We start from the raw sequence: 124,839 nt of genomic DNA, 5'->3' as shown, positions 1-124,839 counted from the left end.
ATAAAAACCTGATGACATTCAATATGGAAAAATGCAAGATACCCCACCTTGGGGAAAAAAAATGCTATATCACGCGTATAGGGTTGGCACTTGCTAGCACCACGGCTGAAAGGCACTTGGGGATCATGACTGACTACAAGATGAACATGAGCCACCAATGTGATGTTGCAGCTGGTAAAGCAAACAAAACCCTGGCTTGCATCCATAGATGCTTCTAAAGCAAATCTCAGGATGTTATCCTCTCACTGTACTCAGCTTTGGTGAGGCCACAGCTGGAGTACTGCATCCAATTCTGGGCTCCACAATTCAAGAAGGATGTGGAGAAGCTTGAGAGAGTCCAGAGGAAAGCCATGTGCATAATCAGAGTGCAAGAAAACAGGCCTTATGAAGAGAGGCTGAGAACCGTGGAACTCTTCAGCCTGGAAAAGTGCAGGCTCAGAGGTGACTTGGTGGCAGCCTATAAGTACATAAGGGGTGTGCATCAGGATCTGGGGGAATGCTTCTTCACCAGAGTGCCCCAAGGGATGACAAGGTCCAACAGTCACTAACTCTTCCAGGACCATTTTAGGCTGGACATAAGGAAAAACATCTTTACTGTCTGACCCCCAAAGCCTGGAATAGACTCCCTCCAGAGGTGGTACAAGCACCTACTCTGGACTCTTTTAAGAAACATTTGGATGCTTATCTTGTTAGGATTCTTTGACCCTAGTTGACTTCCTGCCCCTGGGGCAGGGGGCTGGCCTTGATCTTTTGAGGTCCCTGCCAGCCCTAATGTCTATGAATCTATGAATCAGGCATTTCTTGGGTGCTTGCCATGCAGTCTTTGGCAACCCCATGCTGTCTTGGGTGTTAGTTGTGTTCTCCATGTCAATATCCACTGGAACATTTTTAGGTTAAGTAGTGCTGTCACTTGTAAAAACATGATCAAGTTCCTCATTGTAAGAGCAGGTAGTGGGAGTGTTACTTTATGGTCCCTTTTTTTTAGGCACTGCTGCTTGTGCTTGGCATTGGGATTAGCTTTGGGCATGTCCCTTCACTTCCATTTACTCTGGCTCTACAGATGTCTTCATTCTAGCAATTCTTATCTGAAAAGGATGGAACAGGCCTATCTCCATACTGGACAATCAAGTCCAAAACTTCTGCAGGAGTTCACCAAGAAGCAGGGGAGAACATATCTTCTATTTGGTATGTTAACTCATTAATACCTGGTATGGAAAGGGGGAATCCTAGCTGCCTACTTCGAGAGGTGATGTCCAGTCAAGATGATCTTGCAACAGACACATACACACCAAGATAGATGGATCCAGGCATGAACTAGTGCAGTGTGGGATACTAAGAGGACAACTTCCAGCAATGCAGGAGTTAAGAATTGGTCCACATGAGCCAAGAAAGTTTGGTGTGGATGCAAGGCACTGAAAAATGACCTTAAAAGTGTGATATCATCTCTCTGGCTGCATCTACATGAGATGCTACTGTTCAGTGGTTACTGCACGTTTATTTAGTATTCTAATATTATAAAAGCCTAAGTCTGTCTGTTTGTCTGTCCGTAATGCTTTATTCACACTCTGATTGGCTGAAAGAAAGCATGGGGAGGTATCGCCATGATGCCGAGGACTGGACAGAGGGTGGGGGAGCTGAAGCCATCAGGGCTGGCCTCAACTTCCCTACCTTGCTCCCTGCAAGAGGCAGAACAGCGGTAGCCTTTGACACTGTCTCTCACCCCGTTCTCATTAAGAAATTAGGTGACTGTGGTCCAGAGGAGGGCCACTCGCATGATCTGGGGGCAGCAAGGCAGGCCCTACGAGAGGAGGCTACAGGACCTGAACCTGTTCAGCTTCCACAAGAGAAGGTTGAGAGGGGATCTGGTGGCTGTCTATAAACTGGCCAAGGGGGACCAGCAGGCAATGGAAGAGTCCCTGTTCCCCCGAGCACTACCGGGAGTAACAAGGAATAATGGCCATAAGTTGACGGAGTGTAGATTCAGGCTAGATATCAGGGGGCAGTACTTCACAGTCAGGGCAGCTAGGATCTGGAACCAATTTCCAAGGGAAGTGGTGCTGGCTCCTACCCTGGGGGACTTCAAAAGGAGGCTGGACAATCACCTAGCCGGGGTCGTTTGACCCCAGTATCCTTTCTTGCCCATGGCAGGGGATCAGACATGATGATCTGCTCAGGTCCCTTCCGTCCCTACCTACTATAAAACTATGAAACTATGAAGCATGGGGCTTTAAGTGGAGGCACTCCATCCCAGCCCCCCACCCCCAACCATTCTTGACGGGCAGTTGGCTAGTTTGTATAATAAATGTGTAGTAACCGAAGTGACTGTGCAGTAGCACTGGTGAAGTCTTTAGTGATTCAAGTGAACGGTAGCCTAATAATACTGCATAGTATCATATTAGCATTGTCAGTGCGGAGACACGTGCAGTATTATTCGGCTACTGCACAGTCAGCATCTAATGTAGATGCACCCTCTGTGTAGTGAAGGTGTAAGTGGTTAAAGCACCAGTCCTGCATAAATTCATTCTATTGAATTTTTAAATAATAAAAAAAAAAGCTTGCAAACTTCTTTGGTTTAATTGCCTTGGAATTTGCTGGTGTCCTGAAGAGTCTTTGCATGGCTCCTTTTGCTCCCTCCAGTTACTACCTAACACTTTCTCAGTGAATACTGATCATTAACAAACATTTTTGAACATAAAAGACTAATGTTTCAGGTTCAGTTCTGTAGTCTTCAGTTCTATTTGTTGTGTTCACATTCTTGTACTCATCTTCAGAGTGTCTGCTTACTTTCTAGACATGCTTTAAACAATTTCACTAGCACCTGTCATATTTTTCATTCTCTCTACCAAGAGAAAAACTAGGTTTTTATTTTTATAAAACTGTGTACATATAAGATATGCCATTTATATGTTTATATCAGCAAAACAAGGTGAAAAAGATGGGGCTTTTACTTGGAGAAGATGAAAGTCGGGTATGTGGTTATCATCAACAAAATGTTCCTGCATAGAATATTTTGACTCTGAAGGTAAACACGTAAGAAATTGACCATAATAGTTTTTCAGATGTTAAACAGAAATAGAAATGTTTAGGGCTGTTAAACTAGCTTAGTGAGGATTTAGAAGTTCTAGGAATACAGTTACTTTGTTTTTCATGTTCCCCAAACCTTACTGTTTTGGGTTTTGTTTTTTAAAAAAAAAAGATTAGTCACAAAAAAATAAAATCTGTTGGATGAACTACAGGCAACCATTAACTTCAGCCCCTATCGAGATAGCCAGCAGAAACTAAGCCAGACTTTTTACAAGTTATTTTCATGCTGTTGGTGGGCTTTTTGTAAATGATGTAAATGCCCTGTGGACTTTGTTCATAAGCAAACTGTGACTGAATAGTGTCAGATACATCCCTGGGGTAATCTTGCTGATTTCTGTCATTTTGTACTAAGGACAAATTTTGTCCATAAAGTCTAAAGAGTCTTGTTGTTAAAAAAGATCTTAAAACAGATAAGGTAAGGTGAAGGAAACTACAAATTAGTAGCATGTTTTCCAAAAGAAAGTAATTTACAACCAATTTTGTATAATATTTAGCAAAAACAGATCGACTTTACAGAAAAACCCACATATCTCAATTGTTTTTCAAAATATTCTGAGCAAGCAGGGTACAACTCTTCCCAGCTCGTATGCTCTGCTTCCCATTTTCCTTCCACTCCCACTGCCTGTGCAAATTGCTTTTGTTCATGATTATGTTTGGGAAGCTAAAGGATTTAAGGATTGCACAAATGCCTTGTTTGATGATTAGGACACAGCTGGTTGGATCATCATTTTCAACAAGTAGTTGTCAATAACTCAGTGCCTACTTGGGAGGAGGTATGGCTTTGCTACTAAGTCCTGCCAACTTCCCCTGGGTCCTACTGCCTTTTGTTCCTCTCATCTTAGACAGGCATCCAGGAGCAGATAAATATTAATTTTCTAAATTTTTTAGGGGGCCTGGCAGGCCAGATTCAGCCTGCAGGCTGTATTTTGCCTGCCTCTGCCCCAAACCCTCATCCTGGATCCACCCATTCCTACTATGCTTTATCAATAGAAACATCATTTGCAAATCAAGAGAACTGATTCTCCCATTGTATTTGGCACTGAGGCTTCAGCTGGAATACACTGTCCACTTTTTGGCCTTTCACTTTAAGAAAGATAGGGACAAATTAGAAAGAGTCCAGCAGAGAGTAACTATAATTATCAGGGACCTGGGTGCCTGCATGCCATGCCCCACCATTCAGGGACACTGGCTGGAGCCACACACTGTTGCCAACAGCCAGGACGGAGCAGAACCACCAACCATGCCAGCCCTGGCCACACAGTAAGTGGGGAGGACCCTCCCCACCCGTGCCCCTGCCTCTGCTCCCCTTCCCTGCCCAGTCCAGCCCAACCTTACTCCCCTGCACGCAAGGAGGCAGGAGACCGTGCCCAACTTTATTGAACAGCCCATGCTCCCACAGCTAAGTGGGCATGGGCCTCTTACATGTCAAGGAGTGCTTGTGGCAATGTCCTCCTCAGCTTCAGGGAGCAAGGACATGTAGTACAGCCACAGGTAGCCCTCGAGGCAGTAGTTAAAGTTGCAGGGCAGCCCAGGTTTGCCTCCTGTGCCATTGTAGCTCAGGGTCCTGTATCAAGTGCACAGGTGCAGACAGGGCACCATGGCTATAAGCAGCAGCAGGGCATAATAGATCAGACACCCCTTGGTCTATGCAAACAACTCCTTTTGCACTGCCCGTGATGCTCAACAAGAGCACACTTGGGGTACAGCACTGGTGTGCCAGGGGGGCTGTCCCTGGGACATCTCCCTGGAGAGGCCCTCTGTGGGGAGGATGGGAGTGTGGGCAGCTCCTCGTCCTAGTCACCTGGGAGCCCTGTGCCCCCTGAGCCCACGTGCCATGGGCTAGGTGGCAGCACGGGATAGTGGCTGGCCTGCAGGACAGTTGGGGGAAGCGGGGGGGACCACAGCAGCAGGCACTGCCAGGAGCCTTGCCTGTCCTGCCCTGGGAATGGGGCAGGGGAGGCAGGCAGCCTGTAGCCAGCACCCAGCAGCCTGCTGGCCCCAGGGGAGTAAGCAGGTTGTGGGGCTCAGCCGGTAGCTGCCTGGGCTCAGGCTTGCCTGCCTGACTTACCATGGTCCCTGAGCACCTGTGCATGCCCAACCCTCGATTTGATGCTGGGCAGTGCACAGCCTTGGTACAGAGCATCTAATTTGAGAAACGTTGCAAACTGTCACAGCTTCTGTCTCATGGTTCTGCAGGTCCTGCAGCTGCATACCAGAGAGAGGCCACACTTGGAAGCTGGGATGTGGCCTTTGGGTCATCGCCACTCACAGCCAGGGCCCTGCAGGTGCGCTGGTTCCACCAGAGGCAAACACAAGACCACACCGTCCTCCTGCAGTGGCTGGTGGCTGCTTCAGAGGACTGGCTGGAGGACTCATGGGCCTGGTGAGTGGAGGACGTTGCCGGTGAGTACATGTGGGACCAGGTGGACCGGGAGTTCTGAGCACAGTTCCTGGCCCTGGAACGCGAATGGCTCTACCTGTTGTGGGAGCGAAATGCCATCCTGGCCCAGGCAATGCAGGCCATGGATGATGACTGCCAGGTGCTGGACACTGTTCTGGCCCTAGTGGTCACCTTCATGCCACGCGCTGCCTGACCCCTGACTCTAGCACCACCTGTTCCCTGGCAGCCACCTGGCAGCCACCCAGAAGCAACCCCTGCCCCAGATCCCACCCTAGATCTGATGCCACCCAGCCCTCATGTCTGGGCCCAGTCCTGCCGCTCACCCCAGTCCCATGTGGGCAAGGATTCGGAGCTGCCTGCAGTGGGTCCAGGGCCACATGCCAGCCCTGCTGGCCCTGGTCACTGGCTGCCAGAGGGGAAGCCACCTGCACTGGGGGACCAGTGGCCACTGTCACCCTGGTGGGCCCCCTGCCTGTTGCACTCACTGTGATGTCTGCATCCGCCACAGCATCTGCACTCATGCGGGAACAGCCAGAGGCTGGGTTGCTGGCCCCCTGCCCCCAGGCTCTGCCCCTTAGGATGACCCACAAAGGACATTGTAAATAGTTTTCACATGGAAGAAGGTTTTTTTATTGTTGGTGGGTGGGTTGGGTGGAGGGGCTCTGTTTGCTGAGGGGGGAAGCAGGAAGGGGTGTTCTGGTTGATGTGAGGGGAATAAAAACTTGTTCTTGTGAGACGTGTGTGCAGTGAAAGTGGTGCTGGGGGTGAATGGGGGAGGGGTCAGTCCATGGGTGGTGGTGCAAGAGAGATAGAGTAAGGAGTGCTGGAGGAGGTGGTTGTCCAAGGCCTCCCACACCCGGTGCTCTGGACCCTGCTGGTGGATGCGTGGCTCTCCTGGGGTCTTGGTGGGAGGGGCCTGCTGCTGCCACCATCACAGGTGGTGCTCCCATTGCCAAGTGTACTCCACGCACTGCACCTCCTCCACCCGGGCAGGCCTCGCAGAAGAGCTCCCCCCACGCCTTGCAGATGTTATGCAGCATACAGGCTGCAATGATGACCCAGAGGAGATTGCCTTCAGCAACCTTCAGACAGGTGGTGAGGGAGCACCAGACCCTTGGCAAGCCTGAAGGCACACTCCACCAGGGTGCAGGTCCAGTGAAGCAACAGTTGAAGTGGGCCTGGTGGGGGTCCAGGTGGCCAGTGTAGGGTTGCATGAGCCAGGACAAGAGTGGGTAAGTGGGGTCCCCAATGAGGAGGCAGGATGGCTACAGCATCCAGCTGCAGGTCTGGCATCCCCTGCATGAAACAGCTGCTCTCCATCAGGCTGGAGTTCCAGAAGATGTGGGTGCTGTTGGCACTGCCTGACCAGCTGGCACTCATGTGCATGAAGGCCCCATGGTGGTCCACAGTGTTCTGGAGCACCACAGAGTATAAGCCCTTGTAATAGGGGCAGTCCCTGTGGGGCAGGCAGGTGATGGGGATGTGGGTCCTGTCCAGAGCCTTGATGCACTGGGGGAATCCCAGGACATGAAACCCTGCCACCAGCACCAGAGGGTCATGCACACGGAGCACGGTGTCGGCTAGCACATCCTGGAGGGTGCTGCACACCTCCAGGATGGCCTCCCCTGGTTGTAGCCTTGTATATGCCAAACAGGTAGCCAATGTACAATAAACTGGCAGACATGGCCAGCTTGAGCAGGCACATGCTAGGAGGGTGTCCACATGCCAGTGTCCTTCCATTCCAGGTGTGGCCAGAGCTGCTCCACAAGGTCCCAGAAGGTGGCTTAGGTCTTGCAGAAAGCCTCCAGCTGTCATCCCAGGTGTGCTGGACAGTGTGCCGCCACCAGTCCTGGCTGGCCCAGCAGGCCCAGAGGCAGCAGGCCTAGATGCCGAGAAGGGCAACAATGGCATTCAGGCAGCTGCTGCACAGTGGCAGTGGTGGCCCTGGGATGGGGTTCTGTGGCTAGGCAGTCTGTTGCTTCATGTCGGGGAGCCAGGCAGCCCCAGGTGGCAATTGGCATGGTGGGCCATCATGGTAGCCAGCAGGGGACCAGGGCATTGGTCATTGCTGCCAGGGGTAGGGGCTGGAGCTGCCATAGCACAGGGAGGCAGAGTGGGCAAGGAGAGAGCTGTTGCATGCTGTTCCTGCACTGGGCATGTGGCTCCTAGACAAGGGAAGAGGCTGGCCAGAGGGCAGCGAAGTGAGCTGGCTTTTGAAGATGGCTGCAGCTGGAGCCTGGAGCTCCCCCCGGTGGTGGCAGGGGCCCAATGCAGGGCTGCAGGAAGTTTGGTGATAAGAACAGCAAATCTGCTGCCTAGTCCCTGCATGTGTAGATGCCTGCCCAGGAACACTTAATCCACAGAAGTTAACTCTCAAATAACCAGGGTGACATGTAGGGGGTGCATGGGGGTGCACATGCACCCCCTGAGAGCGCCGGCGTGCCCCCTGTCCAGCCATGGTCCTTGTTTAGCCAGCAGGCAGGGGGGCAGATGGGAGCACCAGTGCCGCCCCTGCAAGCGCCAGCTGGGGAGCAGACTTGTCAACAAAAGCAGCCATGCCACTTCCAGAAGTGGCTGCAGGAGTTCCAGAAGCAGCGTAGCCACTTTTACGGTGAGTGAGATGGGCTGTGGGATCAGCACCCAGGGGACCCCCTGCCAGTCGCTGACTCAAGAGGCACCAAACACCCATGTGAGTAACTGAGCCCAGATCAAGTGTATGTTTTAGATGTGCCCACTGTGCAGTAAAATACTATGCATCAGGCCTTCTCTGGGAGCATGTCTACACATATTCCATATTGGTAGCAAATCTGCTCCCAGTGGGAGAAGGCTGGTATAGGACTGCTCCTAACCTATTGTGGCCCCTTGCAGCAGCCATGAGGAGCTCCAAGCTCCCCCAGCATGCCAGCCTGGAGGCTGGCAGAGAGCACAGGCCAGTCCCCATGCGCATGGAGCCAGGACAGCTCTGCCAGCTGCAGCTGTCTTGTGGCCCTATACACATGGGGAGGGGTCCTGATTTACATGGAGCCAGAAGACAGCTGCTGCTGCAGAGCTCTCCTGGCCCTCTGCACATGGGAATAAGCCCCATGCCCAGCATGGCTTCCCTCCGCAGCTAGGGGCTAGCCGGGAACTGTCATGCTTCTGGGGCAAATCTCAGCCATCTCTGAACTGGGTGAGGATTTCCCTGAGTTGCCAGGAGTTGGTCCGTTTCTGCCCCAGGAGCGGACCAGCTCTGTCCCGGTTCCAGGCTGCTCAGAGAAATCTATGCCCAGCTGGGGCCTGGCTGGGAGCTTCCCCAGAAGCAGGCCAACTCCAGGCTGCTCAGGGAAATCCCTGCCTAGCCAGGGGCTGGCTAGGAGCTGCCCCATAAATGGGACAGCTCTCAGCCAGACCCTGACTGCACATGGAAGCAGAGAGCTACCAAGTCCTGACATTGGTCAGCTCCCAGCTCCCGTGGGGAGCTGGGCAGCTCTGGGATTGGGGGTGCAGAGACCTACCCCACCCTGGTGTTGCTTGGTTCCCAGCTCCAGGGGGGAGCCAGGAGGTGAGCAGCACTAGGATTAGGGGAATTCCCATCCCTGTGGCCCCCTAGTGTTGGGGCTGACAGGGAGCAAATTTGCTCCCGGTCATTGTCTACACATGCATGCACAGTTAGTTTACTACCTGTATTTACAGGTAGCAGCTAACCAACAAGTAGACTAATTTACTGCACAGTAAATGGTATGCACGTGTAGATGGTGACACTTTACTGCGCAATAGGTTAATCTACTGCACAGTAAAGTGTCTCATGTAGGTACACCCACCATAGGCTAAGATTTCTTTAAAAAAGAACCCTAAGGTGGACTCCCAAGTAAGTGACCTTATTTTTAAGGACTGACTTCAATAGGAAGTCATACAGCACTGTGGGAAAATAGATAATTTATTTAGGAGCATAAATACAAACATTCTTGAAAACCTTGGCCAGAGATTCATTTGAACAATTATTTTGGCCCGTGTGTGGAGAACCTGGGGGAACAGTAGTTTGCAATGTAATAAAGGCTTTTGTTAACACAGAAGTTTGGCATTAAATATAGTTTGCTGCCCTCATGTGGCCAAAGCTAACAAAGAGCCCACTAGAAGAGCATAAAACCTCATGTTTCAGAGTTCAAACCAGCAATTCTCAACCAGGGTGCCATGAGAACCTTTTAAGGGTGATATGGCAGCACACTATTAGCACTGTTAGGTATGCAAACACCTAAACAAAGTTCACAAAATTAAACCCAAACATTTCAAAAAGGAAGCAGTGGCCATAAACTGTTAAAGGATGATTTCAGGTTGGATGCAAGTAAGAACTTCTTTATAGTAAAGGTGACTAGAATCTGGAATAGACTTCCCAAGGAGGTGGTGTAGTCCCCAACTTTGGAAGTCTTTAAGAGGAGACTGGACAGACATCTTATGGGGATCATTTGATCTCAGCAGTATTCCTACCCAACCCCGGGGGGCTGGACTTGATGATCTTTCGAGGTCCCTTCCAGCCCTGATATGATATGATATGATATGATATGATATGATATGATATGATATGAATCCAGCATCAAAAACATTCTGACATGTTGTAGTCTTTCCACATTCTCCGCAGCAGAAAAATTGGTCCGTTATTTTTTCCATAGTCAAAAAATGAGTGCAAACTGGCACTTTCCAGAGGGTGTCTTGAGTCTAATGTGGTTTAAATTAACCACATTCTTAGAAATGAGATAGAGCCTTCTTTTGGGGAAAAAATTACAAATCTCTGCTTCTTGTGGGGTTTCTTACACTTTCCTTTGAAATATCTATTGCTATCTATTCTCTGAAGCAGAATACTGTATTAATTGAATCATGGTCTGATCCGGGTAAGCAAATCTCGTCTTCTTGCAACATGCAAAATTGCTTCCACAAAGGAAAAACTAGCCCTACAGCTTATTCAGCTGACTGTGTACCTCTTCATATGTTGTGTAATTATTTATACCTCAGCATAATGAATGTACAGTGCAACCAAAGCAGGATTCTTTATTGATTTATCCCCAGCCCTTTCTTCCCCTTTCATCTAAACATCAAGACTTGAAGGACATTAAAAAATAAAAATCACTAAATGTATATATAGTTCTAAAATAAATAAATAAATAAATAAAGAGACCGTTCCTCAGTTAATTTTCATATAATTATGTAATTAAGTCTGATTTAAGTAAAAATAATCTACTTTGTAACTGGCATTTAAAAATGATTCTACTGGAATCAGTCACAGATTGTACTATATGTCACAACCCAAGGGTGTGATTTTTGTTTGTGTGTGCTTCGGCACTGCTAAATTATTTCCCGCCACTCGTAGCTTTCTTTGCAGGGTGCATTTCTAGGTTGCAAAAAGAGAAATGCACACTGCAAGGAGTTCCCACCATTCGTATTCAAATTTGCGTCCCACTATTGGCCAGTTCTAAATTATTCCCACGTGGCGGCTAGCGATTGGCCTGCTAGCCGTATAAGAGGCTTGAGCGGTTTCCACCCAAGTTGGAGAACTCCACGACTATCAGGAGGAGGAGAACTTCACGTCTCGTGAAGCTCTCTAAGCTCTGCGGAGCCTATCGGACCCAGCATGTATCTCAAGAAGGCTACAGGGGTCTGATCAGCCTCTCGCCTCTCCCCGTCGCCGCCTGATCCCTCGATGTACCCTTCCCTGCGTGCAAGTTCCATGGAGCCTAGCAAACTTCGTGTGAGTCTATTCAGAGCTCTTTGCTTCGAGTACTTTCTTTGGTTGACACGACGGGCTCGCGGTTTAGAGCTCTCAACTGGATGGGCTAGAAGGTTCACGGGAAGGAACTCTAGTCCGCCTCTCTTCTTTTCTGTCTGTAACTGCAACTCAAGCAAGTTTTCCTGCCTGCACCGCGACCATCTTCAGTGTAAGTAAAATAATCTTAAATCAACCGCTAAGCGTCCGTGCCTAATTCTAGCATGCCGCCTGCCTTCCCCGACCCGGCGTGTCCGGGCTGCTGGCCACAGCCCGCCGCGCGAAAAAAGGGCCTCGGACCGCTCCCAGCCCACACACCATAAACCTCTGTGATACAGCATGCCAACTCAGTAGTTTATTTGGAGTCTCATGATATGTGGTATTTATCTTAAAGCCCAGTTCCTGGAGTCATGCTATTGAACAAGAATCTTAATTTTCATTTTAAAATAAAAATAAGTTCCCTGTCCTCATGAGTGTAGAGAAAAGAAATCATCAGCATTACAGACTGAAAACCTAGAAGGCAAATAAGACAGCTAAATTAATGTTTTTAATTTTCAAATCAAGTTCATGATTTTTGGTGGTCTGACTCTTTTTTTTTTTTATTGCTTGGGGTTGATAGTACTGACAACAATATTTCCTATCACATATTCATCATTTCTACCAACTTTTTCTCTATATTGCCTCCTTACTTATCTGTAGGAGCTGTTCTTCTATCACATTTAATACCAGATTATGAATATTCTGATTGAAATTTAATTCTGTGAAGATTCTCTAAAGAACATTTGAATTTCCTCCAAAATGCTAAGCATGTTTCTCTTATCTTCAGTGCTTCTCAGATTTCTCATTTCATAGTCTAGTTCAATGTTTGTTACAATAAATTTTTAAGAGGACTGTGAAATGGGATAGGAGGGTGGTCTTACCTGCCCAGGGTATCTCAGCTCCTCTGGCTGGGTGGTGCAGGGCTGCCATGGCAAAGATTTGGTAGAAGGGTGCTATTCTGGCATACCCCTTTAAGTAAGTGCCTAGGGCTGGTGACCTGCTTGCCATCCCCCTCCTAGTTACCTCATTGGTCCTACAGCTTCTTCAAGGATCTGGGCTTGTAGATACATCTACTATGATATATAGGTCCTCTCCCAGGGTTGCTTTCACTCAGCAAGAGCTACTCCTCCCTGTCTGTACCTAACCTTGCTCCTGTTGCACATAGTCTGTTCCTTAAGCAGCCAGGAAGGTGGCTCTGGCCAGGGGGGAACTTGGGTAACTACCAATCTGGCTTCACAACCTGGCATAACCTATATTTAATGATCAGTTTTTCTAAAAAAAGCAAGCACAGAAATTGAAAATATCTTAACTCAGTCCTTCTTTTTGTAAAAGGTCTGTAAACAAGGTATTACCAGAACTGTAGCAAGGAAGTTTGGTGCCCACATGGCAGCCCGCCTTCACCCCATGCACAGAGCCCCGCCCTCCATGCTTGCCCAGGGGTGCACGCAGAGGTGGGAGCTGCCCCCCACTTGAATCCCCCTGGATGAGCCGCTTGTCGTTCTGTCCTGCGCCCTGCCGCAGCCGGGCAGCACCTGCCTCCATCCCAGCCCCCATCCTCCCTCGCTGGGGGGGGCCTCGATCTGCTCTCCATACCCCATCCCCGCCCCCCGCAACAGACTCACCAGCCGGAAACTGCTCTCCAAGCTGCTGGGCTGGCTGTGTGCATGCTGCGGCTGCGCATATGCATGTGGCATTTATCAGCAACATTATTGGCCACATCAGCCAACATTTTAAAAAATATTTATAACAAAATATTGACTCGTAACTTGCCTGTTGGCACCCCTTTGCTTTGGCAGCCAGGGCGGTTGCCCCACTCACCCCTCCCTTGCTATGGTACCGGGTATTACCATCATCTCTCCATCACAAGGGCAAGTGTCATTGACATTTCATTTGTTAACATATTCATTTAAGAACATTGTCATTGTTGATGGTATCAGCCTTCTATCCTCTTTTAATGGGCAGGAATTTCTGCTGTCCCACTTTAAAGTGGGACAGGACAAGTTTCTGATCATAGAAGAGTAGGACTGGAAGGGAGCTCAGGAGATTGTGTGGTTAAACCTGCTCAAGACAGGATCATTCCCACCTAAAATCTATCTGATTATGCAAATTTACTGCATACAAATTATGCAATTTTACCATGTACTGGATTTTTATCAGGGGATTTTAGAAGATTTGTGAAGGTCATTCTCTCCATCCTGCTATCAGCCAACCAAATGGAACTTCTATTTTTTCTAGCCACTTATATTACAGAAAATGCTGGCTGCCTCATTTTCCATCAGTGTGTGCAAACATCAGTTACATGTATGAGACATTTTAACCACTTTCTATTTAAATGATGCATGCCTTCATAATCTGGATATTTGTCATTATTTCACTAACCTCTGCACTGTTCAGTTCTGGGGGGTCACGACTGGATTCCAGGTGCCTTACTGATTGTCAGTACCCCTCACCATAGTTCCACTAGAACTGTCTATTCCAATATTCAACCCTATTGCACTAGCAGGCCATGGACAGTCAGACCCAGTGATGAAGACAGGTTTACCACCACTATCAAAAAAGCCAACTAGCCCGTAAAACAAGCTTACTGCACAGCCTGCAGAGCATTGTTCCAGGTGGGCTTAAAGGCCCTACTAACCCTCTCAGACAAGCAGGAGCTGTGCAGGCCTGGCCAGCCTGGTGGACCCCAAGGCTAAGGACAGACATGCAAAAAGCCTGAGCCTGAATTGATTCAATCTTTGTAGGTTAGTCTAACCTGCCTAGGTTGAACCAGTTTGCAACCATACAGACATTCCCTCTGGACTGAAGAAATTCAGGCATATTCCTGCAATGGCTCAGGCTGGGGGGGTGGGGGGAGTTGGTGCTAGAGCAGCCTTCCCTTCCCTTCCAAGGGCCTGAGCTGGGCCGGGGGGGCGCTGCCAGGCCCTGGCAGGATGCTCTGATTAGGGAAGGGTGTAAACCCTGACCCTGCCTGCACCGTCCCAGGCTTTTCCCCACTTGCTGCTCAAGGGGCTGGCGTGTTGCCAGACCCCAGCACCAGACTAGCACTCTGAGGCAAAGGGGAAGGAGGGGGGAAGGGTGCAATGCATGCATCTGTTGATACTGATCTTTTCAATCTCCCTCTCCCTGCTTCTTCATTCTGTCTCAAACCTGACAGGGCTGCAAACCAGCAGGGGGCTGACAACACAGAGTTTATCAGCCAAAGTTTATCAACAAAACAAAAGCCTCTCTCATTAGTTCAAGTTCTTTTTAAACAGCTTTTTCCAAGGAAGGAAAGGAGGGGCAATTACCGGCTGACCTGTTGATTATCTCAAAAAAGCCTTAAGCAGAAACTGTTCTGTCAGCCTGTCCCAGTGAAATTTGTAGACACACACAGACACCTCTCAGCATTAGCTAGTATACTACATGCCTAGGATCTGTGGGGCTGAGGCTGTGCTGTGGGAGATGGGAGGGAGGGAGGGAGGGAGAGGGGAATCCCTGCTTGAGCAGTGAGGGGGGTTGGGGGTGGGGCAGGGGGAAGCCAGGCAGAGGCTGCTGTACCTACAGTCTCTGCTGGAGCTCTAGCCAGGGAGCAGAGGGGCAGGACCAGCCCTATTCTCTGGAGCAGACAGTTCAGCCCAGCCCAGGGCTGCAAAGCACACTAGAGGAGAGGGTCAGGCTGCAATTAGATCTGGACAGGTTACAGGGGTGAGCGGATGAGAACAGGATGGGTTTCAACATGACAAGTGCAAAGTATTGCACCTGGAGAGGAAGAACCAGCAGCATACCTACAGGCTGGGGAACTCCCTTCTAGTCAGCACAGAGGCAGAAAAGGATCTTGGAGTCATTATTGACTCCAAGATGAAAATGGGCCGCCAATGTGAGGACGCGGTCAGGAAGGCTAACCGCACCTTGTCATGCATCCACAGATGCATCACGAGCAGGTCCAAGGAGGTGATCCTTCCCCTCTGTGTGATATTGGTCAGGCCGCAGCTGGAATACTGTGTCCAGTTCTGGGCGGCGCACTTCAGGAGGGATGTGGACAGCATTGAGAGGGTCCAGAGGAGGGCCACTCGCATGATCGGGGGCAGCAAGGCAGGCCCTACAAGTGGAGGCTACAGGACCTGAACCTGTTCAGCCTCTACAAGAGAAGGTTGAGAGGGGATCTGGTGGCTGTCTATAAACTGGCCAAGGGGGACCAGCAGGCAATGGGAGAGTCCTGGTTCCCCCAAGCACTACCGGGAGTAACAAGGAATAACGGCCATACGTTGATGGAGAGTAGATTCAAGCTAGATATCAGGAGGCGCTACTTCACAGTCAGGGGGGCTAGGATCTGGAACCAACTTCCAAGGGAAGTAGTGCTGGCTCCCACCCTGGGGGTCCTCAAAAGGAGGCTAGATAGACACCTAGCCGGAGTCATTTGACCCCAGCATCCTTTCCTGCCCATGGCAGGGGGTCGAACTTGATGATCTGCTCAGGTCCCTGCCAACCCTACCAACTATGAAACTATGAACTAAGGGGTCTGTGGAACAGACATTGCATAAACCGGTTTGACCCAAGTTAGTTAAGTCTGGTGCTACATTCAACCAGATTTATCTTAAACCAGTTTCAGACATTTTGAGACTGGTTTATGTGCACTGAACTTCTGTTCTGTTATAGGTTCAAACCAGTTTCTGATCACTTAAACCAGTTTATGTAACTTCTGTCCCTAGCCCAGCTGATCAGTCAGCCTGGTGGGGTTGCCTACTACAGCTCCAGACAATAGCAGTTATAATTACCTCCAGAAGAGTCAATGCTGTGGCGTTGACTGATTGCACAGATTAATTGTCACTCACAGGAGGAGGTGACAAATTGCATTTGTTCTTTTCCCTACTTTCCAGGAGGGAGGAAAAAGTGACTTTCTTAACCAAAGGAGTCTGGAAAGTAACTTGTGCTTCCAACTTTGCTCTAAGGAAGCTGTAAGAATAAATCACGTGAAGGGCCAGCACAGGTACCGATCATATTGGTGCGCCTTAGTTGGTAATAACTGCACAAATCTGTTACCAGCAGTTCATCTGCAAATATCACAGTGGTGTTAGAGTTGTCAGATATCTAGGGTAATGTGCTTCCATGGATGAGGGATGTTTAATAGCTAAACCTCTTTAGTGCCATAAAGCATGATAGACTCTCAATCTACAAGGTGAGAGAGTTATTTTAAGGGGCTATCATGCCCTCTCTTTCCCTAAATCTTATTTGCTATAGTCTAAAAGCAATATAGCACTTAACACTAAAAATGCAATAGAAATTCCTAAATCGTTCTTAAATAGTTAATGCCTTTGAAAGAAGGGCAAAGTTCAAATAGGCTAGAAACCCTGGACTATTGAACTGTCCTGATTTGGCAGATGTCATGGTTTGAGATTCAACAAAATATTTTTCTGTTCCTACATAAATATTTGTAGTAGCATGTGATCACCCAGCCTCATGTTTATGTACTGGTGTCTTGCTGGCAAATAGAGCTGGGCAAACATGGCACAAACATTAAATCTCAGATAGCAGCAGGATTCTAACAAATACAAATAGCTGATAACTGGAGGTGATTTGATTTCTGTTCAACGTATTTCCCTAGGCCAATAAAAATAGCTATGTTCTGAGAAATGGGAGCAAATGTTGCTTACCTATCACGTCATTGAACTTTTGGGATCACCTGTGTTCTGTACTTGGATAACTCAAGTTGTTGGATCTGCCATCTGACTTAATAGCAATGTGCTTGCAGGTAGGAAAAAGGGAAATGAACACCTGGAAATCTGACATTTTTGGAAATGAAAACCCTACAAAAGAGAAAGTACTACATTGAAAATTGCACTTTGCACAGACTGTGCTACCAATTCAGGTTCTTCTTCATAGAGAATAAAGTATGGTTCATATAGAGCTCTATGTTGGAGGAGCACTATTTTCTTATTAATCTTACAAGTCATTTACAATTGGTGTGCTGATGGATAATCCAAATAACTTAGTTTAACAGAAAGTCCAATGTGTTCAGCCTGAAAGCAGTTGTCCTGGCTAAATCAAATTTAAAAAGCTGGGCCCAAATTGCATGTGTGCGTAATGCAGATTAAGATGTCCAGGGACCCCTTATCTACTGATTTTGCATCACAGTGACTTATATCTAATGTTCACTTAGGGCGAAGGGCTAACACCCTTTGAGCAACATTTCACTACAGGGTGGACTAATTTCCTTCAAAGCAAACAATGTATCATTAAATGCAATTTAGGATTATGAATCTGGCCCTCAGACTGTCATCTTTTCTGAGCAGGGAATATGTGTTTTTATATGTAAAGGTGGTTGGTACTCTCACATAGTTCATAAATATTTGCTACAGGAAATGACATCTGACTGAAAATTGGAAAGGTCATCTTAGAGAAAAATCTGTCATTTTGACATTTGTTTCTGTTTTGAACTAGCATAGGCCTGTCCAACTGAGTTGCATGAAGCTCCCAAGGGGTTAACTTCAGCCCCTGGGCTTCTGGGTGCTGCTGTTCCTCCTCTGCCCTGTTGCTGTTGCTGAAGGCACTAGGCTCCCCCTCCCTCCTCCAGGTTCTGCTGCCTGCTTCTGTCCTAGCACAGTTCAAGGGGCTAAGGGATCTTGTGGCTAGGGGAAATTGAGGGGGACTCAGAAGCTAGACAGCCCTGAACCAGTTCAAAAAACTGAAGTGTCAAAATTTCCTACAGAAGAAAAAATTTGGGATCTAGGACCACCAAAACATTTTACTTCAGTTACAGGAATACAGTGTAACAAACTGCTAAATATGTTATATACATATAACACAATACAGCAAAAGTATTTAGTATAATATAAAAGCCACAATTAAATTAATTACCCAGGAGCTGCAGTTCTGTATGTGCCTGCAGAGTTTCAGTTCATTCATCATTTGACAGCCAGTAATCCAGGGGCAGTCAAGGACAAGTCAAGGGTTTTCACAGGAGTACACATTGATTAGCTCAATGGGTGCACACACCGGCTAACCCATGTATGTACTTAGGTGTCAGTGATGGTTCATCTACAATGACAGCTGGCCACAACTGCAGAATCATGGTTATTCCCAAATACAGATATGGTCTAATTCCTTATGTGTTATAACACAGGGTATTTTCTTCATATGTTGTATTATTTTTCTTTTATAATCATGCTCTCCACTAGGGATCAATACCTGTAGGAATCAGCTAATGTGGTTATCCTATGCCAGCTTTGTCTTGGCATTTAGTTATTCATAAAAAGCTTCTTATTCTTTGGTAGCCTCCAAGACAGTGGGCTTTATCCCATAAACAATGAAGTAGAGGTGACATTGTAAAAAGGGATGACAGATTCTTTCTTCCAAAGGAAAGAAAACTGGGTATTTTTCTTAACGCTTATGCACTACGGTCTCACCAACTAGTTTGAACACCAGTTCTTTACCCTTCCATTCTTATGATACCACAGTGAGCTTTTTAAAGGGGTCAGTCTTTGAGGGGGCCAGTTTAATTCCAGAGGAAATTAAAAACAGAGGGGAAGGAGGAGAATCTCGTTCCTGAAACCAACAGAGAGCAGTGCCACCACTTGAAACCTGATCTTGAAACTATTACTGGAAGAAATAGGGCCTTCTTTTGGGGAACAGATTACAAATCTCTGCTTCTCGTGGGGTTTCTTGCATCTTCCTTTAAAATATCTATTGCTGTCTACTCTCTGAAGCTGAATACTATGTTACTTGTGTCGGGACCCAGGGCAGCCGGCCAGCAGCTCTCCCTGACTCTCACCCAGGCAGATAAGGGTCCGGGGCCTTAGAAGGCCATTAGGCGGGTATTTGTGATGCTTGGAGTGGAATTAATTAGGCGGACGCTTATCGGTTGTAAAGCAAGATTATTTACTCACGCCGTCAAGGTGGTGAATAGCGGAGGTCAGAGATACTTGGTTAGTTATAGCTTAAGGTTCGTAGGTCATAGGTCGGTCTGTATAAGAGTTCATTGGTCGAGCAGATAAACGGAGAAAAAAAAAATCTGGCCGGCAGGTCGTTGATTTACGTCTGATAAGGTCGAGACGGGGGAGACTGACAAGTGATTAATTTGTCAGTTATTCTCACGCATACGTTCAGAGGTTTTTTAGGTGTGTGTGCAGAGGACTCCCATTCTTCACGGAAGTGAAGACGGGTTTTATTTGTGTAATAGCCAATTGCTTTTCACCACGTCATAAATTTAATTAGAATCACCAATTATCTAGCGGTCTTTGTTAGGGTTTTATCTCACAGGGTTATTCCCTGTTTTTTTTGACCAATTATAATGATTTATGTATAGCACAGAAGGCTAAGTTTTATTTTATGTTAGTGTCGCAGTTATACATTTTTTTTTGACATGCGCAGCAAAAAAGCGGTTATTATCATTATTGTTAACCCTTAGTTAACCTAGTGTAGAAAAAAACTGTTTTGAATGGTTTTATTTGTTTGTGACATGGGTACTACTTAATTTGGTTGTGACATGCCCCCTTGCCCATGGCACAGCAAGTCATATCATGTTTATATATAGACCATTTTGTTTATTATTGTTAGTGTTTGGCAAACGGGTGTATATAAAAGTAAAAAGCGTGGTTAACTTTGTTTTGAGATATTGTAAAATTTAACAACCAAAACACATAAATATAATAATGGCTATTATGATCTATGGTAAACACAAGATAATCAAAGATGCCGACACTTAAATTAACTTAAACGCAGTAAACTGTAACCCTTGATTTTATGTAATCTTTTTTAATTCGATTTTTTAACGTAATTGAGAGTGAGGTATTAGATTAATGCCCCCTATAGGGAGGGTTTTTTAAAATTGTGGCTTATTATATTTGAGTTAAATCGTAGCTCTGAAACCACCAATTTTTCGTATCGTTATTAGCGGCCTTTTTTTATTTTTTTTATTGTCATCTCTCTTTTTAAATCTTTTTTTTTTTTTTTGAATGTACAGGTTCCTTTAGAAGCTTGACTATTTGCCCCCTTCCATCATCATCTCCCTCATCTCTTTTCTCACATTTTTTTAATGAATGTTTTTGTCCACACCCGACCTTTCTGCGACATCCCCTAAACCTTTAGACTATCAATGTTGGGTTTTTTTAATAATTTAGAGCTTTTTATTTAAAACATTATGACTTGGCTTTACTGTGTAAAGTCTCGAACAGGTTTTAAAACAAAACAAAACAAATATGTATAAGATCATTAACAGGAAAAAGAAAAACCATAAAATGAGTCGTTAGTTATGTCTTTGGCTTAAAATGACAAAAGGTTTAGGACCGAGTTGGAGGTTTTGAAGTCAGCTCCGTTTGTCGAGGAACCTGTTGGTAACAGCAGGAATAGAGCGACGACCCTGCTTGTGACATATGAGCAGGCGGCCATTGTGGCGTTGACCCAGGTGTGTTGTAGGTTGGTGCTCAGTGATTTTTGTGATCGGGCAGTCACAGATTGTCTTTTCGTCACCGCTGGGCCTGTAAGGGAACAAAATAAATGAACAGACAAACAAACAAAGAAAACTAAAAAACAATAAAATTGTCTTTTGTATATTTATGAGCATAATGTTGTAGTGGTTGGAATAGTTTATAGATGCCCCCTTCGAGTAGTTGTTTGTTGGGGCAGGCTGCGGTGTTATCCGGAGTGTGCTGTTAGGCATGGGTGTTTTTAGGGCCCGGACCGGTTGGCGGTATCGGTCGAGGCTGGTAGCCTAGTATATGTGTCAGTTGTCATTGTCTCGCATCTTTTAGGACGTGTAGCCGTTGTTTGGTAAGCGCGGAGTGGTTTAGGAGGAACCCAAACATGGCTCTTTCCTCCGGTGTCCTCTGGGGTGGTAGTCTTGATTTTTTTTGTGAGTTGAATTGGGAATGTCTTGGCCCTTGGTATTCAACTGGATATGTAGTAAGATAGCTTATGGCCACGGCTGAGTTTGTGGTTGTTGACTTCACAAGGGCTTGTAGTCATGGAAGTTGACTTAAAAGATTTTTTGTTGGCTGAGTAACGAGCAGGTTGAGGAGAAGGCAAAGGTTGATGGTATCCTCTTCTCCATAAATCTCCATGTATGTTTTGATGACGTCAAGGGTAGTGGTGGTAGTTGTACCCTCTGGGTTGGTTATTTGTTTGGTTATTGTTATAGGATGAGCGGTAGCTGTAGTTGTTATTGTGTCTGATGGGAGGATTGGATTTTCGCTCGTTGCCCCCTCCCTGTGGGACGGAGGTGGGGACGTTGGGAGCGACGTCATCTCAGGGGGCGGGCTTGTTGGGTGGAGTCCTGCCTGTTCTTCTGTGGCTTCGCCCTTCTTTTCTGGGTCTTTCGGGCAGCTCATATTTTTCTCGGTGCCATTTTTGGTGGCAACGGAGGGCTTTGGCACGCTGTTATTTTTGCAGCAGCTTTGCTGACTGTAGCTAACTGGGTTTTTAAGTTGGTATTTTTACGCAGTAGGAGTGACACTACGTTAATCATCTTTCCTTTGTCCCACTCGGAGCTTTTTCACTCCTTTCCGACTCCCTCCTCTACTCTCAGCAAGAAGTAGCCGCTGACGCACCCTGTCTTTGCTCCGCTCACTTGGTGATAAGCGATGTGGGCCCATAATTTATCCGCGTTATCTATGCGGCGCCCCCCACTATATCAGGGGCAGTTCTTAATTAATTCCCACTCCATCACATTTCCCTTTAATCCTGTTTGTGACGCCATGTCGGGACCCAGGACAGCCAGCCAGCAGCTCTCCCTGGCTCCCACCCGGGCAGATAAGGGTCCGGGGCCTTAGAAGGCCATCAGGCATGTATTTGTGACGCTTGGAGTGGAATTAATTAGGCGGACGCTTATTGGTTGTAAAGCAAGATTATTTACTCATGCCGTCAAGGTGGTGAATAGTGGAGGTCAGAGATACTTGGTTAGTTATAGCTTAAGGTTCGTAGGTCATAGGTCGGTTTGTATAAGAGTTCGTTGGTCGGGCAGATAAACGGAGAAAAAAAAAATCGGGCCGGCAGGTCGTTGATTTACGTTTGATAAGGTCGAGACGGGGGAGACTGACAAGTGATTAATTTGTCAGTTATTCTCACGCATACGTTCAGAGGTTTTTTAGGTGTGTGTGCGGAGGTCTCCCATTCTTCACGGAAGTGAAGACGGGTTTTATTTGTGTAATAGCCAATTGCTTTTCGCCACGTCATAAATTTAATTAGAATCACCAATTATCTAGCGGTCTTTGTTAGGGTTTTATCTCACAGGGTTACTCCCTGTTTTCTTTGACCAATTATAATGATTTATGTACAGCACAGAAGGCTAAGTTTTATTTTATGTTAGTGTCGCAGTTATACATTTTTTTTTGACATGCGCAGCAAAAAAGCGGTTATTATCATTATTGTTAACCCTTAGTTAACCTAGTGTAGAAAAAAACTGTTTTGAATGGTTTTATTTGTTTGTGACATGGGCACTACTTAATTTGGTTGTGACAACTTGGAGACAGCCAATCAGTGCAGACACCCCATATCTCAGTAATAGCATCACTTTCCACTTTATCCCAGTGCTGTTTCAGGTACCCTTGTACCCCTTTCTGTGCCCAGACTGCAGAAATCAAACTGCACTGATATTCCTCACACACAATTTACTAACTAAAGCAAATTTTCCTTGCAGCTGAGATCCTTGCCTCCAACCCTACTGTCATATGTGCAATGCTGAAAAGCTGAAATGTGTTCTCTGCCTATTGGGGATGCTGAAAGGAGAAAAGGTAAATTATTATTTAAAAGACAAAGAAAAGATGTGTTACACAAAAGCAAGACCAGCTGGGAATTATAGTAGGAATATGATAGTCTTCTGCTGGAAAGTGGAAAGCTTTGTTTGCACTAGCCAGTGTGCCAAACATTAAAACACTAACTTTCCAGGGCTGCTAGAAGCCCAACCCTCCTCTTCTAGGTGCATCTTTCTCACTAACATCCTCACCAGGAGCAGGGCAAGCAGAGGCAGCCACTTTCAGTCACGTAATACAGGCTTCAAACTGAGAACAGTGTGGGCTCACCTGGTATTAGCAATATACTTCTTTGAGCTCTACACTTGCAGTAGTCTCTTTTGCATTAAAAGGATATAAGCAAGCTAGTTATTGTGTAATGCAGAAGATTTCCATTTGTAGGAGATTCTGCAGGGAGCTAGTTTTTTTTGGTGCAGCGTCTCCTTTTAAAGAAGCCCATAAACTATTAGAAAGCATTTTGTACACACTGCGCTCCAAAGCATAGATATCCGAGTTACCCGTTAGCTCATTTACAGCTAACAGAAAAGATCCATGTGCTAATGAATTGGGGCAAAAACTGAACACTAGTTTATCTTGTGCAGGATGCACACTGCAGCTATGACAAGCCCTTAGGAAGCTACTTCAATGACATTACTGGTCATATTTATTCCACCTAGGTTTTAGTTTTCTTCGAATTGCTATTTCATTTCACTTACAATGAATAGATCTGATTAAGAGAAAAGGACCGTCAGTTGCATTTAATTTCCTCTCAGAATATTCCTAGGGTTCAGTCACGCCAAATAGAAAAAGTCTCTCCAATCCACCAAAGTACTTAACACCATGTGCAACTTTAATGAGACTTTGACTTCAATGAGATTGCTTAAAATTAAGCATGCATTTTGATGTTTATTGCCCAAATCTTCAACACTGGTCATTGAGTGCATTCCACAATGCGTTGGGAAATAAAAGTAAAATGCTATGTCTAAGAATCCTTCTCTAGGAAAGACTGACTGGTCTACTGTCCAAATGAACTGGCCCAGATCTACCAGCTCAAGACCATATTATGGCACAACTACATTCAGAGAGTGCAACCTCCCCCTCCAGTTAGAGCGATAAATCAGAAATACATAGTTAAAAAGCCAAACAGAAATTTTGGAGCGCAGTGAGATTTACAATCTATGTCTCCACTAGATGTCACTGCCTGATAACAGACAAGGAACTGGAGTCTCAGTGGAGTAGAGCAATAGAATTAGAGTAAACAGCACAGAAGTAAGATGTCCAGTTAAAGCAGAGGTGTCTAACCCATCTGGGCAAGATCTGGACTGTGGGGGTTCCCCTCAGGCCAAATCTGAGGACCCAGCAGCAACTGTGGTGGGACTACATTTGGGGAGGGGTATGAGTCTGGGGGGAACTGCTGCCGATACCAGTGCCTATCAGGGTCTAGGAATCCCAGATTCTGCATCAGGCTGCACCCCATTAAACGACGAGGTGTTTAAAGATGCCTCTGGGAACATTCACTCTCCTGCAGTATCTGTGTGCTCCCAGGCATAAATAGAAGGCAGCTCTATCACAGAGAAACCCAACCCATTTCTTCAGCATAAAGGCATAGAGTAGGCAAGAACAAGGGGGCCATAGAGTTAGCATAATAATTACAGGATTTTTAAAGGTTTGTTGTACATGTTGATTACTTTCACCCATTTCTTAGCCAGTCTATTGAATTTTTTTAAACAGTTTTTCTCTGAAGTAGCTGGTTAACATGCCATACCTACACATTTGAAATTAGTTCTCTTTCTCTAATGTCTGGGGAAGTGTTAAGGAACATTAGGTGGTCGCCTATGACCCCCCACAAAAAATATTAGTTGTATCTTTCACTCTTTGGCCCCATACAGTATTAGTTAACTGGGTGGGCCTTAAGACTATTTCCAATGGAAGATACAAATTGACAGGTGATCTCTTACTGATGTAAGGATTTCAGCTGTGCCTTCTGAAATGGAAAGAATAGGTTTGCTGTTCTGGATCACAGTATTCATTCACTTATGATTTGATACATATTTTTATTTATTTTAGTTTTAAATGTCTACCTCATCCAGTCTAAAAGGACTCAGTCTCATGCCTCTTCCTTCCCTACCGCTGTCCCCTGCCGACCTGAAGGCAGGGGGAGCTCCAGAGCCACTCCATGCTCCAGCCAGGTTACCCAGGGAGTTTGATATAGCAACAGCAGCAGGTGGGTTCCTACTTCCCACCTAGTTTCCCCAACTGTTTCTCAACAGCTTGGGAGTGGGTTAAGGGAAGGGGCACCCATCTGCTCCCACTGTTCCCAGCTCCCCAGGCAGGCTGCTGGAGGGGGGCAGGAGAGGCTCTGGGGCTCTCTCCACTCTCCATTCAGCTAGGGGCCACAGCAGCAAGGGGGTTGGGGATCAGGTGGGGAGACACTGCTGAGCAGAGGGGAGTGGGTGCTGAGAACTGAGGAAGGACTCTAACCCCCCAGTGAGGGGAGAAGTTGGGAGCAAGGGGGGGGGGGAGTGCAAACACTACAACACCAGTTGCTGAAGCAGCCCCTTCACAAAATCCTGGGTCCATTTATGGTTTTATAATACAGGAAATCTTGGTCCATGTTCCCAACTCCCTGCACGGGCAGTCCTGCCTACTGTTTAGTCACCAGAAGCAGGGGTATAGTCCAGGTCAGGGTCCCAAGGAGCTGGCGGGGAGGGTGGTGGGACTGTGAGGTCTGGTATCAGAACTGGAATCAGGAGCTATAGTCCAAGTGAAGGCAGTCAAGGAACCAAACCAGAGTCAAGAGTAGGGTGGCCATCATAGAGGACATTCTGGTTTTCTGCTACTCTGTCCTCTATTGATATGAAACCCGATGCCTTTTATGTCATTTATTTTTCTCTTCAAGAGAAAAATAGAGGATATAAGGGTGTCCAGGTTTCATATCAATAGAGGATAGAAGACAACCAACCGTACTGTCCTCTATGATGGCCACCCTAGCCAAGAGTCAGAAGTGGAGACAGGGTACACTGAGGGTTAAACCAGGGTCAAGAACCATCGCCAGAGCTGGAGGTAAAACCAGGATTAAGATATGCCAAAGGACCTACCAGAATCAGAAGCTAGAGCTACGGGTCAAACCAGAGAGCCAGCAAGAAAGTGCATGGAAGGACAGGAGCAAAAACTTCTACATGTCCACAGATGAGGAGAATGTAGCCTGGCTTTTAGGGACTGAAGCAGGTGGGGCCTGTTGCCTGTGGCTGCCCTGACTGCGTCATTCAGCCCAGCTGGGGCCAGGGCACTGATCTGGGCTCTCTGCAGGTGACACCTGTCCATTGCTCTGACTCCCCGATTGAGACTGACTGAGTCCAGAGCTCTACTCTTGTCTCATTACACAGAGGGAGTGCAGCTGTCACCCCCTCCCCAAAAAACATACGTAACTCCTTTCTCCTCCCCTTCAGCAGACACAACACACATTCTAAAAGAACCCTAACACATAAGAAAAACAAAGACCCTCTGTCCCCACCAAATGGCCATGCCAAAGGGTGCCCTCAAGCAGCACCCTTGGGCAGCACCCACCCAGGGAGGGGCCTGCAGATTGGCTGGGTCTTTCTCCTGCTTTCCAGTGGCTGAGATGGTGGCCAGGCTGGGCCCCTGGCCCGCCTCAAAAGGCAGGGGAAATGGGGCAGTGAGTGATGGCATCAGTTCCTACAGCCCATGGAGGCTGCCAATATGGAAAATCATGTGTCCTGCTTTTTAGAATAAAAGATGGTACCTGGCTTTGTGCATAGGGGGTGGAGTAGAAGGAGACTAAAAGTTCTTGCTTCATCTTAGATGAGAGGTGTAATGTGAAAAGAACGTGCCCAGCGTAGACCTCTCTTGCCCTTCCCCACTAAGGCAGCATGCAGGAGCAGCAGCAACTCCTGCTACAATAAATGGGTCATGGAGTGCCAGGCGTTCTGGGAATTGTGGTTTTCTAGTGTGGCCGTGGAGTTCACTGATGCTAGGGAGAGAACTGACCCCTGCAATGTGCAGCTGGGAAGTGCAAGTCAAATGGGGAATGGGCCCTGCTTATCTACTTCCTATTACACTACTGTCCTAGACAATCAGTTTATCTCCAAAAGTATGAGGGTAAATAACAGTGTCTAGAAGTAGAGGGGGCAGAAAAAATTCCAGCCAAGAAGTCCTTGGTAACCTAGATTATTACATTTTAACATGCCCAGAAATCTCCAGCCCCATGGCTAGCAAATGCTTATGATATGTAGCAGGCCGTTAGGGTAATTTGTGGCCCAGGACAATAGATTGTCAGGTGAACAGAGAGCCAACCTCTGCTGATTTCCTGTAATTATGGGTTTTGGAAATCCCTCTGAGAGACTCAGAGAGTAAATAAGTCCTGTTCCCAAATATGCTAAAAGAAATAGCTTGATAAGCAGACAACCTATTTTCCGTTCCTTTCTCTTAATCCTCTATTTTGCCCTCTATCCCTGGGACCCCACTGCAGGAAGCATGAGCTGCATAAATCACTCATAAATCACTGTGGGATTGTCTCAGACTCCAGGCAGGCTGCATGTGCCTATTATATAATTATGACTGAAGGAGGCACTTTTTTCCTCTAAGCTCTTATGTTTGGTTGCTTATAAATGTCTCAGCAAATTACCTGTGGGGTTGCAGTTGTTCATACTTTGTTCAGCACAGATGTATTATTGTTGCTTATAAGTGTAATGAAAATATGTCCAGCCATTTCAGTTACTCAAACCTGAAACAGGGGAATGTTTTTCGCTCTTGCCATGTTCTTTGCTGCCTCTCTGTGCTCAGGTTGCTTACTCAAATTTCTTCAGCAGCAGGAGACAGCTCTGAGGGCGCCTGTACACGTGACTGGGGTTTAGTCCTTAGGGTTGCATTCTTTGCCCCCTAAATTGAAACAGTGAGTTTTTAATTGAAATGGTGGGGTTTTATTTTTCCATCACTGTTATGGCAAGGGGCCCAATCCTTAATTTTTTTGGCAGAGCCTGCCTGAAACAGGAGAGCGAGCTGCTGGCAGGCTGAGAGGCTCCTGAGCTGCAGGGGCCCCCGGTCCTTCCCTCCATGGTGACGGTACCTCCCCCGCCCCCCCCCGGGTCACCAGGGCTGGCGGCTAGTGGGCCAGGAACTGCTCCAGCTCGGAGACAGCACCTGGCCCAATCCAACTCTTCCCTGACCTTGAGCTGGAACAGCACCCAGCCCGCTAACAGCGAACCTGGGTGGCCCCAGGGGGCACTGCCACTGTGGAGGAAAGGACCAGGACCCTCCACAGCTCAGGGGATGCTCAGCCCAGCAGCAGCTCAGCCCAGCAGCAGCTCACCCCCCAGCCACAGGGAGGTGGGCAGGCTCTGCTTGGAAAAAAAAAGGGATCAGGCCCCTCCCTGTTTCTGCCTTCATCAGGTGCCTGTTGAAGGCAGAAGCAGCTAGGGGCCCGATCCTTTTTTCTGTGGAGCCTTCCTGCCTCCCCTGTGGGTGAAGCGTGAGTTGACTAATAGCTGCAATGCATCATTGCAAACTAAACTACATTAAGATGTAGTTTAGTTTGCAACAAGTCATTTGTTGTTAAACACATTTAAAACCCCCAAAACTCTTGCACATGTACAGTGTGACACCATTAAGCCACACAAGGTGCCATTTTCATCATGTGTACAAGTAAAGCGCCTGAGGCACCAGTATTGTTGCTTCTCTGTAACAAGCACTGTTTGCAAGGCCAAATCTTGATGCTACTGCCCAGACCAAATATCTAGCTGGGTACTGGGAATACACTCTTCTTGAAAGACAAGGGGGGATTCCTTCCCTTGACCACATAAAGTCTGCTGAAGCCATTCCACAGAGAATGCTCCTGCCTTGTGGCTGAAGGAGACTTTGTATTCCTTGCTCTTGCACCAGCTCCAAAAGGCTTTGCCTAGAGGAATCTCTTCTCCATGGATTTGAAAATGAGATTCTCCTTTAACCCAGCAAGCAGCCCTTTCTAATACGAGGTCCCTGGTTTCTTGAATGGAGAGCAATGGATCCTACACAAATGAGGATTCCTTCTTTAGTTGTGCTCCCAGGGTGAACACAGCACTCTACAAGTGTGTAGGTGGGTAAGAAAGCTGGTGATGAGTTCTGTTGCTGGGCAAGGACTGTGAAAATTGATTTCCCTGGGTTTGGCCCTACAAAGTCCTGAACAGCCTAATCCCAAGATAGCAATGTACTTCAAACAGTCACTTAACTTTAAGCATTTGAATAGTTTCACTGAAATCTCTGGTTAAACTTACACAAAATCTTTGTGGTCTCACAGAGCTAAGCCCCATGCTAAGCAAAAATGTTACTTTCTCTGGATAATATGATTCTGTTGACCTAGAATCACCTCTTTCCAAAAACCTTTTCCCTGCCTTTTAGTAACAACACAGATTTCACTGAGAATGTTTCTCTTTTCCAACTATTAGCTTTCAAAAGATAAGGAAACTCTATAATACAGACAGAGGAAGATTTACCATAATTAAAATCACCGTGTTAGAGAACAGTTAGTTGGCAAGTATATGTTATCCAAGGAAAGAGGTCCAAGGCACCTCCTTCCTCATTCAGAGTTCCCATCTGTAGCTATATAAACTTTAAACAGGCAACTTTTAGCCTTCATTTTGTCCTGTCTCTGAGTTGCTTCTTTTAAAAATATATTTACTTGTAAAAAACTAGGGTAAAATTTCCAGAAGTGTCTCAGGTACTTAGGAGCTTGCATCTTATTTTCAGAAATGACTTAGGCACACAGGAGCCTAAATTCCAACCATTTTCAGTATGGCATATGCTCTGAAGTGCTGATGTCACTACTGAAAATCAGATTCATACACTTAAATCATGCATGCGTTTTGAGACTTTTACCCCAACTCCATTCTCAGTTGCATCAATCAACATCAGAGGTTACCATGTCACTGAGGGTAGAATATGAGTGTCTGGAATTAGTTATACATGGTCTCAAATCTTGCTATCCCATATTCTGCTGTAAATTTGGAATTGGTTAATTGGACCTTAGTAAAGTTATTCTGTATTTGCCCTGTTGTAAAGCAAGATTTGTTCCTAATGAATCCTAGTTGATTAACACTTTATTCTTATCTAGAAAAAAATGTTTTACATGAAAAAAACCTTTACCATAAATGCAGCTCTGGGAATCCTGTTTGTTCCTCTCTCTTTCATTACCATTGTCATAACTATGACACTCGTATCAGGTTTTTAAGGCTTATACACTACAATGCTTAAATGTGACAATCAAAAGTCAGGGAGCTTTCGTGTGCCATAGAGCATGTTCCATGAAAATGGCCAGAAGATGGGAGAATATTGTACAAAGAAGCAGACAATAGACTTTTCATCTGGCTTCCCTAGGGACATGACACGTTCCTTCAGTATTAGCTAAGTATATGGGAAAAACAAGAGGGAAGAAGACCCCAGTGACATTGGGCTGGCAGGTCCTAAGGCTTTTTCAGAGTTTGAAAACATTGTTTAAAACAGGAGACTACAAAGCTTTGATCTGTTGACTCAAAATCCTTTGAAATCTCTACACTTGAGCAAGATGAACTCATGACCTTTTTTCCAAGGGCTTTGGAGCTTACCCCAGTGTGAGAAAACAGTGAAGGATTTTCTGATCTCAGAGTATACGGACGGTGCCTGTTTCTACTCACCTCCCTCAGGCAATTGTAAAATGTTCAGTATGCTGCTTTTAGTTTTTTCCTTCTTTTGGCTGTGTGGGATACACAGAAGACAATTGGGATCTATAGGAATACAGGATTGGAAGCAACTTCCTTGGTTATCAAGTCCAGTCCCCTGCTGTCCCAAGCAACCGTATTGTTCCTCTTTCATAAACCCATGGATATCCCTCATATTTGCTTTTCCCTTCTCTTTCAAACACTAGCTTCAAGGCTGTAGAAGACATGAGCCCTCTTTCCTCTTCCAGATTAAATAGGAATGCCCAGATGGAGCTGTTCAATGCCATAGCTATGAACCATTGCTCCACTGAGCTACTTTTGCAGTACAGGAGTTGCCAGTGTTCGGCAACTAACATCCATTTCCTCTAGTAATCTACCTCTGACAGTGACCAGCAGTTCCAGCTGCTTTAGGTGAAGGAAAATTAAACACTGTAGTATAACGCCATATAAGTTATCACAAGAGCCTGACTTACTAATCCTAGTGCCTCTAGCTAGAAGATGGCTCGTGCCCTGAAGCATGAAGGTTTATGTTCCTTCCAAAGTCTTGGGATTTTTAAATCCTTCAGAGGCACAGTAAGTTCCTGTAGCATCCTAAGCAGCATGTGCACCACTGGGGAGCTCAGGGTGTGAAGGGGCAGGGAAGTGAACAAGGCACTAGGGGCAGCCCCTGGGAAGCCCACACAGCTGGGCCACTGCAGTATGAGCTCCCCAGCGGCTGCCCCAGTGCCTAATTCACTTCTCCCCATGTCCCCCAGATACGCTGCTGAGCAAGAAGCTGCACCTCCTGTGGCAAAAATCCAGCCCCTCCACTTGACCCCTTCTCCCTATACACTACTGGGTGCAGAGCTGTCTAGTAGGGCTGTGCAAAATTTTGCCGGCTGTTTTGTTTCGATGCTGTTTTGACTCATTTCGAGCTCAAAACAGCAAAATCGAAACAAAACAAAGGGCTTTGAAGCAGCCTTGAAACAAAATGAGGGCAGGCAAAACATTTCGAAAGTTTTGAAATGTTTCCAGTTTCGAAGCTCAAGCTGGGCTTGCCTGCAGGGAAACAGAAAATAAGGAGAGGGAGGGGGAAGAGGGGGGAAAGACAGCTCTCATATTGACTGTGTAGCTGGTGAGGGGGAGGTGGTTTCCAGGTCCCGCTTTTTTTCTGTACCCAGCAGCAGCTTCTGCCCAACCATCATCGAGGCTGGGGCAGGTGGGTCTGGAGTGGGCACTGCAGGGACCCCAACCCTGCCATGCAGGGCAGCCCAGGGCTGGGGCTGTGTGCTCAGCCCAGGGCTCAGGCCCTGCCTGTGTGGGTCCTAGTTGGAAGGAGTCACCACTGCAGGGGCTGACAGAAAATGGAGTCCGGCTGTGGAGTCACTCCAGCTCTGCTGCACTCTCAGGGATGGCAAGAAATCTTGGGCTGGGTGGCACCGGGGCCAGGTGGGACTAAGGGACCCACCATGGGCCGTACAAAGTCCCTCTGCAGGCCAGGTGTGGCCCACAGGCTGTATTTTGCCGACTCCTGCTCCAGAGAAAGTAGTCAAACCCAGCCCCTTGGTTATCTCTGGCACTACCTAAATCAGGGACAGGCAAAATATGGCCCGCAGGCTGGATCCAGCTCACCAGGCAATTCTATCCAGTCTGTGGGCCCCCTAAATTTTTTTTTTAAATTAGTATTTATCTGCCCTGGGCTGCCTGTCAAAGATGACAGGAGCCAGAGGCAGTAGGACCCAAGAGGAAGTGGTAGCAGGACCCAGTGGCTGCAGCAGCAAGGCTTGCAAGCCCTGCCCTCTCCTAGCCTGCCCCTGCGCCCCTCCAGCCAAAAGCTTCTGCCTAGCAGAGGCCTCTGGCTTGGGCCCTGGGGCTGTTCAAGCCTCCCTGCGCCCCAGAGGGGAACTCAGGTAACAACAGGCGGGGGGGGGAGGATTACCAGTGTAGCAGGAGCCAGCCCAGCCCAGCCGGCAACTGTGTGGTGCTTCCTTTGTGCCATGCGGTCCCGGCCCTGCAGCCAGAACCATGTGGTGTCAGAGCTAAGGGTGGCGAGCAGCGGGCAGGGGCAGCAGTGGCGGCAGGCAGGGAAGGAAGGGAAGCGGCAGGAGAAGGGCAGCAGCGGTAACCACAGGTGGGGGGGAAGTGGCAGCAGGTGGGAGTGAGGCTCTGGGGGTCTGGGCCAGCAGCAGGCAGCTGGGAACCATGGGGCCAGAAGGTGCCCAGCTGGCTCCCTGCCATGCCGTGCGACATGGTTCCTGGCTGCAAGGCCTGACACAAAACGCAGAATGTCCCAATATGGCAACCGGGGGCAGGGCAACTGTCAAGGGGTGGGGCTACCCATGCAGCCCTTGACAGGTCACTGAAACTTGTTAAGCGGCCCTCCACCTGAAATAATTGCCTGCCCCTGACCTAAGTCCACCATTTCTTTGGAGACACGCTAGCAGCTTCTCCTTGACGGGGCCAGGCTTTAAGAATTACCAAACCTTTCTGTTTCCAGCAAGTTGCTATAGGAGCTCCCAGTGCTGATAATGTAACAGTACTGGACTTTAATTTTGTTTTAACAACTTGGGCAGAGAATTCAAACAGAAGAAATAACCTTTAAACACATGGTTGCTTACAGATGTGGAAAAAACGCCGAACAAATCGCACTTTACTTTAAACTTGGCATGCTCCCATGCCAAACCTAACACGTGCCTAGAAGAGGCATTGCATTAGTCTGACCTGGCTCTGCAGCATCTGTATAGATCAGACACTTCTGTGGGGCTTTTTTGGTGCTTTTATCTAATAGCTGATAGAATCAGCTATCAGATAAAAGCTCCAAAAAGCCATGCTAAAGTGCCTGATCTATACAAACACTGCAGAGCCGAGTTGAACTAACACTCTGCTTCTTCTGGTAAAGCACGTTGTTTGGTTGTTTTTTTTAATGTCTGTAAGCAGCTGTTATGGGTTCTTTTCTTCTTTAGCAAAAAAGTGGTCTCAAAAGGGACATCAACCAAAGTCATCGTACCTCTTAAACAAGTCTTTGTACGCACCAAAACAGGCCATTCGGGACCCTTTATAGAGCCATCAGTCCAGCTGGCTACTTCCTAAAAAGCTCTCCCAGTAGTTCTAATACTGAGTGGAGTATCAGTTAGTCTTACTGGGCACACCTACACAAGACACTGACTGCACAGTAGCTGAACACTACTAAGGATTAATGTTGTGTGGCAAAAACCATGACGTGACCTACTGTGCAGTAGTATTGGGCTGCTTCACAGTAGCATAACAAAAAAGGCATTCGCTGGTGCTACTGCATAGTAACTCAGGGTACTGTGCATTTACTTAGTACTTGTTTATCCAAGTACTGAATAAATATGCAGTAACGACTGTGTAGTAGCATTTCATGTAGACGCAGCCATTGGGACTCGGAACAATGCATCCTGTTGCTGAAAGAGACCTAAGTTTTCTTAAAGTTTCCTTGTAATGAGGACACCATAACCTAAACCAACAAAGTGCCAGTATTCAAAATCAGACACCGATAAAATCATATTTACAAAAACAATGAGCCAATTAAAATCATGAAGAATATATACATTTAAAATCCCTCCATTAAGAGGTTTGTTCTTCCTAAATATCAAGATTTCTCATGAAAAAAAAAGATGTCCATGTGTCACTCATCTGCAAGATGGATTATTCATTAACACTAAAAAAATCTCGTATTAATGAAGCCACATGCCAGAAATGCTAACTTTCTCACTAACAGCTTGGACAACTAAGTGATGCACTGTGAATGCATAAACCAGTGTTGTATCAAAAAGTTAGGGACAGGAGGCAAACAAGTTTTTAAAAAAACAAAATAAATATCATAGGGAATGGTACTGTATGTATTAATCCACTTCATGTTTAATTAAAAACTCAATGACTTGATATTACAATTACTATTCATAAACAATGTTTAGCAGTTTTAGGCCTCATTTCAAGAAAGCATTTAAATCCTGTGCTTAAATCTTGTTGACTTCATTGGGTCTTAAAACCATGTGTAGATGGTATTTCTAACCCTAGGGTGCCCTCTACACATGCAAGTAAAGGCATGATTGGATGTAATGTCCAATCCACACAGTTGTGCCTCCTACCATTCCTCAAGTGCATAGCAGGTGGTGTGACTGTGAGATCACACACTGGATCCAATTGCACCTTATTGTTAGTGTAGGGGAGCCTGATCCTGGGTTTCCTCTGCATTGGCATGAAGCAGGTTCCCTCATGTAGCACAGCAGGGGTTCTCAGTTCTGGCTGCGCATGTGGGATAGCCAGGACTGAGAGCCTCAGCAGCTGCAGGACTCAGCTACCACAGATGTGGGGCACGGCTGCTGTTTCCCAGCCATGGGGGTGCGTGGAGCACCCCATGGCTGAGAGATCACAATTACTAAGAGATTGCAGCAGCTGTGATCTCTCATCCACTTCCTGGAGTGCCCTCACAGCCTATTGGCTGTGATATCTCAGCCTTAGGGGTGCCTCATCTCCCCAGTGGCTGGGAGACCATTGCCAGTGTGGCCTCTCAGCTATAGAACTGCCTACACGTGCAAATTAAAGCTGGATAGAAACCAGCTATAAAGTTATTATGCATTTTTGAGCAATACTTTTTAGCTGGTTGTACCTTTTTAAAGCACAATAGTTAGTTTGCACATGTAGCCAGGCTATATTTATTGCACATTTAGCAAGGTAATTGTGTAATAGATATAATGTGTAGAGGGGGCCTAGGTACTCAAAAATCATGAAGATCGGCTTAAAAATTTTAAAACCATAATAAAAAATGTAAAGTTCCTTTTATGTGCCTTCTGACTCTTAAGCCTTTAAAGTGACCTAGGGTTACTTTCAGTTTTTTATTTACAACAGTAACATCTAGAAACTTATTTTTATTTTTCATGAAAACTGAGGTTCTCGCGCATACACAGGACTCCAGGAGCTGAAGCCTTAAAAAACACAGTTATTATGAGACTTGTGACAGAAATGCAAAAGTAGAAAGTCTGCTTAAATGTTTTCATGAATTATATTAGCACTTAGAAACCTCAACCAGGTTGGGGCTTCTTTGTGCTGGGCCTTGTACACATGCACAGTAAATTTGAGTTTGCTCAAGAATATCCAGTTTGCTACACTGAAGCTTCATTGAAGCTCGGGGCTTTGTGGGAGAAGGGGCCTTACTGCAGGGGTCTCATGTGGAGGGAAATCTTGGCCCCACTAAAGTCAGTGGCTAAACGTCAGTGGGGTCAGCATTTCACAAAGACAGCCTGGCCCATTAGGGTTTAATCTTGAATCTCTGTGGAGGTGACATACAGACAGCATGTCTAACCATCTGCTGGGCACAGGCATGGGAGAACTGGGCAGCCGCCCAGGACCTGGACAGAAAGGGGGCCCAGAAATGGTTATTATTATTATTATTATTATTATTATTATTATTATTATTATTATTATTATTATTATCATCTCTGGTGAAGGTGGGGCCCCATACTAAAAGTTAGCTCAGGGCTGCCAGGAGTCTAGGTACGGTGCTGTAACCATGAGAGAGGGAATTTGGCAAAACAGGCAACCAGTGGGAAGAGACCACCTCAGTGGACCTTTTAAAAAGAAATGGAATCTCATTATTTTAAGAGCCCAGTGACATAGTTTCCCTTTTCCAAGTGGTATTAGTAAGCTAGGTCAAGCAATTAGCTCTAGGAGCACTATTTCCTGAAAATGCATCTACAACAGTAAATGTTGGAACCTCTTCTGTGCTGTTGCTGATTATGGAAAATGACAAGCATACCACATTAAAGAGCACAAGAGAGACATTCAAACCAAATGGGGCTAACTGTCTGAATTAAGTTTACATTAGTAAATACTTCATTAACATTCTGATTACTGCAAGTAGCTCTTTCATATCCTATGGTGCCACAAGCTACTAAATGTATTAGCAGTATGTTTTTAGCAAATGATAGTAGTATAACATCTAGTATAAACCAAATGTAGCTTGATGGTGTGGGATCATGCACAGGATTTGCTTTATTGGGGTAAGTTGTTAGTTCATCAGGTGTAGTATCCTGCCTTCAATGATATTTGATGTAGACGATGGCATAACAACATCCTGTGACTGAAAATCAAAATTTAACAAATTTACGAGGGAAATAAGTTGAGTGTTTTTTGTTTTTCTTAACTAGTGATAGTGGGGGGGGGAGGGAGCAGATAGTGATGCAGGGGAAGGGAGCAGGCTTGGCCCCAAAATGGTGACAGGGAGGGTGGTGGGGCGCACCGGGCCCGGCCCAGCCCCAAAATGGAGCTGGGGAGGAGCTGCCCAGCACGGCCCAGCCTGGCTCTGAAACAGTGGCAGTGAATGTGGGGGGGTGAGCCCGGCGCCAGCCCCACAGTGGTGGTGGGGTGGGTGGACGGGGCATGCCGGGTCTGGCCTGGCCCCAAAATGCAGTGTATCGGGGGCTGGGTGCACCGGGCCCAGCCTGGCCCAGAAATGTCAGTGGGGAGGTTGGGGGGAGGGGCGGGCCTGGCCCTGCAATGGTGGCAGGGAGGGTTGGGGGGCCAGGCCCAGCCCTGTGGCGGAGTGGGGGTAAAGGGGAGCAGGCCTAGCCATGAAACTGGGTGGGGGAAGCCAGACGCAGGCCTGTGTCTCCGCCCGCACCCCTTACCCATCATTCTTGACAGGCAATTGGCTAGTAATCTATACTAGCAGATAGAGCAAATACTTATCGTATAGCAAAAAGCCATTTTATCAACTTTAACACTCAGGCAACTTATAACACAACCTGTTCAGCCTTCACAAGAGAAGGCTGAGAGGGGATCTGGTGGCCATCTATAAACTTACCAGGGGGGATCAGCAGGGAATGGGAGAGACCCTGTTCCCCCAAGCACCTCCTGGAGTAATAAGGCACTGCAAGCTCTTCACTTTTCAGAGCCTCAGCATTGAATGTACACACTGATCTGGGTAAATTTCTCTACCAAGAGAACAGACCTGGGAGAATTCTCCCAGATTACTTGAATCTGTGTACACAACCACTGTCCAGCTTCCTTGCCCTTGGAAGAATCATTTCCAGCCCTTTGCTCTTGAATACTGAGATCAGCAGATTCAGCAAAGCAAAAGGCAAGTTACTCAGATGGTCCCTTGGGGATATCAAGTGAAACAGCTAAAACGATGTTGAAAGCTCCAGATTTGCAAGGTGGAATTATACATTAAAGCAGGAGCCACTGCTTCTTGGAGAGGCTAAAAATCCAGCTGAAATAGTCTACAGTACTGGGCACATGAGGGGAAGAGGTGGTGCACTGCCAGGTCCTGGCCTTCTTTGATGAGAAAATGCATTCACAAGCTGCCAGTCTTGGAGGATAATCACTCTACCATTTGCTGTGGCCCCATTCTCAAAACTCAGACTGCTGCTAAACCTGCAAGGAGGAGGGGTAGAAAAGACATGAAACTAGCAATTTTTCTCAAGACCAAGACTGTCCAACGCACCATTTCTACTGTCAACCTTTTTTGCTTCCAAGATACTTTAATGAGTTTGGCTTTTAGGAAAATCTGGAGGGTTGCATTTTCTTGGCCTGGGATTTGATGGTGCTTAATCACATATTGTATTTCCAAAGCAATACACACACTTACATCTCCTCTGTGGCTGACTGAACCTAGAAATATCTGAGTCTCATTCAAATCCAGATCCAGTTTGTCAAAACCGATTTCAGTTCCAATGGTTTAATGTAACCTGATCCTCAGCTGACTGTTTCCTGGACAATCATTTTTTAGCCAATAAGAAAAGTTTAAATGATACTAACAAGAGACAAAGACAGGTATCGGAGCCTCTGGTCAGGTAAGCCCGGCCGGTCAGGCCAAGCTCTTGAGCTTCCACACCTGACCTTGATCCCAGGCTAATGCAACTGCCCCCCCGCCATAACTGGATTGTCTGCTGAGAGCACCATTCAGCTCTTTTAAGTATACCTGTAGCCTCAGGCTGCAGGCAGGCCTTAACAACAACTCCAGACTTGGCTTTCCCTGACTCTGCTCATGGGTCTTCCCTAGAATTTGGCACCCAGCTCTCTGATTCTCCTGGCTTCTGATCTTGGCTTGCCTCCCAAACTACATTTCTAGGATCTCCCTCTTGGCTCTTTAGGGACTTGGTCCCACATTCTTCACCCTACTGATCCAGACCCTGACCTGACGCCACTGTAACCTGTACTCCCTACCCAGCTGAACCCTTATAACAGGCAGATCTGATGATCAATGTTCTTACCTAAATAGAAATTTCACTGAATCTGGGCCTGCCTTACCAAGCTCTGAAACTTCGCACTATTCATAAAGACCCTACCAAGCTCTTTTAGTGAAATGACAGCTGCTCATACTGCAACAGAAAGTGGCCACATTATAATACACATAATCTTGTAGTATTATCATGATTGCTCTTTAAGAGAACAGCTCATACATTCTGCACTGATTTATGTCCAGAAAATGTTGTTATCCCAATCTGCAAATGGGTGGTTAATTGCCAGGCTGGTCCACTATTGAAGATAGTGCACTATCATGTCTGCCTGACTTTCAGATTCTTTCCAACCCTAACATTTCCTACATGATGCAACACAGAACAAAGTCAGTCTTTTCTTACATTAAGCCATAACACTATTCAGGGACCATTAATGATCTCCTGTGAAATGTTCCTTTGCAAGAAGCAAAGGAACATTGAATAGCAAATGAATTTGTTCAATGTTTGCAGAATTCTGCATCGCTTGGGACAAAGCTCTGAGGAAGAATAGGACTCCACCCTAATGTGACCAAGCTGCAGTCTCCAAAGCACTTACAGGTGACCTCTGAAAATGGAAAAGTCACTGAGTTGACTTTGTTCCCTGCTTAGAGTTGCTAACTCGGATTAAAAACATCTAAAATGCTCAATGCTCTTCTTGTGATACTGTACACTGCTACACAAGCTACTTCCTGTAGCTTTTACATTGCACTTGGGTTATCATCACTGGGAGGTGAAGTTTGAGAAACTGAGAGCGGAAGAAGGAATTTCTGTATTGAAATGGGGTTGATACTGTGGTAACAGCTGAGATCTTTCCTTCCATTTCTGCTCTAAGAAAGCTACACAAGTGGCCAAGGTCATAGGAAATAGGTTCATACAGAAGATAGAGAAGTTATTGCAGCACTAGCCAAGGAGGAGAGGGAGCTATGAGTGAACACAGTTTATCTGAACCAGAGCAGTTAAAGGGAGCTGTCTTTCTCCTATAAGCAGAAGCAAACTACCACTCCCCCTTGCTTACCCACTGCATGCAGCTTTCCTGAGAATAGCAAAATACTGGCCTTTCCACCCCTCCACAGGATTTGAAAGCCCAACTGATTTAAGGATTTTCTCCATGATGGGCTTTGGACAACAGTGGGGAGGGTGCTACGAGTGTAGAGTTTACTGGTGCCAGATGCATGTGATGCAAAATGGCTTTCCTGGCTTTTGAAATGTTTTCCTCCTGGTGATGGAAATCTGGAGTTCTGTGGTTCCATTTAATTTCTGAAGGTCCTACAGCATTTTAGAAAGAAATGGGGAGGCAGTGAGATCAGATAATATCACAACAAACCCAGCTATCTGTAGCCAACATTTTGCCTTGAATGACCACTGATGCATTCCCCCCACCACTTTAAGTCATCCTTCTCTGCTAATAAATAACCATACAGCTCTCTGCCAGAGTATTACATGTGGTATCAGAAAGTAAAATTTATGGGCCTGATCTACAGCTGGTGAAATCAGCACAGTTCCTTTGACTGCACTAATTGGCACCAGCTGGGAGTCTGGTTTGGTTTCTGCAGGTGAAAGAGAAGCAACAAAAACCAGATGAATTCTAGCCACAGTTTCCATTTTCATACAAATGCCACTCACATAAATTGAAAAAAAAAAACAACAAAGAAAACCACACCAAGGAAAATCTCTGTCTCAGCAGTGGATCTGCTCCTAAGTAGGTGGTTTTTTTAAAGAAAGTTTTCCATGCAGTGTCAGCCACACTTCCCCAGCATTCACTCTACTAGACCCCTATGCAGCCATAATACAAACTGATAAGTTCACAATTAAATACTTTTTAAAATCTCATTCTGCATGCAGAAAGCCTGTTTTGCCTAGTGAGTCACTTCTTCCCATCCTGAGGAAAGGTTGAAACCTGAAAAGTTTAATTTGTGACGAAGAAAGGAAATAAACAAACGGCAAAGAGCACTGGGTTAAGAGCTGTGGGATCTTTCGCTGTGTCTGGACAGCACGCTTACTGGGCGAGGCAGTGATACCTCCCCAAACACACCATGGCACAGTCACTCAGCACTGGCATTAGTCCACCCGCAAAGTGCTTCATGAATGCAGCTCTGCTGTTTCTTGATTAGGAACAGTTCATGTGAAACATGTGGCAACTTTGAGGAACCGTTGCCTGGCCCAGTACGTGTGCTGTGTAGCTGCACTTTCCTTCTCCAATGCATGCAGAGCAGCAATGCAAGCTTCCCTTATGCTGACACTCCAGGGTGTCCCAGACTGCTGCTCAGGCTGAGTGGGCAGTTCTGTGGTTACTGAAGGCCTGGCCTGCTGATGTAATGCCGTGCTACTGGGTGGGTTGTTTACAGTGGACACTGACTCTGGGACTTTTAGATTGTCTCATAGTGGCTTGAAGTTGCAGTAATGTACGTTTAGATTGGATATCAGACAAAAAACTTCTTCATCAGTAGAACAGTGAGGCAGTGGAATAGACTGCCTAGGGAAGTTGAGGACTCTCCATCACTGGAGGTGTTCAAGAGGTTGGATAACCACCGGTCAGGGAAGATCTAGGCATAGCTATGCCTCTGTTCTACTATGCCTTTTTCTCAAGCTTCTTGGTTTTGCTGGTTGCTGCATGGGTCTGAGAGGGAATTTTCCCCCCTTCTGCTGCTACATGTGTCAGGATTTTTTTTTAAACCCTTCATCAGAGGTGTTGGATGTTGGCTGCAGCCAAGGCTGGGGATTTTGATTGGTGTGTGCCAGTGCTCCTGCTGAGACTTAAACCCAGAGGTTCCTGGCTAGAAGGTCTTGCCCCTCCACTCAAGGTCAGACCAACTGCCGGATATGGAGTTGGGAAGGAATTTTACCCTGTGGTCAGATTGGTATCGACTATGTGGGTTTTGCCTTCCTCTGTAGTGGGAGAGCAGGGGAAGGGGGAGTCGTGGCTCTCTTCCTGGGTCTCTTGAGCATATTTTAACAACTGTTGCAGCAGGATGGTAGAGGCTGTGGTCCCCCTGCTTTACTTGTAGCAGATTAGGGTGTTATGTCTTGTGTTGGGTCAGGGTTGTCTAGTGTTGCTCAGAGGTTAGACAATGTATTTGTACAGGGTGGTCTGGACAGGGATGATCTTTCCTCAGGCAGGGGGGTTGGACTAGATCAGGGGTTGTCAACCGAGGGTATGCATACCCCTGGGGGTACTTGGGAAGGCCCTAGGCCTAGGTGGTATGCGCAGGCGGGTGAGGACAGAGTGCTGCCGCCCACCAGCCCACACTGATGCCTCCCAGGAGCAAGGAGGGCAGGCAAGGGCAGGAGCTCCCCTCTGTGAGCTGCACAGGTGCCGCCTGGCCTGCCAGACGCAGGGGTGGGGTAGGGAAGCTTGCACTGTCACCACCACCCACCACCCTGTGCTGCTGCTGCTCTGCTTCCATACGCTTGTTAACCACTTTGAAAACCCCTTGACTGGATGACTATGGAAGCTCCTTTCAGCCCTACCTCTCTATGATTCTCTATGATGCAAACACAGACTACCTGTGTTAAAAGATGCAGCTCTTACAGCTAAAGCTGCAGTGGGCTCATACACCAGTAGGGGAAACAAAGAGTCCCAGTGAGCACGTTACATGGGTAAGGGTGCCCAATAAAGCTAGTAACATTCGGTGTCTGTAGTAGCAATGCTTATTTCCTATAAACTGTACCTTGAAGCGCTTTTCTACGGTAGTGTAAATAATGCAACTGTACCACTAAAAAGAAAGAATAGCTGTGTGAGGGAGGAAATATGTAACAGGGGAAGAGAAGAAAGGTAGCTTTGCAGCTGGAGACTGAGATGACAGGGAGAGCTGATCAGGCAGACAGATCCATGGAGGCTTTTCAAGATGGCACAGAACATAAAGGAGAGTATCGCGCAGAACCTACAGAGGGGCCAGAAACAGTGATAGTTTTCAGGAAAGCCTGGAACACAGGACTCTTCTCAGGCCCCCAAAACTAGAAGCAGTCTACTCGACACCACTTCTTTTGGGTTAGCATTGGTTCCTTGGGGCAGCACTTGGGCCGGGAAAGCAGGAGCTAATTAGCTCACCTAAAAGGAACAGTTAATTACACCTTGGGTTCAGTACTGGGGGTCCCAGTGATACACATTCCTGCTGAATAGGCATGGTCATGGGCTGCCTCATAAACCAGAAGCAGCTTAGCCATGGAGCAATTAGTCCTTCCTATCAGTAGAGCTAATTATCTGAGCTGTGTTCATGCAGCTCAATGACTGAGTGTTCCTGACAGCTCCCTCCATAACTGGACGAGGACTAGCTGTGATCCCATAGCACTTGGAAGCATCTTATCTCCTCTCAGAAGATGCAGCTGGACGCAGTGCACACCACTACAAGCATATTTAAGTGGAAGTCGGATCCCCCAGAACCAGCTTTTCCTTGTGGGGCACCAGTTCAGACCCTCTGAATTTGGGACTAGTTGGTTGCTTTAGTCAAGGAGACCTGTGTTTGTTAAACTCAGAAATTAGGGTGCAGGGAGAGAAACACTGAGAAGGCCAAGGGGGCTAGTGGGAGCTGCAGCAAGATCATGTTCAGTATAGGAAGCATGAAATGAACACCTGAGCTGAACCTGTAGTATCAGTTCTGTTCATTTCATGTCAGGCACCAAGGCCAGTGAATAGCTGGAGGAGACTTTTATTAGATACTAGGTCAAGGCAGTAGCCATTCAACACTGCGAGAGCTGCATTGACTGGTATCACTCCTAGTCATTTTCTCAGCCACATCTCTCCTACAACTGGTGTTCATGCTATGCTGTACCAGGGAAACCCTTTGTGCCCTGTGTGTGGCATACCTGGCTATTTGTCCCTTTCTCAGCATGTCTGCTGCATGTGTGATCCTTTCATGTTCCAAGACAGCCTCAGTACTCTTGATAAAAGTCAGGAAAACACCAAGTGTTGTCTGCCATAAGGGTTGCACAAGCAGAGGAAGGCAATGGGCTGTGGTATGAATCAACCCATCTTCTCTGACTCCAGTAGGGCAGTGCCAATTTATGCTGAGTGGGGATCCAGCCCATTTATCACAGGTGAAAAGACATTTGCCCTAAGTGAAGCTGGGGATTAAGAATGGAAGACATAAAAAACCAAGATGTTGTGCTCCTTACACTCCTAGCATTAAAGATCTGACCGTTTCTCTTTCCTATATAGTTGTGCCCCCTGGTAAGGCTATCTTAAGTCCCTGACAAGCTATTTCTGCCTTCTGACTATGCTAACACTACTTGTAAATGCATGTTCTATCTCTGCAGTATTTATCAGCTACTGAGAACTTATCCTTAGCACAGCTACAAACAGCTCTGAAAATTATCTTGGCTTAGAGCCATCTGAATGTCCCTTTGGGCTGCCACCCTGAAAAATCCTTGGCTCTGCAGGTTCCAAATGCTGCAGGGTGTTCACTACTTCTAAAAGTCAGATAACTCATTTTTGGAAATGAGCAAGGTCCTTTTTCAGTTTTGGGCTGTTCCCAAAAGCACAGGTAGGTTCTCTGAGGTGGGAATGTGGCAGTAAAAGGCAGCAGACAAGTTAGTTTCTAAAATAATTATCCATCTGAAATGAAGAAGGCTCCTTACATTTGCAACCTACACTCATGCTACAGATCAACTTTCTCCTGCTCTCATCTTGTTGAATGCTTTGTCTAACGAAACTCTGACATTTCCCTTGTCAAAAACTGAGACGCCAACATAAGGTCCGAAGATGGATGCTGCCATTTTCCCCAACTGAAACACTGTGATATACAGAGGTAGGTGAAGATACAATCCTATTTTTTCTTCAGGAAGCTAGAAGCAGGCAGCCCAGACTATTTCTTTCCAAAGAAGCCAGTCATGCTCTCTGTCATACCTAGCTCTGTGCTTCGCTGATTTTTTTCCCCCCCAAGTAAGAGGATTTTCCAATAGACATCAAAGTGGTCTGCTGTTCCCATTACCTTATGGCTCTGAGGCTCTCTCTTTCACTGCTATTTAATCAAAGACTTTCCTCATAGTTAGCACACAGGATCAGGTCAGCTGAAGCTGAAGGATCTCACTGGATGTGCTGTATATGCACAAGCATCTATATTTTGCACCAAAGATCTTGTCATATTTTGCTATCTCAGAATGGTAGCAAATGACAACAAAAGATTTAAACACAACTGAAAAAACCCAAAAGCAAATCAAAACCAAACAAGAGTTCTTGGAAAAGTACAAATGGATGAAACAGTCTGTTGAGAAAGAAAGAGCAAGTCTTGTCAGCATCATTCTCCTGTGGAGGATGGAAACCTTGGACAGTCTGGCATTGAAGAAACCTTTACAAAAACAGGCACTTCCGCAATCTTAACAGAATAGTTCCTGATGACAGTTCCTCCATCAAACACCTGTGCAGTGTTGGTGTCCATCCACAGGTGGTCTTCCCCAGGCAGGTAGATGTCCCTCTGGACTTGCCCTTGTTCAGTTATGGGGGCAATCAGTACCTGCATTGGGAAAAAAAGAGGTGGTTCAGCACACAAGAGACAGGCAAAATTTGGCCCAGCACATCTAAGCACACAGAGGGACAAATTCAGATAGGCAGCACCTCTGGAAATGGGCACAATCTTACGCCACCTCTGACTGAGTTTCACCTGCTTGCACAAGACCAGAAGTTGGCCCACTGGGTGTCTCATGTAGAGCTAGAAGAGTAAGAGATTGGTTAGAACTGGGAACCACTGCAAAGATGTATCCCTGTTAATTTAGGTGTATCGTGAATCTAAGCACATTACATGATGGCTTTTGTTTCATCTCAATTATGGATATATATACTACAGCTGTTTCTCCAGGCCCACCCTATAGTAGAGTCCAGTCATGCTGAGAGACTGTCCTTGTGATGAGAACAATCTACAAAAGAGGTGGCTGGCTGTATAAGTAGATAATAGACCTAGTCTACAATGTCCTGTAAGAATGTATCCTTTCTACTGCCTTCCACTGTGGAAACAATGAAGGCAGGCAGCCATCAGGTTGTTAGGATTCATGGGCCTCCTACTTCTCTCTGCAGACACTGAGGCTGCCATCACCATGGGCTCACCAGCTACCTGCCTGCCCAAGATGCCTGCCCTAACCAGTGTGTGGTCTGCCAGGCTCCCCAGTGACCCCATTGGATAAGGAGATCTGGTTAGCCTGTTTCCTGGGCAGTGCAGTGCCCTGAAATTCTTCATTTTGCTGGAAATTTAGAATTAAAAAAAAAAAAAGAGAGAGAGAGAAAATGTGAATTTTCTCCAAATTAGAAACTTCTTTTTCCACATGAAAGTTAGATCGTTAACCAACTAAGAATCAGGAGAGGGCGCTTGCAAATATTCAGCACTGTTCATTGGTTTTCCAGGACAAGGTAATGGACAGTAGTATGCAGTTCCTTTCACAGAGATCTTAATAGACAATTGTCAGAAGAGCTAACCATCTGAATAAGCAATGCAGTCAAAGGTGGGGGGGGGGTAGTATTTTATCATCCTGATAAATATCATCCTGATAATTACAGGGAACTAAGACACAGATAGCTCAAGTGACTTGCTTAGGTGACTTGCTTAGGGTCACACTGGAAGTCAGTGGCAGACATGGGAATTCCTTCTCCTCCACTTAAGGTCCTGGGTTAAGTGCAGCTTACTGAGGCTCCAGGATCTGTCTTGAAGTTTCTTCAGTGAATTAACTTTCATTTATCAACCTCACCTGGTATATTTCTTGCACAGAATTAAAAAAAAAAAAAAAGAACCATACAAGTATATTTGAGTGGGAGAACCCCTCCCTCAACTTCTACAGGCTTTGGATCAAGGTCTGGAAGCCCTATAATGCTGCAGGACAGCCTGCTCTCTTCCTAGAAAATAAACATTTTTCATTGCATAATGTGACCAAGATTACATCCTCTTCCAAAGCGTTCCCTTTCCACAATTGTCAAAGGATTTCAATCCATAGCAGGCAGGACTTATGCCTCTACTTGCTACAGCACTGAGGTGCCAATAAAAAAAAATGAGGTGTCCTATTTTTCCATTATGGAATTTACTCCACTGCATCCTCTACCCAGGATTACTTAACATGCCTTTCCCCCAGCTCTTTTCAATAACTGGGAAAAGAGCTGGACTTAAGTGTTCCCATTAGTCCAGGACCTCAGGCTGCACAGACTACCTAGATCATTTGGTTGGCAGTTACTATTTAGCAGTACATTATTCCTTGGACTCCAGGCAAGTCTTCCTCCCCTGTACATTTTCTCTGTAATGACTCTGGAAATACTAAAGCTGAGATTATCAAAATCAGGGCATAAAGGCACCTGAATCCCATTTTAATTCAGTGGAATTTAAAAACCTTAATTTCCTCATCTCCTTTGATGATCATAGCCTTCTCATGTGCTTCGGATAAAAGAAGCTAAAAGGTTACCTCATGATTGAACGATCTGGCATAAAAGTTGTGTCCTCTAAAAATAGCCCAGCCAGCTCCTCAATTATGGCCCCCTCCTAGTAATCCTCAGTTTCCAAAGAGCTGTAACAGCTCATTGTTTTGATTTATGGGAAAAGAACAGTTTTCAAAAAGGATAAAAAGCTCTAGTCGATGGAGGCGACCCAATGTCTTTTTTTCCCCTGCTGAAAGATAAATAGCAAATTCCGGGACTCTGAAACGACATATACTGATAGATTCAACTGCAGAAGCTGAAATAAGTTTCCAGGAACCTCAATGAAACATTTTGCAAGGAAAACATTGCCTTTACCAGACAAGAACCAGGTGGTCTTGCCCAAATTGAAATCCATTCAGAGATGGTGGTTTTGATTCAAAGGTGGCTGTTATTGGATTTAGATGCCTCTTTGTGAAGACTAAAAATCAGAAGAATAAAAGGAAAGAAAAATGCTAATGAGAAAAATTAATGTGCCAACAAAAATTAATATTCTCTCAAGGGCCACCCAAAGGTGAAGATGGGTCACTTTGCTGGTGACATTTTTAGGTTCGTGAAATCTCTCTGCAAAAGTAATTCAAATCAAAAAAGTGAGCTGGGGCTGAACTTCAACAGCCACAGGCTCATAAGAGGATTATTCTTTCTCCAGTCACTTGGTATTGGAAGGAACATGCCATAAAGAATGGAACAAGTGATGTTAATATTCATTTTGAGCTAAAGAACAGCTTTGACAGTGTCTGTGTTCATTAGACTTTTCTCTTCACTCCAAATGCTGTTTATCACACTGAATGCTCATTTCATTGGACTACTTGTACCTGTAAAACCCAGAGGAAAATTTAACTCAGTGTATTAATATGCCTTGAAAAACACATTTTGCAGCTTGTGAGCATGTTCTTCTAAGGCACACAACAAGATGTTATAGCTTCGTTTTCCCTTGTTTCAGTGTCAATCTCGTCTGCCACGACTTTGATGGGAGTGATTAAAAGGGGACACCACATGAGAGGAATGCTCATTTACTTTTAATAACGAGCATCAACAATGCCTGCTCACAAGAAGTGCAACTCAGCTAGCTGCTAGCTATAGGTCCCTCAGGTGGCTCTCCCTACACGTTCCCAATTCACGTATCAGTCTTGCAATAAACACTCACCGGGTGGGGGTTTGCAAGCCCACCCCGCTTAACAATTCACAGCAGTAACGTCCCTGTCACAGATCTGGATAGAGCTGCAATCATCCGGCTGAATCAGCAACTCGTCTTCCAATGGGTCAGATGTCCAACACTCGCCACTTCAACAAGAAGTTCTTGGCGAATCTCTCTCTCATTGCCTGCGCCTCCGCACAGGCTGCTTGCCATCTCTGGCGTCTAAAGCCTCGGCTCCTCTTCCCCTTCCAGGGAAAAGCTGATTGCACCAACAGTCCTTTGTACAATGTTTCCACCCAGCTGTTGTCAATCTCTGGTTGTCTGCCAAAAGCCAGGAAGACTTAATTGGCAATTAAGCCTTTAGTTATCTCAAACAGTTTGAGCACCTCGTCACTGTCAGCAAGTAATGGGCACTTTGCCAAAGTCCATAGCAGGTATTTAACTTCCTGGATGGGCGAACAGTCAATATGTTGCCCAGTTCCATGGATCCGACAGAAAGTTCTCAACAAATTGGGTGCTTTTCCCGAATGTTCCTGTAACAGGGGCAGTATCTCCCTGTTACACAGCTAAATGGTTTTAATTGATAAAATGAAGAAAATGGGCTATTTTAGATCTCCAGCAAGAATCACAGAAAAATTAGGCTGGAAGAGCTCTCAGGAGGTCATCTAGTTTAATTCCTTACTCAACGCCAGTGGCTGTTGATCATTCCCATCTGAACCATCCCATACAAGTGTTTTTCTCACATGTTCTTAAAACTACACAATCAACCCTGCCACACAACCAAAAAGCATGCTGCCCAAAAAACACCAAGAGCACCCTAACCTGCCACACACAAAGCGTTAGGGGGATAGGGGGAGTAAAGGCTGTCAGTGTCTTGCCATTGCAAGCATTGTTAAAATTCACGCAGGAAGTCGGAGGAAAAGGATTATCCTCCCCCTCCCCCCCCCCCAACCATCCACTGCAGTCCATACAAATCTGACCATGGCATAAAATGTCTTCCTTATCCCAAACATGGTGATCAGTCTGACCCTGAACAAAGGGGCAAGATCCTCTAACCAGGAAGCTCTAGGTTTGTCAGGAATGTCTTGCATTGAAAAGCTTGTCTAAATCTATCCCAACTACACAGTTGCTCCAACAAAAGATATTACCCTAAGAAATCCTTGTCTCTCACATAATTTCTGGACAATCATGACTACAAACATCACTCTTACACTATCATTGTCTACCAAAACTTTCAGAAGATGCTTGATACTATATTACAGGATCTGAACAAGTGAAGCAGTCTGGCAATATCCTTATGGGAGTGTGGTAATATTTTTAAAGTGAATGTGTTACTTCAAATGTATGATCTATTACATAACCTACCAGAATTCCCCAATTTTGATAAAATCAACCAAATGCTTAGCAGGTTTCTGTGTGGAGAGGATAAAGGGGGTTGATTTTAATTAAAAGCTACCAATTAAAATGGGTGGCTTTAATCTTCCAATCCTTCAGCAGTGGCTTCTTATTAAGTCAGGCTATGTAATGGACAACTGATATAACTGATAACTCTTCTGTATGGAAGAAAACTGAACAGGCACTTATGTTTTCCTTCCCATTATCAACTGTTTCAGGCTCAGCATGTCTTTCTAATTCTCTAATATCTACATTTTTTTTAGCCAAGCAAGCTTGAAAAATATAACAAATTTACTGAAGTAATGCATTGTTTGTTACATTGTAAGGTCTCTATTTCAGGTAATCCTGTTTTGAAGTATAGGTCCCACAAACTGCTGTGGAGAAAGTGGATAGATATGGAAAACAGCTTCCACTGGGAAATCATATTAAATTTTTCTCTGAGATGTGATGCATTTGACCTTCCAAAAAACAATAAAATGGCAATATATGTAGTTGCATTAAGTATTGGAAAATTGGTTTAGACATGAAGCTTTAGATGCAGCAAATGCTCCAGATATACTATTTTTTTTCCTTGAAATCTGCTTCTCTCCCACATTCTATGCCATCATGCCATGAATATATAACATTACATAACAGACCTGATATGAACTACTTAAGAGTCAAGTGGAATGAAAACTTAGCTACTCACAGGATGGAATCCTAGCAGATATTCAAACATCTACAGCTGATCTTAGACTGCATCTTATACAGCAGAAGATAATTTTTGTCATAAACTTGTCTCCCTTTAAGCTTAAAAATTAAATATAACTGGTGGTAGATGCATGTTTGAGATGCAGTGCATCGCAGGCAACACTTGTTTGCATGTTTTCATTGTCCCCTTTAGTGATTATGAATTAGGGAAGACATCATGTAGTTCAGGTTGATATGTGTAGTTGATATTATGAAGCAAGTATTTCTTAGGGCAGTAGCTTTTATTGGACCAACTATGTAGATGGAATAAAGTTAGATGGGCTTTCAAATACAAGCTTCACATTATTCCTGCCCCCAAATATGGTGATCACTCAGTCTGACTCTAGGCAGAGGGGTAAGACCCTTTAGCCCTTGCACACCCCAGTCAAAATCTCTAACCTTGGCTACAGTCAACACCCAATGCTTCTGCGAAGGCTTAAAAAGTCCCTGACACATGTAGCAGCAGGGAGGAAGGGGGAAAGGGAGGAGGGAAGGAGAGAATTCTCTCCCGGCCCTGCATGGCAACCAGCAAAGCCCAAAAGCATGGGAAATACTAGGCCTGTATGAAGCACCAAGTATTTGATTTGGATTCGGCTGATTTGGAGGGGCAGTGATTTGATTTGGTGATTTGGATCACTTTCCCAATTCGATTCAGCCAATTTGGATTCAGAGAAGTGCTCTGGTGGAAGTAGCCCACCACCTTCCTGCATTTTGAAATAAGCTGGCTTCCTGCCGTAGTGACGGGACCATCACTGGGAGCCCTGTCCCCCTCCAAGGCGTCCCTGACTATGAAGTGGAACTTTGTTGGCCTCCACTGTGTGGCACACAAGTTGGCATCACACACTGACTTGATCATATTGTCCCCGTTATAACCCGTGGGTGAGCTCGTCCTGTTCAATGAGCCACCCCTGCACCATGCGGTTCATGGCCATCATGATTTCCCTTGCTGTGTGGGACCCATCCATCACCTCCACTTGAAGAAGAGTCCACTAACACCAAGACTGATCAAACCAGTGCTCTGTGAGGGAGAGGTAGGCATGATCTCCATCCCAGCTGGTCCAGATATCTGAGGTGAAGTTCAAAGCTACCTACAGCCCTGCCTTCTGCAGCCCCTCCCTCAAGTACTCCCTGCATACCTCATATAGGGAGGGCACCACCGTCCTGTTAAAGGTGCGGGCACTTAGTATGATGGGGCCATGAAGGTCATGAGCTGCCTGAACCCTGGACGCTCAACAAAGGAGAAGGGCCATCCAGAGCAAGCATCTCCCCAATGCTCTAGGTCACTTCACTTGCCTTCAAAACCTTCCCCCCTTTGTCTCCACCCTTCCCCCACTGGTTCAGGGTGGCCTGCCACTGGTTCAGGGTAGCCTGCTTCTTGGGGCTGGGGGCTTTGGAATGATAGCAGGACTTCTTTTTGGGCATGCTCCCACTGGTGCCAAGCTGAGGGCAAGAGGGTACTGCCTCCTGAGACGCAACAGCATCACCATGGTGGCAAAGTATTTCACATCCTTGCCCTGGCTGATCTCCCTTCAGCAGTGCTGGCAGGTAGCATACCTGGGATCATCTGCTACCTCAAAATGATCCCGCACTACACTACCACCTGCTTCTGGGTTGAGGGTGGGGATCCTGCCTTATCCCTCTCCTCACCAGGCAGAGGCACAACAACAGGAGGAGCTGAGCCACCTGCCCCCACAACCTCCTTTGAGGTGCCTTCCAGAGGAGACCTGCCTCTAGGGGAACTTTGAGGGGTGTGGAGCACAAACTCAGATTCCCCCTCCTTCCCCAGAATTTTCTTTGCTATAGCCCTGAGCTCCTCTGCTTCCAGATCCAGCTCCTCCTCTGGCACTGGAAAGCTTATGCTGGGAACTGAAATTGGGGTGGAGAATGTCATGCTGCTGCTGGTTAGTGGTGTTGGTGGTAGTGGTGCAGGTGCAAGCACTGCTACCACATCCTTGCTCCCACTAGCAGCAGAAGACTCATTGCTGCTAGGAAAGAGGGTGCATCTACGTTTGGGGTGGGGGGAACTTGCAGCTCTCCCTCTGCCCCCTCTCTCTTCCCTGCCAGAAAACCTGGCACCTGCCTTTCCAGCACGCTTCATTCTGTTTGGTGTGCTGCAAAATGTGTGCATGTCTGTAATATGTGTTGTGCTTTCTTGCATAGTGATGAGACACTGTCAGGGAAAACACAGATTTCTTGTTGTGGGGGGAAAGAATCAAGACAGACTAATAAGAACAAATAAGAGGATTTTGGGGGAAGAATTAATTGAAAGGAATGGATAGGGATAACAATAGGGATTGTAGGCAAGGGTAAGTAGGAAAGGATTGGATACGACTTACAAGAAGAGAGACTACCTACCAAGAAACTAGGTAGCAAGCCAGAACCCTTGAGACACTGCTGGTCCAAGAGTGACACAGCTCACAAAAGGCACAGATCACTTCAAACAGCTTTATATGTTGTTTCTATGTCTCCCCCAGAGAACTGTGATGGGAAGGGAATTTAGAGAAAGATCACAGTCACTGGCCAGCTACAGATATCAATATCAGAGCAGTCTTCCCCCAACTCTCAGCCTTTTCCATATATGGAAGATTACCCCTCCCCATCCCTCTTCTCAGTTCTGTTTCCTGCAAGCCTTCTGAATCTCTCTGAATCTCTCCGAATCGATTTGGAGGCTTCTGAATGCATTCAGACCTTTTAATGGGTCTCTCAATTCGAATTCGGTGATTTGGCCACCAAATCGGGCTGAATCTACTCCGAATCAAATTGGTTACTGAAGCTTCATACAGCCCTAGGAAATATCTATAGTAGAGCATGAAATATTCTTTGTGAATTTTGGCAGAGTTTTAAATCCAGTTAGTATGAGATAGATGATTTTGTCATTCAAGCAGCTCTATGACATTGTGTTATACCTGCTTTTTAATTCTGAGAATATTTTAAAGTACAGGCATAACAGCATTGCCTGCTTTTAAAAGTTGTGGACTCTCCATCCTTGGAGGTTTTTAAGATGCAGCTAGACAAAGTCTTAACTGGGATGATATAGTTGAGGATAGTCCAGCTTTGAGCAGGAGGTTGGATTAGATGACCTCCTGACAGGGCTGTCCCGGGGGGATGTGAATTGAGATGACCGCCCTGAGCCCTGTGCTTTGGGTGACCCCACGCTTTGGGGGGCTCTGCAGAGCCATGCAGAGTGACTCTATGCTGCCACCTGCTTCATGTCCAGCCACTCAGCACCCCCCCTGCCACTGAATCCGCCGCTGGCTTCCTTGCATCCAGGGGCGGGGCCCCACACAGGCTGATTTGTCCCGGGCCCCACAGCCTGCTCAGGTCCATCTCTGCCTCCTGAGTTCCCTTCCAACCTTCATTTTCTATTATTCTATGACTATAACTTGAAGGATGGTTCCAAAGAGGATGGAGCTAGACTGTTCTCAGTGGTGGCAGATGACATAACAAAGAGCAACTGTCTCAAGTTGTAATAAGGGAGATTTAAGTTAGATATTAGGAAAAACTTTCTCACTAGGAAGGTAATAAAACACTGGAACAAGCTACCCATACAGGTTATGGAATCTCCATCCTTGGAGGTTTTTAAGGCCTGGTTAAACAAAGCCTTGGCTGGGATTATGTAGTTGGGGATGGTCCTGCTTTGAGCAGGGGGTTGGACTAGATGACCTCCTGAGGTCCCTTCCAACCCTCATTTTCTATGATTCTATGACTTGCACTTGCAATTCTCTACTTTAAAATTCTGCCTTTACACATTCTTATTCCCCTGGAAGTCCAGGACCCAGTTTGTTACATTGCTATAAGTTACCCATGCACTTTTTCATTGTACTCCATTGTATTTTCCATTGTATTAACACAACAACCTGTATCTCTCTACATCCTCTTTCTAGATCTTTACCACTTACTTAACTATGAATATAGGAAGGACATTGCTATGGGTCAGATCATGCTCCCATTGAAATCTGTGGAAATTTGGTCCTGAATTTTACTAGGATAAGAACCGGAACTAAAAACTAGCACATTCTTCCTACTTGAAGTGACTCATTAAGGGTCTGATGCAAAATTCACTAAAGTCAGCCCATGAACCACCTTCAAGCTTTAACATGAAGGCCTTTTGTACTTCACTTTGTAGAAGGAGCTTATAGCAAGGGAAGATTCCTACAAAGGGCTCAATGCAGCGCTCCAAGGTTTTAAACCCTTCCAGTACTGTAGTGAAAATCCTTCAGGAAAATACCTCTACTTGGATTGAGATGCTTTCTGAAACTGATAGTGCTAGGAGTTCAACAAGTATGCTCTTTTCTGAGGTATTTGGGTACTGCCAGCCCCTCACATCTCTAAGTGCCTGAAAAATCTTTAGCAAATGTGTATCCAAATTCAGAGCTCATAAAATATTTAGTCCAGGTTGGCTTTGGAAAGTGGAATAGGCTTTTTCTTGAATCAGTTCAGAACATAGAGGCCTTACACTATTTGCTTGGAAAACACTTAAAAGAACAATATTTTAGGAGCTGAATTTTCAGCCAAACTTTGGCTTTGCACCTCTTAGGAGAAAGGTCTGAGGCTGCTTCAATCTTTGTTCTTGAGCTTGTGGTATCTTAGACAAGAATCTCTCCCTGCTAATGCAGACCACATTTCTGTGCTGGAACTGTCTGATTCAATCGCACAGGAGATTTTTCAATTCAAATGTTTCTTGGGAAGGAAATATGTTTTAGTTTTCTTGTGATTGTAACTAATCTTCAACATTACAGCCAAAATTCCAAACTGTTGTTATTGTAGCAATGTTTTCAGCCAAGTTTATCATCAAATAACATTTTCCACCGTGAACTCTTGTTTGTGATCAGGATCTTATTTGGCCCAACTGATTATGGGGACAAGGATTGGAGAAGGGTTAAGTGCAGAAGCAAGCAGACAGGTCTCAGGATGCCAAGGTCAGCATGCCCCTCTTTAGGAGAGGTGTCATGGAATTCGTAAACGAATAAAAGTGATCAAGGACTGTGGTTTTATCTCAACTGGAAAAATGAATGCTTCCACAGCAGCAGGGGGTCTGGCAACATCACACTGGGGAATAGAAATAGTTCCAGCTCACAGAGCCACCTACTGAATCATCCGCCCAGAAACCCACCCCGCATCTCCTCAGCCACAAGGTGAGGTAAAAGTGAGTGTTATCTCTGATTTCTGTGCAAGCGAGATAAGAGTCTGCAGGATTGGAGCTCATCTGCCAGGAACGGGCGAGGTACAGCATGTCTGTTTCCTCTGGGTCAACCTCCTTCAAGTGAGGTGCCAGGGTCATGTTGTGAACAACGAGAGGGGCAGGCCTGGTGTAACTCATATGTGGCTGCTATACAATAGTCAGTCCCAGCACAGCCAGAAAAGCCCACCTAGCCCACACATTTCAAGATCAAATAATACACACAAATCATAAAATATGTTTTCAATTGAAACGTTTATATTTCTCTCCCTGAAACACGTGCATTTTTTTCCTTTTGCCAAGCCCCCCCCGGCAGCCCACCAGCAATCTGCTAGCGGGAAGCCGCAGTCTCACTCCCTTCACTTGGCTGTTTGTTAAAACCTTGGCTACTAGGCCTCGTTGGCAATGTCTTTTGCTGCTGGCAGAGTCAAGGGAAAGTCAGGAAAAGGCTCAGTACCTCTACCAGTGCAAGAGGGTGTCATCAATCACTCAGACTCATCCTAGCATATCGAAGAGCCGGGTGAATGCTATCACACAGGCACAGCCTGGGATTGCACTGCCCTGTAAGCTGCGTGGCGCGCATGGCCACACAGGCACATTCATGCCGCACTGCCAGGCGCAGCTTAGAGGGAATGCTGTATACCAGTGTTTCTTAACCTGTGGGTTGTGACCCAAAAGTGGGTCTCAAGAATATATGAAAGGGTCAGGAACAAACTTTAAAAATGGATTCTCCTTTAAAGGAAAAAACATGGGAAACAGGGGCTTTTCACTTGTAGGCTGGCACAGCTCCATCCCCAAATAGATCATCCCAGCCAAGCCTTTGTCTACCTGTGTCTTTAAAACCTCCAAGGATGGAGATTCCACAACCTCTCTGGGTAGCCTGTTCCAGTGCTTTACTACCCCCCCCCCCCCCCCCCCCGCTTTTACCTTAATTTCCAGAGGGTAGGTGCAAGGTTGTATTAAGGCACAGATATCAAACATGCAGCCTGTAGGCTGGATGCATCCTGTGGAGCTGTATGACCCAACCCATGGAGCACTGAATCAGCCCATACACTGGCCCCTGCCCCAGATGCTGCATCAAATACCTCATTTTGGACACCCAAAAACTAAAGCACTCCAGCTCACTAGTCATTTCAGAAAACTTGGGGCCAGTTATTCCCCCTTATTTACAGCCCCTCTTTTAAAATCAGGCTTTGAAATTCCTTTCTCCCTAGCTAAAAAACCCAAAACACCTCGAATTAAAACCACCTCTGGCAAAACTCTACTAAGGAGCTAACACACAGATAGATGTTATTTGGAATTAAAGCCATCTTCTGTTTGTGTGTTGCTCTGAAGAAAACTGTGAGGTCATAAAGAGATCACAAGTTCAGGGAATACACTGAAGAAGCAGATGAGATGTTAAGCCACCTTGATATCTTACCTATGTAAATAATTAAGGAAAAGAGGAGCAAAATATAAAATATCAAAGCAGAATTATTTAATAGACAAAAAGGTTATTTAAAGTTTCTAATAAGCCAATAAGAAAGCTCTTTGATTGTCTAGACTTAATAAGGCCATAACTCACGCTACAGTTTATGCAGTTTATATGCTAAATGAACACTTAGCATATTTCTCTGCAATGAAAGTGATAAATCTGTGGAGGCAGCTACATGAGATACTCAAGGCAAGATCAACGTGTGAACATCCCAAAGTTGCAAAAGTGTTTAGGCACTTAAATTAATCTTGATCTGAACAAATAAGGAAAGTTTCAGGAAACCTAATTAGATATCCGTGGTGTTTGAAACTCTAGTAGAAAATGCAGAAAAATGTTGATTGCTTTTTAAAGTACTACAGCTATCTTGTTAAATGCTAATTGATAACGCTCATTTGCCTTATTAGTCTAAACAAGTGTTGTTTAAAATACTGTAGCATAAATAGTATGAATGGCTCTGCAATTTAGCAGCCCATGAGGTCAAAAAATGGCTTCATGTAAGTAAATCCTGTACACAGACCAGCTGCTGACATGCCTGGATCCTGACACTGACCCCAGCCTGTGACTCCGTGTCAGATAATCTCACGCTTTTCTCACATCATGACCTCCAGCTTTCACCCAGTTGCAACCAATCCTCAAAGGCATCTCAGAACCCTCTTTTTCCCTCGTGAAACAAAGGATTCTGGGAGGCATCTATGCAGAAATCAACTGCCAAAAGTTGGGTAGACAGTTTTTAGTGAATGACTGATACATAGAACCAAGTAGGTTTGTAATCTTTCTTTCTTGGACCATGGCTGGTGATGTCTTGAGGAGGCTGTTAACTGTCTGGAAAATTTATACTTTATTTCATTTCTCCAGCTTACATTTACTTATAGGTGTGCTTTGAAGTGGGCAAGGAGAGTGGAGAAACAGGTTAGGGGGGGAGGGAGCTCTTTCAAATGAATATTCATTTTGAATAATTACTCTAGAATCAGTAGAAGACACTATTGAGGACAGTGCTAGTGAAGTTGCACTGGACCAGGTCCTTTGTGGTTTTCACCTTCAAAACACTGATTAGTCCCCAAGAAGTAGATAAGTACTATCATTATTATCCTTGCTTTACAAAGGGAACCTGGAACAAGGAGTTGATAGGACTTGTCCAAGGCTCTAGAAAGTGAGTGATAGATGTGAGATTAGATTTTAGGAGATTCTAAGCTCTCAGCTTTTAGCCTCCCGTTTGCCTTTTGTCCAGGAGTGTAACAAATGCTAATTAGCAGGAAAACAGGTGAAACAGTTAAAAATAAGCAAAATCAGTCAAAAACAGAAGTCATTTGTAAACTATAACAGTGTTCCCTCTTTTCATGCAGCTCCAGGGCACTGTTAAGGATGATTGCAACCAACACTTCCTCTAATATCTATTTTGATTCCTTAGCATCACTCTATCTGCAAATTCAATAAAAATTTAAATGAAGTCCCAGTAATCGTTCCAATATCAACCAAATGCACAATGCCTCTATGTTCCAAAGCAAGACTACCAGAAGCAAGCGTGCCAAAACTGCACAGTGTAACCTGGGGATGAATGGCAAGCAATGAATCAACCCCAAGCACCAATTCAGTGGGGGCGCCAGAATGAAAACCCACACTGCTTGCTGCCACTGCAGAAGTCCATATTTGGGGAGCTTGTGCTGCGGCAGCAGCAGCCAAAAGCACAACTGCAGAAGCTCCTGTGCCAGCAGAAGAGCACTTGCTTCCCTCCCAACCATGCTGCCCAGAGTACCAACATTTTACCATAAATGACATCTCTGCCTGCTTCCAAAAGCAGCTTCATGACAGCCTAAGTTGACTGTATACACCCAGTCCTTTAAGTGCACAGGCACAGAGCATTCTGCAACAAGCCAATGTTTTTATGAAACTTGAGGGATAGGGGTTATTAAGGAAATAGAATGGAAGATAAAAGCAATGGTTTTCCTTGGATGGTTGGTATAGTGATAGAAGTTATACTTTATGGATGCTCCCTAGTAGAAGGCTGAGGGAGTTGGGATTTGGGAAATGATCCCTTAGTGATAGAGCCTCTAGCTAGTCACTTAGTGAGATTCAGAAAAAGGGTCTGCAGACATTGTGTCATGCTCCACAAATTAAAGTGTGTTGTTCTTCTCATTCACCTATGCCTGTATTTACTCATCCCAGTGATCACTACAGTTGGAAACCCCTGGTTTTTATACCAACACTATACAAGGCAGCTATCCTGCCAAAGGGTCATAAACCTAAATACAAAATGCTGACACTGCAGAGAATTTTCCACAGGCGACAATTAGTCTTGTGTAGTGTTTGCCAATGTTTCCAAAGGTGGGGCAACTGGAGTGAAGACAAAAATGAAGAGCAATAAAAAGTATGAAGAGCCTAGAGAAGCTGACATTGTAGGGAAGGTTTAAGAACCTAAGGATGCCTCCCTGGGCTAAGAGATTGTCAAGGTGAGCATCTGGCCATGACTGCACATGTTTGGACAGCCTAGACATCTGATGGGAGAGGTGATAATGGGGCTAGAGTTGTAACAAAGTTCAGAAGAAAAAAAAATTAGGTTTAAGATTAGGAGGCATTTTCTGATGGTAGAATCTGGAAGATGGCAGAATTAAAAGACATGGTAGATTCTCAGTTGCTAGACCCAGTTAAAAATTAGACTGGGGAAAGCACTTGAGATCACTGAGGAAAATAATTCGCTGGCCCCCAAATCTGGATGAGTATGAATGATTTACTAGGTCTTTTCCAAGTCTATGGCTCCATCGAAAGTCCACTGAAATAGATAGGAATCTTCCATTGGTTTTAATGGGCTTTGGATCAATCCCAAAGTTTCTAACAAACTCCATTTGATCCAGACTGCTTGGTGGGGGAGCTGGGGTAATGGGAAGGGGAACCACAGAAGTCAGCTGGTCTAAATTACATTGTGAAAATGCCCCTGAGTGGAATTAGTCCCCATGTCTGCATTACCTACCTCATCTCCAATGAGAAATTCATCATCTACTGTAAAGGTGATAGGGTCATTAGGGCTGAGCCACCACACTGGCCGGAAGATGGGATACCCCATGGATAGCCACTCCTCGCTGTATTTTAAAATGAGTGGGACAACAAACTCTTGATGCCTCTGTATGTACTGTCTAGTGAGATTCAGCACCTGGGAAGAAGAATTCAACAAGTTCTCTCACTTAATAGATGGTAAAGAGAACAGAAAAACAAGACTTTTCACTCCCAGAGGGAAAACAAGGTCATGCAGAAAAGCATGGACAATTAATCCTAGCAAAAAAATGATCAGTGAACCACTGGACAAGCAAGTGCAAACAGCTGTGGCAGATTGGTGTGGTGTGAGCTCCCTGCATCTCAGCTGCTACTGCTGTGGCATGAGTGTGGGATCCCTGTACCCCTCCTGCTGTGGGCTCCTTTACTCAAAAAGTAAAACTGTAGCTCTCTAGGGCTAGCACTGGGTTGGAGAGAGCCTGGGGGTGTCAACTAGCTCCCTCACACACATACCCAATGGCCTCCCCGATGAGGACCTGGGAATCTTCTCCTTATACTGGCAATGGGAATCAAAAGGGGGTGTGATTGTGCCTCTGCGCCCCCACTGGATCCACCTCTGACTACTGACATAGAGGGTGTGATTTAACTCCTAAGTCTTTCAGCTTGAATTTTACCAGACTTATCATCCTAAAATTGAATCCTCAGGGAAACATGTCTGTCACCATCAGAACAAATGGCATGTTTGGATGAACCAGCCTTACTGATTCCCTTTCTGGTATCAGCTAGTTGATGCTAAAACCAAATCATAAAGAAAAAAATAAGTTTCCTATGTTGTTGCAGTGGTGATAGTATATGGAGGGGAGAGAAGTACTGATGTGGTGATAGTATATGGAGGGGAGAGAAGTACTGATGCAGAAACATGTGCTTCTTTGGCTGCTATTTCTGTCTGATTTTCCGTCCTCACTATGGAAAAGTCAGTGCCTCGGAGGTGATGCATCTACTAAACTGAAAAGGTTGGGAATTACATTTCCCCCAGGTACATGTTTGCTGAGAGAGAGAGAGAGAGAGATGGTGCATATCACCACTCCCCTTCAGCATGCATGACAATGTAGCAAGGCTTCATGAATACTGGTGCTGACATCTCTGTGTCAATGGTACACAACTTGCTTTCATCAGACCTGAATGGATGAATGCTTTGTTCTCTTCCTGCTTTGCTGAAATTGAGATCTGGATGGGAGAGAGCTGTCATAAGTTCAAAAGAAGACCATGGAGTCTACAGGTTAGAAGAAGGATGCTACAGACATGTCCCCATGAGCATGCACATGCGGTTTGCAGCACTTCAAAGCTGTTTAAGGTACTGCAAACTACATACAGCACACATGCACCCATGCATCATGCTGCTAATTTACAGCACGGTGGGGTTTTTTTTATACCTGGAGATCTCAGTGTAAAAAAAAACTACCACGAAAAATGCAGCATGTGTGCGCCTCCAGAACCACAGCCTGGCCAATCACAACCATTCTCTGGCTGATGGCCAGGCTCTGAGTGGCTGGCTCGGTGCTGCTGCTGCCCCAGAGGTACCCAGAACCCTGGGTAAGGGTCCTGGGGCAGGCACAGGTGCTGGGCCCAGCCTTCCCTACCCCATCTGGGTACCTTTGCTGTGTGCCAGAACACACGTGCAGGGGTGTGCCTGGGGACAAATAGCAGCAGCACAAATATGTGCCACTGCTATTTGTCCTGTGGGAAACAGGGGCCCCTGCATTATCCTTGTAGAGATGTACCCTAGGAGTCCAGTATATGTGATTCCTGCTCCTACTTCTCAGAGGCCCTCCTACTCTTTGCTTGGCAAAAAATTAGATGGTGATTTTGGTTTCCTGGTCACTCCTGAATCTCAGATGACACTAATGGCCCAAATGGGATTTTTCAACTACTTCAGGACAAGCATTTCCTTCAGTTATGGGTCCTGGTAAGGTCAACCACATCTTTTGGACTTCTAGTGAGGAGAAGTGCAATGTACTCTATCTAAATTGGCTTGATGACCCTCCCAAGTCACAGATGGGGCAAAAGGCAGCTTTTGCCCAGTTGTTGGGCAAACTTAACCACAAGGACCATATTGCACCATTTCCACAGGAAGTGACTTGACTTTCTTGGAGATCAATTGAAAAGCTTGAGCTAACAGACCCTAAATTTAAACCTGCAAGGCAAAACAGTTCGTACTGGAGAGCCTTTATCCTGGAATTTATTTCCCCCATTGCTTTGACAGAACTTGAGCCTAAAATTGCTGAACATTACTGAAGAAACAAGCCATGCACATTAGGAACCTATTGATTTGGAAACCCAATTTTAGGCACCCAAATACAGACTACTTCTGGCATAAACAAGCTGAGGCGCAGAAATTATCTGCAAAAAGGGGATGGGTAATACCTGTTTCACAGTGCTATTATTGGGACTAACATTGGCAAAGCCCTTCAGATTCTTGTATAAGAGTCTCTATAGAGCACATTATCTGGATCTTGTGGTGCCAGGGAACACTTGATGGTATGATGCATAGAGAGTACATACCCAGTCATCACAGCAGACCCATGGCGGAGTGCTAAAGGACATTACAGGAAGGAAGGTCACAATCTGCAACCACCGAATATAGAGCTCTTCATCTGTCAGGAACTCATTGGTAAGGGTCCCTCCTGAGCAGAATGGATTCCATTAGTAGAAAGGCAAAGTAAAAATGAACGTAGCAATTCATAATGAGATACTAGAATCTGTTGCAATAAGGAGTCAAACTGTAAGCCCAAGAGCTTAGAGGTCCAGGGTTTATCCACAGTACAAAGAGCATCAGAGCAAGTTTCCTTCACAGAGTCTTGCAGCACATTGCCACATGTTCTGGTGAGTAGCAAAGTACTGGAATCCTCAGATCCATTCAATCCTTGGCTTCTCTGCCAGACAGCAAACCAGGATGCAACTCATGGGCCATGAGCATGTTTTCACAGGGGAAAAGCCTGAAAACATTGACATTACACAAAGGCAAATGTCATGTTGCTTTCACAGTTGTGAACAATTCAGGTTATAAAGGCAATGATGCAGAAATGAAACATTTTCAAACATGCCTAAATGATTTAGGATCATAGGAAAGTAGGGCCAGAAACGACTTCACAAGGTCATCTAGTCCATCCCCCTGCTTAAGGTAGGATCAACCTGACTAAACCATCCCAGCCAAATGTCTGTCCAACCTGCTCTTGAAAATATTTAAGGGTGGAGATTCCACGTCTCTAGGTACCCTGTTCAAAAGCTTGACCACCCTTATATTCAGGAAGTTCCTTCTAATCTCCAACATATCTTTTCTCTGCTGCAGCTTGAGGACATTGTTGCTAGTCTTGTCCCTTGTAACCATGGAGAAAAACCTATCTCCATCCTCTCTATAATCACCCTTCAGGTATTTGAAGGCTGTTATCAAATCCCTCATCATTCTTTTCTTCTCCAGAATAACTAACCCTAGCTCTTCCAGCCTTTCCTCATAAGTGTTGCTTCTCAGGCTGCTAATAATTTTGGTTGCTCTGCACTGGACCCTTTTCAGTCTATCCACATCCTTCTTGAAGTATGGGGGCCCAAACTAGACACAGTACTCCAGCTGAGGCTGCACCAGTGCTGAATAGAGTGAAAGAATCATTTCCCTTGATTTGTAAGTGACACTTCTGTTAAGACAACCTGGCAAGCTGTTGGCTTTTTTAGCACAAGAGCACACTGTTGGCTCATATTCAGCTTATGGTCTACTATAACTTCCAGGTCCTCTGAAGGTACATTTATTCCCAAGATTGTATGTAATTATTTCACCCTGAGTGTTAGACTTTGCACTTGTCCTTGTTGATCCATTCTGGATCCTATTACTGCTCTACAGAGTGTTTGCAACTCTACCCAACTTTGTGGCATCTGCAAATTTGCTACATATGCCCTCAGTTCCATTATCCAAATAATTAATGAACATGAGCTCTAAAGTCAACTGTATTTCAGTGGAACCGAGGTTCTTAAGCTGTGTTAGATGATTTTGCCTATCAGACCCACAATCTAATAGTGACCTTTGGAAAGACCTGTGTATTTCTTTATTACAGCAGCATTTAGGCTCCCCAAAGGATAACATATCATCAGTGTGCTAAGTACTGTACATAAACATAGTAGAGACAGCTCCCATGAAAAGATTGCAATCTTGACAGATTAGTGTGAGAAAGAAGGGATTATTACTGTTTTATGGATGGAGAAGTGAGGCGCAGAGTATGGATATACTGCGAGGTAAGATTATAGCTGGAATTTCGAACAGGTTTGAATTCAGCATCCAACTCCCATCGAAATCCAGTGGCACCTGAACATAGGTGCCAACTCCGTGGGTGCTCCAGGGCTCAAGCACCCACTGAAAAAAAATAGCAGGTGTTCAGCACCCATGAGACACAGCCGTGGATGCTTGCAGACATTAAAAAAACAAAACAAAAGCATGCTTTACCAGAAGAAGTAGCATGTTACTTCAACCCAGCTCTTCAGTGTCTGTAAAGATCAGGCATTTTAGCGGGGCTTTTTGACACTTAACTAAAGCTGATCCAATGGGCTATTAGATTAAAGTGTCAAACCCCCCCCGCTAAAGTGCCTGAACTCTACAGATGCTGCAGAACTGGGTTGAAGTAATACACTGCCTGTTCTAGGCATGTGTTTGCAGCTTGGTGCAGGAACATGCCAAGTTCAAAGCACCGCTTTTTGGGAGGTTTTTTTACATTTGCAAGCACCCACTGGCAAAAACCAAAGTTGCTACCTATGCACTGGAATGCCTCCTTGGAATATCGCAGTCTGTGTCAGACTTAGAAATATAAATCCACATCATCAACTGATGTAAATTGGCATAACTTAATTGAAGCAAATGGAGAATTTTATCCACTGCCGGTAATTGTGTCTAAGCTTGATTATTTATACAGTGGACAGTTAGAAACCTGAATGTGTGACTGAATCATGAGGGAAACCAGGCACAAAATTACTTATTTGGAAGCTGAGGTGTCTGGATTAAACATGGCTTGAACTATGAGAGGGTTGGGTGACATCTGAAAGAGGGTAGGGACTAATAATTATGACTGAGAGGCTCACTAGATCCACAGGGAAAAGCTTAGACCAGAAGATGAATGGGACAGTCCTACAAGGAAGGTTAGGCACAAATGAGAACAAGTCTGGGCAGAATAAGGCAGCTAAATTAAGAGGATGCTGATGGAACAGATGGACTCAGCTGCTGCATGGTAACTGTCTCTGTGCCTGTTTGAGGCCTAAATTTCCTCAGTTTCTCTCACTGGGAGCATCTACATGAGATGCTAACTGCACAGTAGCTGAATAATACTGCACAGTAGCATGTCACAGCACAGACAGTGTTAATATGCTAGTGTGTAGTATTATTAGGCTACTGCACAGTAGCATCACTAAAAAAAGTGATCACCGGCACTTTTGCGCCAGAACTCTGGTTACTGAGCATTTATTTAGTACTAGATTATACAAGTACTAAATAACGGTGCAGTAACTACTGTGCAGTAGTGTCTTGTGTAGATATTTCCACTGTGGAGTAAGAATGGGCAAAAGAAGAGTTACTATTAAGACAGCTGAGACCTCCTAAAACAGTGCCTCCTGGACGGGGTTAAGTGAAATGACATGTTATTCCACTTATAAGTCTACCTTTTCCCCCCTTAATAAGAGTCACAGAAGTCTCAATCAACAAATATGGAGTCAGTCTAAAAATCAGAACAGTATATATTATCGTTCAGAGCAGATGGGTGCCATGCAAGGTCATCTGCACCATTGTGGTGGTAGAGTGGCCCCATGTCAAGTTGAGGTTGCAAGGCTCCTGGCTCCACTTCAGGGAGCAGGGAAACTGAAAAGCCTTGGGTCCTTAGCTCGGAGGCCATCCATATGGCAGGTCACCACTGGAGTCACAGAGCTAAGAAACATCTCGTAAGGTGAAGAAAGCCTTGCAGGGTTCTGATGGACCCCTACCTGTGTGTCTTAGGAAGTCAGTCAAAACCAAGAGTAGTGACACATTTTGGAAAATTGCCACAGAACTACCCACTGGCTCCTTCCCCACATCCCTTAAAATAGCAGGAGAAAATGGATTATGAGCCCCTAAAGCCAGGATCTAAGGTTTGGGGGCCATATGTCATTGAGGTTTAAATCCAGCACTTCAATTCAAATTTGGCCTTTTAACAAAGACCTTTTCTCTGTTTAAACCTATGAATGGTTTCCATTTACCTAAGACTGTCTCGATATGTACTCACATAGAATTGCAGCCTGAAGACAATATCGTGAACCTTGGGCAAAAGAGAGGGTGGAATTTTTTATTTTTTTTTGCTAGTACTTTTAATGGGTCATTTCCTCAGTTATTTGATTCTCCTTGTGGATTTTGTAAGGAAGATAATAGTGCGCAGACGTTATCTGTAATTATTAGCTTATATTTAGCAAAAAAGCTGTTTTTTCTAAAACTGAACCTGAAATTATGGGGGATTAATATATGTAGCTGGAACAATATGGTGTAGGTCTGCAAGTGGGATTGCAGAAATAGCTTTGGGAACCAGTTTTGTATGTATTTAATTATTCTTTCCTTTAACATTTGTTCTAAAGCCTAGAGGTCAGATTGCAGTTGCCCGAGCCACTTTCTTCCCCTAGCTCTAAAATATATAGGTACTAAATGTGGTATTCTCCAGTCACACAGTACCTGGAGTATGATTGATTTAATGGATTCTGACTTAATGGATTTAAATAAGAATCGTTGCTCCCAAACTTGCAATTTTGGTTCCAATTCTTTCAGAGTTTTAGGATGGGGATTACCTGGTCCCCCTGCCTAAATACATTACACTTGTGGTACCATTTTCCTACAACATTTTCCCCTATGTTTCGGATATAAGATCCAGATGGTTGGTGCACTCTTGACATCAAGAAATTCCAAGTCTCCTCTGTATTCAAAAGCCAAAACTCTTCAGTCCAGCTGACTTTATTATTAAGTTACCTGTATCAAATGTTGACCTTTTGAAATCAAGAACCTTAGCCACAGGCCTACTTTATTTATCTTTCCCTGTGTACAACCTTTCAAATCATAACAACTCATGATTGCTGAATTCTAGGTCATTTTCTACAAGCAGCTCATTTATAATGTCGTCACTACAGTCCAAAACAAAGTCTAAGATAGTATAATCTCTTACTCATTTAGTGATTTTTATTTAAGAAATCTGTTCAGTCATTGTATCTGTGCTTATCTGTGCCATACCATCTTGCTTGCCACCAGACAACTTTGAGGTAAAAAGACTGCTCTTTTATCCAAGCCAAATTTGGACAAAATGAACTATTTAAACCAGGAGATTTTGCAACACCTTAGCTCTCCTGTGAAACATGAATTTTCAATTCCACCTAGGAGAAAGTTTACAATCTTTGCATTTTCCTGTGCCTGAAGAAGGGTGTATACACCTGAAAACTTGCAAATAATGTTTTTGTGTGTGTGCAAATATCTAGTTGGTCTAATAGAAGATATCACCTCTGCCACAAGTTCTGATTCCTTTCGCCTGCAGACCAATATGGCTACAGCTTGTATCCCTGATACCATTATTGGTAGCATTTATCTCTACTCTATAGGCCTGGTTATACAGCTTAGATTCATAGATTCATTGATGTTAGGATCGAAAGGGACCTCAATAGATCATCGAGTCCGACCCCCTGCATAAGCAGGAAAGAGTGCTGGGTCTAGATGACCCCAGCTAGATACTCATCTAACCTCCTCTTGAAGACCCCCAGGGTAGGGGAGAGCACCACCTCCCTTGGGAGCCCGTTCCAGACCTTGGCCACTCGAACTGTCAAGTTCTTCCTAATGTCCAATCTAAATCTGCTCTCTGCTACCTTGTGGCCATTGTTTCTTGTAACCTCCGGGGGCGCCTTGGTGAATAAATACTCACCAATTCCCTTCTGTGCCCCCGTGATGAACTTATAGGCAGCCACAAGGTCGCCTCTCAACCTTCTCTTGCGGAGGCTGAAAAGGTCCAGTTTCTCTAGTCTCTCCTCGTAGGGCTTGGTCTGCAGGCCCTTAACCATATGAGTGGCCCTTCTCTGGACCCTCTCCAGGTTATCCGCATCCTTCTTGAAGTGTGGCGCCCAGAATTGCACGCAGTACTCCAACTGTGGTCTGACCAGCGCCCGATAGAGGGGAAGTATCACCTCCTTGGACCTATTCGTCATGCATCTGCTGATGCACGATAAAGTGCCATTGGCTTTTCTTATGGCTTCGTCACACTGCCGACTCATGTTCATCTTGGAGTCCACTAGGACTCCAAGATCCCTTTCCACCTCTGTGCCACCCAGCAGGTCATTCCCTAGGCTGTAGGTGTGCTGGACATTTTTCCTCCCTAGGTGCAGCACTTTGCATTTCTCCTTGTTGAATTGCATTCTGTTGTTTTCTGCCCACTTGTCCAACCTGTCCAGGTCTGCTTGCAGCTGTTCCCTGCCCTCCGGTGTGTCCACTTCTCCCCATAGCTTTGTGTCATCTGCAAACTTGGACAGAGTATATTTCACTCCCTCGTCCAAGTCACTGATGAAGACATTAAAGAGTATTGGTCCAAGGACCGAGCCCTGCGGGACCCCACTGCCCACACCCTTCCAGGTTGAAACTGACCCATCTACCACGACTCTCTGGGTGCGACCCTCCAGCCAATTTGCCACCCACTGGACTGTGTAGTCATCCAAGTCACAGCCTCTTAACTTGTTCACCAGTATGGGGTGGGATACCGTATCGAAGGCCTTCCTGAAGTCTAAGTATACGACATCCACCCCTCCTCCTGTGTCCAGGCATTTCATAACCTGGTCATAAAAAGAGTCTAGATTGGTCAGGCACGATCTGGCTGCCACAAACCCGTGCTGGTTTCCCTCAGCATAATTTGTCCTGTCGGGCTCTCACAAATGTGAGCCTTGATAATTTTTTCAAAGACTTTGCCAAGGATGGAGGTGAGACTGACTGGCCTATAGTTGCCCGGGTCCTCCTTCCTCCCCTTTTTGAAAATGGGGACCACGTTGGCCCTTTTCCAGTTCTCCAGGACTTGGCCCGTGCGCCACGAGCGTTCAAATATTCCCGCCAGTGGCTCTGCAATGACGTCAGCCAGTGCCTTCAGCACCCTCGGATGGAGCTCATCCAGGCCTGCCGACTTAAAGGCATCCAGTTCTTCCAAGTGACTCTGCACCATCTCAGGGTCTACGCATGGAAGTCTGGTGCCTTGCTGCTGCCTCTCTACAACCCCAGTGAGAGACTTGTCGTGCCCCTCACTTAGGAACACTGAGGCAAAGAACTCGTTGAGGAGTTCAGCCTTGTCCCCCCTGTCCGTCACTAATTGTTTCTGCCCATTTAGCAGGGGTCCTATTCCACCCTGGGCCTTCCTTTTACTCCCTATATATCTAAAAAACAATTTCTTCTTGTCCTTTACTTGGGATGCCATCCTCAGCTCCATGGTAGCTTTGGCCCGTCTAACTGCCTCCCTACAAGCACGAGCAGAGGAGGTATATTCATCTTTGGTGATCTCTCCCTGTTTCCATTTTTTATGTGCTCCCCTTTTGGCCCTTAGGCTGCCCTGGATTTCTGCGGTCAGCCAGGGAAGCCTCCTGGCCCCTTTCCCTTTTTTGCCTCGCTCAGGGATCGTCTTGCTTTGTGCCCGAAGGATCGTTTCCTTAAGGCACAGCCACCCTTCTTGGGCTCCCATCACTTCAAAACTCCTACTCTGCAGTGTGTCCTTGACTAATCACCTGAGTTCATTGAGATCAGCTTTCCTAAAGTCTAGCACTTTCACCCTACTAGTTACCTTACCAACTCAACGTCTTATGGTGAATTCTATTATTAGGTGATCACTGTCCCCCAGATGGCTACCAGATGGTGTTCATATCGATCTGGAGGTCCCCTACCATGTCATCCCCCGTTGCCAATACCAGATCCAGTATGGCATTCCCCCTAGTGGGACCGTGTACCTCCTGTGTCAGGTGGAGGTCCTGTACGCAGGTTAGAAACCTGCGTGAGCGGTGGGACTTTGCCGTCTGTGACTCCCAGCAGATGTCCGGGTAGTTTAGGTCCCCCATGACTACCGCCTCTTTAGCTTTTATGGTTTCCGAGAGTTGCCTCAGGAGCCCCGAATCTCTTTCTTCCCCTTGATGTGGGGGTCTGTAGCAGACCCCTACCACCAAATCCCTTTCTCCTTGCCCCCCATGTAGCCTAACCCACAATCCTTCTACTTCCTCATCTTTGGATTCTGTCTTGATGAGGGTTGATGTATATTGCTCACTGACATAGAGCGCAAACCCCTTTGAGACGGGGCAAGAGGCATATGCGGAAATGAAAAAATGTTCCCCGTGCTGCAAACTTGCAGCATGGGAAGAAAATTAGACCCCCTGGATGCAGGGGGTCAAAAAAAATAAAAGCTCCACAGAAAAGTGGAGCAAGGCACGGTCCCAGACCGTGCCTGGAGCCAGCAGGGAGTCAGTCCTCCAGAAGAGATGCTCTGGTTTCGGCTAGAGCATCTCCTTGGTGCTCTTGCTGCCCCAGGCCCCCAGCACTGTCCAGGGTAAGCAGGGGAATGGGGGTGGAGGGGGTTCATGGGTGTGGGTGGGTGTAAGGGGTGGCAGCAGGATGTGGGGGGGTTTGGGGACTGGTGGGGGAGGATGTCCCCAGGAGCTGCGACTCCCGGAGCCATGTGACCTGCTCCAGTGCAAAGAAAGACTAGCGAGCCACACAGGGCTGGGCCAGCTCCCGCCATCCCCGCAGGAATAGTGGGGCAGAGGTGGGAACCGGTGCAGCACACAGGGACTGCATGCCAGGTCCAGCCAGGTCCTGCCAGCCCTGGGGCTGCTTGTGCTGCCTGGCTGGGCCCCAGCAACAGCACAAGCAGCCCCAGGGCCAGCACATTGTCCCCGAGAGCTGATAGCCATCAGCAGTAGGCTCAGAGCGCCCCGCTCCCAGTGCTGCTGTGAAAGGTAAGTTATGGGCCCTGGATGGGGGGGGCTGGGGCCCTGGGCAGGGGGGCTTGGGCCCTGTAGGGGATAGGGATTGTGGCCCTCCAGGGGGAACTGGCCCCCATGTATTTGCTGGGTGGGGGGGACTGCACCCTGTGGGCGACAGGGGACCCACCCCACCTGAGCAGCCCCCACAGCAATTGCCCCACACCTACCCATACACCTTCCCCCACACCCTTTCTCACCCCCTTCCTGCAAACACCACATCCCTCCATCACACACCCATCATGTGCGAAGAAAACCAACAGCCCACATCAACACATATAGGTATTTAGATTGTATTTTGTCATGATGATAGACACACTGGTAGGCTTCCAAATTGCTTTAACATGGTAAATATACCAATAAAGCATTGCCCAGCTGATCACTGTCTCTCTCTCTCTCTAGATATGTTGGCTAGCACGATGCAAGAAAGAGACTTGGGAGTCATCATTGACCACAAGATGAACATGAGCCTGCAGTGTCATGCTGCGGCCAGTAAAGCGACCAAAACGCTGGCTTGCATCCATAGATGCTTCTCAAGCAAATCCCGGGACGTCATTCTCCCCTTGTACTCAGCCTTAGTGAGGCTGCAGCTGGAGTACTGCGTCCAGTTTTGGGCTCCACAATTCATAAAGGATGTGGAGAAGCTTGAGAGAGTCCAGAGAAGAGCCACACGCATGATCAGAGGTCAGGGAAGCAGACCCTACAATGACAGGCTGAGAGCCCTGGGGCTCTTTAGCCTGGAAAAGCGCAGGTTCAGGGGTGATCTGATGGCCACCTACAAGTCAATCAGGGGTGACCACCAGTATCTGGGGGAACGTTTGTTCACCAGAGCGCCCCAAGGGATGATGAGGTCGAATGGTCATAAACTACTACAAGACTGTTTCAGGCTGGACATAAGGAAGAATTTCTTTACTGTCCGAGCCCCCAAGGTCTGGAACAGTCTGCCACTGGAGGTGGTTTAAGCGCCTACATTGAACACCTTCAAGAGCAAACTGGATGCTTATCTTGCTGGGATCCTATGACCCCAGCTGACTTTTTGCCCTTTGGGCAGGGGGCTGGACCCGATGATCTTCCAAGGTCCCTTCCAGCCCTAATGTCTATGAAATCTATGAAAATATTAAATGTATGCGTGTGCATGTGTGTGTAGAGTGGTCTTTTGTTTTAATTGTGGAAGAACATGGATTTTGGAGTATTTTTAAAAATGGATTTGGGATGCTGCTGCAGCAGTTCAGCTGGCATAAGGGGTAGTGTCCCCAGGTATTAACTGGCTGGGCCCCAGAAGCGCCTGAGAGCGAGTAGACCCCAAGCTGCTTGCCAGGGCAGCTTTTTGTGTGGATGAGGCCAGGACAGGGCAACTTTTTATACTGCTGGTGACAGCACAGCACCGGGCTCTAGCTCCCCCTGGCTGCAGATCCAGGAGGAGCCAGGCAGGGTTATTTTGCCCCAAGTGGCACAGTTTGCTCCACAACAAAGTGCATGTCTGAGCACGTGTGCTGAGGCAAAAAGCCCGGTTCAAATTTGCACCACTTCTATTTGAGCTGCTGCAAATGCACGTGCATGCATGTGTGGACATGCCCCATAAGTGTATTCTACCAAAAGTGAGCAACATGCAACATGTGTGCGGTGAGGTATCCAAATACAAACTGGGAAACCAGATGTCTTTGGGATATGAATATTTTCATTTCTATGTTACCAGTTTGGCTTCAGATAAAATTATTACTAGAGATGAGCAAGGGAGACTCGTTTAGCTCTACCAGCATTCAAGGAACCTTACTTTATCTCCAGCAGCAGGGGGCAATGCTTCTGGAGCAGATTGGATGGATAGCTGGGGGATCACGGTTTGTGGCCAGATTTATGACAATATACCTCAGAAATGAAATTCTGAGGCTCCTTGCCCACCTGCCGCTGAATACTTTCAAACCAAAAACAATAGGAAAGATATTGAAAAACATAGAGAGAAGGCTTGTTCCCAGACACGGCACTGTAGTACCACACAAATAACAGCCCCATGGTGACAGCTTGTACTCAAAGAGAAGAGACTGAGACCAGAGGGCTAGAAGATGTGACCTTGTTCTGCCTGCCTTTACATATCACTCCTTAAATAGCTTAGCAGTAATAGTCTGGGTCTGCTCCATCTGTGCAGAAAGCGGCGGAGGGACAGGGTATCACTGACTAATTTATAAGAAACATATGGTATAAATGGAAACAGACTCTGATTTCCCTCTGAAACACTAGACAGTTGCCTTGGGGGTAAAAAAAAGATAATGATCTAGGTTTGATTAAAAACCCCCTACTATAGGCATGAGAAAGCTGGTCCCCTGACTAGGAGTCAGAGGCTTTCATAAACAAAGTATTATTGTTCTGGTACAGGTTTACATCTTTTTGCCAGACAGTCCACTGTATGAATGGGAGCCCACACATCTACTGCCATTGCCTCTGTCTGGCAGGAAAAGCTTGATATAGACCTTGCTGCCAGTTCCCCACCTCCGTTCCTTGGCTGCATTGTTGCTATAGTGTAGGTACCCAGTGACCCTCCACAGTGCCATACCTAGACTCCTGGTGGTCCTGGGCAGACTTTTAGTATCAGGTCCCCCTTTGCCAGAGATAATGATAATAATAATCAAACAACAGAAAAAAATTACTATTTAGACATATAAACTAAATTTGTGGAAATAAAAATGCAGGATTAGGTATATGTATATGCACAATATTAAAATTCTTTTTTGCAGTTGTAATTTTTTTTTCTCCATTTTTGGGCCCCCTTTCTGTCTGGGGCCCAGGCGGCTGCCTGGTTTGCTCATGCCTGTGTCCAGGTCTGACCCTTCATCAGGATTGAGGCCCCTGTGCAAGGTGCAGCACAAACACACAAGCAGAAGCAATTCTTACTGTGAAAGAGCTTTCTGGTCTAATTCTTCTGGAACACATACCAAGGAGTTACATGTCAGCATGGCTTAACAATGCTGTATATGATCCCATACATGCCAAAGGACAGCACATCTGCCAGCACTGCTCTGAGTTCCTTTGGAGGGTGGGTTTTTTTTCAAATGTTCTCCACCTAGTATTTTACCATGGCAATGGCTAGATTTCCCAAAAAAGCTCCACGAAGATGGAAAAGCTCTATGCTGTATTACTGGCAACAATGTTCCAAAACAGAAGAGAGCTCATAAATATTCAGCTTTCAGTGAAGCCAACTGCCCGCCATCTCCTGTTGATCACTGCAGGGCTTGCTAGGTATTCCACCCTTTTAAAATTGAGTAATTTATTTAGGCTGCTAAATATGTGTTTAAGAACCTAATTTTAGGCACCCACTTTCTGAATGTCTGGTTTGGCTCTTTTTGTTAACACCTGGTGCTCTGGTATACCTGGTCGTAACACCTACCATTGGTAAATCTAGGACTTAGGCTACTGTTTGCCAATTCAGTAGACTAATTTGCTTGTTCCATGTGGGGATATAGCTTACTCTAGATGTTACTGAATAGAAAGCCATGCTGCAAGGATTATGTCACAGTGCGCTGTGGGTGGGTAGCAGGGCTGTGTGAAGCTTTGGCAGCCTATTTGATTTGGAGGAGATTCAGCCTGATTCAGGGACTGAATCTGCGAATCCAAATCAAATTGGAAAACCAATTAAAAGGTCTGAATCAATTTGAAGCATCCGAATCAATTCAGAAAAGCTTCGGAAAAGATTCAGATGATTTGGCGATTCAGCTGCCTCCAGCTGGCAAGTATGTTGGGGTTGGGGGGAGGTAAGGGATGTGGGGGAGGGCGGGATTGGGGCTGGGGCAAGCTGCACAGCCAGGGAAGGGAGGGGAGCAGTGGGGGGGGGGAGGGGTGCATCGGATGCGGGTGTGGCAGCACTTGGAGCAGGGGCTCTCCCCTGCTGCCACTTGTTCACCCAGGGTGGGGGCAGGCGGGATGCAGACACGGTTCGTTCTGGGCAGAAGGGGGCAAGCAGCAGCAGGGCAGAGCCCCTGCTCCCAGTGCGACTGCACCTGTATCCCGTGGCCCCCGTGCTGGCTGGGCAAGCACCAGCAGGGCAGAGCCCTGGCTCCCAGCATTGATGCGGGCACAGCAGCGCTGGGAGTGGGGGCTCTGCCCTGATGCTGCTTGCCCAGAATGAGCACCCAGAATGAGCCATGCCTGCATCCTGCCCCCCACCCCCCTGCCCTGGCTGGGCAAGTGGCAGTAGGGCAGAGCCCCTGCTCCCAGCACTGCCACACCTGCATCCCACGCTCCTCCTGCCCCCCTCCTTGAGTAACATGCCCCCTGCCCCGGCTGGGCAGCTTACCCAGAGCGAGCCGCATCTGCATCAGCATTGGGAATGGGGACTCTGCACTGCTACCACTTGCCAGCTGGTGCAGGGGGGTGCAGGATGCACTGATGCAGGCGTGGCTCACTGATGCTGGTGCTGATGCAGGCATTGGCTGATGCTGGTGCTGATGCAGGCACGGCGCTCTCCGGGCAGAAGGGGGCAAGTGGCAACAGGGCATAGTCCCTGCTCCCAGCGCTGTTGCGCAAACATCAGCACTGGGAGCAGGGGCTCTGCCCTGCCGCCACTTGAAAAGCAGGTATGGGGGGGTTCAGGATGCGGGTGCAGCAGCACTAGGAGTAGGGGCTCTGTCCTGCTGCTGCTTGCCCCCTTCTGCCTGGAGCAAGCTGCACCCGCATCCCGCCCCTTCCTCCCGCCCCAGCTGGGCAAGCAGCAGCAGGGCAGAGCCCCCACTCCCAGCACTGTTGCGCCTGCATCCCACGCCCCACCCTTTCCGAATAATGCACCCTCCCACCCTGGCTGGACAGTTTGTCCCAGCCCCAATCCCTCCCTCCCTCTCCCACGACCCTTCCATCTCTCCTCCCCCAACCCCAACAGACTTACCAGCTGGAGGCAGCTGTGTCCGTTGCATGTTTAGTCTACGGCCGAATCTCCGAAGCAGCATTGAATCTTTTGGATCTGATTCAGTTGAATCAAATCGGGACAGTAATTCAAATCTACAAATCAAATCACTGTCCCCCAAATTGGCCGAATCTGAAGCGAATACTTGCCACTTCGCACAGGCCTAGTGGCTAGGTCTGGGAGTCATTCAGGCTTCAAGAGGCCAACCAGGGTCAGGAGAAATAAACAGAATCCAGGGCCAGGTCAGGAAGCCAGGAGGTCAGTCCAAGCACTGGGTCCAGGAAGAAATTGAGTTGGGAAGATGGAGGGTCAGGCAGAGTGCAGAGTCAGAGGGCCAGCTGGGTTAAGTAACCAAGAGACTAAGCAGAGAACAGGGTCTAGGAATAAGCCAAATTAGCAAGCCCAAGGATCAGATGGAGCACAGAGTCAGAGGACAAGCCAAGTCAGGTAGCCAGGAGATAAAGAAGAAAGCAGGCAGGCACAAGTTATAAGGAGCAACAAGATGGTCTGGGTAAAAGTTAAGCCCTTTGCTCCTTCTCTCAGGGCCAGGGTTTTATCTGGGAGAGAGTGAAGGGTCAGCTGACCCTCACTGACTGCTCCCATGGCAGGGAGTCGGTGGGTGGCCAGACCAGGATGGAGTTTCTGGTCAGCTTTGCTCAGACTCAATGGTCAGCTGGAGAGGTGGCAGACCAGGGTGAGAGGCTGATCTGGGCAGGCCAAGGCCCTCCATTCAAGGCTGCAGCCTGACAGCCTGGCCCTAATTGCCTCAATGGGGGAGTGCCTCCAATTGGCAAATGACTTAACGATTCTCACACTGGCTAAGTCCATCTCTCACTAGGAGCTATTTTTAAAGCAGGAGAAAGGAACTGATAAACAGCAAAACCATAGTTTAATTAGAAAAACGTGGTTGAAAACAGCATCCAAAATTAAGGCTGCCCAACACTTCCCATTTTATGATCTTTTTTCAGTTTCTCTCAACTCTTAACTCTGCCAGCCTCAAACTGTTTAGGCTGAAGTTTTTTGTACTGGGAGCCTGCCACAAGCTGAATATCTTCAGTGTGTTTCCACAAAAATAGCTCAGTCATTTAGGGGAACAAAAGAAGAGGAAAACATGGTGGTCTGCACATGCAAACAAATTAGTTGTAAGAATTTATTTTAATTCCCCATGTAGTGAGTGGAAATTGGGCTGGGGCAGTAAGGAACAGGGGTGGATTTGGTGTCAGAAGCATGCTTTTTGCTGTTCTGAGAAAAAAATCTGAGCCAGATGCATAGGAGGATCCTGAAAAGTACTGATGGACCATCAGCATCTTTAGGCATCAAGATACCTTAAACATCTGGCCCTAATGTTTCTCAAATGGGCATAAAAAATTAGTGAACCCTTCTGACCTTAATCTCTCTGGGCATGTCTACATGTGCATTTTAATGCACAGTAGACTATTCACTGCGCATTAAAGCATTATGTAAAAACTGTGACATTATGCTAATGTGTAGTAAAACAGTCTACTGTGCATTGTCACTAAAATACATGCACATGTGCTACTGCACATTAGCACAGCCTAACGTGCATTAATTTAGTCCCTCATGTCAGAGGTACTAAATTTAATTCACATTAGACAAGCCTCATTAATGCACACGTAGACGCACCGCACCCTCTATGTATTACTTCTGTGAAACATGGCTGAATTTAGCCCCTCACCTCATAGGATTGTTATGAAACTAAGTTACTGTTTGCAAGGAAGCTATAGGGGAAAAAAAACTCCATAAGGAAATTAATCATTCTGTCTTACAAATCAGGCTTGAGTTGCTTGCAGTGAATGCCAAGGGCCACATATGGAACAATGAGGACAAAACAAAATATTAACCAGCTGCTGCTCCTTCAGCTAACCCTGTCTGCCCTGTACTCTGAGAGAGGCAGGGGTTTTGTATGGAAAAACGTCATACTGTGAGAGCATGTAATCATCAAGCAGGCGCATACAGCATCTGAACGAGAGTTTCTCAGGGCCCTCTCATCAGCGTCAGAATGAGCTCCTTTTAAGGGTGTGTTTGGAAAGGCCAGCCATAGACTCCTGGGTTTGGCTCTTCTAAAGCAGCTTTTAAATAAGAAAAAGTGAGCTGTAAAACAATATTAAATTAGAGCTGAATGCTGCTCAGAGCTGGTACTGTCAGGAGGAAGTTTAGCCAAGTGCAGCATAAGGAGCCAGAAATGTCAAAGAGCACGAATGCCCCTGCACACATAGGACTCTAATGGCATCCTCCATCCCCCTGCTAGTGACTGCTTTTCTTGTGGTCATGGCTCCTATAAGTCCTTGGATGCCTCGTGCCACAGAAAAAGTGAGGGGAAGCTCAGAGATATGCAAAGGCAATAGGTTACACCTTCACATCAAACTCCGAACTCAAGATTAGACTCAGGAAAAAAAACACAATACAGGATAATATGGTTAAAATTGGCTCTAACTCCATTTACGGTCTTCTGTCCTTCAGGCTCTCTGTCCCCTTGTTGATGAGAGAAACAACACTGTCTTTATAAAGTTAGGTTGATCACCCTTTCTCAAGTGCTTTCCATCAGGACGTTTTTAAGGTTGCACCTCCAGAATAACCCTGGCTCCCCCTTTGAGGGCCTGAGTCAACAGTCCCACCTAGTTTCTTTAAGAAGGGTAGTTTGGACTCCTCTCAGAGATCTTGAAGCATCAGCCACTTCCATTTACCCCAGTGGGCTGAACAGGGCTCTCTTGAGATGGCATAAAACATCACTCAGCATTGCTGGCTCTTCCGTTGTAGGCATGGCTCTGCAAGATGGCTCTGGACAGGGCCAAACAAATCTTGTTCTTTGCGTTCCTGGCCAAAGAGACCCTAGTACTCAGAGGCGTATACCTTAGGTCAGCAGAAAAGAGCTGCTGCTAGCGGGGAGGTGTCTTGCAGTGTGGCTAGCAGCTATGGGGTCAACACAGCAGCTACCACCAATTCAAGTGATAATATGAAACCTTTACTTCAGTGGAGAAAAAAAGGGGTTGTGGGGGCAGGTAAGAGGGTTAACTCTCTGGCTGCTGGCCACACCAACACTTCCCTCTGCAGCAGCAACATGTCTTGCTTCCATTCCAGTGCTCCCCCTTATTCAGCACCCAGGGCCTTGGTCACCCACCCCTACTTATGCTAGTGGTAGTACCAGTGGGATTGTAGGGAAAGCCCAAGGAGGATCCAGAGATGCAGCACAAAGCAAGCATATGCTACTGCCTGAGGAAAGATGGTAGTTGGTGCTGTTCTGTTTGCTTCCTTACTGACCCCAGATCCATGCCTGATAAGAGATGCATGGCCATCCACTGGTATAAGATTTCACTGACTTCAATGAAGCTATGCAGGGGTTGGCAATCTATGGACCATGGGATGGATCCAACCCGCAGGGTGATTTTATCCAGCCTGCAAAGTTGGGGGGCTTTGGCAGTGTTTCTGAGGTGGTGGGGCTTCAGCAGCATTTCTGAGGTGGGGAGTGGTGATTATGGCTCCAGCTCTGTTTCTAGTGACAGCAGTGCAGGCCTGATTGGAAGTACCCCATGCTGTGAGCTAAGTTCCATTAAAATAGTCTCCACTGCAAAATGTCCCTAACCCTTGAGCTATACTATTTATAGCAGTCAAGGATCAAGCCCAACACCTGGAGGAGACACTGCTGGTACTCAATCACACCACATGACAAGTAGAGTAGTGCCACAGTGCATCCTGAGGATGGCTGGCACAACCTGTTCTAGTTCATACAAATCACTTGCAGCCCTGAAGGTTCTGGCATCTTGTCAATGAGCTAGGCATGCCTTGGATGCCTTCAGCACAGAGTGAAGCAGCTCTTTGAAATACAGCCCCAAAGGAACTGGATACATATGGATTTCCTGGCTAATTTTTTTTAAAAGGTTATTGGTTTTTTTTTAATTCCCTAGTTAATTCCTGTTAACAGTACAGGCGACCCTCGCCATTTGCAGGGGATACGTTCTCGTGATCCCCATGAATGGCAAAATCCGTGAATAAGGCACCACGTTCATGAGCGCAGTCTGTGTTCATGAACACAGCGCCCACAGTGGCTGGGGGAGGAGGGGAGTCCAGCTCTGGCAGCGACGGCGGGAGCCCGGCGGTGGTGGTGGGAGCCCAGCAGCAGCAAGCACGGAGCTCCTGAGGAGCTCCTGTAAGTGTATAAAGTGTACTTAAAATGTGGTTTTGGCATTCGTGAATATTTGAAACCATGAATGCTGAACCCGCAAATAGTGAGGGTTTCCTGTAAATCAAACACCTTTGATACAGAATAAAATATGGTACCAACAAAAAGCCTGAGGCTGTGCCCTGATATAGCACAGTATGGTTTTCAGCAACTTGCTGTTGGAGTTAACAGATCACACACATTCCTCTTGCTTTAATGATAGGGACTGCTTTTGCCTTCATAAAATTAATGCAGAATGGTCTGAGATACAAATAGATCATAAAAAATAAAAAGATTACCAACTGCATCTGGAATGAAGAAGTTGTAGCCAAGGAGACTGTAGTGAAGCACAGAAGGAATAATGCTCTTCAGACCAGCATAACTCCAGTCCGATTGAAGTGAGGACATTTGAACGAAGAGTGGCAGGTGATTAGATCTAGGAGGAACAATGGCAGATGAGCAGCAAACCCCAGAAAGACTTGGAACTTTTCATCAATGTTTAGAAGCCAGGCTGGTTAGAAAGAGAAGGTCTGGCACTTTTTGTTAACAGGCTAGTACTGAGATAAGACTTCATCTACTTAATGCTTCTGGAGGCACCGGTTGCATAGCTGGCTTGCTCAGAGGTGATATCTAATAGCACAGTCATTCTCACCCTGGAGGTACCATACCAACCCTGACTCAGCCTCTTTTTTAGTAATTTAATCTGGCTAGGACAGAGATTTTCAATCTTTGTTCACTTGCAGACCCCTAAAAAATGTTGAATGGAGGTGCAGACCCCTTGGGAAATTTCAAATGGTGGTGCAGACCCCTTTGAATTGGAAGTGTGGCTATTCACATATTTTGATCATAGTCTTCTTTTGCAAACCCCTTAAACATAGTCTGCAGACCCTAGAGGTCTGCGGACCACATTCTGAAATAAGAAGATATCTAGGTAGTCTATGGGTTTTGAAAGTTTTCCCACTTACTTTGTTAGCCAGATAGAGTTTATTTCAGTCCTGCATGGATCTGGCTGCCTGTCTCTGGACAACCCCTAACTTGATTCACTCCAGGATGTTTATGTGACAGTTTCTCCCAAGTGCTGCATGGGCTTGCTGACTCTGGGCATCATGGCTATGTTCTCCAATATTCTTGCTCTCCCACCCAGTCCTTGAAGAGCTGAATTTTCTTCTTTCTCTAGGGTCAGCTGATGCCGGCCCCACTTTAATGGCACAACTGCAGTGAAATGATGGTAGCACAGCAGAGACGTATCTTAAGTTAGCTTTAAATTAGTCAGCTCAAGTACAGTCTAGCCACAGCAGCATGGAACTCAGCATGAGCTGCTAACTCTGCCTTAAAACCTGAACAAATCCTGGGCAGTTGGCTGACACCGAGCTCTTTCTTTCTCCAGCTATTGGTTTAAAACTAGTTTGGGTGATGCCTGTGCTGTATGGCCATCACAGCAACTACTGCAGCATAGACATCCTCAAATACTTCAAATAGGTCTTGGACGATCTCTTTGTTACCTTGGATTACCCACAGTCTTTATTCTGGAAATAAAGATTCTTGTCATCTGAGATCCTCTTTTCCAGATGAACTGGTTGCCTGGATACCATTTTGGACAGTTTTATCTGGTAACTTGTTAATCCCTTGCAGATCTGTGCAATTACTATTTGATATGTCAAAGAGTCACATGGATTGTGAACATTCTTAATTTGTTTGGCTTTTCATTGACATGCCTGGCATTAGACCAGCCTGTATGTTGTTTTCCATGTTTAAATAGGGTAATCCATGGCTTGTCAAAACCATCAAGTGAATTTTTTTTTTCTCGGACCACCAGACTACTGGAGTAAATGGATTTATCTCCTTAAATTCTCGTTTAAAAAACACTATACTCTGTATCCATTTGAGACTTTCCCCATTATGCACCTTATTCAATTATTTGGCATTATCAGGAAAGTTTGAACTAACTTAATGGGTGAGTATATCTATAGCCTATACACACACAGTGCTTTTATATTTACTGTTAGAAATGAGATATACAACATTTTTTTAATGCAAGTTGGAATAGTTACTTGCCTTTATGCCAATAATTTCTGTCCTGAATAAGACAGAAGCCTTAGTTTAATGTTATGAATCTTTTCTTTGCTTATAACAGTAGTTATTTCATGGAATAAACACTGCATTGCTCTCCAGTATCTGATCAGTGGTTTTCAACCTTTTTAGATCTGAGGCACCCCTCAATAGATTCAACACACCCCTTGGAAAAGGCCAGGTCTTAGTTTTCACTTGTTTTTTGTTGTTGTTTTGGGTTTTTTTACTACAGAAAAATAATAGAGCAATCCTTCTGTTACAAAGAACTCAGAAAGACCACAACAGATCAGAACATTTTTGATGCTTTGGACTTCTAGTTGAAACCTCTGGGCACCTATACACATTTCCGACACCTGCTCTGATGTGCTCTAATTAGAATGCGTCAGAACAGACTCGATTAACTGAGTCTGCTGGAGCATTCACGTGCATTCAGTGTCCCTGCATTGCAAAATGGCTGTGGGGACACTTTAACTAAAGCTTGTCAAATGAGCTTTAGTTAAATCACTCCCGCTGCCATTTTGAAGTGAGACGCTGAATACACAAGACACTGTGGGTGTTTTAATTAGAGCAGCTTCCGGGAGCCGCTGTAATTAAAATGCACCCCCCACACCCTGGAGCACATGTAAAGATGCCCAGGTTTATCTTGTAAATCATGTTTTTTCACTTCTCAGTGCCAATAACATTTCCTGGTACCCCATGACACCCTTAAAAGGATCTCAAGGTACACCAGCATGTCATAGCACCCTGGCTGAGAATCAGTGATCTACATTAAAGGGCTACAGGTAGACCATTAATGCTCAGTTGCATTTGTTAGTCTCAAACAGGAAATTCTAGACATGGCCGAGAGGGGTCTGAATCATAGCATCAGTGTGGCATGGATATTCCCGGCCTTAACTTTTCAATGCATCTTAAACATATATATATTTGACCAAATGCCAAACTATTCCTTAGCAATTGTTCTTATCTAATAGATAGATTGTTACTCGGATATCCTTCATTTCATATTTTCTTTTACTGACTTTAAGATGCAAGCACCAATTGCTTGTTCTCAGTTACATAACTAAAAGCTGAACCTGTATTTTATGAATTGTTTACCAAAACACTATAGCTTGGGTTATACCACTGACAAGATTTTTTTCATGTGGTTATTTTGTGCCCCATATACAAATCTCTCTGATAGAAACAGTGTCATAGCCCTCTGAAGTCCAGCTGGAACTTTTGTCAGTAAGTCAGTCACTTCTACATCAGTGAATTGGTCAGGCTTGACTATGAAGTCAAGCCTGACTAATCTGATTTTCTTCTGTGATAAGGTGACAAGGTCTGTGGATGGGGCGGGAGAAGTGGATGCAAAAAACCTTGACTTTCGCAAGGCTTTTGACACTATCTCCCATGACATTCTCATTATCAAGCTGAGGAAGTACAGACTAGATCAAAGGACTATAAGGTAGATACATAACTGGTGTTGCATCATCGTGCTCAATGAGTAGTCATCAACGGTTCAATGTTTAGTTGGAAGGAGATATAAATTAAGGTCACTCAGGGATCCATCCTGGGTCTGGTATTGTTCAACATCTTTGTTAAGGATTTGGATGATGGAACTAAGTACATATTTAACAAATTTGCAGGTGACAACATTGAATGGAGTTGTAGACAATTTGGAAAACAAGGCTAGGATCCAGAATGTCCTGAACAAACTGGAAAAACGGTCCACATTCAATCGGATGAGATTCAACAAGGAGAAGTCCAAAGTCCAGCACTTGGTTGAAATAACTGCATGCACAAATACAAATGTGGGGATAATTGGCTAGGCTGCAGTACTGCAGAGAAGGACCTGGGGATTACAGTAGACCATAAGCTGAATATAAGCGGATAATGTGCTCTTTTCAGCTTGCCAGGTGATCTTAACAGAAGTGTCACTTGCAAACCAAGGGAAGATTCTTCCACTTTATTCAGCACTGGTGCAGTCTCTCCTGGAGTACTGTGTCCAGCACAGAACTACAAAATTATTAAGGATCTGAGAAGCAAGACTTAATGTGTAAGGATCCTTTATTCTGGAGAAGAAAAAGCTAAAAGGGGATTTGATAACAGTCCTCAAATACATGAAGGGGGATTATAGGGAAAATGGAGATGGGAATTTCTCTGCGGCCATAGAGGACTGAACTAAGAGAAATGTGCTCAAGCTGCAGAAGAGGAAAGTTAGATTGGAGATTAGGAGGAACTTTCTGTCTACAAGGGTGGTCAGGCATTTCCAAAGATAGAAATTCCACAACCTCTTTAGATTTCCCTAGAAAGGTTGTGGACTCTCCCCGCTTGGAAATTTTCAAGAGCAGGTTGGCTAGACGCTTGGGTTGGATGCTTTAGTCAGGACTGATCCTGACTTGAGCACAGAGCTGGACTAGATGACCTTGTGAGGTGCCTTCCAGCCATACTTTCCTATGATCCTATGAATTAAAAAAAGAATGTTCCTCAAAAATAATAGTTGCCTGGATTCAAATAACTATATGACTGTACTCTAGATCTCTATAAATCCTCCTTAATGTCTCCAAGATCAGCTTCTCACATAGAATCATTAGACGCTTGTAAAAGTGTTGACCCTTACAGGTGGAGAAACATCACTGTTAGCTTTTTAGGTGCTTTCTCCAAAATTTCCATCATGAAGAGAAAAATATCAAGTAATTGTTTAAATGGATTTTGTTTCCCTGTGGGGAATCCCTTGATCTTGATCCTGCAAATCTGGTAAGCTCTGAGGAAGTAACTCCTCCTTTTTGGCTTTGATATAACTCACGTTTTGTAACCATGCTGGAATCTGGCTGGTTAGAGAGAAGGCACAGTGCTTTTATAAGCTGTACAAGCTATGCATTAGATTCAGCTTGTCTCAGCCCCTGCATTAAACCTGGTCTTTCTCTGAATGGTCATTAGCCTAGTCACTTCCTCAACAATACCATGATACTTATCTTTCCAGTACTTAGCAAAGTTTCTGTCATGTCTTTGTTATCTCCTTGTGTGCCAAACCCAAGGCCTGATCTCATGACCATTTGGTTTCATTCATTTCAGCAGGTATCAAACTGGGCCCTCAAAACACACATAGGAGACACAAGGTTTCTGGTGCCATAGTCACTGCAGCACATATGTAGGACCATAAGATCACCCAGGTGGTGCTTTTCAGGACATACAATTATGTCAAAAACCTTCAGACTTTACTTAAGCAAAACTCCCTTGAGTAAAGAGACTCCCTTGAGAGGAGGGGAAAAATATATCCAAGCTTCTGATGAGAGAGAAAATAGCAAGAAAAGGTAACTTCAAAATCGGCTTCAAGTTTCTCTTTTAAATATATATTTAAACAGATTTCTCTAAATCTGCTGTAGGGTTACAGGTGGGCAGAAGGTATGTGGTCTCCTTGACCATTCATAAGCATTGGCTAACAGTGAAAAAGTAAAAACAGGAGGCTAGTAAGCTGTTCCCATAACCTTGCACATATTTGCCCATCCATTTGTAGCTAGTCTTTTTCTGCTCCCAGAAGTCCTTCATAAACCATTACATTAATCCTCATTTTGCCTCTTGCCAAGCCTCTTGGGGTTGCAGCAGCAGCGATCTGAGTGTGTGGAGCCTGGCTGGCAACCAGAGCATGGCTATGGTCAGCCAGGCTCTGGTTTTAGGAGGTGCACACTGCTGCCATGTGCACCATGACACTTGATTTGGTGTGGGTGTTTTTAGATACTGGGATTTCCCAGTATCTAGTTTTGCTGCTACACTGCAAGTATGCAGCACAACCAACAGATTAACTTGCACCTCACCCATTTTGCAGCACCTCAAAAAGCTCTGAGGTGCTGCAAACCACACATTCCCACTCATAGCGATGTAACCTGTGTATTGAGAACAGAACTTGTTGAAATTTACTGACTGAAATAGGATTGTTCCAATTATTTTTTCCTTGTGAAAAAAACATTTTCAAAGTTTGGGACCAGAAAGTTTGAATAAAATTAAAAAAACTAAAAGCACATTTATGGAAAGGAACTGAAATCAGCAGAAGTTGAATCTCTGGCAGGCATTACTCCAGTAGATTCCAAAGTTTAGTTCCATAAGCCAAGACAAGAGGAGTCCGGCAGGTTGTACTCTGCTTAGCTAGCTGATTAGCTGATAAGATAACAAGCAACACCTATTAAATAAACCCCTTCCTATTGGGCAGGACATCCTGGCAGCATGGGTAGTAAGAAGTCTTGGAAGGGATGTTTTCAGATTGGCTGTATTAGTACTTCCCATAATAATAATGTGACTACAGTCTGGAAGGAACAACCAGTTGCTAGTGGCCAGATCCAACTGCCCTGACTTAAGTACAATCCTATCTCATCATGCTCAAGTCCCTGAAAAAGAGTTAACACAGAAGGTGAGTGGGTCGTCATACTATTTGCTGCTTTTTGTGACTTACCCCTAAGGCTAAGATGACTGCATGTTACCATTAACATTCTTTTGCTGCCTTAAGCAGGAACACATTTATGCCTGTAATTTGCAGAGTAGGATCCTTTCCAAAGTGTTTTTGTTCCCCTGTATGACAGAGATGACAGCTGTCATCAGCTCTTCCTTTTCAGCGGGAGATAAATAAGCCAACAAAGCCAACAGAGTTAGATTTTTTGCTGTGAATGGTGATCTGGGACTGAATCTCTCTCTCCATCTTATTCACCCAGAATCCCATGCAGCCACTAAAGAAGTGTTTCCCCTCTTCGGTTGCTGCAGTGGTTGCTCGTCTCTGTCCATTTTAACCCCTGATATCAGAGCCTCTTGCCCCCTGTTCCAGCCATCCTGCCTGCAGTGCAATAGGAGCAGTAAGCTGCTCTGGTAGCTTATTTTGCATTTTGAGTACTTCCCAAGACTTACCTTGTGCCAGCACTAATAATTGTTGAGTTCCCCAGTGTAGACGCCATCAGTGCTAAAATGCAGACGTATTTATCTCCTTCTAGTCCTCTGGGAGGATGGATTGCCTGCTCCAGAAACATGTTCCCTTCCCCACCTTCAAAGGTCACATATGTTGCTCCCAGTTTCTGCAGCAAAAGGCTCACCCTCTCCAGATACCAGCTCACTGCAGCATTGCTGGTGACATTCAGCCGGACAGAAAACTGCCCTTTCCATGTAGTTAGCAGAGGTGCCTGCAATATAACAAGAACTTCATGAGGCCAGGGTAAAGGTGTCAGGCAAATACTGGCACAAGTGCATCTGTGGTTGCATTACTGTGGTTGGAAGGCAACTGAGATGGCTCTCGATTGACAAACTGGTCAATTGTGAAAGTCAGGAAGAAATCCTTGCCCTTTATGTCATATAATGCTTCACCTGTAAATATTCATTGTTATTCATTCAAATTGCATTAAGCTTTAATCAGAGGGTTAACTCACATTTCAGTGCCCTGGACAGCGTGGGCAGGGGGGGAGGGAGGTAGAGGGGGAAGTGGGCACTTACCTCTTGGCATAGAAGCTGCTGCAGCAGGGCACACTCCATGGAGGCTGCAGGTTTGGTGCCCCCTCTGAATCAGTGCCTGTGGCTGGTGTCATGGTCACTTCCCCCTCCCAAAAGCTATGCTACTGGCTTTAATATTTTCTCCAAAAGCCAGTGGCTCAGGGCATGGCTGTCCAACATTTGGGCAACCTGGGGCCACAACCATGCAGGTTAACCCTTCTGCCCAGGCCTGCCACACACACAGCATGGGCAGCCCAGCTTCTCCCTACCACATATCCAACTTCTTCCCCCTCCACAACTGGGCACACCACACAGGCAGCTTCCCTCACACTGCATATGCAGCCTGGCTCCTTCCTTTGCTATGCAAAGAACATGGACACCTTGGAGCCCCTGCCATGCATACAGCTGGGCTCTACTACCTGCCCCCCTTCCCCTGCACCCATGAGCAAGGTCAGGAAGTGGGAGCTGGAGGAGGGACGGGGAGCCTGGGGACCCCAGCTGACACTGAAGCAGGAGCAATGGGGAGAGTGGCAGCTGGGCAGGAACCTGCAGGCTGCATGAACCTGTGAGCAACCAGTTGGACAGTGCTGCCTCAGGACTTTGTTCTGGATACGATTCTGGACAGACTGGACTATGCAGGCCATTTTTACTGGGAGTTAGGGGCCTGATCCAAAGCTCACTAAGGTCAAAGGGAGCCTTTTCCACTGAGTTCACTGAGTTTTGGATCAAACCTTAAGCACCTACCTGACTCTCCAGGTGCCAGGCATTACATCTGAAAGTCCCTTCCCCCTCTACTGATGCAATCAGATGTAAATATAATGGAATGAGAGCCAGTGAATAATACTAAGAACATTTCTAAGGATTCATCACACTTATTTTTCCAAAACCAGTCTTATTTTGATCAATAACACCCCTTTGGAACCTGAAGCTGCCTTTCTTGCCTCCCTTTTTAAGGGTTTTAAGGGGATTACCCACACCTGCTATGCTGTATCTGTATTTATGTAGAAAAATGCAGGTCTTTTTTTGTTTCTGCTGGTTCGTTCCCATAAGAGACAAGTAACTGTTCTACAGATGCTAGTGAAGGACATTAGTCCTGGAGCTAAATATTAGAGGCCCAAGCTTTTAGCTTTGATAGTCCAAGTGGGCTTGGTCCCACAGGTACTGTTTTCATCATTGCAGCTAGATCAAAAGTTATGGTCATTGGCTGTTTGTTGTGAAGTTTCTTATGAGGCCTAGTTTATAGACCCCATTGATGGGATTTTTTCCCTTTCAGATCTACATTAGGAAAAAACTACTTGAACTCTCTTTGAGAGATATAAGAAAAGATCCACGTGGGACAGTTTCAGCCCAACCAATCAAAACATTTCTATCCTGTTATAATGCAACTTGAAAACATAACCAATGATAAGCTTGCTCTCTGTAGTTGTATATCTTACTGTGATAAAGTCATTGATGTGAAACTGAGCCACCATCATTTAATTGTTATTAGCAGACAATTCTACTCATTTTAACGAGTAACTGTGTAATTATTTCGTAACTAGTTGGCAATTAATCTATGGTTTTGGTATATTGGTTTTTATTTTTTATTGGTTTCTTTTCTGCAGTGCCCCATTCTAGTAAGCAGGATGTGGCTCTATTTTCTATTTGTGAACTTTAAATGTATTTTTATAGTTCTGTGACTAGAACAGCAATACTTGCATTCTACCTGATGTACCACACTGAGAAACTATCATTGCTGAAAGAAAGTTTAGCAATCCAAGTGTATTTCACTTCCATTGGCTGCTTCCCAGTTCAGAACCTCTTGGTTTAAGTGACTCAATAAACAAATAATAAAGGCTTTTACCGAACAGCTGTCAAATTCTGAGTGGAGACTCAACCAGTAGTTTTCTTTCCCCTCTTGCAGAGACATCAGGAACAGCTGTGAGCTGATGCTTATGTAAGGGGACAGAGTTATGGAAAGTTTCAGAGGTTTAATTAGTGAGAGGTCTCTGGAGTGTCTTGGACTATGCATCTTCCTGCTGGTCCCAGGCAAGTGTGTGTGGTCCTGGAGGGAGGGAAGAATACAGCTTATTAGCCAATAATAGCACAAGTCATCAAGGAAGTAGATGTGGAGATAAGAATGCAAAGCTTGTCAAGCAGGACCAGGGGTGTAGATATGTGGGGCATCAGGAGGCATGATTGCCTTAGGTCACCATTTGCTTTGGGGCATCTGAACACTCCCCAGTGGAGTAAATCTTACCACTATAGCAAGACATCCCCCACAAGCAAGTCATCGTGTGATTTTGCACCCACCCCCTACAAAAACCTGTCTGTGCTGCTAATATCACTGTCTTTATTATTTGCAGATTTACAGCAGCTGCTACAGGCTCACAGCAGTAGAACAAATTTCCCCCATTGTGCCGGGGGCTGCATGTACAGCTACTGAAAGACAGTCCCTGCAATGAGGAACTTTCAACATGTAGCTCTCTCCCTAACTCTTCCCTCTTTCCTATTTCCACTGTGCTGCTAGAAAGAAATAAGCTGAAATATTAAAACCCCAAAGTTTGTTGTGGAAAATCATGGATTTTTTTTTAATTGCTATTTTAGACAGACAAGGTTCATTTCATTTGAAAACTTTTTTTAGGCTGTTGGTTACTATTAAAGACACTGCTCCTGTAACACAACCTTCTCTCTAATACCCAGTTCCCTGAACTCAACCCATGCATGGCTGCCTAAAGACACATTCATTCGCATTCTAATTAGAATGCATTGGAGCAAACTCGATTAATCAAATCTGCTCCATATTCTAATTAAAACACTCCAGTGTTGCCTCACTGTCATGTGTATTAAGCCCCCCTGCATTTCAAAATGGCCACAGGAGTGCTTTAACTAACCCTCATTGAATGAGTTTTAAAGTGCCCGTGCACCCATTTTTAAATGTTCAGGCGCTTAATAAATGTGAGGGTGAGCTGCTTTAATTAGAGCGGCTGTCCTGGAACCACTCTAATTAAAACTCATCCCCCCCACACACACACGTTTGAGCATGTATATAGGCAGCTCATGTATGTTTTCAAAAGCTCCACGCTGGAGACATCCAGTTTCTTTATAAGTAGCATCCTGTTCTCTGCCCCAGAACAGTAGGAACCTATCATGCTTTGTTCTGGGTTTCCCCTAATATGTATCACACCCAGTGCACTCAAGAAATATAATCTAAAAAGTTCCACAGCATGTGAAAGGAGGCAGAGCTATGGTATATGACACCGTATGGAAGGAAGAACCTTACTGTGCTGATACTGCCATGCATCTTCCCACCTTACTGGTACTCTGTAGAATCACACCTACCGCATTGGAAAGTATCATTGTGGAATGTTCATTGATGGCAATTAGCCCCTCCCCAAGATGGTGCCTTTTCAGTCTGTTGAAGAAAGACCTTAAACCTCGCTCCAGTTTGGCAGCAGAATCTGCTGCTCCATAATACTTCCAGATTGGTAACCTGCATGTGGGTAGGCAAAAAGAAAGGAGCTTGCTTGATGCGAAGAGGTATTATTGGTATGTCTGTCTTCTCACAACTGGGCAGATGTTGTGACCAAAGTCTTTGGAAACACTGAGGGGAGCAGAAAGGGGAAGTATGGGGAAAACACTAAAGGCATTTACCCATTAAACAAAATGTGGTCTAAGCTTACTTGAAACAGAACTTTAGTGCAAAAATGTATGTGACTATTTATCCCCAGCCAACCAGGCTTTTGTATCATGGATTCTAACTCCATTAGTAACTGTGGTAATACTTCTCCTCAACAGAAGGAGAAATGCTTCCATTCATTTTTTTGTTTTCAGTCCACTGGGGGACCAGATGGCTCAGGGCACAGGGTGATGGCCAATGGAGCTTTTCACTCTCCAGGTTGATAGGGTTGATCCTATCCTGATTGAATGAGGACCAAAAGTGGGTGCCTGTGGAAGGCTGTGGTGTCCTAAGGTATGGACATTTTTGTCACAGTGTAGCTCTCTTACCCTAGTATGTCTGTGTTTGGCAGCCTCCTCTCCTGCTCTGAGAGCTGGCTTCCCACCTCCTGGTGGGCAGACGTGATGTTTTGACTGATGCACACCATATACTGCAAGGGAATCATGTCTATGCTGGAAGGGCTCTCCAGGCAGAAGTGTTTGTTACTCTCCACTGAGAGGAAGACAGGGACATCAGGTGCAATGGTCACTGTTACCCCTTTGGAGATGAGAGGAAACAGAAAAGATAAAGAAGTCCCATTTCAGTTGTTTTTCCTCTTTCTTCACCCAAGCTCCCCTCTTCTCTTATCATGAAACCTCTGTGGTTTTCTGCTAGCATTCAGCAATTTTTGCCAAAGAAGGTGTTGGCCCACTATACTGTATCGCTTGCACATGGACCCACCCATTCAAGCCCTTGTGATGCCATGAGGCCAGGGGGACTACACAAATGCAGATGAGGTGCAAACTTGGCAGTGAACACCAGTGAGTACTACATAATTATGGGCCAGGTCTGTGGCCGATGCAAATCAAACTAGATCCCTTGATACCAAACAGAGGTTCATTAGTTATACCAGCAGAAGATCCGGCCTCGTAAGTAGGTTCTAAAACTAACTACCTACTCGGTGCTGCCAACACCTTTTGAGATTGTCAAACATGATTTATGATTTTAAATTTGCTCTTCACTAATGATAGTTTGTTTCTTTTCTATTTGCACCTTCTTCTGCCTGGGAAATTATGTGGATTTACATCATAATCACAGCAGGAAGTCCAGTGTGCTAGTTACTGCACAAAGATCTGGTGCGACAGTGTCCGTGTCTCAAAGCACTTACTGTCTAAACACACAAAAGAGATGCATGTAGGAAAAGAAACACAGGCACAAAGAGGTGACGTGGCTTGCCCATGCTCTCCCAGCAGATCAGTGATATAGCTACTGAAGAGATAGACCCTATGCAAGATAACAGACTCTTAGTACTGAAACATGGGCAGCCAGAAAGCAATCAGGGATTATGGTTACTGGAATAGGATAAAAAGAGTGACCAGAGTCCAGAGACAAGCCACAAGCCAGGGAGTCAGGAGGTAAGCAACACAAGCAAGTTGAGTTGGGAAATCAAGAAGAGAGTGAAGTCCATGAGCAAGCTGAGTCAGGGAATCAGGATGTCAAGAAGCAAATAGTTTATTAGGGTGAAGTCTAAAATCAGAAACAGCCCTATTTCCCAGACACCTTCTGGTCCTTTTCTGGGTTTTATATAGGGGAAGTGTAGGTCAGGTGCCAGGTGCCAGTCACTCAAGTTTCAGGGAGAAAGCAGAGACTCAGGTGCTGGTAGAAGCTTTAGGCAGATCTCATCCAGCTTTTGGAAACAGCAGCAGGGTAGCAGGTTGGGGTAGATGACTGCTGGTCAGGTCAAAGTCCTGGGTTCAAGGTTGCAGGCTTGACATAAGACTTAGTATAAACTTAATAGCTCTATGTCAGATAGCATTTATAGTGGTAGGGCTGGAACAATGTAGTTGTGATGGTCCAAGAAATACATGAAAAGCATATTTATAGTGACATTTTTAGCACGGCTTTGTGCTTTTAGGAGGGGCTAGCAGCAGCAATACACTTTAACACAATAAAGGCCATGTGAACCTTCACTCAGTGAACTGGTCCCTCCATTCTTGCTCATGAATGAATAAGTTTGACAGCTAGCAAAAGACAGGGTTAAGTTTACTTCAAGAACTAAAGAAAGGATGTGAGAGATAACTGGGTGAGTGACTGATTTTGTTGGGCAACTGATTATTGTTATGGATTTGCCAATGTCTACAACAGATGCTGATGCCGCGTGGTGCAATTGGATAATCTAGCCTAGAGATGGAGGCTGGAGTCATTTCCTTAAACTTCAACTTGCTTTTTTTTCCTCATTTTGAGGCATGCCAAATGTGGCATTGTGGAGATAGACACCTGAAGGAAACTACTAAATGAAGGAGAACTCTCCAAACTAGCCATAGTCTGGTGTTGAGTCCTAGTGCTGAGATAAGAGGAGGTCATCTACCTCCTTGGCTTGCTATCTGCTTGATCTGCCCGCCATTCCAAGGGAGGTGTCAAAACCGCCCAGAAAGGAAAAATCTGTAGCAAAAAAACAAGGTCTGTGGGGGACGTGGGGCTTTCTGGGTCACCAGCTGTATCAAAAACACAGCCCTTCCAATCAATGATATCAGGAGCAAAGGAAGTCACGACATCCACACTAACCACCTAACCTTGACCCCTCTCTTAGAGGTTTTTGGTAATTGGTACAAGTGCCTTTACTCGTGTTAGGTCTGTGACCTCAGTTACAGCTCCCTAAAACATGTGAGCTGAAGAGTTCAAATCCCTTTTTCATTTAAAATATTTTACTTTTCCAGTTTTACCTTGAGAAACATTTTTCCTACTTGGGCCCGGAAGTATGTAGCTAGTTCCAACACATGAATGAGAGCGGTAAGTATATCCTGTAAACAAACCTTAAATTTCTCCTTAAGGTAATTACATTGCATCTGCTCCTAGTTCTGTGAAAGTCCCCAGAGAAATGGAGCTCCTATTGGTCAGTAGAAACACAGCTAAAAACTCTCCTGTATCAAAGTATCTTGGTTACAGTTGATATTCTGTGTTTACATTTTGGGGGCTGGTAAAAGAAGCCAGGTTAACTACCTGAGAGTGAAACTCTAGGAGGAAAACATTAATTGACTTTGGAGACTGTGTATTTGGTTTCTAACCCGAAACATTCACCCAGCTCAAGTCTGATGTTACTGCCATGAATAAGAATTTTCCAGTCGTGGTTTGCATTTAAGCAAACAGCAACCCCCTTGAACCCCTGTTTGAAGATTAAGAACTCATTGCTTGATGTGTTAATTTGATCATTTGACTAAATTGAGAATGAAAGCCACTACTGCTGTGAATTCATTTAGCTGAATTTAATTTGATAATTGCATTGCTTAACCCCTTATTTAGCAGTTTGTAGCACCTGAATTTTAGAGATACTTTTTGTTTTATTTTACTACTTGTAACAGCATTTATAAAAAAGCAGTTTTAGATTTTTTTTCCCTTCAATGAGCAAATTGAGCACATACAAGGGGCAGCCTTCATGGCTATTATTAGTTGATAAGAGTCCAGAGCCTGCTCCCCCAATTAACCCTTCATTTCCCACAACCAGGAACAGAAAGCAAGTCTCCCAAGTCCCAGTGCAGTGCCTTCCCCATTAACTTCCGATTACCTCTCTGGTTCTTGTGCGCTAGCCCAAAAGAATTGTGTTTGGGATCACAACCCTGCAGAGGAAAATGCTTGCATTAATAAACTTTCATTAACCCTTCTGTAATTTAGTATATACATTTCTGCTCAGATTGGCTTTTGCAATATCTATTTTTATTACAAAAAATATTATTTTTATATATTTTTACCCAGAGGCATTGCAGGGCTGTGCTTTGCTGTGGGTAACAATGATACATAGAGCTGCACTTGTGGTGGTGGTGGTGCATCCCACCCAACAACTACCTCAGCAACTGTTGCACTCTCCCCTGCAAAGGTGGCACCTGGGGACTGTTAGTCTGATGTCCCTCTCCCCATATCTGTTACGCTACTGTTTTCACCCTTCAATATTTGACTGCTTAGCAGGGCCCTTTTGAATTAAGACTGGAGGGTGAGAAAAATCAGAGAAAGCAGGACTGTTTGGAAGAGATGAAGGGAATGCAGAGCCAAATTCTGTTACCTCAGTTACCTCTGTGCACTGCCACTGAAATGACTGAGAGACGCTGTGTTGAACTGCATATAGCCTGAGTACATCCTTCATTGGCTAGGCATTGGCTTTTTGATCTCTAAGGATCCAAACAAGAACCTTCAGTTCCATTGCTGGAAAGGTGTGCAGGAAGTGGCAAGGTATTGCTTAAGCTCAAGACAAATTCTTACCATGTCTAGAATTACACTCTGAAATTCTGGAGCCACTTACACCAACTGAACACCAGTCCAGCTCCACTAATTTTAGTGGAGTTTCTGATTTTTGCTAGTGGAGGAAGTCACTGAATCATAGAAAATGAGGGTTGGAAAAGACCTCAGGATGTCTAGTCCAATCACTGCCCAAAGCAGGATCATCCCCAACTATAGCATCCCTGCCAAGGCTTTCTCTAGCTGGGTCTTAAAAACTTCCAAGGATGAAGATTCCACAGCCTCTTTGAGCAGCCTGTTCCAGTGATTTACTACCCTCCTAGTGAAAAAGTTTTTCCTAATATCTTACCTCAAACTTCCCTTACTGCAACTTGAGGCCACTGCTCCTTGTTCTGTCATCTGCCACCACAGAGAACAGTCTAGCTCCATATTCTTTGGAACCCCCCTTCAGGAAGTTGAAAGTTGCTATCAAATCCCCTCTCAGTCTTCTCTTCTCCAGGCTGAGTAAGCTCAGTTCCCTCAACTTCTCCGCAGAAGTCATGTGCCCCAGCCCCCAAACCATATTCATTGTCCTCTGATAGACTTTCCCCAATTTGTCCACGTCCTTTCTGTAGTAGGGAGCCCAAAACTGAACACAGTACCCCAGATGTGGCTTCACCAGTGCTGAACAGAGGGAAATAATCACTTCCCTTGATTTGCTGGCAAAACTCCTACTAATGCAGCCCAGCATGCCAGTAGCCTTTTCTGCAGAGCTACTGCTTACCCAGTCAGTCCCCAGCCTGTACTAATGCATGGGACCGTTCCATCCTAACTGCAGGACTTGACATGTCTCTTTATTGAACCTCATGAGATTTCTTTTGACCCAATCCTCCAATTTGTCTAGATCTCTCTGAATCCTAAGCCCTACCCTCCAGCATATCTACTCTTCCCCCCAGCTTGGTGTCATCTGCAAACTTGCTGAGGGTGCCCTCCACCCCATTTTATGGGTCGTTGATGAAGCTACTGAACAAATGCCTACCACGTAAGCATTCTGCATGTTTTCACAGTCAGGACTCTTTATCAAAGCCTGGGAGCCTTGTGGTTCTAAGACAGCATATTTTTAGAGGGAGCCCAAATTTTAAAAAAATACAATAAACTCACCGTTTTGAGCAATCCCAGAGAATTAACAGGGGGGACTGCACGGTTTTTGGTGTTTGAGAAATAACAAGGATTTGGTGGTTGCTTAGATAAGCACAAAAATGCAGACACACTTATATAGTCGCTACCAAATAACTGTGCATAAATGCATATGCACGGAGATGAGAAGGGGACTATGTGCTGTGCTGTATACTATTTCTCATCCAGAAGAAACTGTCCTCTGGCTGTTTGCAAGATGCAAGGTTTATTTGGTAATATCTTTTATTGGTACAACCATGCAGTTGGAAGAGATGATCAACAGACTTTTTTGGGCACAAAGAAAACAGTCAAATAAAGAAAGGGAAGCAGGCTTAAACCTGTGGAGCAAAGAGAAGAGGTCAGAAGTACTTATAAACCATGTAAAATGCAACTGAAATAGATAAACCTAATTATGTACGGTGGGGGTGTCAAACTCATTCCAGGCCCCAAACTGGATCCAAACCATAGGGTCCTCCTGGGCCAGACCATGGAGCCAGTGGCAGCTGCAGTAAGTCTGTCAGAGGCAGAGATCTGGGGCTAATAGCAGGGGAGCCAAGTGGGGATGGACTGCGTTAGACATCCCTCACTCACCTGCCTGAAGCAAAGGTTAGTTCCAGCAAGGACTCGGGGTCCCAAATTCTGTGGAAGGCCTTACCCCTGGCCCCACCTGCAACTTCCAGTAGCCTGCCAGTAGCCCTAAGGGTCAGATGGAATGGCATGGGGGGCTGGATCCAGCCTGCAGGCCACATGTTTGACATCATTGATGTAAAAAAATATGACTATTCAAAGAGGAAAGTTAAGTGTTGATTTTCATCTACATAATGGAGTTAAACAAGAGTCATGGTTTTACCTGGTGTTTAGCTTAGACTGTATCTGCTTCTTTCCCAGATTGGAGAAGAGGTATTTTGTGCCCCCAAATCTTGTGTAACAGCTCTCACAACGCAAATATACTTTGCTTCTTGCATATTCCTGGACCATCATGGCTATAGCCCTGACTCTACCAATCTGGTATTGTAGTGTTATGCAGAATCCATAGTCCTTTCTAATATGAAATGCTGTAGAGGAATAAGACAAGCCCCATACCAGGACAGAATACAAAACAGCAGCATGGCAAAATTCATTGTCTTTGGGTAGAATCTGAAACAACAAAAATGGTGATCCCTCAGTCTGAATGCAGAGTTCACAGAGAGCCTGTGCTATTTTCTGCAGCCTGCTAGATCAGCTGAGGGTTGATTTTGTAGAGCTGATAGAACCTGAACACTTCAAACACAAAATGGGCCAGATGTGTGATCCCCATTGTAGGGCTGAGAAACTTAGGCAAAGAAAGATTAGGTACTATGACAAAATCAGATGGGGAGTCTTTAGCAGAGAAAAGTAATGAAATTTGAGTTCCTGGGGTAAGTGCCTTAGCCACAAGACCATCCTCTTCCTCTCCCACCAGATCAGAAATAAAATCAGGAGCTCACTCAAAAATCTAGATTTGGTATCAACGCATAAGTTTTCCTTCTTGGGAAGAAGGGGACATACATTCTGTTGGGCATAGTTGTATCATGCTTTTGAACTCTTCTCTGAGAACAAATTGTCACTGAACCATCTAGGCAGTAGCTCCCTGTTTCTTATCACATTCAGCCTGGGCCAGACAGATACAGACCACAGAATGCATTAGAGCCCACATCAGATTTCACAAAAACATTCCACTGCTGCAGAGCCCAGGATCTGGAAATCCATTCCCTATGACAGATTTCTCTCTCATGCATGCAAGTCTAGTTTACAAATCCCATCCAACCCTAGCAGTCTTTGAAGCCTGGCCATTATCTGATCTGGTTGTAAGTCAGAGTGCTGAATGCACAAGCCCTGGTCAGATTTTGTTCACTTGGGCTTCAAAAGAAGCAGAAGCAAGCGCCCATGGCCAAAGCACAGAAGTGCAGGTACAGACTTCTGGTTAGTGCAGGAAGTTCTGATATCTAAGCAGCTGCAGACTGTGGAGGTATTTCTGCCACTCTGTTGCTGTTACATTGCAGTGGTTGTCCTACTGCAACCCTTGCCAATTCTTGCTATTCCAAGTGTACTCCCCTTACACATATGCAGAGTGATCTGGCTGTGTTTAGAAACCAGCATACAAAGTCTTCCCTGGCCCATATCTCATACCTTTTTACCCACAATACAGCTAACCCTGAGGGTTCAAAAATCATAAGTCCAAGCCCCAAATATGACAGGATATTTTTTCAAATCTTTTTTTTTTTTTAAACAGGTTTTTTTTTAAACAGGTCTTCTGGTTTTTGAGTCCTTAGAGGCACTGAAGTCATGGTCCAAGCTTTTCTCTATGACCAGGAATACCAAAATATTCTTTAAAAACAGAACAGAACAGTTGAATCAGATGTTCTCATTTAATAACAGGATTCCAGGAACTGAACCATTGTGGAAAATACCATGCACTACATACTTGGGAGACTCATGGGCAGGATTTTGAAATGAGGAGTGCAGATGATGTGCTGCATCATCCCATATAACACAACACATTTATTTTCAGTTAAAGAGCAACTAGAAGCGATGGGCCTAGTACGATATTACTCAGCTTAAGATCAAAACAAAAACAAACATAACTTTATTGAAATCTTCACTAATTCACTAGATTATATATTAATTTTAAAAAATGCAATGAACTAGGCAAAAAATGGTCAAAATAGTCAAAAGAGATTGTTTCATTAGTCCTGTAGTCATTACAGTTAAATGCACATCTTATTATAAATCCATAAAACAATATCTAGTCTTCTTGAGTATCCTGACAGTGCCCCCAATGCTTCACTCAGCTATTTCTACACCTGAGTTAGTATTATTACCCCTGAATTAAGATTTTTAGCTGGAACTAAAAACAGCCTGTAGAGCTGTGAAATAGAAGAGAGACATTACCAGGAATAGCTAATAGGCAGCAAAATTGCAGAAGAAAGGATAGTTTGAATAGTGGAACATTAATACCATTAACAAAGACAGAGGGTTTTAACATCTATGGAAAAAAGAAAAATTAGCAGGAACCAGACAGATCATGAGCTATGAAGTCAGTTGATTCCCTCAGTGTTTCCTGAACAGAAGTGGCACTGCCCCATTCCCAGCCAGTTTTAAACCTTGGGTACAGCAGGAATCAGAGGCAGGGGGTGCAACAACATCGATGTACGCCTCCCTCCCCACCCCAATCCACCCCTGGACTCAGCATAAAACCATGAGGGTTAGCAACAATATGAAACATTAACTTAGCTTCTGACTCAGAACACGTTTGTGCAAACAAGGAGGAGGTAGGAGGTACCTCTGTTAATACAGCTCTGCAGGCAAGGTTGGACCAGAAGCATAGAAGCTGGCTGATGTGAGATACTTGAATGGATGAGCTGAATGTGCACATGGGAATCTGAAGTTCAAGATTTGTCTGTTGAATCTGTTGATGGCAACTAATTCCTAGTTTTACTTTATATTCAAATAGATTCAGTGCTGGCCAGCATGGCAGCACTCTTACCCAAATGAGTGGCTTGTGTCATTTTATTTATGGCTGCACTTGGTCAAATACAACAGTTGGGTTATTTGCTTGTCTGCCTATGCTGTCCCTGCAGCATGTTAGGATTGGGAGAGGCAAGGGGATGATGACCAGGTTGAGTCTTGGCTCCTGCTCTCTTCTATGTGCCAGCCAGATGTGGTCTTTTGTTAGTAGTATTGAGAGAAGTAAGCAGCTTCTCACTGAGATGAAGGATGAAGGCAGGATGGCCCTGTCAATCAGGAGTCTCTTAAAGCTACTCCTGTGCTCTTTTTTATGATTGTGCCTCAGGGAAAATTTTAGTCCATGACTTTCCCATACTCTTTAGTTATTTCTGAATTACCATATTTTCTCACACACAAGACGTACCTTTTCCCAAAAAAAGGGTTCACCAAAACTGGGGTGCATCTATTAAGTGAGAAAGCTGTTTTCTTTGCTGGAAAAGAAACCTGCTTGGAGACATTGTGCATGCCATGCAGCTGCCAAGGCGGCTGATTCTTGTTTGTCTCAGCAAGCTAAAAAGTGGAGTCCTGTGTTACACCCCCTCACAGCTGTAGCTGTTGGCTGAGCACTGTAGCTTGTGCCTGCAGCAGCAAGTGAGCTGCAGGTAGTAAACTTTGATAAAGTAGTACTACATAAAATACTATTTTGAGTAAAGAAATAACAGTCTTGCTACTGCCCTTTGCAATGGTTTGGGGCAGGAACCAGCACGTGTGCCAGAACATGGCACACAAAGGCATTTTACTTGGTACGTGGCACCTTGGGGTGGATGGCGGGGAAGGGTCTGGGGCTGTACTGCCACACATGAATGCCGTGTGCCCCCAGAGGCTGGGGGAGGGGCATGGTGAGCTCTCGCAGGCGGCGGGAGTGTTGTTGGCGGCAGGAGCATGGTGGCAGCAAGAGGGGAACTCCCACAAGCAGCCGCAGCGCTGTCGGCGGTGGGGTGGGTGAGCACCGACCAGTGGTTGGCGACCATCCACAGACACTGCTGGCAGCATTAGCGGCAGCGAGCAGCAATCACGGACCGCCCGCACAGGCCGCCAGAGTTGGTGGCGAGGGGGAGGGGGATGTAAATGGCGACCACCTGCAGGCGCCACCGATTGTGTCAGTGGTGCCTTTTCACAGGGGTGCACCGCCACTCTCAGGGGGTGCACGTGCACCCACGTGCACCCCCTACGCATCACCAATGCTGCCACAACAAGGATCATGCCCCTCATGGTTCCCTTGCCATCTGCCCCTGGCATGCCAACATCTTACAAGTTGAGGTTGCAGGTGTTTTTGGCACTCTGCGCAAAAACATTGCTGACTCCTAGTCTGGGGCCTAACTTTTGTGACATAGAGGAAGTCCTCCTGAAAACATAGACTGTCTAGGAAGTGTGGGATCCCAGAAGGCAGCCCCCCCAGGAAGCTCTTGCTACCTGACCAGACCATCTCCTGGGGTGCCACACTTCCTAGGCACTCTGTTCCCAGGAGGACTTACCCTATGTCACACAATCAGTCAAGACTTTGCATGGGGGGGGGATTCTATATTCTGCCTTCCCAAACCAAGAGGCATGTTTTATTTGGAAGGGGGGTGGGTTATGAGAAAATGCAGTAATAATATTTGAGGCTTGGGGATGAGGGCACGATTAGTGCAAGCCACGGAGGCTAGTAGAGTGAAAGAGGGCTAGATGCCGGCTGAAGCAGAGGCTAGGAATGAAAGAAAATTTGTCCAGGACCATACTGGGGAGTGGAATAAGGAAGAGAAGAATAAGCAGAGGGTCCTAACTAACAGGGTTACCAAGGGATGCTGTAAACCAGCTAGAAGGCAGCCCTTAGCCCCCTCTCCAGGCAGCTGAGGAACGGAGCTTCTACTGTGGGTGGCACACCAGCTGGCAGAGACAGTCTTGGAGGAGAGGAGGGAAGGAGAGCAGGGGAAGATCTGCAGAGACATTCAAGATCACCCAAAAGTTACCAAGGCCAGGAAGTCATAGGGTTCCTCTGACTAAGGACACATGGACCTTGGAAAAGGGTCAGGCTAATAACCAGCAAAGACACCTGCTTGCCACAATTTCACTGTTTCATCACAACACGAACAGGGAGATGCTTTGATCAGGAAAAGTAAATGAGATGTTTCAATCGGTGCTAAGCAGCTGCTGCCCTTAATCAGATTAAAAATAAACACTTCTACTATTCTGACAGGTCATTTGTGCATTGTGGCCTACAAGAAACAATGTGAAAAACCTACAGAAATATAAAAAGGAATGGAGTTTGGCACAAAACCTCAAAGATGGGGAGGGGGAGCTTTCCCCTCATGGGCAGTGTTAGGGGAAAAAACAATATATTGCAACAACGGAAAAAAATCATTGTTGCCAGAACTACACAAAATAGTTTGGGTGAAAATTTTCCAGATAATTTTCCTTTTACAGAGATATAACTATATCTGTGATTACCTATAGTGCAAGACAGTGAAGACTGAGGGCTTTAAAGGGACCATTTGATAAAGGTTTTGTGGAGCTTTTCATGACAAGAAAGAAATCCCTTCCAAGTATTTTCACATACCCTCATGTGGCCTCATTTAATCTGTGCTGCTCACTTTCTGCATCAATGAAAAGGGGGAAAACTTCCATGGTTGACTCTACAGCCAAAATAGCAGTGGAAGTTATCATCTGTGAACTTCAGTAGCCTGTGCCCCTAGAGATGTAAGCACGTAGGCCACATGCCCTCATGCTTACTGCCAGCTGCTAAGGGCTATTCAGTTCCTTCTCTGTGGGCTGCCCTCATTAAATGATTTTGTTAGGTTGCCAGGCATTGCAAGGAATAAATGGAAGAATCTGCTGCCAAGAGAGGTACCTGACAGCATGGGATAATGATCTTGTTCCTGGCAGTGCCTCTACCCAGGGCTTCAGGGGAAGGCGTGTAAGATGCTGATACTAACCCTAGACAGTGGGTCAGGACTGTATTTTGGAACTGGGGTGGGAATTCCCGACTTGCTTTTCCAGATGATCTGCTTACACGCTGAAGCACAAAAATCAAAGTATCCTTTTACCATTTAGCTATTATGAAGAATTAAGAGGTGTTAGTACTCATATGGGGTACCTGTAGATGTGCAGGATGACTGCTCTGATGTGCTGTAATTACAGCATCTTGGAGCAGACTTAATTGAGTCTGCTGGAGCATGCTAATCAGCACACTTCAGCAGCCTCAGCATCTCATGTATCCCACATCCCCACGCTTCAAAGAGTCAAAGGAGCTTTAGTTAAAGTGCCCCTGCCACCATTTTGTAGCACAGGGAAGCGGCTTGCAAGAGCCGCTATAATTAAAGTGCTACCCCCTTCATCCCCAGAGCACGTGTAAAGATGTCCGTAATTATCCAGACCTTTTTCATTTTCAGTGAAAATAACCTAAGAAAGCAATGAGTTCCATTGTGAGATAAAGTGAAACAGCATTCAGTCTGGTGATTTTATTACATGCATGTGACACCAGCAGATCGATGGAGATGAATTTTTACCACTGAATCACAACTTTTGGGACCTCATTTCCACATGAGAAACTAGATTCATAAGCAAAGCTACCACTGCAGTGTAATATTACTGGTGGGCACACCTTATTAGGAAAAAAAATCATGTTTGTTTGTCTCCTAGTGACTGTTCAGTCAGTTGATGAATTTGTAATACTTTATGGGGTATAACCATGATGGTCCAGGTCCATCTTCCTTCTATCAGCAAAGATAACTCCTCACGTCCAAAGCTGTGTGGGAGCAATGTATTACCAACAATAGTAAAAAAAGTTATAGGAAGAAAATTTGTCTTACCTGTTGATCCCAAAAAGTATCTTTCCAGGACAGGACCATAGCCAATGGGATTTTTGTTGAGGTTGCTGATAATATATGGCTGGGATTTTGCATTCATGTTGTTCAGGGGCCAGCGCTGGGCACTTACACTTGCTCCTCCATACCAGGAGATATTGGTCATTGAGAAGCAATCCTGCAACCAAAAACAGATGACACTTAAAATTTAAGACCGCATACTCTTTGTGCCAGGGATGGGTTGGTAGAATGTCAAGAGCCCTCTTCCACTTATTTATGTGCTTACAAATGGATTGGGTTTAAGTAGCCTGAGCATGGAACCCTGCCAGTGACTCACTGTGTGGCCCTGGCCAAGTCACAATATCACTTGTGTCTCTGCCTCCCCACTGGTAACAGAAAGAACAATCCTTACCTCACAGGGGGATGACTAATGAATGAATGTTTGCATGGAGCTTTGAAGAGGCAGACTGCTATGGGAGTGCAAAGTATTATTATTTCAGTATTGCCAACTCCAAACATTCCGCATCATGAGATGCTTTTCCAAAAGAAGCATGAGCTTTAAAAATATTATGATTAAAATATGAGTATTATATAACAACACTGGATACTTTTGCACTGCCTTCTGGTATGTGAGCCTTTAGATGAGGGGATGGCTACCTTTTTGCTGCCCCAGGCTGCTGGTTGCAACCCCAGCTTCTGGCACTGGCCGCAGATCTCCATGTTCTCTGGTGAGCAGCAGATACTGCAGAGGGAAGGGGGAACAAAGCAAGACTCTGGGGCTATGGCTGTGGAGGGAGTAAACTGAACCCAGCAGGCAGCAGAACATGGGGAATGCATCTTCTGCTGCTCAGGCTGGAGCTTGCTGCCGAGTTCCTGAACTGTTGCAGCCTGGATCCAGTCTGTTCATGGGCTGGGTCCAGCCCACAAGCCATAGATTGCTGACCCCTGCGCTTTAGCCATATTTAGGTTACCCTCCTCTGTGACACCTCAAATCACTTTCTAAAAACAAATAAATGAAAGCTGAAATTCTACATAAATCACTGGCCTCCCAGAGCAGGGAGTTTATTAAAAATACAAAATCCTGCAAGACAATAAAAAAAAAAAGTCACAAAACTTTTACTCCATTACTACTTTATGTACCACATGTATAACATGTCCTAAAAGCCTGGGTTTTTAATTGATAAAAAGCAGCCAGTTATTATTTTCCTTTCAATCCTCATGGTAGATGAATCATGTCTCCAGGATGCTGCTGGGAATTCACACACATTGGGATGGCACAAGATCAGAGCCAAGATCTACCTTGTGGACTCAGAAAAAGGATTTTGGTCCAGATCCTTATGCCACAAGTTTGCTGACTTGCATTTCTACAGACATAATAGTTTCATAGTAGGTAGGGTCAGAAGGGACCTGAGCAGATCATCAAGTCTGACCCCCTGCCATGGTAAGAAAGGATGCTGGGGTCAAACGACCCTGGCTAGGTGTTTATCTAGCCTCTTTTTGAAGACCCCCAGGATAGGAGTGAGCACCACTTCCCTTGGAAGTTGGTTCCAGATCCTAGCTGCCCTGACTGTGAAGTAGTGCTTCCTGATGTCCAGCCTGAACCTACTCTCAGTCAACTTATGGCCATTATTCCTAGTTATTCCTGGTAGTTCTTGGGGGAACAGGGTCTCTCCCATTCCCCGCTGGTCCCCCTTGGTAAGCTCATAGATGGCCACCAGATCCCCTCTCAACCTTCTCTTGTGGAGGCTGAACAGGTTTATGTCCCGTAGCCACTCCTCATAGGGTCTGCCCTGTTGCCCCAGTTTTGTTCAATATCTTCATCAGTGACCTGGAAGATGGCATAGAGTGCACCCTCAGCAAGTTTGCAGATGACACCAAGTGGGGTGGAGTAGTAAATATGCTGGAAGCTAGAGCTAGGATTCAAAGAGACCTTGAGAAAATAGAGGTTTGAAACAGAAGAAATCTCATGAGGTTCAACAAGGACAAATGCAAACTCCTGCACTTAGGACAAAACAAACCCATGCACTGGTACAGGCTGTGAACTGACTGGCTAAGAAGGAGCTCTGCAGAAAAGGACCTGTGGGTTACAGTGGACAATAGGCTTAATATAATAAAGCACTAAAAATAAGCCTGTATTCACCCAGACCAGTTCAACACCAGAGAAGGCCTAGACCAGTGGTGCTGAACTTAACCAGCCCTGCAGACTAGATGAATGGCAGGGGTCTGGTCCGTGGGCCTGATCTGACACAGGGTTAGTCTGGGGGTGTGATCCAGCGTGCCAGCTCTGGTGGTAGAGCATTGGATCTGGCTGCAGAGTGAGTCCATAAGGTGTCTCAGCCCTGGCTCCCCACATATTTGGAAATTTGACTGCAGGGGAGCTATGGCAGCATTCAAAGTCATAACAATTAATGCTGTCACAGCTCCCCCTCTGCTAAATTTGTAGACCCCTGGGGAGCTCTACACCGGCCAGTTCCCCTCTGCAGGTCAGAGTTTGAGAACCATTGGTCTAGACAGACAGGCAAAGCAATCAGACTCACAGAAACCAGCGAATTCCTTTTAGTGCCTTTGGGTGCTACCATAACATCCACAGTAATGCCTCTTATTATTATTACTAAGAAGTGTCCATTTGAAAATTACAGCTTTTAGATTAAGAAGATATCTCAGCATTTTTAGCGTGGCTTCATTTTGGCTGTAAGAAAGCATTAATTTTGGGCTTCTGCGCAGCCTACAGAGTTTGTTCCAGCCAACATTTTCTACTGTCTGATATAACACATCTGATGAGGTAGGTTGTTGCTGATGAAAGCTCATGCCACTTTGAACCAGCTAGTCTCCAAGCCTGTTTGTAGACATGCTCAGCATTTTCTAAACCACATTAACTGATTCGTATCACACGGTTAAAATCACATTTAAATTTAAATTAAGAGTTAACAAATGATCATTGCCAGCTCCTTAACAGACCCAATTCACTGCTGTTGGAAATAATTAGGAGGCAATAATAAGCCTGCTTAAATATTGCTACATTGTTGCAGTTATCTAAAGTGCTGTGCAAGATGTGCTGATGTTTAGTCCCGCTGAGGTACTGTTGGCACATTTGGCTTTGTACAGGTTTGATTCCCGATAACTATGTTGTGTTGCAAAAATTCAATTAAGTTTCCCTTGAGGGGATTGGTATCCAGGTTGTAGCCGTATTGGTTTAGAGGAAAAGGCAATGAGGACTCATAGTAGAGATGATATCTTCTATTAGACCAACAAGATTTTTGCAAAAAAGTTCTTTAATTGCAAGCTTTTGGGCACAAACACCCTTCATCAGGCATTGGAGAAAAGATTTTTTACAATTTTTTCTCCAGTGCCTGATGAAGGGTGTTTGTGCTTGAAAGCTTGCAATTAAATAATTATTTTTTTGCAAGAATCTTGTTGGTCTAATAAAAGATATCTCTACTAACAGTCCTGATTGCCTCTTGGGGATTGACATTTGGTATGCTTATCTGAGTTCCTAAGGACTGCTTTTCCTAAAAGCAACCCCTCATATACCTGCTAATTAATAAAGTTTAACTTGCCTAATTTAGACTGCCCTAATCCTCATTAATTTTAATTCTCATTTAGTTAGTTAAATTAGTTAATTTGGACTGGAGCCAATTTTAATTTAAACTACAGACATACACATGTATATAGTGACAGCTGTAGTCCAGATTAAACCTAGAAAAACATAACAGCTATAAATGCCCCAAGTTGCCACCCTGCCCTGCCTTCTGCCTGTCTTCAGGATAACATGTCTTACTACCTCTAGCACCTGGTGAGTTTGGGAGAGCAATTTGAGAGCCTTGATTTTCAAAGGGCAGTTACTCAGCATTTTCTGAAAAGAAAAAAAAATAGAAGAAAAAAAGAGTTCTCCATAATCACTAGTCACTTTAGAAAATCCTGGTCACAATTTGGTAATCCTGGAAGAAATACTACACAGTTGGAGTTTTTAACAATTGTTTAACATAGGGCATCTACCTTGGTTCGAAATATCTAACCAAGAAAATTAAAATTTAGAAAGTTTTATAAAATGAGAACATTACATTACAGAAAATTAAAACTTCCCTTAAACTCATTGGTTTAAATGAAAGGGAGTTAACATGTTTCATAAAACTAGAAAAAAAAAAGGTTACATGAAATCCAGCTTTCACATTCAGTATTTTGAAGTCTTGTTAAATTGTACAAGATTTTGTACCCCTGCAGTACCTCACTGACCTACATCAGCTTTATAATTAGAGCTGCTAGTGGAATGATACTTTGATTTATTTCTTGTTTGTGTTAATGCTACTCTGTGCCATTAGGCACTTAAATACCAAACTGAGCAAAACATAAATGCCTTTGTAACAACATTTGAGTCCTCATATGCCCCAGAACTTTGTATTTTCTTGGAAACAAGCAGAATTACAGTTAAAAGATACAAGACTAGTTTCTCCTTTTAACTGGTATACCCTACAAGACTCTGCCCCTGATTCATACCATACCAACTTACCATCCATCCAGCACTTCCTTTTCTCTCCCACCTCCTTTTATCGCTGCTAACTTAAATCAAGTCCAAGCAGAAGCAAGAAGATAACCTTGTAAGTGGCCTTTTTTCCCCCCTCTTTTTAGAGGGGAGATAAACTCCTTATTGGTCATGAGACTAACCACTTGCATGCTTCAGAAACTTGGGGCACTTGCACATATGCAGGAAGCTTGCTCTGACACACAGCCTTGTGCATCAGTGGTGCAGTGTACCTCTGTGCTGTAAAAATGGCAGCGGTGCACTTTGAACTAAAATTCGATGTGCTTTAGTTCAAAGCGTACCACCGCCATTTTCTCAGCATGGAGGTGTGCTGCACTGCTGATACACATGACACATGGATGCTTTTAATTAGCATGGCTCACTAATTAAAAGTGCCTGGCACCACATCAAGGACAAATGAAAAAATGCCCTTGCTCTTGAAGAATTGGACAGTCATTTCCATCTAGTTCCTAGCAACGTCTTTGGATGCAGAAGATGCACTCCAATGCCTTCCAAAATGACCAGTGATAATACTGTTCCGCTTCTATTAAATTAACATCCACCCTTGCTGCACATGAGATGGTAGGCACTTTTCCTTTTGAAGACCAAATTTGGGGCTTTGAGGAATCTGGAACAATTTCTGCTCTAAAATCTTGAAATTTCATTGAGCTGCTCTGGGTTTCCATTTGTGGAAAAGCAGATGGAATTTGGTCCAAAGCTCTATGCAATATTAACCATTATTTTTCATCTCCAGGTTTAATAGTTGTCTATAATTTCATGTCATCAGAACTGAACCTTCCAATCCATAGGCGACTGGTGCCTTCTGAGTCAGGAGAGGCATTTTCCCTTTCAGTGGCCAGTCAGCAACTGGGGGTGCCCCCCACCCAGTTGGCACGATCAGCCGCAGGGATCACTTCTTCTGGTGCCCCCACTCCCCAGCCAGAGCTCTTGGGTGGGGAGGGGGCACCAGCGCTCTTGCCTGCCCTCCTTGCCCATTGCCTAAACAGGGAACGCTGGCTGTCAGGGAGTGGACCAGTGCTCTCAGGGGGTGCATGTGCACCCCTTATGTGTTGTCACTGTTCCAATCTGTCCTTAATTGTGAAGGAAGTGGAATATATTCCTCCAGACTCCATCCAGCTGACTGAGGATTTATTCCTGCTTTGGCTGAAGTCTAAAAGAGTGAGCCATTGACTGCAATGGAAACAGGACTGGGCCATGGAACTGCCAAAGACTGGGAACCAAGTGAAGACTCTTTCCATAGGAACTGAACCAGATTTAGAGAAGCTGCTATTCATTTTTTTTTACCTGAGAATTTGGCCTTCATTTCTTTTTTAATCTAAGAATTATGTGTAGTAGTAAGGGTAACTCCCTTCCTTGGGGCTGATGATGACATCAACAGGAAGCTGTCAACCAATCAATGCTCAGATCATCCCTGATACTAGCTCAATTTGATCCAGCATGAGAAACACACAGATGCTTTGTCCTATTGACTTGGAGGAGTTTTACAACAATATCAAGAAGCTGACCATTGGGCTCTTCTATTGCCTTTGTGTCAAGAGCACTTGCTTCACCTGAAACTTGATATGCACAGATAGACAAAGAAGCACTAGCAGTTACATGGACATGTGAGCAACTCAGAACTTTTCTCATTGGCCTGACTTTTACTTTACAAACAGATCATAAGCCACTCGTGTCCCTGTTAGGAGACAAACCTCTTGATGAACTCCCACCAAGAATCCAGAGATCTTACCTCGGGAAGCTGAAATTCACCTACAATATTGTCCACATTCGTGGAAAAGAGTTACGCACAGCACCATTACAGACACCACTGTCTCGCAAAAACTCTGCCAAGAGTGAGATGTTGCAGTTTATGTGGACCTTATTGCAGCAAGGATACATATGTGGATCCAGGAAGCTCAGGAAGTTGATTCTTCCCATCAAAAGATAAAGAAGTACTGCTTAGAAGAATGGCCTCAAGTAAGATTCGAAGACTGGAGTTGGTACCAAGAGAAATTTCATGTTGTTAGGGATGTAGTCATGTTCCAAAACAGAGTACTGCTACCGTCTCCTCTATGGCAGAAGATCATGATTCATGAAGCTCATCAGGGTACTCCAAAACGTCAAACCGGGGCTCATCAGACAGTTTGGTAGCCCTATATCAGTGATGACATACAGAACTGGGTGGCTAGTTGTAAGATTTGTGCTCAACACTAGAGCCATGCCTTATGACTGAATTACCAGATTATCCATGGCAGATGCTGGGGGCTGACTTACTGACCTGGAAGGGTTCTGTTTACCTCATTGTTATTGACGATTACTCCCATTACTTGGAGATGACACAGTGCAGAACACCACAACTGAGAGAGTTATAACAGTATTGAAGAGCATATATGCACGTTATGGCATACCCTTGGTTTTAAGAACAGAAAATGGTCCACAGTTTTCTGGAGCTGCATTTAAGCAATTTGCAGCTAAGCATGATTTTCAGCATATCATCAGCAATCCACATTTCCCACATAGTAATAGGGAAGCAGAATGTGCAGTGTAGACTGTGAAGAATTTGCTTCAGAAGAATGAAGATCTCTATAAGATATACTGTTCAACAACATTAGAGCGTGGATAGAGTCCAGCTGAGTTGCTTATGAGTCACTGACTCCGTACAACTCTACCAACTATGACAGATGACTTGGTTCCAAAACTTGTTGATGCACAGAAGTTTCATGAGAAAAACAATCTGGTAAAGGACTGTCAGAGACAAACTTATAACACAAGGCACGCCTCAAGGAATGTACCTGCTCTTTCTGCACAGCAAGACATTTGAAATCCAATGTAGGGGTACAATGCACTATCCAGGCCAGGATGGATATCCCTTGTTCGTATTTGGTGGAGACACCTAGAGGTCTTCTCCATAGGAACTGAGAACATGTCTATCATACTCCACCTGTTTACTACACTAGGGCAGGACGTGCATCCACCAAATAGACTAATTTGTGAACCTACCCACTTTTAATGAAAAGGCATCTTGATGTTTCTGTTTTGATTATTCTTTTTTTGTAGGGAAGTGAGTGGTAGACTCACAAGAGAATGATGTGCTTGTGACCTCTCCTCTCAAGATGATTTTGCAGTTCTTTGGAAATCCTTCATGTTTCTCCTGAGAAAGGGGGACATAATAGTAAGGGTTAACTTCCATCCCAAGGGCTGTCATGATGTCATCACATCAACAGGAAGTTGTCAGCTGTGTGTGTGTGTGTGTGTGTGTGTGTGTGTGTGTGTGTGTGTGTGTGTGTTAGCAGGTGCAATAAAGTCCTTTTGAGAGCAAAAAGTCTCTTGGCCTTTTCCTGAGCTATAGGATAGCACATTATGGAAGCAGTACTCAGCATAATAAAACACAGGCTTAGTGATCTCACTTTAAGATTTTCAGGCAGACATGTGATAATAAATAACTCTGAAGATAATCCTAAAGTTGGCTTCTTACTGTAATCCACTTGAGAAGGACTTACTTTCTCAGAATTTGAAAGCCTCTCCCCCTTCAGGAATTCCACATGATACAACATGGCTGACCAGGTCTATTTTATGTTGACATTGGTAAAGGTAGACCTGAATGCTTCAAATTACATGTATTAATACCGTCTTTGTTTCATAGCTAAAGTTTTGATCAAAGTACCATCTTCCCAATCCCCTTGACCTTTCTACTGGTAGACAAGTTGCTCAACACTACTTGAGGATGACACCAGGCCAGAGAATGTGTTGATTCAGCAAAGCTGTCATTTAGAAGAGCTCTGTGACTCTCTCATTCTCTGGAGGGAGGAGAAAGTGTGCACCACTCCTGTGTGGGTGGGCAATAAGAGCAGGATCTTCCACAGGATCTTCAGTTATTTCAGTTTAATTGTGCCAGCAGCTAGTCCAGATAGCACAAAGGAGCTGCAGTTCACTTTTGCAGCCTGTTCACTGGTGAAGTGGGGCAAAGGGACTGCTTTGTGAGCCTGTACTCTAAACCTGGTTAGGATTTGTGGTTTTGCTTCCTTAATTCAACCATGCTTCACACACAGAGCCCAATGATGAAGGTACAAGGAAGGCCACCTGACTTGTTTGCCCTAAAATACCTCTCATTCCATTTCAATTTTATGTTAGAAAAGTGACCGTGACAGAAGCTAGAGAAATCCAAACATTTCTATAAGAATTCTAAAAGAACCTCACAAAATACAAGAAGAACCAGCAATTGTAAATTAGGATACCCTAAGCACAAGGCCCCCCTCAATATATTATAATAATGTATATTATTGAAGAATCTTATATTTTGGTAGCCCATCACTTCCTATTCCAAAGAATTCTTGTGACCTTTTCTGTAAGAAACCTTCACATCACTACCATTTGTAGTAGACCTTTGATATTCAGGCCTTCAAATTCCTTTTTGTGTAAAGCAATACTTATTTTTTATCCCATGAGATTCCACTAAACTTTGTTTGTGATACTGTGACAGCTGTATGTGTTGTGGGGCTTGCTACCCCTGCCCTGAGCTCATCTGCCTACAGGCAGTGACAGGGTGGACCTCAGCTTTGGATCACCTGGTCTGCCAGGAAGTTGGTCTTATGTTTTCTCGCCTGCCACAACTTTGATGAAATATTATTCCAGGAGGCACTGCCCATGGTGATCCTGCCTGGTCTCGATCCCCGTTCCTTCTGTGGGGCTCCAAACCTCCCCTTTACCCCAGCCTAGGCTCTCCAGATGGTACTCACAAAATTCTTCTGCAGCCAGATCACAGTGCTGCCTGTTGTGGTCTTATTTGGCCCTCTACCCCAGGGTGACTTTTGGTCTCAATTAGGTATACCCTTCCAGAGCTGGTCTTAGTCTGTGCTCAAATATCAAAAGAAAAGGCAAAAAACCCAAAGAAAACCCCAGCTGCTCTCAGCTTCCTTGTCAGGCTCTATCCATGTCCCCTTTACCTGGGATCAGGTTCTCAAAATCCCAATTGCAATAATCAAGAAAATCCCTTAGTCCAGTCTTTGTTACACACTGGCCTGCCCTGCACCCCTATGAACATTCACAGTCTCCTTGGGGTCTCCCCCATGTGCAGGAAGGCTCTACCTGTGACTGTAGTTTTCCCTCAGGCCCTCCTTAGGATCCTCTGTTGAAAACTCCGCTCTGGAGATTATCACAGGCCTTGTGAACTCCCTCTCTCCAGATCCTCAGCTGCAGCTCTGCCAGCCCCTCCACCTTCCTCCCGCTCAGGGTCACTCTGGCAGCCTTCCTCAGGCATGTTCCACAGCCCTTGCCTGCTGGGACACTCAGCTACTCCTCTCTCCCTGCAGCCTGCAGGGGACTGACTCCTCTCTGCCCATCTCCGGGGCCAGAAATACCTTTGGGTAGCCTCCCTCCTCCAATCCTGAGTGAGATGCTGCTCCGGAAGTGGGGTGGGTATTTTCCTTCCCTTCTGGTTTCCAGCTACAGCCCTGCAGGCCATGCTGTGAGTTTTGTCTCACTCCTTTACAGATACAAAATCTTTAAAAACCCAACCCATCACCATTTCCATTTGCTCACTTGGGTGCCAAGGGAAGTGCTAGCAGCCTACCAAAAGTACTGAACATTCCCAATATGGCTTTAGGCTGCTGCCAAAATCCTGGTGGCGGCAGCAGCAGCACTATCATAAAATGCATTGGAAAACCAAGGGAACTCCCAAGGTAGCCGTAGCAGCTCATGCAAAGAGTGCCCTCTTTTAGCTAATCACTGGAACCCAGCAGAGGTCCCCAGTGTTTCATTTGTACTTATATACCTGAGTACCATCAGGAGCAGGAACACCCCTATGTTCAGACAAAGGGGGGGCAGAGGGAACAGATACCATCTTTTCTCACATATAACACAGACTTTCCTCTAAAAATCAGTCCCCCAAAATTGGATTGCATGCATTAAGTGTGGAAGCTGATTTTTTGCCTGAGACAGAAATACCCTTCTTTGATTTCTACTCCACAGTGCAACAGCGCTGGTATTACTATTCAGACAGCTGAGGGAGTTCATGAGCCCTTGCAGCTTCAAATAAAGGGACCTTCACAGGTGCACAAGGAACCTTCACAGGTGTGAATCATCTCTGCTTTGAACGGTCATTCCACCAATCAAGCTAACTTTTCTTAGGGCAGTTTTGCTGTCCTCTAAAGCTTCTGTTCTCTACTCCTATTACACAACTCTAGCTCTTTTCAAGATCATAAGTCCACCTATGGAGAGCAGTCTTCAGCAGCAGCTAGAGTTTTAGTTAAGCAGGAAAGGGAGGATAAGCAGCTGAAGATTAGGTTCTATCTTTGCTCTCTGCAGCCATAATTCTGGAGAAAAAAAAACCCTCTTAATGTCTTTCAAAAACAAAGTCTGTATTATATTTGGGGGTGTAGTATATGCAAGAAAGTGTGGTAGATATGAGCTGGCAACTGCCCTCAGCACATAGTATACATCAGGAAAGACCAGTTTCTCACTTTAGGAGCAACACCTGGGAAACACCCTGAAAAACAGCCCTCTTCTATAATTACCTAATGCTCTAACCCTATAGCTCAAATGGTTACAACACTGCAATGCTGATGGCCTAGGGATTCAACTCCTGTTGAAGTTTTATGATCCTGGGTGCATCTACACATGCACTTTACTCTGAAGCTGACTAATTAGCTCTGCAGTAAAGTATAACCATCTACATGTGCACCCATATTAGGACAGTAAATTAAATACAGTAAATTAACTCCACTGTAGGATAATATTGTCCAGGACAAGTACTATCCTACAACAGACTAGTTACTGCACTGAAATGCATAGGTAGAGAGTGGCTGGGGCTGGCAGGGGCACAGTGTGGGGGCTGCTTGCTGGCTAACCCCTGCGCTTGCTGGCTAACCCCTGGACTGTAGCACCCTCATGCCCCTACCAGCCCCTCCACAGCACATTGATCTAGGGTGGAGCAGCTTTCCCCCCACCTCCTTGCTAGCTCAGGGCTGCTCTGCCCCATCTCAACATGCCACAGTCCAAGGCATACATGTAAACGCTGCACCTGGGAAAAATAAACTGTACTACAAACTGCCCTGGGGTATATTGCTACTTGCCAACTGCATATGTAGATGCATCCACAGGGAGTGGGTTAGATGCACACGCCACAATTCGATGAGAATAATCTTTAAAAAAAATGTAAATGCACACAAAAAGCAATTAAATGAACACAAGGAAAAATTCTTATGTTGCTAAGTGAAGTACATGAAAGTTAGGAAATGTCAGAATGAAAGTTACAAAAGTCATCTTAAGTCAGACCTGCGTTATGGTGCAATTTTTGATTACATGATCATGCATTTGATTTTCTCCTTGCCAGAGAATCCCTGCTTCATTCAGCATGTAAGATAGATGCACAAGGAACCAGAATAAAGACTGCATGGGCAATTAAAAATCTGAGTGTGCCTAAGTTTATAGCACTTGACTTCGCAACATCAATAATATTCTTTTAAAATAAATATCTGTGGGCATGTCTACACATGCAATTAATGCTATTTGGCTTTACTACACTGTAAATTCATTACCTGCATATGCAGGTAGTAAATTTATCACTCAGTAAACTAATTTACTGTGCAGTGAGTGCCCGCATGTGCTGATGGTGATATTTATTGTACAGTAAAGTGTCTCATGTAGACACAGCCCGTGTGGAGGAGAGGGTTGAATTTTGCAATTTCTTTCTTCTTTTTTTCCAGCAGCACGTTCTCTTCCATGGCAGGTTAGCAAGGGAAACCTAAAGAAAGTAGTTTGACAGTGTTTCAGGGCTTCCTCTGCAAAATCAGCTAAATATTTCAACCGGTTTCATAAATTATCTTCTGAAGTATCACTAGAAACAGAACACAGGCATTAAAGCATAAAATGTGAGATTTGGATTCTGCTGTAAGTATATGTCTTAATGCATCCTGAGGGGAGCTGCTACTGATTCATCCATACTCCATCTTCATGAATTTCCTCATTAACTTTCTCCTCTCTACAAATAAACCCCCAAGCTTCAAACCACAATAAAAGGTGTTACTTCTCAGCAAGACAAATACATACATGCTTGGAAAGTCCAATTTGGTGACAGGACAAGTTACAAAGTCCCCCTAGAACATTTTTTTTCAGAAAAAGTAAGCAAACTGCTACTCCATGACACAAAACAATCAAAGATGGACCAGGCAGTACAGAGATTGCCATGACATTTTAACCCCTTGCCTCCAGTTTCCTAACCCATTTAAAGACAATGACTTCTGTTGTTATTTCACTTCAAATACTCTTATTGCTTTAGCTCTTTCTAAGCTTTCTCTGTCAGCCAAGGAATAGGATCAGCAAGACTTAACTTCCCACATGATTTCTAATTCTTATGAAATTAGTATGAAGCTTGTTGGACACCTTGATGAAAGCCCAGATGTATTTCCAGGAACACTGGGGATTTGGAATTGTACAGGATTAAGCAGCTAGGCTCACTCATGCCCCAAACTTTTAAAGAGGGAGACCCTCCAGTTTGTATCTCTGGGAGGCCTATTTTAGGCTGATATATGCAGAGCTGAGGAGGCAGAGGAAACAAAAATGAGCTGTTTCCCGTGGGCAGCTTCAGGTTGTTTCTACTACAATAAAGAAACAACTGAGGATGTGTGAAAAACAGGAATGGCAGGTGTGCTACAAGTGGCATGGCAGCCTTTCTGTGTGCCACATGACAGATCAGGGAGAGAACAGGCAGCACAGCTGCAGATAGAGCATGGAGCAGAAGCCAGAGCACCAGATCAGGCACAGGGCAGGAAGCAGAAAGCAGAGCTCCAGGTTGGGCAGGGGAAGGGGCATGGGGCTTAATTTGTGGCATACCTGCCAAAAAAGTTGGCTCCCACTGTATTAGGTCACTGTGGCTAAATCCCAGCCCCAGGCACTTTATTCTACATGGACTTGATTCTTTAGCTGGTGCCGACTATACTGAGGTCAGCGCAGCCATGTTGAACAACTCAGCGGAGGATCTGGCTCTTTGCAGGATGCAATGAAAACAATACGAACGCATGCTTTGCCAAGCTGTTTCTATTGCTGTTTGCAGTTAGAGTGCAGGAGGATTTACTGCTGTCACCCAGGGCACCAATAAGTGGTTTTAAGCTGCAAGGAGTTTTATTTTTATTTCCTGGTGTAAATGTCCTAGCCTAAGGAGACAATTTGGTGCAAAGTCTCAGTGCAGCCAGAAAAGTGAGGCAGCCAGCAACAACAATTATAATTCATCCTTTGTTTTGTTAAAAGGACACAGACAGCCAATTAATTTGCTGGATTCTCTTTCTGAGAAAGCCTTTCATTTCAGTTTTCCCTTTATCCTCTCTTGCTGGCTCCAACACTGGAGGTCAGAGTCCCTTCACATTTCGCCCCGTTTAATCTCTTCCACATTTTTAAAAGCATTCCCTATCCCTCCCTGATGACTGGCTCTGAACCTGGTAATGGATGGGCTTCCAGCAAAGTCAGCAGGAGGTGGGGGCTCTCAGCACCTTGATGGATCAGGCTCCCATTCCCTACATTTTTTTTTTGAGCATCCCTGAGTATTTGAGTCCTGTTTTATTCTGAGCAATTTCCCACTACAGGAGAAAGAGAATAATTAGTCTCCTGATAAAATACATGCTTATTTGTGGGTCTGCTTCCTCACAGTTACCCTCAGTGACTGAGCCTGTACATCAGGAGAAAGCTCTGAATCTTTGAACTCTGGAAATGTTTAACTTCAGTTTACGATTTCTTTTTTGGTCTGGGTACCACAGAGTGGCAATTGCTGCTGCAGACATAGGTCAAATCTTTCCCTGTGCTTAAGTTAGATGTTTTTCTGATGTAGAGACCCAATATCTTAAAGCAGAAGTCCAGCTGAAGTAAATCATGAGAGTGCACTTGACTTCGAAAGGGTCACATTATTTATGTCTGCTTAAAAACTGAACCAGTCTCATCATTTCCAATCTCCCCCAGATCACATTTTCCAGTGGTTCTTTTTCACTTGGAAAACTGTGCTCCCTGCCCTACTTATCACCTTGGCTGTGTAGATCTGAAATGTATTTCTTTCAGGGTTGGCACATAAGCAAAATTAAGCTAAGTCTTCATGTGCACTGCACTAAACAATTGCATTGAGAATGATTCCTCACATCAATGTGTATTTTAAATAGAGATTTACTATCCAACTAAAAAAAGCCATCCATTTGTGGAACCTTTATAGCTAGCAGGGCAGTGATTCACAAGGATTTTAACAACTTTCGCTGCTGACACCTGAGGTATCAAGAGACGGGAAAGTCTCCTGCTAGGCTACGACAAGCAAATCCATTCTTTTCTTCCCTTCTATAAACATTGTTAAAGCAAGATATTCTTTAATCATGGGATGAACGCACTTATCAACACAAAGAAGTCTTCCAAATTTTAGCCCAACCAGTGTAGCAACTTCTGAGGTCTGGCACAGCCAAGAATTTCAGGGTTCATGCCAATACGGAGTGAATATTTATTTTAAGAAATCCCTTTTAGCTCCAAATAGAGTATGGCTTGCAAGGAGTTATTGGAATAAATCTATTGTGCCTGTGGTTAGGAATTACCTTTGCTAGCTTCTTGTTTCCATCCACCATTGTCAATTCATGTATTTATTTATTTATTCAGTCTCTAAGTTAAAGCGGCTCTCCTGCCATCTCATTAACAAAGCAGCCTTGTGGCAAAGAAACTATGGTGGTTTAATATTTTGGGTTATGTGATTTCATTCTACTAGTACATTTTTATGGGATGCTGTAGCTCCCTGTATGTTTGGGACTGTCTGTCTGTCTAGAATTGTGTAAGATCACCCATCATTATGGCATCCAAGTGCCTCCACAAAAAGTAAACATAAAAGTCTCGCTCTCTCTGTCCTGTCAGCAGGGACAAGCTTAATGCTATTGTTAGGATGCTGGGGTGGGAATAGTATAATAAACATATGGAGCTTCTGCTAGTGTGTCAATCGTTGCAGCTGCATTCACCCTCCCCCACTCCAAAGTGATGCAGATTTCCATCAGGATCAAGCCCAGAGAATGCTGGACTACATTAGAAACAAGCAGACTTATTATTGTATGAAATAGCCCGAGCCTCATTACCTTTAGTGTAAGTTCGCAGTGCAGAGGTGTCCAGTAGATGCTGTAGCACTCCGTGCCAACAGAGAGACCAGGTTCAAAGGAAATCTTCAGGTCTGCTGTGTCATCCCAGGTGTAGCAGAACTCTGTTTTGTTAAGCCAGCATAAGTTCTTCACAAAAGGCAGCTCCATGTCAGGAAAGTTGCCCACATCAATTTCCACCACAGTTTTCTCCTCACTCAGGGTCTGCAGGATAAGGGAGTGGGACCGTCGCTCCCAGATGAGACCGCTGGTGCTCCCTCTCACGATCCAGTTCTTGTTCGGCTGGTCCACCACTTGCCAATAAATAATCCCAATGGTCATCACAAAGAAGACAGCCACTCCAAGGCAGGCGATAGCTCCCTTCCAGGTCTCATTCATCTCCTTGAACCCAGAGTCCCAGGTCACCTCTGGAATAGGACTCGGATTCCTGGGACGAGTGTGGGGCATTTTACACAAAGTAACTAGAAGTGATTTAGCAAGGAAGTGCTTCTGCTCCAAGACACCGAGCTCTTTTGCTCTCTCACAACTCCATGGGAAACTCTCTAACTTTGAGTACTTCCCCCCCCTGCAAAAATAATGATCATGTCTCCCCCCTCCTAGATAGAAAAAAAGGTAAAAAAAGAAAAAAAGGAAGAAAGAAAAGAAAACCCTCCTCAAAGCTCTCCACCACTCACCTCATGTTGCTAAAGGGAACTAAGCTGGGGAAGTTATTCTAGTCTGCTCTGCACTAGCTGTGGACAGGGAGAGCGCCTGCAAAATATAGCTGCAAATGTGTGCTGTCAGATCCATCCCCCCTGCCAGATTTGTCCCAGGTGCTTGAGCTGTGACGTTTCTCTGGCATGTCAGACTGTGCCTAATCAGGAACACTGTCCATGGCCCCATAGAAACAAATGCACCTTGAAAAGCCTGTATTCTGTAGCAGGGTTCGATTGTCAGCAAAGGGGGAGTGGGCAGCGGCCAGACAGAAAGGCTGGGTTCTGGTCTGTGCACAGCCTAGGATTCAGGTTCAAAAAACAGCGCTAAAAGGGAGCATTGGATGCAGATGGATTATTGGTCAGCTCTGAAACAAGGAGAGAGTCACCGTTGAAAGGAGTCCTACAAGTTTAGCGCCCACTTTAAATTCCTCATATAAAGGACAGTGAAGTTAAACTGCCTGTTGGGTAGAAAAGAAATAAGATTTCATTTCAAGCATTATTTCATGCAGAATCTCAAGTAAAACAAGTGTGTTTTATAGTAAGTACATGCCCTTATTTTTTCTACTCTTAAGACAAGGAAAGAGAAAAGCCCACATCAGACACATCTGCTCAGGTTCAAGTGAGGCAGGTATGCCTGGAACGGTGGCCACCAGAATTTGGCCTCATCTACATGTACTTGCCTGTGGCAACAAGACAGCAATTGAACAGCCTACTTGCCAGAGCACAGAAGCATCTATGTGCTCCTGGCAGCTCCTCACAGCACCACTGTAGCAGCTGTGCTGCCAGAGCATGAAGTACAGCCCAGAAAGGCACCAGTTGCTGACAGGATCCTTGCAAATGTCTACTCACACCTTTTCCTAGCTTCTGGGGCATCAGTAGATGTATTTCACTTGGCAGAGGTGATGTAACTGCTGGCAGAAAAGTGGGTGGGTTTAGCAAAAGTGCTTGCTGACCAGGTGAATGTAGACAAGGCCTTAGGGGGCACTGGCCCATGTCATGCAGGGGTATTAACCCTTGGGAGCCTGACCAGTTCAGGTGAGCAGGACCAGGAAATAGCAGCGAAACGTGCTAGTTATTAAATCTCCCATTCACTAGCAGTGGACCCAGGCCCAGAATCCTACTTCTGTTTTCTTTGCAGAGCCTTTGAACTTAGGGACCAGATATGAGGCAGGTGGCAAAAGAAATCTATTCTTCACAAGGCATTTTGGTCTCTGGTTGAGTGATGACCCCTACAAGGAGACAAAGTGCTTTGAGTCTCTGTCGCAGAAAAAGCCATGAACACAAATTATAGAGATGAGGGAAGGAGGGGAGCAATGGGTACTAGTGGGCCCCAGCTCCATTGCCAGAATGGGGACTGATCTGCTATAGCTTCTGGGAACTTGAGGGATTCCCAAGGAACAGGCTATGGACCAATTTAGCTGTCTCTTGCATTGATTGATTGAGGAGTGCTGCTAGGGCCTCTGCCCAGGGGGACAAGGCTACCCGGGGCAGGTCTGAGGCTTCCACCCAGACCGAGCCCATGGGGGAGCTGATGTCCCCCTACCTCCTGGCCTGTGGGGGATCCCCAGCAGGGCCGGGGGGGGCAGAGATTGGGGGCCCCCACACCTGTCCAGCAGGTGCCCGTCTTAGGGCTCTGGAGGCACAGGTGAGGGAGCTCCAGGAGGAGGTTAGCAGGCTGAGGGGGATCAGGGAGTTGGAAGATGAAATTGACAGTTATTTCCTTTCCCTGCAGGACCAGGCACCCAAGGAAGAAGCAGACCGGGGAGTGCCCTCCACAGCAGAGTGGCAGACGGTCACAGCCAGGACCGGAGCAGCTCGCAGCGAACCAGTACCAGCTTCTCCAGTCCGACTGGTGAACAGGTACGAGGCCCTGGCGACCCTGCAGGAGATGGAAGGGGAGGAGGAAACCCTTGGGCAAGAAGAAACACCACATTCTTCACACTCCGAACAGATCAAGAGATCCACGAGGACCCAGAGGAGGAGGCGACGAGTGCTCGTCATAGGCGACTCCATCCTGAGAGGTACGGAAGGGCCCATCTGTCGCCAGGACCCCTCGGCACGAGAGGTATGCTGCCTCCCTGGAGCAAAGATTCGGGATGTGATGGAGGTAATCCAGGCCAGGATCAAGCCCACCGATTACTACCCCATGGTCCTAGTCCATGTGGGTACTAATGATGCGGCCAGGAGAATCCCCGATCACCTGATGGCGGACTACAGTGCTCTGGGTGGCGTGCTGAAGGAGTTCGGTGCACAGGTGGTTTTCTCTTCCATCCTACCAGTGACCGGACGAGGAAGACGGCAGGAGAACTGCATCAGAGAGACCAAATGGCGGCTTCGGCAGTGGTGTCTCGAGGCAGGCTTCGGATTCCTGGACAATGACCCGCACATCACGACGAGGGACATGCTCAGCTGGGATGGGCTTCACCTATCCCCCAAAGGTAAGCGTGTGTTTACTACTAGGTTGGCGGATCTCCTTCGGCGGGCTTTAAACTAGGCTCGTTGGGGGGAGGGGAAGTTGAGGGCAGGGGAAGCTGTGGACCACCAAACCATGTGGCACCCACAAGGACAGCCCAGCCTGAAGAAGGAGAACATTGGAAACCTGAAAGCCATGGGGAGACCAGCACTACGGCACAGGTAAGAAACGAGAAGGTAAGAAACAAGGGGCCCCTTGGGACTCGGAGCGGGGGGGCAGCAAAGGCACTAGTCGCAGGGCTCAAGTGCCTATATACTAATGCTAGGAGCATGGGGAACAAGCAGGATGAACTAGCGCTCCTGCTTGCACTAAACACCTATGACTTAGTGGGGCTAACAGAGACCTGGTGGGATTCATCCCATGACTGGGCGGTACATATTGAGGGCTATAGATTGTATAGAAAGGACAGGTCGGGGAAGAAAGGGGGGGGGGGGTTGCACTTTATGTCAGTGAGCAATATACATCAACCCTCATCAAGACAGAATCCAAGGTTGAGGAAGTAGAAGGATTGTGGGTTAGGCTACATGGGGGGCAAGGAGAAAGGGATTTGGTGGTAGGGGTCTGCTACAGACCCCCACACCAAGGGGAAGAAATAGATGCGGGGCTCCTGAGGCAACTCTCGGACACCATAAAAGCTAAAGAGGCGGTAGTCATGGGGGACCTAAACTACCCGGACATCTGCTGGGAGACGCAGACAGCAAGGTCCCATCGCTCACGCAGGTTTCTAACCTGTATACAGGACCTCCACCTGACACAGGAGGTGCATGGTCCCACTAGGGGGAATGCCATACTGGATCTGGTATTGGCAACAGGGGATGACATGATAGGGGACCTCCAGATCGGTAGCCATTTGGGAGACAGTGATCACCTCATAATAGAATTCAACGTAAGATGTCGAGTGGGTAAGGTAACTAGTAGGGTGAAAGTGCTAGACTTTAGGAAAGCTGATCTCAATGCACGCAGGCGATTAGTCAAAGAAGCACTGCAGAGTAGGAGTTTTGAAGGGATGGGAGCCCAAGAAGGGTGGCTGTGCCTAAAGGAAACGATCCTTCGGGCACAAAGCAAGACGATCCCTGAGCGAGGCAAAAAAGGGAAAGGGGCCAGGAGGCTTCCATGGCTAACCAGAGAAATCCAGGGCAGCCTAAGGGCCAAAAGGGGAGCACATAAAAAGTGGAAACAGGGTGAGATCACTAAAGATGAATATACCTCCTCTGCTTGTGCTTGTAAGGAGGCAGTTAGGCAGGCCAAAGCTACCACGGAGCTGAGGATGGCAACCCAAGTAAAAGACAACAAGAAATTGTTTTTTAGATATATAGGGAGTAAAAGGAAGGCCCAGGGAGGAATAGGACCACTGCTAAGTGGGCAGAAACAATTGGTGACAGACAGGGGGGACAACGCTGAACTCCTCAACGAGTTCTTTGCCTCAGTGTTCCTAAGTGAGGGGCACGACAAGTCTCTCACTGGGGTTGTAGAGAGGCAGCAGCAAGGCGCCAGACTTCCATACATAAATCCTGAGGTGGTGCAGAGTCATTTGGAAGAACTGGATGCCTTTAAATCGGCAGGCCCGGATGAGCTCCATCCGAGGGTGCTGAAGGCACTGGCCGACATCATTGCACAGCCACTGGCAGGAATATTCAAATGCTCGTGGCGCACGGGCCAAGTCCTGGAGGACTGGAAAAGGGTCCCCATTTTCAAAAAGGGGAGGAAGGAGGACCCGGGCAACTATAGGCCAGTCAGTCTCACCTCCATCCTTGGTAAAGTCTTTGAAAAAATTATCAAGGCTCACATTTGTGAGAGCCCGGCAGGGCAAATTATGCTGAGGGGAAACCAGCACGGGTTTGTGGCGGGCAGATCGTGCCTGACCAATCTAGTCTCTTTCTGTGACCAGGTTACGAAACGCCTGGACACAGGAGGAGGGGTGGATGTCGTATACTTAGACTTCAGGAAGGCCTTTGATACGGTATCCCACCCC

General features: G+C 45.5%; 1 protein-coding gene across 1 annotated transcript; it reads right to left on the bottom strand.

The window, feature by feature from the left end:
- Positions 1 to 35,501: 35,501 nt before the first annotated feature.
- LOC102572547 (SITS-binding protein) lies at positions 35,502 to 123,360 on the bottom strand. The gene is made up of 10 exons (XM_006264855.4): positions 119,682 to 123,360; positions 104,088 to 104,259; positions 91,743 to 91,950; positions 91,077 to 91,227; positions 89,599 to 89,799; positions 87,183 to 87,451; positions 80,540 to 80,676; positions 62,713 to 62,834; positions 60,131 to 60,310; positions 35,502 to 45,316 (listed from the first exon to the last, which is right to left on the bottom strand). The coding sequence occupies exons 1-10, from the start codon at positions 120,144 to 120,146 to the stop codon at positions 45,101 to 45,103; spliced, it is 2,121 nt and encodes a 706-aa protein (XP_006264917.2). The 5' UTR covers positions 120,147 to 123,360; the 3' UTR covers positions 35,502 to 45,100.
- Between the last annotated feature and the right edge of the window lie 1,479 nt (positions 123,361 to 124,839).

This window comes from Alligator mississippiensis, chromosome 2 (genome assembly GCF_030867095.1).
Source record: "Alligator mississippiensis isolate rAllMis1 chromosome 2, rAllMis1, whole genome shotgun sequence".
NCBI lineage: Eukaryota > Metazoa > Chordata > Crocodylia > Alligatoridae > Alligator > Alligator mississippiensis.
Note: the sequence above shows the minus strand (reverse complement) of the source record. Positions and strands in the feature narration are given on the sequence as shown.

Excerpts from the sequence above, each read along its gene's own strand:
- LOC102572547 (XM_006264855.4), bottom strand. The coding sequence starts at position 120,146 with ATGCCCCACACTCGTCCCAGGAATCCGAGTCCTATTCCAGAGGTGACC. Across the intron at positions 104,260-119,681 it reads ACTGCGAACTTACACTAAAG|GATTGCTTCTCAATGACCAA; the intron begins GTAATGAGGCTC and ends TTTTGGTTGCAG. Across the intron at positions 91,228-91,742 it reads CCAAACACAGACATACTAGG|GTTACCAATCTGGAAGTATT; the intron begins GTAAGAGAGCTA and ends ACCCACATGCAG.